This window comes from Oncorhynchus gorbuscha, linkage group LG18, assembly GCF_021184085.1.
Source record: "Oncorhynchus gorbuscha isolate QuinsamMale2020 ecotype Even-year linkage group LG18, OgorEven_v1.0, whole genome shotgun sequence".
Classification (NCBI taxonomy): Eukaryota; Metazoa; Chordata; class Actinopteri; order Salmoniformes; family Salmonidae; genus Oncorhynchus; species Oncorhynchus gorbuscha.
This window is the reverse complement of record NC_060190.1, coordinates 52,490,492-52,629,572: the sequence shown is the minus strand read 5'-3', so window position 1 is coordinate 52,629,572 and position 139,081 is coordinate 52,490,492. Positions and strand designations below refer to the sequence as shown.

The 139,081-nt window shown below is 43.0% G+C and overlaps 5 protein-coding genes, 2 long non-coding RNA genes and 2 pseudogenes across 16 annotated transcripts in view; 6 read left to right on the top strand and 3 right to left on the bottom strand.

Annotated features, from left to right (window-relative positions):
- Positions 1-8,720: 8,720 nt before the first annotated feature.
- Positions 8,721-14,735, top strand: LOC124004084. Its single transcript, XR_006833310.1, has 3 exons — positions 8,721-8,782; positions 8,956-9,062; positions 13,648-14,735. It is a non-coding gene; the product is annotated as an uncharacterized LOC124004084 (long non-coding RNA).
- A 22,744-nt stretch (positions 14,736-37,479) lies between these two features.
- LOC124003820 (angiotensin II receptor-associated protein) lies at positions 37,480-43,783 on the bottom strand. Of its 6 annotated transcripts, none has more exons than XM_046312413.1 (5): positions 43,566-43,780; positions 43,102-43,136; positions 42,628-42,736; positions 42,168-42,384; positions 37,480-39,220 (listed from the first exon to the last, which is right to left on the bottom strand). In XM_046312413.1, exons 1-5 carry the CDS (start codon positions 43,590-43,592, stop codon positions 39,090-39,092), a joined length of 519 nt encoding a protein of 172 aa, XP_046168369.1. In that variant the 5' UTR covers positions 43,593-43,780; the 3' UTR covers positions 37,480-39,089. The 6 variants fall into 6 exon arrangements, with proteins under 6 accessions (XP_046168369.1, XP_046168370.1, XP_046168372.1 ...); XM_046312414.1 differs by having other exon boundaries at positions 37,480-39,217; XM_046312416.1 differs by having other exon boundaries at positions 37,480-39,217; positions 42,174-42,384; positions 43,566-43,779.
- A 7,210-nt stretch (positions 43,784-50,993) lies between these two features.
- On the bottom strand, positions 50,994-62,564 carry LOC124003711 (draxin-A). 4 transcript variants are annotated; one of them, XM_046312252.1, is made up of 8 exons: positions 62,389-62,564; positions 59,559-59,714; positions 55,125-55,650; positions 54,573-54,796; positions 52,593-52,713; positions 51,989-52,081; positions 51,719-51,808; positions 50,994-51,572 (listed from the first exon to the last, which is right to left on the bottom strand). In XM_046312252.1, the coding sequence occupies exons 3-8, from the start codon at positions 55,627-55,629 to the stop codon at positions 51,460-51,462; spliced, it is 1,146 nt and encodes a 381-aa protein (XP_046168208.1). In that variant the 5' UTR covers positions 55,630-55,650; positions 59,559-59,714; positions 62,389-62,564; the 3' UTR covers positions 50,994-51,459. The 4 variants fall into 4 exon arrangements, with proteins under 4 accessions (XP_046168208.1, XP_046168205.1, XP_046168206.1 ...); XM_046312249.1 differs by lacking the exon at positions 59,559-59,714; XM_046312250.1 differs by lacking the exon at positions 59,559-59,714 and having other exon boundaries at positions 55,125-55,647.
- Positions 62,565-63,179: 615 nt separating this feature from the next.
- Positions 63,180-84,194, bottom strand: pank4 (pantothenate kinase 4 (inactive)). Of its 2 annotated transcripts, XM_046311328.1 has the most exons (20): positions 84,067-84,194; positions 83,622-83,704; positions 82,892-83,100; positions 82,584-82,767; positions 82,403-82,495; positions 73,138-73,291; positions 72,374-72,555; positions 71,817-71,898; positions 71,560-71,660; positions 71,228-71,233; positions 70,477-70,632; positions 70,246-70,358; positions 69,950-70,037; positions 69,554-69,705; positions 69,357-69,412; positions 69,194-69,243; positions 68,890-68,994; positions 68,621-68,721; positions 68,467-68,535; positions 63,180-64,718 (listed from the first exon to the last, which is right to left on the bottom strand). In XM_046311328.1, the coding sequence occupies exons 1-20, from the start codon at positions 84,185-84,187 to the stop codon at positions 64,463-64,465; spliced, it is 2,361 nt and encodes a 786-aa protein (XP_046167284.1). In that variant the 5' UTR covers positions 84,188-84,194; the 3' UTR covers positions 63,180-64,462. The 2 variants fall into 2 exon arrangements, with proteins under 2 accessions (XP_046167284.1, XP_046167285.1); XM_046311329.1 differs by lacking the exon at positions 71,228-71,233.
- LOC124003236 lies at positions 83,669-99,417 on the top strand. The gene is made up of 3 exons (XR_006833196.1): positions 83,669-84,388; positions 98,870-99,247; positions 99,362-99,417. It is a non-coding gene; the product is annotated as an uncharacterized LOC124003236 (long non-coding RNA).
- Positions 99,418-110,919: 11,502 nt separating this feature from the next.
- On the top strand, positions 110,920-112,359 carry LOC124004322 (transcription factor HES-5-like). Its single transcript, XM_046313150.1, has 2 exons — positions 110,920-111,115; positions 111,231-112,359. The coding sequence occupies exons 1-2, from the start codon at positions 111,011-111,013 to the stop codon at positions 111,660-111,662; spliced, it is 537 nt and encodes a 178-aa protein (XP_046169106.1). The 5' UTR covers positions 110,920-111,010; the 3' UTR covers positions 111,663-112,359.
- A 5,599-nt stretch (positions 112,360-117,958) lies between these two features.
- LOC124004177 lies at positions 117,959-119,280 on the top strand (annotated as a pseudogene).
- Positions 119,281-125,740: 6,460 nt separating this feature from the next.
- On the top strand, positions 125,741-127,258 carry LOC124003878 (annotated as a pseudogene).
- Positions 127,259-138,959: 11,701 nt separating this feature from the next.
- The window catches only part of LOC124002404 (transcription factor HES-5-like), a 1,232-nt gene continuing 1,110 nt past the window's right edge, over positions 138,960-139,081 (top strand). Inside the window, exon 1 of the mRNA XM_046309774.1 lies at positions 138,960-139,057. Coding sequence (XP_046165730.1) covers positions 138,995-139,057 — 63 coding nt within the window. The 5' untranslated portion in view covers positions 138,960-138,994. The remainder of the gene's footprint in view (positions 139,058-139,081) is intronic.

Sequence of the window (139,081 nt, the reverse complement as noted above, 5' to 3'; positions counted from 1 at the left end):
TTCGTTCGTTCGTTCGTTCGTTCGTTCGTTCGTTCGTTCGGTTGTTTGTTATTTTGTTTCAGTGTTCATTCGTTTAATAAATTAAGAATGTACACTTACAACGCTGCACCTTGGTCTCCTTCTTACGACGGACGTGACAAATGACCACCCAGAAATGGTGTTGCATCTTTTTTGCCATTGTATTCATGTAAGGAAACTGTAGCAAGACATCAGTAGATGTATAATTGAACACATTAATGAAGATTTTACATTATTGTGGAGAAATATTCTGCATTGATACTTTACCTACGATAACAATTGAAACAACTTCGGACAAATGTCATATTCACAAATGTACATTTACAAACAAAACACCACATTTTATTGCCTTACAAAAAGAAATGTAACTATTTTAAAGACAATTAAATACTCTACTAACATAAAAGCTGTTAGAATTATAAGTGTATGTAAGGTCCTTGTGTAATGTGATATTGTCCTTTGTATATTGGACTGGTTACTGTCGCCGGACGCTCTGGACTGGCGAGGCGCACTATAGGCCTGGTACGTGGTGCGGCACTGGTGCTACCGGGCTGGGTACACTCATCTCAGGGCGAGTGCGAGGAGCAGGAACAGGGAGTACTGGACCCTGGAGGCACACTGGAGGTCTGAGGTGTAGAGCTGACACAACCCGTCCTGGCTGGATGTTTATTTTCACCCTGCAAATGCAGGGCACTGGCACAGGAAGCACTGGGCTGTGCAGACTCACCGGAGACACAGTACACAGAGCTGGCGCAGGATATCCTGGTCCAAGGAGGTATACTGGAGACCAGGAGCGCTGAGCCGGCACCCTCCTTCCTGGCTGGATGCCCATTCTAGCCCGGCCAATACGAGGAGCTGGAATAGAGCACACCGGGCTAGAATAGCGCACTGGAGACACCGTGCGCATCTCTGCATAAACGGTGCCTGAGCAGTTACACGCTCCCCACGGTAAGCACAAGGAGTTGGCTCAGGTCTCCTACCTGACTCAGCCAATCTCCTCGTGTGCCTCCCCCCAAAAAAATCTTGGGGCTACCTCTCAGACTTCCGTGCTAGCCACATACCCTTATATTGTCGCCGTTCCTCCATTCTCCTGTATCTCTCCTCGCACTGTTCCATTGAATCCCAGGCAGGTTCTGGCACTCTCCCTGGATCGATCGACCACCTCTCTATCTCTTCCCAGGTTATCACACACTCATCCTTCTCCCGGGTCCATTTTTCCAACAAGCGCTGTTCCTTCCTTTCACGCTAGATATACAAAAAACCAAACACACCACCCTTGTCACACCCTGACCAAACCAAATAATAAAGAAAACTAAAATAACTACGGTCAGGGCGTGACAGACTTGATCAAGCTAACCAAGCTGTCAAGTAGCTTAAGAGGATCTACTTGCTCTCGCTCAAAAGCCTTGATGGCCAACTATACCTCACCCAGCACTGACTTCAAAAACGTCAGAAACAATATGTTTTGAGGATCACTGTACATGGAGTATAAAACCTCAGCCATGTAGCAGTGTTCACTGAACATGGTGACTGCGAAATGCAGCCTAAGATCTTCCCACTGGTCCAAAATGCGTGAAACCACGGGTTCAATGGAGAGCCAATATGTGGCACACACCTTGGTTATCTGTAAAGGTTTCTCCCCACAGCTGATGGTCTCATATATGGCCTTGTAGGCCTCCCTGTTGTCACGAATATTACAGAAGGTGGCTCCCCTTCTTGTTCGGGTGGCGCTCGGCGGTCGTCGTCGTCGGTCTACTCGCTGCCATCGATCCTTTGTTCCGTGTTCGTTTGGTTTTGTCTAATTGGTTTCACCTGTTCATTGTTTGGTTGTCAGGGTGGGGTTATTTAAGTTCGTTCTTTTTCTTCTGTATTTGTGAGAGGTGTTCGTGTTTGTTGGGTTTTCTCGCTGTCCTGGTGTTTTACCTAAGGGGTACTATATGGTTTTTATAGTTACGCCTGTTTGGGTATACTATTTTGTTCCTTTTATTTTGGACATTAAAGCGTGTTTTTCCCCGCATCCTTTGCTCTCTGCGCCTGACTCCACACCCATTCACTCATTGAGCATTACACTTGTGCTTTGGAGACACTGAAAACCAGTTATGAGTCTCTCGTACCAAGTACTCCACACTACGGGGGATGGTGTCATTGGAAGCATGACTTACAGCAAGCTGCAGAGAGTGGCACACACAACGAATAAGAACCAGATATTTGAGGCCATACTCCTCCAACACTTTATGGACCCCATTGTTAATCACCGTCATAACAGAGGCATTGACAGTCCCTACCTATCCCCAGGAGTTTCTCTTTTTTAAGACGACACTTCTTGAGGAAAGCCACAACAACATGGGCAATAGATTTGGCATCTCCTCCCTCCAACTCAAAAAGCCCCATAAATGTTGATACACTTGTCTGCTTGGTGTCACTAAAGTACCTTATCACAACTCCCAGGTACTTAGAAACACTAACATCTGTGGACTCATTGAGGAGTAAGGAGGCTGAAAGGCTGGTCACCCACATCTGCAACAAACGTTTTCAGAAAGTATGGTGCTAGAACACCATTAACCATTAATCAGCACTTTGTCCTGTGCACTTTGAAGTGGATAGCAGCAGTGGAGTCTGAGAATGCAGCTCTACATGCTTCTCCAATGTGATCACATGCCAGCATGGAACAGTGTTCAGCGATAGCTAATGCCATGGTGGCCTCAGCCTTTTTTGCAAAGTACATCTTTTTAACCATAAATGGCAGCTTGTTTTGGATGGAACTAGCTTTTCCTTTTGAGTATGTTTTTGAGTTGTCATGTGTTTTTTTTACATCACTCAGTTTGGCATAGAAATCAGCCTTACAATACAGGCAGGATGCCCGTGTATCATCTCCAATAAACGGCTTCAACCAGCCTTTGAATTCAGAGTTTGATTCCCACTCCTTTCTGTATTTTTGAATGTACAGTTTAGACTGAGACATGATGAGCTAGCCAGCTAGATGTTTAGCTCATGTCACAGAGAGGCACACACACAGTGGACAAGGTGAGTAAGTGACTGAAGATGTGTGAGTCAAATGCAGTGATTTATTTTGGCGGGTGATTTATTTTAGACAAAGAACATTTTATATTTACATCCCTCCCTGAATGTAAGCCACGGCGGGATCAGTCAGGTGAACATCTCCTGCTCTGACTGCAGCTGGGAGGGACAGCTGCGCGAGGACTGGGCCACCTGTGAGTGCTTTGGGATGGGGTGGGGCCCACGGCAGCACCCGCTACTCATTGAGAAGAGTAAGAACGATACATGCTTTCATGCCAGAGTCCCCAAAAGTCTCCAATAACACCAGAAAAAGTCACTAGATTTGTCGCTAGTCGATATTTTGAAAATGTGTCCCTAGAGGGGTCTGAATACTCGCTAAATATACAAAGTCGCTAAGTTGGCAACACTGCCCAGAAGCTACAGGTGGCTGAAAACACAATCATCACGGGATGAACGAGTGACGAATTTCTGGGCAAGGGAGGTCCATTTTAAAATCATTCCTTCCTCCATTGCCCTTTGACCTGCACGTGTATACTCGTCAGATGTCATCAGAAGTGTATATCGACAGAACACACCTTCCACGTTGTGCATTATTTCCCAGGGGAAATCACTTACATAAGAACAATTATTTATTTATTGAATATTTAAAAAACACTATTCATTGCGTTGAAATATATATTAAAGGAATAGTGATGTGATAGTTTAACTTAGTGTTTGTCTCCACAGCCCTCCATAAGGAGCACTACATTATGTTCTCTTCTGAAAGTAAGTCTATTATCTGCATGAAGTGTTTCAGAGACATACATACAAGTGTGAGTGAAACTCCTACTACAGCAACACAATATTCACACAGGAGGAACACTGTTAGTAAAGCTCATTTATGTTTCTGCCAAATTATTGCACCTAGATTCGGTTCTGGTAGCATGTATAGCCAAGTTATCTTTACTCATTGTGTATTTATTATTACTTTTATTATGTGTTTTACTTTTCTATTATTTCTCTAGTTTCTTTCTTTCTGCATTGTTGGGAGGGTCCGTAAGTAAGCATTTCACTGTTAGTCTACAGATGTTGAATACGAAGCATGTGACAAATAAAATTTGATTCGATTTGAAATTTCACAGGGAGAGTCTGACATACTGCATTAACATTGCAACAGAATATACGCAACCCAGCTAGCACTTTTTGGAGAACCATATGTTTCTTAGAGCTTGGTGAAAGCGTGGTTATGCTATGGTTGTTTTGCATACAACCTTCCCATAACATTCTGGGAATGGTGCAATAGAGTTGCTTGGCTTTTGGAACATTCTCAGCACATTTAAGGAACTTGACAAAGAAACATCATTTTCTTGGTATTTCATTACTTTATCAGAACGTTTCCTAAAAGTTCAAACATGGTTACATTTAATTTCAAACATTCTCCAATTGGTTTGGCATTGGGAATGTTCGGAAATAGTTCAGAGAACATTAAGAAACAACGTTCTTCTGTGGGAATTTCAGTACTTCAGTTCTTCTGTGGGATTTTCAGTACTTCAGCATAACGTTTCCTACAGGTTTCTTTATGGTTGTATTCAAAGTCATGGTCTCAAATTGTGCCAAGAACGTTAAGTAAACTTTCCATAAAACCACAAGAAAATGGGCCACCCGGGGGTGTAGTGGTCTAGGGCACTGCATCACAGCGCTAGCTGTGCCACCAGAGACTCTGGGTTCGCGCCCAGGCTCTGTCGCAGCCGACTGGGAGGTCCGTGGGGCGACGCACAATTGGCCTAGCATCGTTAGGGAGGGTTGGGCCGGTAGGGATATCCTTGTCTCATCGCGCACCAGCGACTCCTGTGGCGGGCTGGGCGCATTGCACGCTAACCAAGATCGCCTGGTGCACGGTGTTTCCTCCGACACATTGGTGTGGCTGGCTTCCGGGTTGGATGCGCGCTGTGTTAAGAAGCAGTGTGGCTTGGTTGAGTTGTGTTTCAGAGGAGGCCTGGCTTTCGACCTTCGTCTCTCCCGAGCCCGTACGGGAGTTGTAGCGATGAGACAAGATAGTAATTACTAACAATTGGATACCACGAAATTTAAAAATGAAAGAAAACTTTAGTAAAATTCAGAGAATGTTCTATTTAAAAACTTAAACATTCTGTTCTCAGCATCAACAACAACTATCCTCTATCTTGTTCAGTGTGTTGGCAACGCCCACTAATTGGCCACACCTGAGGTTAAGGAGTTTCCTTTGAAATGGGGTCTGTTTGAATAGACTAAACTGAACAGCTTTGTATGTGTAAAAACAAACATGGTATGCTAGCTCCATCTTGGTGGTGCAATAGACTAATTCCATGTATAGAGAATAGAAGAATAGAAGATTATAGGTTTGAATCTCATTAACGTGTCACAATAAAAAATAAATGTGTTTGCATGATTAACAATTAATAGGACACATGGAAATTACTTTCCATGTCCTATCTGTGCTTAGAGTAAAAAACAAAAGTTGACCCAAAATAAGATAGCAAGTCTTATTGAAACATTCAGTGAAAGTTTTAAGGATTTTTTTTTTTTAACTCAATAACCTATAATTTCCATTCTCAGAGCATTAATTAAACCTCCCAGAAGGAACCAGAGTAAATAAAAAATCCCAGAAGGAACCCGAGTAAAACGTTCTCAGAACTTCTATGCAACCTAAAAATGGAACAGTCGGAATGTTCACTTCCGTTCTCAGAATGTTTAAAAAACATTCCATTTTACCGGTCAGGAAACTTATGACTTTGTTCCCAGAAATAATGGGAAACCAAAAATGTATGTTCCCACAACTTCCAAGGAACCAAATGCTGGGAAGGATGTGAGATACTAGAGCAGGCAGTGCTGGTGAGTGGATGTACTTTGATTCTCTTCATACATTGTGTGTTATAACATGGATGGTCCGCAGTCACCCCCTCTGAAAATCCATGTTTTATCTGTATAGTGCTCAACTCCATGGCCTATGGAGTAACTCTGAATTGTTTCCATGCTGTATTTTACATGCCATAGTATAGGATCCTTATGTTGTTTTTGAACAGCTACAGGCTGGGTCTTGGGTTTGAGATAAAGCATATGATCATGTGTGTTTGGTTTAGCTACAGGTTAGTTCCAGGTGAATGAGCATATCTACCATGTCCATGCGTGAGCCTTGCGTCCTCTGTAGGCAGTGAAAGAGTTGCAGACATTGGCCCGTGAAGCTATTCTCATGCTGAGGGCCATGATAGGGGAGGTGTGCTCCAATATCGAGGAAGAGGAGAACGCAATCTGTGACCTCTGCAACAGTATACAGGTAAAACTTCACTAAAGAACTCTTTTCAGGTCACCTGAAAGAAAAACAGATGCTATTGATAGTGTTGTTATTGAGATACGAATGTATTAAATAAACATTGTGAAATGTAACTATCTAAGTGCAAGACAATAAATATACAATAAATAAATTCCATATTTGAATATGTGATGATGGTGCCTGACCACTGGGTGTCTCTCTTGCTCCCTTTGTGAAAAGATTGAAAGGTCTTCTGCACTCAACAAACACTTTATCAATGGAGTTAAACCAAACACTTACTGGTACAATTACAAGACAATGTTTACCACAACATTTTAGAGAAAACTCACTACAAGTTAAATCCCCAGACAGTTATTTGCTCAAATTGAGGGTTGCACAAGGACCACAGTCTTTTTCACGGTAGGCCTACTACTAGCAGACAACGTCATAGCCCACAGCCATTTGACATTTTAGTCATTTTGCAGACACTGTTATCCCGACGACTTACAGTAGGGAGTGTATACATTTTCATATTTGTTCGCACTGGTCCCCTGTGGGAATCAAGCCCACACCCTGGCGTTGCAAATGCCTGCTCTACCAACTGAGCCACATTTTTCTTGTGGTTAACTGTTTCTCTGCTCTCATCTGTCAGGAAAGAGAGGAAGAAAACTCTGTTGCGAGCGGCTCACAGGTACTGCATTACTTTGCTTAGAAACGGTTGCTTTGATGCCACAAAGACAATGGATAGGGAATCTGTTAGGCAATGACTGAAGTTAGCAATTTCCCCAAGGTCTCAAGGTGCCTTACATTGTACAGGGTTATAACAAACCTAATAAACCACTAAGAAAGTATTGCAGCCATTTTATGCCAGAACCCTGGTGTAGGCTAGTTTCCATTTGGCCCCATGAGAGAGACTTTACAGTACACAGTTAAAACAAGAATGGCAAGGCAAAGTAGAGTGAAGACTGCTTCAAACAATACTCATCGGCTGCAGTTCGTGGCTACATGAAAAATGTGTGTAGATAACCTCTGAGAGCTGGGAGCAGTCCATCACAGCTAGTGGAGCAGGAAGCTACAGCCTGGGGGTCACTGGACGGCAGCATTACTGTCTCTGGAGTGTGTGAGAGAGAAAGTGTATCAGATTGCATTGTGTAGAGATTTTTAATGAGATTTTTGTGCCCTTAGTCCTCCATCTTTCTTGCCCCGCTGCCTGGAAGCAGACCAGTGACTGTATGAAGTTAAAGGCTATTTATGGCAGGCAGTGTGTTTCCGTCTCTGTGTCTGTGTGTCTGTCTGTGTGTATGTGTTTGTAATGGGAAGCAGACTATAGATAAGGACCTGGATATATAGAGCATGAGTTTCTGTGTTGTTGTGTGGGTATTTCTTAACCCTCTGCATCGAGGGGATAGTTGTGTAGTGGTAATGTTGTGTGGGTATTTCTTAACCCTCTGCATCGAGGGGATAGTTGTGTAGTGGTAATGTTGTGTGGGTATTTCTTAACCCTCTGCATCGAGGGGATAGTTGTGTAGTGGTAATGTTGTGTGGGTATTTCTTAACCCTCTGCATCGAGGGGATTGTTGTGTAGTGGTAATGTTGTGTGGGTATTTCTTAACCCTCTGCATCGAGGGGATAGTTGTGTAGTGGTAATGTTGTGTGGGTATTTCTTAACCCTCTGCATCGAGGGGATAGTTGTGTAGTGGTAATGTTGTGTGGGTATTTCTTAACCCTCTGCATCGAGGGGATAGTTGTGTAGTGGTAATGTTGTGTGGGTATTTCTTAACCCTCTGCATCGAGGGGATAGTTGTGTAGTGGTAATGTTGTGTGGGTATTTCTTAACCCTCTGCATCGAGGGGATAGTTGTGTAGTGGTAATGTTGTGTGGGTATTTCTTAACCCTCTGCATCGGGGGATAGTTGTGTAGTGGTAATGTTGTGTGGGTATTTCTTAACCCTCTGCATCGGGGGATAGTTGTGTAGTGGTAATGTTGTGTGTGTGTTTGCAGCCAACATGAAGAAAAGGAAAAGGCGCTAAAGGAGCGCAGATGTCACACCTTGTTGTCCTCCTGCCAACCCTGCAGGTCATCAGACACCCCTAACTCATATCTCCATATCTACAACTAATTGCTGAACTCACATGGAACTAAATTATACCATAAATAAAATTGACAGTGGGGATAGATTGTTAGTTATTACCTGAACAGTTAATTATTCACCAGCCCTCCAGTGTGGTTGACCGCTGACCCTCACTGATGCCCTCACCACGGGTTCATTCAGCCTCCCTCAGCTCAGCCAACAAGTTTGAGTGTCTGGACATGGGATATGTGAGTACGTACTGGCACTTCATATTCTGGGGAGAATCAAAGATAGAATGGGTAAATTCACCAGAGGTTTGCATTACACATGGTTTCTCTCCCACAGAAACTGAGGCTGAGGAGGATTGTGAAGCTTCCTCATTGAATGTGACCAGTGCAAGCAGCAAAGTGAGTGTGACCCGTCTACTCTGATCTTACTAAACAATGTGATTTTACTCAACATTGTCATGTAGAATTAGTAGTGTTTACAGTTTACTAGAACTACAGTAAATGTCTTGTCCCTTCCCTCAAAGAAAGGTGCTAGCCAAGCTCTGACCTTGATGATCTCTCTCTCCCCTCAGATTAGCACATACTACAGGGGTGAATTTCCTCACTGTCTGGAGCCCTTACTGCTGCTGGGACAGCGCCACCCAGCCTCCGTCACCGGGGCAACTAGTATCGCAGCCCTGTGAGTCTTTTTGGGCTTAAAATCTAATCGTTGGCTTGAAAGGCTTTGAAATCTCCCTTAATCTCTATCTTTCAGTGTACAAGGTTGAATGTAACATTTCAATATCATGATGATATGGTGGGGCATTTTTATGAAACTCTGGAACCAAATTTAAGATTAAAAGATGAGATATAATATGAAAAATGCTTGGAAGCACAACTAGCAGACGGCGATAACCACAGAGAGAGGGAAGTTGATGCCATGAACCCCACCTAGGTCAGTTATTCTGTCTGTCTGTAAGCGCAGGCCACAGACATGCTTAGGCTATGTAACCTAAGGTTAAATAAAAGGCTACGTAACTGACCTTTTTGGTGGCGGTCTTGTTATAGCAGGCACTAGTCCCGTTCTGTCTGTGCCAGAAAGACTGCTGATAATAGCTCGACCAGCGCAAAGCCAGGGTTCCAGGAAATAGCTTTTTTGCTGCAATGCTCTGTTTTACAGTCGTGTCCGTCTGGATATCACAGCACACTTTGGATCCCTAGCCAACCTTGACACACATATGATGGTGTGCCTCTCTATACACACAAACTGGGTATGAATGTATTTGGCTGAAGTATAAGATCCAGTGAGGACGCCTGGACCCAAATTCAAGCATTGGGCTTAGCTGTTACCAGAGTTTTAACAGAAACTAAATGTCTCCCTCGAGAGCCTTGATTCTTAGTTGGCGTAAGCTATAGTTGTAGGTTTTTGACACAGACAGAGAGGGTCATTGGTTGTCAGAATGGAGCCATTTGTTATCACAAACTCATTCAGATACAAACTCTGTCTCTGGCCATGTGGACACAAGTGACGCATGCTCCCTGACCAATTTTCCACATCAATTACTACCAACCGTTCACAGCTTCCCAAACCCCCACCATACTGACTGTCCTCCCTCCCAACCAGTGCCACTGTAAGATGCGGAGTGGGCGGGGATGGCACTGAGCAGGCTGGCACTATTTTTACCAGAATTTCACAGAAATCTCCAGGATTCATCTGATAGCTAGGCACACACAGAGGTGGTGGGGCCATTTTGTTCTATGCCACTGTTATCACTGACTTTGCCAATGTCTTAAATTGGTATCAGTGGTGGGGGCAGCAGGTGGATGCTCACAGGACTAAATGTGTATGGCAGGGTGAGAGAGCGATGCTCACAGGACTAAATGTGTATGGCAGGGTGAGAGAGCGATGCTCACAGGACTAAATGTGTATGGCAGGGTGAGAGAGTGATGCTCACAGGACTAAATGTGTATGGCAGGGTGAGAGAGCGATGCTCACAGGACTTAATGTGTATGGCAGGGTGAGAGAGCGATGCTCACAGGACTAAATGTGTATGGCAGGGTGAGAGAGCGATGCTCACAGGACTAAATGTGTATGGCAGGGTGAGAGAGTGATGCTCACAGGACTAAATGTGTATGGCAGGGTGAGAGAGCGATGCTCACAGGACTAAATGTGTATGGCAGGGTGAGAGAGCGATGCTCACAGGACTAAATGTGTATGGCAGGGTGAGAGAGCGATGCTCACAGGACTAGATGTGTATGGCAGGGTGAGAGAGCGATGCTCACAGGACTAAATGTGTATGGCAGGGTGAGAGAGCGATGCTCACAGGACTAAATGTGTATGGCAGGGTGAGAGAGCGATGCTCACAGGACTAAATGTGTATGGCAGGGTGAGAGAGCGATGCTCACAGGACTAAATGTGTATGGCAGGGTGAGAGAGTGATGCTCACAGGACTAAATGTGTATGGCAGGGTGAGAGAGTGATGCTCACAGCAAACAATCACAGACTTACTCTAGGGATAGTTCTACTGCTGTATCAGGGCATGTGCCAGGCAAAAGAAATCTGGACTAAAAGCATCCCAGAGCCCAGGTAAGCTGCATGGCTTCTCTAGTTGTGTGCCGATAAACTTTTTCCGTAATTATAGAATATCTGTCTTTACCTACTGGCTAATGATACTGTATTCCCACCTTTCATATATTTCAGTTTATTCTATGTTTTATTTGCAACATACATACAGTAGCCCTCTCTCATTCATGTTTTACAGTACAATGGTAAACTATCGAAAACATTTGGTAACAATTGTGATATTAACTGTTAGGAAGGGCTGTTAAAGTGGTGTACAATATAATGGAATAGCTACAGTGCCTTCAGAAAGTATTCACACCCCTTGACTTTTTACACATTTTGTTGTTTTACAGCCTGAATTTAAAATTGATAAAATTGAAATGTTGTGTCTCTGGCCTACACACAATACCCCATAATGTCAAAGTGGAATTATGCTTGTAGAAATGTTGGCTAATTCATAAAAAATTCAAAGCTGAAATGCCTTGAGTCAATAAATATTCAAACCATTTTTTATGACAAGCCTAAATAATTTCAGGACTAACAATTATCTTAACAAATCATATAAGTTGCATTGACTCACTCTGTGTGCAATAATAGTGTTTAACATGATTTTTGAATGACTACCTCGTCTCTGTACCCCACACATATAATTATCTGTAAGGTCCCTCAGTCGAGCAGTGAATTTCAAACCCAGATTCAGCCACAAAGACTAGGGAGGTTTTCCAATGCCTCGCAAAGAAGGACACCTATTGGTAGATGGGTAAAAATACAAAAACGCAGACACTGAATATCACTTTGAGCATGGTGAAATTATTAATTACAATACACCCAGTCACTACAAAGATACAGGCGTCCCTCCTGACTCAGTTGCCGGAGAGGAAGGAAACCAGTCAGGGATTTCACCATGAGATCAATGGTGACTTTAAAAAAGTTACAGAATGGCTGCATCATGTTACGGGTATGCTTCTCATCGGCAAGGACTATGAAGTTTTTGGGGGATAAAAGTAAATGGAATAGAGCTAAGCACAGACAAAATCCCTGAGGAAAACCTGGTTCAGTCTGCTTTCTAACAGACACTGGGGGACAAATTCACCTTTCAGCAGGACAATAACCTAAACGAGGCCAAATATACACTGGAGTTGCTTATAAAGATGACATTGAATGTTCCTGAGTGGGTTAGTAGCAGTTTTGACTTAAATCGGATTGAATATCTATGGAAAGACTCCATAAATGGCTGTTTAGCAATGATCAACAACCAACTTGATAGAGCTTGAAGAATTTTTAAAAGGATAATGTGCAAATATTGTACAATCCAGGTGTGCAAAGCTCTTAGAGACTTATCCAGAAGGACACAGCTGTAATCGCTGCCATAGGTGATTCTAACATGCATTGACTCAGGGGTGTACTTATGTAAATTAGTTTTTTTTCATGTTTTAATTTTGTCAATATTGGGTATTTTGAGTAGATGATTCAGAAGAAAAATAATATTTAATTATTTTTTAATTCAGGCTGTAACATAACAATATGTAGAATAAATGAATGGGTATGCATACTTTCTGAAGGCACTGTAACTATTACTCCAGTGTTAGTGGTGTTGGTGGCAATAGTTTTAGTAGTGGTGGGGTTGGTGGCAGTAGTAGTGGTAGTAGTGGTGGGGTTGGTGGCTGTAGTAGTGGTGTTGGTGTTGGTGGCAGTAGTAGTGGTGTTGGTATTGGTGGCAGTAGTAGTGGTAGTAGTTTGTGGGGTTGGTGGCAGTAGTAGTGGTAGTGGTGTTGGTGTTGGTGGCAGTAGTAGTGGTGGTGGTGTTGGTGGCAGTAGTAGTGGTGTTGGTGGCAGTAGTAATGGTGGTGGTGTTGGTGGCAGTAGTAGTGGTGGTGGTGTTGGTGGCAGTAGTAGTGGTGTTGGTGGCAGTAGTAGTGGTGTTGATGGCAGTAGTAGTGGTGGTGGTGTTGGTGGCAGTAGTAGTGGTAGTAGTGGTGGGGTTGGTGGCAGTAGTAGTGGTGTTGGTGTTGGTGGCAGTAGTAGTGGTGTTGGTGTTGGTGGCAGTAGTAGTGGTAGTAGTGGTGGGGTTGGTGGCAATAAGTAGTGGTGTTGGTGTTGGTGGCAGTAGTAGTGGTGGTGGTGTTGGTGGCAGTATTAGTGGTAGTAGTGGTGGGGTTGGTGGCAGTAGTAGTGGTGTTGGTGTTGGTGGCAGTAGTAGTGGTGGTGGTGTTGGTGGCAGTAGTAGTGGTGTTGGTGGTAGTAGTAATGGTGTTGGTGGCAGTAGTAATGGTGGTGGTGTTGGTGGCAGTAGTAATGGTGGTGGTGTTGGTGGCAATAGTAGTGGTGGTGGTGTTGGTGGCAGTAGTAGTGGTGGTGGTGTTGGTGGCAGTAGTAGTGGTGGTGGTGTTGGTGGCAGTAGTTTTAGTAGTGGTAGTGGTTTTGGTGGCAGTAGTAGTGGTGTTGGTGGCAGTAGTTTTAGTAGTGGTGTTGGTGTTGGTGGCAGTAGTTGTAGTAGTGGTGGTGGGGTTGGTGGCAGTAGTAGTGGTGGTGGCGTTGGTGGCAGTAGTAGTGGTGGTGATGGTGGCAGTAGTAGTGGTGGTGATAATGCCCTGTGGTTTGGCCTCCCCTCTCCATGTCCTGCCACTCCCAGTCCCTCAGTGACATGCCCCGGGGCTCGGCCATAGGGTGACAGTGGTGTGGTGTGTGTGTGCACGCTCGTGAGTGTTTATTATTGTCCCAGATCCTCCAGACCTAGATCTAGAACATGAAGGACCAGGTACAGGAGCTACACAGGGACCTGACCAAGCGCTACTCCCTCATCAACACAGACACCATGGAGGAGATACTGGACCGCTCCCTGCACATCGACAGACAGATCAATCAGATTTAAAATAAAATAAAAAGCTTTAAAACCCAGGTTGACGGGACCACCCTCACCACCCCAACGGCAGCAAAGTGCTTAGGCAAAGACACCTGGATCCACGTATCCCACTGTAAGCAAGTAGCAGAGCCAGAAGAAGATGCTACTCCTGTTACTCCTAGAATCCAGTAGGAGCACTCTGCTTACCCTGGGACTCGCAGATATTGTGGCTGTGGGCATCCTCTGGGTGGTAGCAGACTTTGAGCCAGAGGCGGGAGAACGTGCTAGTAACCTCTCCCCGACCTCTTCAGTCCAACGAGACTGTGGAAGCCGAGAAGTAGTAGATGACCCTGCTAGTAGATGAGAAGTAGATGACCCTGCTGACCTGAACCTGGACCCTGGTGACCCCGCTGAGCTGAAGAGAAGAAAAAGAGGACATAAACATTATGGGGTTTCCCCCGGGTAAAACACTTTCTTACAGGTAACTAATAATGTTTCTGTGCTACAGAATGTATCAGATTGTTGGGTTTGTGGACTGTTGACAGACAGTGCTGAGACTATGCCATTGCTAGCTATACCCCTTAATGCTTATGTAATATTGATGTGGACCAAAGCAGGTAACCTTTCAGATTGAGAGCTTGATTGGGTGGAGGGTGAGGTGTTTTTATATGAGAAGATTTGATTTTAATAATCACACCTCTCTGCCCAAGCAACCCATCACCCTGGCATACTCTCCCCCAGGTTATTTGGGTTATATAGAAAATGGAACTGGTCCCCAGTTGGGGGAAAGTAATTGTAAGTATAACCTTTCTGTATACAATAACCTTACCCTACCCTTACTGTTGAGAAATGGAACATTCCACCCTAACATGTCATTGAGAATATATTATAGACTCAAGAATGGCAGTGTGTATGCTAAACATACTTCCTCAGTAAGTGGAACTATGTATGTGTGTGGGAGAAAGCCTACTCTTATCTGGCTACAAACTGGTCAGGATCATTGGATAAAAGAGCTTTGGATAAAAGCGTCTGCTAAATGGCATATATTATTATTATTATTATTATTATCATGCTATGCTGCCTATGTTGTTCCTGCTGTGCGTGCTACCCCAGTACCCACAAATCACAATTTCTCCCACTTGTATAGGAGGACCATTGTAGCCGGCCCTACAAAACAGATCCCTATGAACCTTCCTTTTCGCCAGATTGTTATTATAAAGTTACCTTTCAGAAGTTCCATTCAGACCACCACCTTTCTGTGTAACATGACAATTTCCCAGAAACCAGAAGGTTTTAAGTTCTGTTTGACAACAGCTCAGATATATCACATATCCATGGCATCAAAGGGGTAATTGCTGTGGCAGAAGTGGAGTGAGCTGGGGTTATGTCTTTGTTCTGTCTTTGTTCTCTGTTCTGTGATAGACTGTGATGATACGCATTTCATAGACTCATGTTATCACTGCACCCTAACAGAAGGCCATTGTGTTCTGGAACTGTTGCTTGTATAAAATAACTGTTGTGTAAACAATACGATTGTATATATAAAAATATGATAGATATAAGGGACATGTAACCACTCACTTTTCGAGATCCCTGACTGCGATCAGAGACGGATCTGCCTTACAGCTGCCCGTATGTTTGAATTAAATATTTGCTATTATAATCATAAATTAGTCTCTGCATAATCTTTGGATTTAGTTTTCTACAACAGCATCCATCAAGACCATCGACTACCATTGGCCAGGAAGGAAGACAGCCAGTCACAATGAGATGCCAGCATATTAGACTGCCCCCCCCCCCCCCCTGTGTGGTCCCCAGCTCTGTACCTAAATAGGCCCCTGGCCCCCACACACAACAGGGCAGAGACAGCATGTGAGCTCTTCTTCTGTTCATATAGCCGCTCCTGACATCTAATGGTGACATTTCCTGGCATAGAGGAGTTGTCATCCCTTAGACAAACAGGTCTCAGAGGACTGCAGTAACACTGTCGCTAACTGTACTCAATGACTCACTAACTAGAGTAAATGTACAAACTGAGAGGGGGGTGAATCCCCTCCGACCTCACTCCTCAACATGAAAAGATCAATCTGCAGGACTCACCTCTCATTATGGACTGAATGGATGAAGGATCTGGAGTTGTATGCTGAGGAAGTGACTGACTACCATTTCTCAATCATCAATGCATGGTTCAGACATACAATAGTATACAGAGGAAGAGTGCTTCCTTAGTCTATATTACTGAAAGTGTAATATGCTGTTATGCTGTGAGTTATCCTGAATGGGCAAGTCTGTCTGATTGTATGGTTCTAAAACCAATAGTTGTATTTGTATCATATGATCACTAGTTGTCATATACATTACATAAGGGAATGTACCTATCTGGTGATGCTGGTCTTCATCCTCAGGAGGTCATAGATAGTTCTGGTTTGACACCAACAAATAGAACAGTCCAAATGTAAAGTGCAGTCATTTGTATAATGCCTTAATGTGCATGTAACCTGTGCATTAATCATGGTGAAATGAGGCGAGTATTGACAGGATGGTTTCCTTAATTTACCCAAGAATAAGTGGCAAATTGGTGAAATGTATGTAAGGCACAGGCAGGCATCCCTTCCCCCTTTCTCCTGCCACCTCTTCTCTCCCCCGGCCCCCCCTCTCTCCTTCTCTCTCCATCCCTCCGAGGCACAGGCACAGCCTAGTAAATGTATTCCTTCGTGTTCCTCCCTGTCCTCTCCTCCAGCACATTAGTAAAGTGTCAGCAGCATGCTCCAGGGTTTTCCACCACCAGGAAATCAGCAGGCTACTCTCTGCATCTTTCGCTCTCTCTCTGTACCACCCTCTTTCCATCCTTCTTTCTTATTCTCCATTCCCCCTGAATCCTCTTTGTCCCTTTTTGTACCAGGTAAACATTCAATAAAGATTTAACTGTACATTTCTATCTGGTGTATTTTGTTTTTTGTTACTTGTCTTTTGAATATTTATTCGTATAATAAGGTCCACAACATAGGCTACTAGGTGCAAAATATTCCTTTGAAAGTAATTGCTTCACCAGTAAGTACACTGAACAAAAATATAAATGCAACATGTCCACCAGAGCTGTTGCCAGAGAATGTTGTGTTAATTTCTCTACAATAAGCCGCCTCCAAAGTTGTTTCAGAAAATTTGGCAGTACGTCCAGCAGGCCTCACAACCGCAGACCATGTGTATGACGTTGTGTGGACGAGTGGTTTGCTGATGTCTAGGTTGTGAACAGAGTGCCCCAAGGTGGCAGTGAGGTTATGGTATGGGCAGGCATAAGCTACAGACAACAAACACAATTACATTTGATCGTTGACAATTTGAATGCACAGAGATATCATGACGAGATCCAGAGGCCCATTGTCGTGCCATTCATCAGCATGATAATGCACGGCCACGTGTCGCAAGGATCTGTGCACAATTCCTGGAAGCTGTAAATGTCCCATTTCTTTTAGGGCCTGCATACTCACCAGCCTTGTCACCCATTGAGCATGTTTAGGAAAGCTCTGGATCGACGTGTACAACAGCGTGTTCCAGTTCCCGCCAATATCCAGCAACTTCGCACAGCCATTTGTATTTATTTGTATTTGTATTTATTAGGGTCCACATTAGCTGCTGCCAAGTGGGTCCTGGGGTCCAAACACATTAAGGCACTTCCATCACACATAAAACAAGATAAAACAGTACATAATATAACAATATTACACCACTAAATATCCACATTACAAAATGTATAATGTATAATACCACCATACAACAATATTACAACGTACGTGTGTTTAGAGTGTGTGTGTGTATGTGTGGCTGTACCTGTGTGTGTGTCTCCATTGAAGAGGAGTCGGACCACATCCCACAGGCCATAATTAACAGCCTGATCAACTCTATGCGAAGGAGATGTGTTGTGCTGCATGAGGCACATGGTGGTCACACCAGATACTAAATGGTTTTCTGATCCACTCCCCTACCTTTTTGTTTAAGGTATTTGTGACCAACAGATGCATGTATTCCAAGTCATGTGAAAACCATAAATTAGGGCCGAATTACTGTATTTCAATTGACTGATATCGTTATATGAACTGTAACTCAGTAAAATATTTGAAATTGTTGCATGTTGTGTTAATATTTCTGTTCAGTATAATATATCTTATATTGTGGATAGAAACAGGAATGACCTGAGGGTGGAAAGGAGCGAAGGGATAGCGATTGGTCGCACTTACTAAGAAGGGGGAGGGACAAATAATGCTTATAATATTTTTTCTCTATTGTTTTTCGTTTCTTTACACACAGTGCATTCGGAAAGTATTCAGACACCTTTAATTTAAACCACATTTTGTTACGTTACAGCCTTATTCAAACATTGATTCAATCATTTTTTCCCTCTTCAATCTACACACAATACCCCATAATGACGAAGAAAAAAAGTTTAGACATTTTTGCAAACGTATAAGAATAAATAAATGGAAATATCAAATGTACATAAGTGTCATGACGCTGGCCTGGGGGTAGGTTTATGACAGTCATAAATCCCCCTTCCCTTTTTTCCTCTCTACCCTACTGATGTGACTATTGAAAATCTCTTGGTTAAAATAGAGATTCTGGGAACATCAGAAGGTGGGGGGGGGGGGGAATGAACCATATTTTGGTAATCCAACCACTTGAACATATGCGTTGGTACTTAATGAATATGATGTCAGTTTGGTTGTCATCTGAGACATTCTCATCAATGATAGGATGACATAAACGGTACAGTGGAAAGTCTACACATTATAGTATTCAGATTCACATGGAATTGTTGTGGAATTTAAACGTTTGAATATGAAATTATTTGTGAGGGTATGAAATGTGATTTTAGCTTCTAAAATGTGAGAATTTGGTTTTCATGAGTGAATTAGGCCCGACTCAGTGGCCCGCCCAAGTGAAGAGACATTAATTATAAACTATGAAACATGCCCTACTCTCCCTTCCTATATAAAGCCTTGACGACAATATAACTTCCTGTTCAGATAATAACTACAGAACGAATCCAACCTCAGCGTGAGCTTTGGTTGCGAATGGTATGAACTTTGAACTCTTATTCACTATAGAAGTGATACCTCCTCGCCATTGAGTTAGCAACAGTAGCTGAAAATGTGGGCTAGGAAAGAACAGACAGAGTATCCCATCTACCACACAAAGACATTACTACAACATATTCAATTTACCACCAGAGACATTCTTCTGAGGACAGAAAGATCTCTGTTGGCCAACACGACCAGCATCTACCGAAGCGCAGCTCAGAGTAAATATTTATTGTTTTTTCCTTTTCCAAATGAGCGGTAATTTAGAATGCATAAGATTCTGTATTTACGATAGAGTAGCTGCCTACGGCCCGATAGAGACATCGCTTCTCCCTTTGTTCTTCAGTCTTCCCGCTCTTTCACTCAAACCCAGCCCCTTTTCTTTTGTGTAACTAGCTGTCATATCTGTTCCGTCCGCTAGGGACATTTTCCTTTATGACATCATTTGTAATCAAGGTATGATTCATTCTGTGTTTATGTAATTCTGTGTGATTATTTAGGTATTTAGTAAATACATAATTAATCCCAATTTTGTATTGCTGATTCAACTTGTTAGCCAGGGTTCGTGAAGATAAGCAAGAATTTACAACTTTCAGATGAGACTGAAATAAGGTGACGATTAATATTGACTGCTATTGATGTAAAATATTACTAGGTCTTTAAGAGTTTATTTGGAAGATAACTGCTCTATAAATATTATTTCGTAGTGCCCCGACCTTCTAGTTAATTACATTTACATGATTAGCTCAATCAGGTGATATTAATTACAGAGAAAGGATTTTATAGAATAACATGTCATATCACAAAATCTGGCATAGCCAAAGACAGGACATAAGTATTCAGGCCCTTTAGTCAGTACTTTGTTGGAGCACCTTTGGCAGCGATTACAGCCTCGAGTTTGTTTGAGTATGACACTATAAGCTTGGCACACCTCTATTTGGGGAGTTTCTCCCATTCTTCTCTGCAGATCCTGCAGAATTCAGAGACTTGTCCCAAAGCTACTCCTTCGTTGTATTGGCTGTGTGCTTAGGGATGTTGTCATGTTGGAAGGTGAACCTTTGCCCCAGTCTGAGGTTCTGAGCACTATGGATGAGGTTTTCATCAAGGATCTCTCTGTACTTTGCTCCATGCATCTTTCCCTCAACCCTGACTAGTCTTCCAGTCACTGTCGCTGAAAAACATCTCCACAGCATGATGCTGCCACCACCATGCTTCACCGTAGAGATGTCCCCAGGTTTCCTCATGACATGACGCTTGGCATTCAGGCCAAATAATTACAAATTGGTTTCATCAAACCACAGAATCTTGTTTCTCATGGTTTTAGTCTTTTAGGTGCCTTTTGGCAAACTCCAAGTGGGCTGTCATGTGCCTTTTACTAAGGAGTAGCTTCCATCTAGCCACTCTACCATAAAGGCCTGATTGGTAGAGTGCTGCAGAGATGGTTGTCCTTCTGGAAGTTTCTCCCATCTCCACAGAGGAAAACTGGAGCTCTGTCAGAGTGACCATCGGGTTCTTGGTCACCAACCTGATAAAGGCTCTTCTCCCCTGATTGCTCAGTTTGGTCAGGCGGCCAGCTCTAGGAAGAGTCTTGGTGTTTCCAAACTTCTTCCATTAAAGAATGATGGAGGCCACTGTGTTCTTTTGGACCTTCAATGCTGCAGACATCTTTTGGTATCTTTCCCCAGATCTGTGCCTCGACACAATACTGTCTCAGAGCTCTACAAAGCTTTCATCAAGGAAAAGGGTGGCTACTTTGAAGAATATCAAATAGAAAATATATTTGTTTTTTATTCAACAAAGTAGAAAATAGTAAACATAACAAAAAGAACTTGAATGAGTAGGTGTGTGCAAACCTTTGATTGGTACTTTAAGTAAAGATATTTCTGGAAAGAATTCTAAAATACAGTTTTTGCTTTGTCATTGTGGGGTATGTGTGTAGATTGATGAGGAAATAATTGTATTTAATCAATATTAGACTAAGTCTGTAACAGCACAATTTGGAAAAAGTCAAGGGGTCTGAATACTTTCCAAATGGACTGTATGTACTTTTGGAAAAAAAATCCTGTCTGTGATCTGAACCCTTCACAACAACAACAAAAAGTATAATAATTATGCAGTAAAACCAGGACACAGGCAGATGGATGTTTCTATAGAGCGGAGGCTGAAGGTTATTTCCATTACAGTATGTGGGTCTGGGTCTGTTCATCCCTGCTGCTTCTCAGAAAATATTAGGGTCAGGCTGGCCCTACAGAAAAGAACAGAGCCTTTCCTGAGTCAGGGGTGCACACTCATTAAAAATACATTTGTGACAGCAGAGTAAAAAATGACTGTGCCCCTGCTCTGGGCCTCCACTGCCTCCCCGTGGTAGTATATCATCTCCCCTCACTGAACCACTGGCTCCTCTTCCTCTCTCTACACACTTACTGGTTGGTTATTGTGCTTCAGATCATTCTTGCAACAGCCTTTAACACAGACTCCTGTAAGCTTTACAGTTGTGTACATGCATGACAGAATGATCCTATAATATTGCACAAATCCATTGGAAAAGTCGACAGAGGTTAAAGGACCAAAATGTTCCTCAGAACCCATATATTTTTCTGGGATATAGGCCACTAAACCAAACCTTATTTCATACCTTGTCCACTATAGAGGATGTGATGTTGATGAGCCGTGACTGATCCCAGCCTGATGGCCAGTGTTGGACAGTAATTGGAATCAATGTTGATGCCCTGATCACCACGGTGACAGGTGCAGGGGCAGCCATGTCAAAAGATCAGAGGGAGAGAGAGTAGTCCCATGGGATTGTTGATCTATAAGGAAAAAACATATCTCACTAGCACCAAACCAACCTCTTCACGTACACACTCGCAGACACACATCGCCACTCAACATGAACATACATGCACAGACAGGTGCACACACACACACTCACTGACAATGTCAATGCATGTTAATGCAAGTCACTTTCCTTTACTAGTCCCTGTCTCTTAGCTGCATAATTGAAGGTTGTCTTTCGGCATAGGGTTTCTAATCTGACCCCTGTCTCTGTGAAGGTCATTACTGTCCTGTGTCGCCAGGGCTCCGACTTGGAGCTGAGATTCTGATGGAACAGAGTGACAAGAACACAGTGCCCAGCCCACACAGTGGATCCAGATACCAGGGCAGGAACACACACACCGTTTGGGTCACTCACACACAGAGGAGTGATGGAAGGCCTTTCTCCAGCTATCTGTATTGTCACACTCTTGTGGAGAACAGATAAATACATCATAATATAGTGTGTTACAGCTCAAGATAATACACTGGAACCTTGGCCTTCTCTTGATTCCCTTCTATCTGCCTCTGAGTATCGCAGTATGGAAGGAAGTAGGAGGAGAAAAGAGGGACCTATTGACCCCTCCTAACAATAACCACATGCATAGTGGTAAATACTGTATGTCTTGTATGTGAGGCTGACACGGTGTGCATGGTTAGTTATCTTCTTTAGGGAACAGCCTCATTGTCATTCCTTCTTCTTTTACACAGAATACTTACAAAATTCCAAAGTAATACTAAAAAAAGCATACATACAGTATGTTTGATCCAATACTGATGAGGCATTTTCTACAATGCTGAAAGTCCATCGTTTTATGGCTTTGGAATTCACTCACGGAAAGCCTCTCTGGAGGATAATTTCTAATGCAATGAGAGCTCTTTTTAATGCTCAGAACAACAAAGGCAGTCACAGTGTCCTTGACTGGGAGGAATCACAGGTGTGTGTGCCTGAGGATGTGTCAACCCAGCAGGGCGCCATGCAGGACTCAGGAGACACAGCCCAGCAGCCCCTGTATTAATCAACAGCTCGTTGGGGCTGCCAGCCCCCTGCTCTCCTCCTCCTTCTCTTCCCCATTCTTCTCCTCCTCCTCCTCCCGGACATCAGCCTCCGTTCTCGTTAGGAGCTCAGCAGGAATGAATCATTAACAGATCGGTTACTCGTTAATTAAGACCTCTCCCAGATGCTCTCACAGAGGGGAGAGAGAAAAGAAAGAAAGGACGAGAAAAGGAGGAAGAAGAAAGGCACTCACAACTAGGGTTGCAAAGGGAGGGTATATTACTTTCAAAGTTTATCAGAAAACTACCAGAATTTTGACATCGTTCAAGGATTTTATGTAATCTATCACAATCTAGCACATCTCAAATCAATTCAAATAATATTTTATTTGTCACATGCGCCAAATACAACAGGTGTAGACCTTACCGCGAAATGCTTACTTACAAGCCCTTTAACCAACAATGCAATTTTAAGAAAAATAAGAGATAAGAAAATATTTACTAAATAAACAAAAATAAGAAAGAAAGTAACACAATAAAATAACAATAACGAGGCTATATACAGAGTGTACCGGTACCAACTCAATGTGCAGGGGTACAGATTAGTCCAGGTAATTGTCACGATCGTCGTAGTGAGGAGACCAAAGCGCAGCGTGGTGCGAATACATACTTTTAATGAATGACGAAAAAGCACTAAACAAAGTAACAAAACGAATGTGACCGCTATCGAAACTGAGTGCTAACATGCAACATCACATAGACAATAACCCACGAACCCAAACTGGAAAATGGCAACCTAAATAGGATCCCCAATCAGAGACAACGATAAACAGCTGCCTCTGATTGGGAACCAATCCAGGCCACCACAGACCTACAATATGTCTAGACTAGACACACACACCTTGACATACAAAAAACCCTAGATGAGACAAAAACACACATACCACCCTCGTCACATCCTGACCTAACCAAAATATACAAAGAAAACAAAGAATACTCAGGACATGGCGTGACAGTACCCCCCCACAAAGGTGGAGACTCCGGCCGCAAAAACCTAATCTAAAGGGGAGGGTCCGGGTGGGCCTCTTTCACGGCGGCGGCTCGGGTGCGGGACGTGGACCCCGCTAAACCTCAGTCTTGGCCGACTTAGGTGGCGCATCAGGAGCGGGGACCGGCAGCTCCTGGGCTCCGGCAGCTCCTGGCTGGCTGATGACTCCGCGGCTCCTGGCTGGCTGACGGCTCCGGCGGCTCCTGGCTGGCTGACGGCTCCCGCGGCTCCTGGCTGGCTGACGGCTCCCGCGGCTCCTGGCTGGCTGACGGCTCCCGCGGCTCCTGGCTGGCTGACGGCTCCCGCGGCTCCTGGCTGGCTGACGGCTCCCGCGGCTCCTGGCTGGCTGACGGCTCCCGCGGCTCCTGGCTGGCTGACGGCTCCGGCGGCTCCTGACTGGCTGACTCTGGAGGCTCAGGACAGATGGGAGATTCTGGCGGCTCAGGACAGACGGGAGACTCTGGCAGCTCAGGACAGACGAGGCGCACTGTAGGCCTGGTGCGTGGTGCCGGTACTGGTGGTACTGGGCCGAGGACACGCACCTCAGGGCGAGTGCGGGGAGGAGAAACAGGGAGCACTGGGCTCTGGAGACGCACAGGAAGCCTGGTGCAGGGGGCTGCGACCGGAGGGCTGGTGCGTGGAGATGGCACCGGATAGACCGGACCGAGAAGGCGCACTGGAGATCTTGAGAGCAGGGCTGACACCATCTGCCCTGGCTGGATCCTCACCATAGCCCGGCAGATGCGGGGAGCTGGGATGTAGCGCACCGGGCTAAGCACGCGTACTGGGGACACCGTGCGCTCCATCGCATAACACGGTGCCTGACCAGTACAACGCCTGCCACAGTAAGCACGGCTCGGAGAACTGTAATGCCGAGCTGGCACAGGACGTGCAGGGCTAGGGAGGCGCACAGGAGGCCTGGTGCGTGGGGCTGGCACAGTCTTCACCATTCGGCTAGCACGCACCTCAGGACGAATATGGAGGGCTGACCCAGGTGGCATCAAATCCCCGACACGCTCCGCCGGGTGGATGTCGTGCCTCAAGCACCAACACAGCACCTCCCTCATAAATCTCTCCTCCAATCTCCCCATTAACTCCTTCACTGTCTCTGCTTCGCTCAACTCCAATACCGCCCTGACCGGCTCTGGTTCCATCCTTGGCTCCTTACGGTAAGCAGGGGGAGTTGGCTCAGGTCTGACTCCTGACTCTGCCACACTCTCCCTGTGCCCCTCCCCAATACATTTTTTTGAGGCTGCCTCTCAGGCTTCCAGCCACGCTGCCATACTGCCTCCTCATACCGGCGCCTCTCTGCTTTCGCTGCCTCCAGCTCTGCTTTGGGACAGCGATATTCCCCTGGCTGTGCCCAGGGTTCTTTGCCGTCCAGAATCTCCTCCCAAGTCCAGAAGTCCTGTGATTGCTGCTGCTGTCCGTTACCACACTGCTTGGTCCATTGTTGGTGGGTTATTCTGTCACGATCGTCATAGTAAGGAGACCAAAGCGCAGCGTGGTGTGAATACATACTTTTAATGAATGACGAAAAAACACGAAGTACACTACATTTACATTTACATTTAAGTCATTTATCAGACGCTCTTATCCAGAGCGACTTACAAATTGGTGCATTCACCTTATGACATCCAGTGGAACAGTCACTTTACAACACTAAACAAACAAACAAAATAACAAAACGAACGTGACCGCTATCGAAACTGAGTGCTAACATGCAACATCACATAGACAATAACCCACGAACCCAAACTGGAAAATGGCAACCTAAATAAGATCCCCAATCAGAGACAACGATAAACAGCTGCCTCTGATTGGGAACCAATCCAGGCCACAATAGACCTACAATATGTCTAGACTAGACAAACACACCTAGACATACAAAAAACCCTAGATGAGACAAAACATACATACCACCCTCGTCACACCCTGACCTAACCAAAATATATAAAGAAAACAAAGAATACTCAGGTCAGGGCGTGACAGTAATTGAGGTAATATGTACATGTAGGTAGGGGTAAAGTGACTATGCATAGATAATAAACAAATAGTCCAGGTAGCCATTTGATTAACTGTTCAACAGTCTTATGGCTTGAGGGTAGAAGCTGTTAAGGAGCCTTTTGGAACTAGACTTGATGCGCCAGTACCGCTTGCTGTGCGGTAGCAGAGAGAACAGTCTATGATTAGGGTGGCTGGAGTCATTGACCATTTTTACGGCCTTCCTTTGACACCACCTGGTATAGAGGTTCTGGATGGCAGGCAGCTTGGCCCCAGTGATATACTGGGCCGACCGTTCTACCCTCTGTAGCGCCTTGCGGTCAGATACCAAGCAGTTGCCATACCAGGCAGTGATGCAACCAGTCAGAATGCTCTCGATGGTGCAGCTGTAGAACTTTTTGAGGATTTGAATGTTGACCTGTTTGAAGGTCTTAAACAGGTGTCAGGGCACTTTTGGGTACTTCAGATTATTACAGGTATCTGTAATTATCTCTGGCCCTCTGTGTGGCCTTATCACATGTAAAATATATGAAATAATTAAATAAGATAAATACAAAATAAAATGACAAAGCTGTAACAAATGATCCTAAATATAAACAATTAACTTAGTGAATAACATTGGTGCTTAATATTGTTAGATTCTAGCTTGAAATATACTTGTTCATGTTACCAGACTAGAACTTATTGATTACTTTACACGTATAAGGAATCTATATGTTGGGGTCAATGAATGGTAAAAAGGGACTTCGTGTATGGAAGCTACTGATTGAGAAAATGGGAAGTGCAGAAAGTTCAGATTCTGTTCCATGTTTCTAAGGAGGAAGGTCTCATGACTGTCCTGATCAGGTCAGGTTACAGGAGACCACAACCCTACAGATTATCTCTCAACCCCAACAGAGGAGGAGAGATCTAGGGCTCTGAAGATGTTGGGGTTTTACGACCCCTCACGCCCCTGGTAAATGTTAGGCCACAGACAAATTCCTTTGTCCTGTTACTATGGAGAACCAGCATCAGAACATTAAACATGAAATAAAGGGACTTTGGAACAATGGTTTCCATCAGCCACAATGGTGGTCATGACGATAGATGGAATACGAAAATGTATGTCATTTTTGTTTGTTATTAAAGGTTAATAGATTACGTTTTTACGAAAACATTGTAACGTCAACAGTTTACCTAGTATATGTTTGATGTTTATACATTTTATGTTGTATGGAAAATGTCCAAATCGAAGAGAATGTTTTAGTAAAGATGAAATGTGAAGTTAGTTGTCTAAAATTGGATTTGAGTCAAATCTAGACCTTGCCTCTTAACTGGGTACGCCCAGAGAATTGCCCTAAAGGCGGTTACGCCCACTTCTGACCGAAAGGTAATAAAACCTGTGAGTAAAGAATTTACAGATACGACTACGTGACCCAAGCTGCGGCCGAGGTCTAAAAAGTAAACAAACCCAAAACACAACACAAGTTTGAAGACAAAGAAATCTTTTTCTACCCAAGCTACGGATGAGTAGCTGTGTCTAAGCGGGTGAATTCAAGTCGAACCACCTAGCTTCTACTTCCCATCGAATCGTGGTATCTACACTGTTTCATTCCTACGCTGTGAGCTCTGAGCTACAGAGCTGTCTGTCCTCAGAAGAACCCTTCCAGAACAAGGGCGAGGGAACAGACTCTTAAGCCAAAAGGACACTGACATTGTGAAGACGACCAGAGAGGTGCGCCGGAGAAGTGCGTCATTGAGCAGCCTGAATGGTCCAGCCTTCCCCACGCAATTACATAATTATATTCTGACCCATAAGAGAGGCAGTTTGGGGCAAGGCTAGGGTTAGAATAAGCATAGCTGACAAATTCACCCAAATGTATATTTCTCTCGTGTACTTTCTCTTTTTCTCTCTCTTTTAAATCCCCATTTTGGGTAACACGCGCCATAGTGTGTTTGGGAAATAGAAACTCAATAAAAACTTATTTTCCCATGGTGCCCCAGGCTAATGAGTTAATAATCGCTTGTTTCAGTTAATCACGCAATTAGAAACTTTTAATCATTCGATGAGCAACAGTCGTCACATTAACTAATACAACGTCACGACAGAGGCGAAGGGCAATAGTTAGTCTCTGATAAGGCAGGCCAGATGTGGAAACCAGAGAGAAGCGAGGAATTCAGCTTGAGGTCAAGTCAACAGATTGTCACAGGTTCAGTTTATTTGATTGTTGTTCCCTTGGCTTACCGCTGGGGGGCACACTTGCCTTGTGTTCTGGTTTCCAGGTCACCCTAATTATTACTTATTGGTTTCACCTTTGATTACCATCTCTGTTCACCTGGTTGCTTTGCTATTTAGGTACCTCTGTTGCTTATATCTGTGCTTAGGGCTTATGTTTTGTTTAGTGCACTCTTGTGCTGTTGCCTTGTTTTTGTCAAGACTTTAAGTAAAGAGCTGAATTTACCTTTACCTCTGGTTGCTGTTTTTCTCTGTGACTGGGTTCGAGTTCGTACAAGCATCATTGTAACAGAAGACCTAAGCCAACAATGGACCCAGCAGAGATTTCCCAGTCATCTGAGGAACATGTTGAACTCCACCATTTACGGTGGCTCTCACCCACCAAGCATTGTCGGATGATTTAAGACCTCTTGTGTCCACTCTGCAGACAAGACAGACGGGAGCAACAGCTGCTGCTCCTGAGGTTGTTCCTAATCTTCCACTCCCTACCAGCTCAGTGACGTCCTCTCTTCGGGAGCCTCATCTCCCAGCACTGTAGCACTATGAGGGGCATCCTGAGAGGTGTTGTGGGTTCCTGCTCCAATGCTCTCTGGTATTCGAGCTGCAGGCATCAACGTTTCACACCGAGCATTCCATTGTTACATATGTCATCTTGTTGCTCTCAGGATGGGCTCTGGCCTGGGCCACGGCCATATGGGAGCAGCAACCAGACATTTGTTTTTAATTGGCAAAGCTTCACACAGGAGATGAGGAGGGTTTTTGATTACCCCATCATTGGCAGAAACGCTGCTCAAAGACTCATTACACCCCGCCATTGACTTTCGGACGCTCGTCGACTGAGGGCGGTTGGAATACAGAGGCACTTACATTTACATTTACATTCACTCAGCCTTTCTGAACGGACTCAGCGAGGTTCTCAAGGATGAACTGGCTTACCGGGACAACCCTGACACTCTGGATGAGCTCATCGTTCTGGCCATCCGGATTGACAACCGGCTCCAGGAACGTCGTCATGAGAGGACGGAGGGATTCCGAGTGGTCTCCAGTGTTTCTGGTCCCCCTGAAGGAGTCGATTCTTCAGGTGTTCCACTGCCCTATGCTGTGCCTGCTTGTTCTGTACCCCGTCAGAGTTCTAATTTCCGCTTTGGTTTCCCTTCAGAGAAGCCGACGCAATTGGGACGCACCAGGCTTTCCGCTCTGGAGAGAAGGCCCAGGATTAACGAGCAACATTGTCCTTACTTACCTTTCTGTGCCTCCTGTCCCGAGCTCCTGTCCCGAGCTGATGGGATGACTTGTCAGTAAACGAGAGAGTACTGGTGAGTCAGATACAGTCTCCCGCGGCCGACACGGTATGCACCATTTTTCCGCCCAACCTGCAGTGGGACAATGGGCAGTTGGACATTCCTGCTTTCATAGATGTTTTCTGGATTGCACATTAGCTCGCCAACAGGAACTGCCTCTCAATAAGCTGGACATTACATTGTCGGTCACTGCGTTGTATGGTCAACCCCTATGGTCTGGGAAGTTGAAGAAACTCACCATGCCTATTCAGTTACGAGTTCTGTATTACCATGTGGAGCTTATCGTACAGTTCGTACAATCATCATTGTAACACAGATGAAGTGAGAAGAAACCTCTAGGAGGGGGGCCAGAGGGTCCCACCACAACGATCCTCCAACTAGAGTTATATCTCACACACATACACTTCCACGCCCACAAAGGTTCTAGCATCAGAAAGGGCCAAGACTACACCAGTGAGATGAACCAATTAAGTTCCCGCCTAGCAACAGAGATTAATTGGCTGTCTACATGTGTAAGGAGTTGACTTCGCCTATTAGGAGGTTATAAATATAAGTGATTGTGTAATCATACCTTGTCTTTGCAGCTGTATGCCCCAGTGGGTGAATACACTTAGTTTGAGCTTTTTCTAGTCTTCGGTCATGGTTTTCTTGTGTCGAAGGAGAGGCGGACCAAATGCAGCGTGGTTATTATTCATGGTTCTTTAATAAAGAAACTATACATGAATAGACTAACAAAACCAAGAAATGTGAAATCTGGTGAATCTGGTGCAAACACAGAGACAGGAACAATCACCCACAAAACCCAACACCAAACAGGCTACCTAAATATGGTTCCCAATCAGAGACAATGACTAACACCTGCCTCTGATTGAGAACCATATCAGGCCAGAAACAGACAAACTAGAGACACAACATAGAATGCCCACTCAGATCACACCCTGACCAAACAAAACATAGAAACATACAAAGCAAACTATGGTCAGGGTGTGACAGTACCCCCCCCCCCCCAAGGTGCGGACTCCGGCCGCAAAACCTGAACCTATTGGGGAGGGTCTGGATGGGCATCTGTCCACGGTGGCGGCTCTGGTGCTGGACGTGGCCCCCACTTCGCCATAGTCTTAGTCCGCCCCATTGTCCACTTCTGTGGCCTCCTAACCACGGTGACCCTTCTAAATGACCCTACTGGACAGAGGGGCAGCTCGGGACAGAGGGGTAGAAGCTCTGGCGCCTCTGGGCTGAGGGGGCTCTGGCGACTCTGGGCTGAGGGGCTCTGGCGCCTCAGCCGCCGGCAGCGCCGGACAGGCGGGAGCGGCCGTAGGGATGAGACGGAGAGACAGCCTGGTGCGGGGGGCTGCCACCGGAGGGCTGGTGCGTGGAGGTGGTACCGGATAGAACGGACCGTGCAGGCGCACTGGAGCTCTTGAGCACCGAGCCTACCCAACCTTCTCTGGTTGATTGCTCCCGGTCGCCCTGGAAGTGCGGCGAGGTGGAATAGCCCACACTGGGCTATGCAGGCGAACCGGGGACACCATGCGCAAGGCTGGTGCCATGTAAGCCGGCCCAAGAAGACGCACTGGAGACCAGATGCGTAGAGCCGGCTTCATGGCACTTGGCTCGATGCCCACTCTAGCCCGGCCGATACGCGGAGCTGGTATGTACCACACCGGGCTATGCACCTGCACTGGAGACACCGTGCGCTTTACAGCATAACACGGTGCATGCCCAGTCTTTCAAGCACCCCCAGTAAGCACAGGAAGTTGGCACAGGTCTCCTACCTGGCTTCGCCACACTTCCTGTGTGCCACCCCCCAATAATTTTTTGGGGCCGACTCTCGGGCTTCCATCCACGCCGCCGTGCTGCCTCCTCATACCAGCGCCTCTCCGCCTTCCTCGCCTCCAGCTCTTCTTTGGGGTGGCGATATTCTCCAGGCTGTGCCCAGGGTCCTTTACCGTCCAACTCATCCTCCCATGTCCAGTACTCCTCGCGCTGTTCCTGCTGCCGCTGCCTGTCACCACGCAGCTTGGTCCTGTTGTGGTGGGTGATTCTGTCACGGTTTTCTTGTGTCGAAGGAGAGGCGGACCAAAACACAGCGTGGTTATTATTCATGGTTCTTTAATAAAGAAACTATACATGAATCGACTAACAAAACCAAGAAATGTGAAAAACCAAAACAGCCCTATCTGGTGCAAACACAGAGACAGGAACAATCACCCACAAAACCCAACACCAAACAGGCTACCGAAATATGGTTCCCAATCAGAGACAATGACTAACACCTGCCTCTGATTGAGAACCATATCAGGCCAAACACAGAAACAGACAAACTAGACACACAACATAGAATGCCCACTCAGATCACACCCTGACCAAACAAAACATAGAAACATACAAAGCAAACTATGGTCAGGGTGTGACACTTCTGTTTGAGTTTTTACTCTTTATCAAATAAAATTGTATTAATCACATGCACAGAATACAACTGGTGTAGCTAGCCTTCACAGTGAAATTGTTGCTTTCGAACATTTCTCAACGATGTAGTTTTATGAAATAAAAAATATATATAATTAGTAACTAAGACAAGAGGAATAAAATAAAATACGCAAGAATAGAGCTATATAGAGGGAGTACCAGTACCAGATCAATGTGCAGAGGTGAAAGGTACTTGAGGAAGATACGGTGCAGTTGGAAAGTATTCAGACCGCTTCTCTTTTTCCACAGTTTGTTACCTTACAGCCTTATTCTAAAATGGATTGAATTATTTGTTTCCCTCATCGTCTGCTAAATGACTTAAATGTAAATGTAAATGTATATCAATCTACTGTGGCAAAGAAGGGGGTCGAGTGATAAATGCCAGATATGTGAGAGCAGAACTAATAAACGGGCTCTGCCCGATCACTAGCTCGTTTCCAGAAATCTTGCTTGTTTGTAGGTGACCAAATACTTATTTTCCACCATAATTTGCAAATAAATTCATTAAAAATCCTACAATGTGATATTCTGGATTTTTTTCTCTAATTTTGTCTCATAGTTGAAGTGTACCTATGATGAAAATTACAGGCCTCTCTCATCTTTTTAAGTGGGAGAACTTGCACAATTGGTGGCTGACTAAATACTTTTTTGCCCCACTTGTAACTCTCATTCTGGGGTGATTTTGGTGACAGTTTCCCACTTCATTTGTGACAAACACTCCTAACCTTGAAGAGGTTTTCCACACTACACACAATACCCCATAATGACAAAGCAAAAAAAACAGAAATACCTTATTAACGTAAGTATCCAGACCCTTTGCTATGAAACTCAAATTGAGCTCAGGTGCATCCTGTTTCCATTGATCATTCTTGAGATGTTTCTACAACTTGATTGGAGTATACCTATGGTAAACTCAATTGATTGGACATGATTTGGAAAGGCACACACCTGTCTATAAAAGGTTGCACAGTTGACAGTGCATGTCAGAGCAAAAACCAAGCCATGAGGTCGAAGAAATTGTCCATTGAGCTCTGAAACAGGACTGTGTCGAGGCACAGATTGGGGGAAGGGTACCAAAACATTTCTGGAGCATTGAAGGTCCCAAAAACCACAATGCCTTACATCATTCTTAAATGGAAGAAGTTTGGAACCACCAATACTCTTCCTAGAGTTGGCAAACTGAGCATTCAGGGGAGAAGGGCCTTGGTCATGGAGGTGACCAACAACCCGATGGTCACTCTGACAGAGCTCCAGAATTTCTCTGTGGAGATGAGAACCTTCCATAAGGACAACGACCCTAAGCACACAGCCAAGACAATGTAGGACTGGCTTCGTGACAAGTCTCTGAATGTCCTTGAATGGCCCAGCCAGAGCCCGGATTTGAACCAGATCGAACATCTCTGGAGAGACCTGAAAATAACTGTGCAACGACACTCCCCATCCAATCTGACAGAGCTTGAGAGGATCTGCAGAGAAGAATGGTAGCAGAGTGAACGGTCTATGGCCTTGGTGGCTGGAGTCTTTGGCAATTTTTCGGGCCTTCGTCTGATACCGCCTGGTATAGTCCTTGATGGCAGGGAGTTCGGCACCAGTAATATGCTGGGCTGTCCGCATCACCCGTTATAGCGCTTTGTGGTCAAGGCCAGTTCAATTGCCATACCAATCAGTGATGCAACCAGTCAAGATGCTCTCAATGGTGCAGCTGTAGAACCTTTTGAGGATCTGAAGGTCCATGCCAAGTCTTTTCAGCCTCCTAAGGGGAAAAGGTGCTTCTGTACCCTCTTTACGACTGTGCAGGTGTGTGTGGACCATGTTAAGTCCTGATTTGGACGCCAACGTACTTAAAGCGCTCGACCTGCTCCACAACAGCCCTGTCGATGTGGATGGGGGCGTGCTCTCACCTCTTTCTCCTATAGTCCACAATCAGATCCTTGGTCTTACTGACGTTGAAAGAGAAGTTTCTGTCATGGCACCACTTTGCTAAGTCTCTGTCCTCCTCCCTGTAGACTGACTCATCAGTGTCGGTGATCAAGCCACTGTTGTGTCATCAGCAAACCTAAAGATGGTGTTGGAGTCGTCCCTGGCCGTGCAGTCATGAGTGAACAGGGAGTACAGGAGGGGACTGAGCACGTACCCTGAGGGGCCCCCTTGTATGTGTATGTGCCAAATAAAATGTGATTTGTTGAGGGTCAGCGAGGTGGAGGTGGTGTTGCCTACCCTCACCACCTGGGGCCGACCTGTCAGGAAGTCCAGGATTTGTATTTGTATTTATTATGGATCCCCATTAGCTGCTGCAAAGGCAGCAGGTACTCTTCCTGGGGCCCAGCATAATGAAGGTAAAATCCATGTGTACATGTGTGTATAGTGAGTGTGTTATCATATGTGTGTATGCGTGTGTCTGTGCCTGTGTGTTTGTCTCTAAACAGTCCCCGCTGTTCCATAAAGTGTATTTTTTAATTTTTTATGATTTTAATGTCTGCATGAGTTACTTGATATGGAATAGAGTTCCATGTGGTCATGGCTCTATGTAGTACTGTGCACCTCCCATAGTCTGTTCTGGACTTGGGGACTGTGAAGAGACCTCTGGTGGCATGTCTTGTTGGGTATGCGTGTCTGAGCAGTGTGGTAGTAATTTAAACAGAGAGCTCTTGTATTCAAGTGTTGATGTAGTATTGATGTAGTCAATCTCTCTTCTACTTTTAGCTAGGAGAGATTGACATGCATATTGTCCATGTACATTTAAGGGCCAGCAGTGCTGATCCATTCTGGGCCAATTGTTATTTTCCAAAGTCCCTCTTTGTGGCACTTACCACATGACTGGACAGTATTCCAGGTGGGACAAAACTGGGGCCTGTAGGAATTGCCTTGTTGATACCGTTGTTAAGAAGGCAGAGCAGCGCTTTATTATGGACAGACCTCTACCCATCTTAGCTACTGTTGCATCAATATGTTTTGACCATGACAATTTACAATCCAGGGTTACTCCAACTTGTTCAATTTCCACATTATTCATTACAAGATTTAGTTGAGGTTTAGGGTTTAGTGGAATTTGTCCCAAATACAATGCTTTTAGTTTTTTAAATATTTAGGACTAATTTATTTATTGCCACCCATTCTGAAACTGACTGCAGTTCTTTGTTACGTGTTGCAGATATTTCACTTGCTGTGGTAGCTGTTGAGTCATCAGCATACATAGATACACAGGCTTTACTCAGACCCAATGGCAGGTCATTAGTAAAGATTGAAAAAAGTAAGTGGCCTAGACAGCTGCCCTAGACTCTATTTGGATTATGTTGGAGAGGCTCCCATTAACACCCTCCGGATCCAGTTGCAGAGGGAGGGGTTCAGTCCCAGCGTCCCTACCTTGGTGGTGAGCTTGGAGGGGACTATGGTGTTGAACGCTGAGCTGTAGTCTATGAACAGCATTTCCACATTGTTATTTCCCCTCTAGTATAGTTGGAACAGGGAAATATGAAGTGCAATTGAAATTGCATCATCTGTGGTTCTGTTGCAGTGGTATGCAAATTGGAGTGGGTCTTGGGTGAGGGTTTCAGCATAAAATATCCTTTATATTTTTTTTGACACAACTTTATTTATTTTACTATGTCAATAGTTTGAAGAGTTGCAAAGTTAATTGAAAGTAATGTCATTGTTGATTAGATGCTTTTTTTCATTAATTAGGCTAATTTATCTTGAACCATAAGGTCTATCTACTAGAAATTCATGGAAAATATGGAGACAGATGTAAAAAATGAATACTATATATGAATAATTCTGAAAAATAAGTTATTCAAGTATAAACTACTAAAGTTACAATAGAGTGCCATAGATTTTCTGTTAATTACCAAAATGACTGAAGATTTCGGTAACTTTGGTAAACTAACAGTAGCAGAAGAATTGCATACCAGAGTGAAATCTCACCAAAAGCCAATTAATAAATACTTCATTGATTCCTCGATTATTCAAGTTTAAATCAACTTTGGCAATGTATTAAATATAATACCTACAGAATAAATACAGTTGAGTGTAAAAGGGGCAGGGCTGTAAACCAAGGTAGATCAGTGTCCTGTCCAGTCTACTCTGATCAAAGCAGTGGTGGGGCTGTGGAGTGGCTCCTGGCAGGGGAGAGCAGTGCCAAGGTTATCAGAGACATGTCTGAGAGGAGACAGATTGAAAGAGAGGGAAGAAGAAAAAGGAAGGGACATGGTGGAAACATCATTATGATGCATGAGGGAGATGTATGATATGGTAAAGCCTGTTTAGGGGTCACCTTAATAAAAAGTACTGTGAAGGAATTTTAATGTTTGTGCTTTTCTGATAACTAATTTCTACGTTCTATTCATGTGCTGTTCTAATGGGCAATTTATATGTTCATGCAAGTGACTAATTTAACGAATCCTCACTTATCAGGATCTGCAATTTGGCATGAAAGAAAGATATCTCAGTTTCAAGGTCTCAGCTTAGATAGAAGAAGCCTCGTGAGGTGTTGGTCTGTCACATGTTATGAAACAGTATTGGTCGGTCACATTCATGAAAAAATTATTTATTAATTATGCTAAATCATGCAAATATAAGTTGCCTAGTAAAATAAAAAAAATAGGAGAGCCTGTCTGTCTGACAGGCATTATAGTAGAACCCACTTGAGCTCTTCTTAAACATATCATTGACAATTTATAGTGCTATATGATTTTCAAAGTAGTGTCGTGGAAATTCTTACACAGGGACACTTGAAGTCAATCCAGGCCGCTGGAGAGGTTCCAACCAACTCAATGCACATGTCAATCAGGAGCTCTGCTTGGGCAGTCCCAGCAGATGTCAATTTAAGACGATTCCTATTTTTTTATTAGGCAAGTCAGTTAAGAACAAATTCTTATTTTCAATGACGACCTAGGAACAGTGGGTTAACTGCCTGTTCAGGGGTAGAACGACAGATTTGTACCTTGTCAGCTCGGAGATTTGAACTGGCAACCTTCCGGTTACTAGTCCAACGCTCTAACAACTATGCTACCCTGCCACCCCATAAAGAGTCAATGGAGAGTCAATGGAAACAACGTATTGACAATTTATAGTGCTATATGATTTTCAAAGTAGTGTCCAACAATAGCCATGTTGTCTTGTACTGTGCACCTTATAGAAACAGTGCTCTGTATTGTCTTATATAAAGACAAATGTAAAAGATCTGTTGTTTACACCGAATGAAAATATAAAAACATGTAAAGTGTTGGTGCCATATTTCATGAGCTGAAATAAAAGATCCCCGGAATGTTCCATAAGCACAAAAAACATATTGTTCAAAAAATGTGCACAAAATTGTTTACATCCCTGTTAGGGAGCATTTCTCCTTTGCCAAGATAATCCATCCACCTGACAGGTGTGGAATATCAAGAACCTGATTAAACAGCATGGTCATTACACAGGTGGACCTTGTGCTGGTGACAATAAAAGGCCACTCTAAAATGTGCAGTTTTGTCACACTTTTGTCACATTACACAATGCCACAGAAGGGAGCGTGCAATTGGCAAGCTGACTGAAGGAATGCCCATCAGACCTGTTGCCAGATAATTGAATGTTAACAGCCTGATCAACTTCACACAAAGATGTGTCGTGCTGCATGAGGCAAATGGTCACACCAGATAGTAAATGGTTTTCTGACCCACGTCCTTACCTTTTTGTTTAAGGTCTGTCACCAACAGATGCATATCTGTATTCCCAGTCATGTGAAATCCATAGATTAGGGCTTCATTTATTTCAATTGACTGAATCCCTTTTATGAACTGTAACTCAGTAAAATCTTTGAAATTGTTGCTTTAATATTTTTGTTAAGTGTAGAAAACTGATTGTCTAGTGTTTTAATAGACAAGTGCAAGGGTATAACATTTGGTTTTAAGTGCAAGTACTGCAGCATTTAGTTAAAAAGTTATTATGCATATTTTCTCAACCCTGGATTATACTTCAATAAAACACTCCATGAAAAATGCTAATTATGTCAGAGCTGTAGTTTTTAAAAATTAACTGTGGATAGAATTTCAAGGTTGTGAATGTTTGGTATTCACCCATGTTACTCAAATCAATATGGCTTGTAACTCATTCAGATCAATAGAGTTTCTGTATTTTATCAAGAGAACAACGCAACACTGCTGGGACAAACACATTCGTTGTTAAAGAAAATTGCCTCAGTCAATGTAAAGCTAAGAGTGCACTAAAGTGCATTAGTGCATTTACACATGAAAGGCAAAGACAAAAATCGAACAAAATTGATCAGGTACATAAACAATTATGCATTTGGAATGATTGAGGACACAAGTGCTAACATTTTACAAAGAATGTGCCCTGTTAAAACACTGACAAAACTATGCAAATCACAACCAGGAATAGTTGTTCTTCCTGGTTCATATTTACTGGGCTGTAACAGATATCTGCTTCTCTCTCAGCTCAGAGGTAAATCCTACCCGTAAGGTATAGAAGGCAGAAAGTCTCTCTCATTCTTAATTCTGATTTTAAAAGTATACTCACAGTGAACTAGTTTCCAAAAAGAATGTCAAAGAACCGTTGCAGACCAAATGACTTGCACGCTTTCTACACCTTGACCTTTTCAAAACACTCCTGATCCTGAAACAGGATCTAACATTAGAGGGTTATTGGACTTTACAAAGAGATCCCTGAAGTGCTCCCTGAAAGCTGTAATGCTTTCAGGGAGGACTACGGAGCTGTAATGCTCTGTCACATAGATGGTGAGGTAAAACTGGAAATGTCTGATGGCATTGTGTTTAAATTAATAGTCAAATGGAAGGGTTTACAAACAGCACCACCATTATCCTCTCTATTTGACATCTTCAATATGTTTTGATTTGAGTAGCTGGTGGTGCTGAGAATAGCTTATGATACACTAACATAATGCTTGCTAAAATAACACAAAACCAGAGCACTGGTTATTCCAAACACTGGCAATAATACTGTTGTAAACACTCATGTCCATCTTTAAGGGTTAGGACAACACAGACCTTTCATCAGGCATCTTTTAAATAAAGTCAAAGTAAGAAATATAGTAGCATTTAGGACAGGGTAGATATTGGTAAGAAGGCAGGCAAACTCCGCTGTATAATTCTGTATTATCCCACTGTTACTACACCATAAAATTCAAAAACTTCACTTCTCTTTTTCGTGTTGGGCCCAAGGTATTTCCAGTGTATGTGACATTACCCTGAGCATCAAGCAAGCAGATCATATTATTTTACCATGACAGTGAGTATTTAGAACGAGGCATTACTGGTAAGGGATTGAATAAAGCTCAGGACAAAGGTCTTTTGCAGTTCGCAAATACCCATATGAAAGGGAAAAAAACATTATGGATGTCTTCTTGACACCATGTCATTTCAAGAGAAGAAAGTGAGTGCTGTATCTCAGTAGGAGTGTGGTGGTCCAGGCTTGGTGCCCTCGGCCTGGTTGAAGGGGTTGGCTGAGCTGGTGGACTGGTCCTGCTGGTCAATGGACTGGTAAGCATCTCTGTTTCGTGTTACACTGGGGAAGCCTGCTGTGTAGAGACAAGAGATCTTTCAAAATATAGCTGATCCACAGAACATTAAACTGTCAAATGTTATAATTTTTCAACATAAAACCCAACGTCAACCTCCATGTTAAGGTTCATACAGAAAATGGCAAATTACATTTGATGAATTACATTCAACTCACACAATCATAGCGGTGTTAGACTACCACAGTCAGGTGACCCACAGTCAAATGATAGAGAATGAAAAGGGAGGAACAGAACACCACCCAGGAGATAAAAGGAATGGATATCTACAAAGCCAAACTCCTTGGGAATTGTTTACACTGAAAACCCTGTATATGAAAGTCCCTTCAAAACAGCACATCGCAAACAAACTTGATTTATAACACACTTTTGAAGAGGAAAGGTGTGGGGCTAATCTTACAGGCTGCAGTATTCACTCATGATGAACCACTAGTGCATACTGAACAGTCACCCAGTCCTGTATGGTCACGCAGACAGAATACCAATGGCTGCCTAAAACCAAACCTGGGAACATAGAATTGAGTGTCCGACATGTGATCAATCTTGTAAGAGGCAACCTTAGCGTTCAACCACAATATGGATAATGAAAATCAGATAACGAAAACACTGACGCAAAAATAGTTAGAGCATTTTCCCTTAAATAGCATTTATTAAAAATATTACTTTAAAATGTCTGCATAAATTAATTTTCAAAAGTCTAACACTGATATTTAAGTGCAAAGTTGTTAATCTCAAATCATCCATTTATAACCTTAATATTCAACCTTATTCTGATGAATACAGATGCAGTCCAAAATATTCTTTACTACATAAAGTCATAAAAACATTCAATCAAACAAAAGCACAAACATCAAGCAAGAATATGTAAGGATCATTTTCATGGAGTGAAACAGATGTGACTTTCAGAATTGTAGGAAGGAGTGACAAGCAGATATGACGTGTGATTAGCAGAGGAGGATGATGGGACACAAACACAGATACTGGAGTCATGTGGCAAGAGGGAAGACTGGACAGTCAGAAAACAAGACAATAAGTAGAGGCATGGCTGTAGTTCTTCAGCCCAGCAGTTTCCCTTACTTCCTGTGTGAGGGGAGGATTGATGGAAATAAAGGAATGATGAAAAAGAAGAAGAGGATCAGTAGCGGCGGCCAATAAAGGCACTGTCGGCACTATCCGTGGTGCAGCGACTGTCCACTGAGGTGTCTAAGTCTGAGGGGTCAGAGGCAAGCAGCAGGGGGGGGGGGGGGGAGACAAAACGCAAACAGGGTCAGAACAGAGATACAACAGACAAGACAGGATTGTTTCCACTCACAGACAGAAAGCTAAAGACAACATTCAATCACTAGTAGTGTGACAGAGTGAGGTTTAGTGAAATGCTAACAATTGGATGTTTGGTATGGGATGACAAAAGCAGACTAACAGGGTTGTGCCCAGACTTAAATTTATAACATAAATGCAGAAAGTAAACAGCATAGTTGGTCAATTTCCACAACAGAGCATTGAAGTGCAAGGTTCAAATTCTCTGTTTTGGTGTCCAGGTTACCATGCACCTTCAGATACTGTGTGTGGGCGAAGTCTTGCATCTAGTCTCAATATCTGCAGTGCTGCTGATGGCAATGTAATTTTGCTGAGTATACCTTTAATATTATTGATGAAAGTGGAATAAATAAATGGTTTACTTACTCTTATCATGTGTAATAATGTAGAAGGGTGATGTACGGCAGACATTTTGCACTTGAATGCTTATAGAAATGCTGGTACAAGAAATAGACTACAACAATTTATTGTAAGTAATGTTAAGGGGCAAAGTAATGTGAGAAGTGTTTTTATGACTGCCAATCAAAATACTAACTTCGGGTACTGTAATTCTACATAATGTACTGTACTTATCAGCGTTAAATGGTTTTAAACCGACACACACCTTGATTGCCTTCTCCTTGGTGTATAGCACTGCAGGACGCCACCTTAATCCCAGAGCCCCCCACCCCCATGTCAAGCAATCAGAGAGCATTTAAAAGAGACCTTGAAAACTTAGAACATTAACTTTATTAATCACCTAGTTTCCAATCAAAGCCACATGTCCCTGCTGTGCATCATTCAACTTTACCACAGACAAGTCAACCTTATTAATGCTCTATTCTTATTTGAATATCCATGAGAGTCAAATTGGGTTGATCAACTTATACAACTTTTGACAAAACATATCTTTGTCTATTCAGGGTAACAAGGCCTGACAGAACCATCAAATTACCTAGTATGAACACTCCATTCAAATGTATTTCAGGCATGTCCTACTGCTCTACGGGGTAGCATAACATGCCCTTCCTGTTCCAGTAGGTTTTGAGAACAGTCACCAAACCTCTGCAAAAACACCCAGGACTTGTGTTGTGCTAACATCTCAGTTTGACTTAGATCAAGTTGAGAAGGGAATGGGTTCTGCCACTGCCATTATAGATTGCACTGTGTAATTGTCCTTTACTGTATACTGTATTCTTCCAATTAGCTGGGAAAGACAGGAACTCCAATCAGATTATTTTGCTCATCGGTGATATGTGACCCTGGCTAGGATGGTCCACTAGTTAGTGGGTGTCTCAGGCGCATTTGTCTTGTGACCGTCTCTGTAACTCAATTAGCTGGACTCTGGTTTGATCTGCCTGCAGTACAGTTTTACACAAAGGCTCTGAGCAGCCAGCCTGTGCACTACAATCCTCTCATGTCCAACAACATGAAACAGCCCAGGCAAGATTATAGCCTGGAGAATGTAATTTCCTCACAAAATCTCCTTGGCACTAGGATGATATCACATCACACCATGCTTCAGACTTTGTCCATACCAGTCCAGGGATAGTCCTGAGACTATTTCTACAAACCCCAAAACCTTATTTTTACCATTAGAAGTGACAGTGAGTAACTAGCCCTACTGTAAACAAATGGTGGCTCTACTCACACTCACCAAAGTTGACATTGTAATCTCCTCCACGTTCTCTGTACATTTGGTAGACGAAGAAGCAAGAGACAGGTTTGAGTAGCAGGCCCAGGATGGCCATGCCCGCACTGAAGCGGAATGTGTCCCTGTTCCTCTCTGCTAGACCCTCGGCCAGCGGATAGTAGATCCCAAAATGGATGATGTCCGTCAGTATCGTCACTGCAATCCCAATAAGAAACTGGAAGGGAAATGCAGATGGAGAAACTAGACAAATGCATATAAGAGCCTGATGAGGTAGGATGATTCTTATTGATAGCTAGCCGGCTAAACTCAACTCCGTGATTTACTATGGTGTTGAGCAGCAACTAATCTGGGCGGACTGGAGCGCCGATGTCATTTTCTGTAATGTTGTGTGTAATTGAGGGTTATTCTTTGGCATTTTCTGTCTGAGATGGTACAGGAGTTTGAGGAAGTGATTCACCATAAGTACAGCATCGATGGAGTCCCTCTGAGCGATGGCCCACACACCCACAGCCAGGACACTGAAGTTCCCCCAGGCATAGGAGGGGGGTAGCCAGGCCATGCAGCCCCTAGGAACCACACACAGTAAAAAATACCAACAGACACTTCCAAATGTTCAGCATACACTAGCTTCTCTAAAAGAGTAGGCCTCATAAATCTCCAAATTGACAATTGTATTTGACAAACTCTGGAGGCAAAGCATGTAGCTGAGAAGTGGTCCATTATCAGCTTGTGGTTAAAGTTAGCCTCTTCTGTGACTGACTGTAACTAGGAAGTCTTCAGGTAGAGCATTATGTTTGTGCAGCCATCCATAGAGAAAACGCAACACAAGTGAACCATGTTGACCACTTTCCTCAGTTGGAGTCGTCAACAAGCGAAATTCCACAGGTGTATGAAAAACCCTTGAGAGGAGCCAACCCACCCACTTACTCACCAGATGGTCAGTAGCCAGTGCATTAGTACTATGGCCTGTGGGGACAAAGAAAGTCAACATCATACACGTGAGTTTCACATTTTTAGTGCCCAATGAGGCAATTTGCGTCAACTCCACTTGAATTGATAACGGATGCCTGACATTTCATTAAACGATCAATGATTTACAATAAATTAAGAACGTGAATTGATTGAAGAAGTTTAACCACGAACTCAGCATCTCGTGATAAGCCCTGACTGAGTCATTTCACGCACGATAGAAGGGACAAGATTGTTACACAATTGTTGCTATTTTTTAGTCTACAATGACATAGCGCTTATGTTCCTGTAACTGGGCTGATGTGACACGTTAATAATAAAATGTAAATACTGTCGAAGCGCGTATCAAGTAAGAGCAGTGTAAATAAAGTCAGCATTGTATGTATGACTTACAACTATTGCAAACATGTTAACAACCGACTTTACCTTGAGGTTTACGGCAGGAATTTCCATATTTTCAGGCCAATGCAATGCAATGCAGATGTTGTGGTCCCCTTCAACTTTTGAGGTTTCTGAAGATTTAATACATAACTGTTCAACTTCTCTGATAAAATGTCTCAACCACTCCCACTAACCAGGCAGCAAACACAAACCATGTGACAACAGCCTGACTCCTTCCGCCTAACCCTTTGCACACCCCATTATTTCATACTGCAAAAAAAACACGTGAGCGTCAGCTGCTTGGTCTTGGTCACCATTCTGTAAACCAATTATCATAAACATTAGACCATGTAGCCAGTCTATTTATTGGAATATGGGCAAATATTTTCATGTTCAAACATACCAACTGTATTACAAGCATTCGGGCTGAACTGGTTACAGTGGCCACTTTTCATAAGCTACATGTCACAAAAGTAAGGTGTTCAAAATAATATAAATCACAAGTTAAATATCTGGTGTTGTTCCCATGAGTCTATAAATGACTGTTCCAGGACAGAAGACAAATACAATCTTTCTGGTGGTTTTATTCTCCACTGTCTCCCACCCAGGTGTCTTCCGTCAGCCTGGTCTCATAGACTAGATTTAACATAGTAAACGTAAATCCGGGACACTCAAATTAGCATGATATGTTATGTTTGGTATGGTTGTGAGTGGATGGGTGGTCATAGAACATAAATGGCAAGCAACCTAAAGGTTGTGAGTATGAATCTCTTCATGAAAATGTTTTGCTGATTTGCAACTTTTCAACGACTTACTACTTTTTTTCTACGGATGGGTGGGCATATAATGTAAATGTCCAGCAACCCATAGGTTGCAAGTTTGAATCTCTTCATGGACAACTTAAGCATTATAGCTAATTAGCAACTTTTCCACTACTTAATACTTTTGAGCTACTTTGAAACTACTTAGCATGTTAGCTCACCCTAAACCCAACCTTAACCCTTTAACCCTTACCCTAACGCCAACCTTAATCTTAACACTAACCCCTAGCATCGCTAACATTAGCCAGCTACCTAATGTTAGCCATCTAGCCACCTAGCTAGAATTCGTAAGATATTATAAATTTAACAAATTCTTAACATATCGTACATTTTGGAAATTTGTAACATATTGTACGTTTGCAAATTCATAACATATAATATGAATTGAAATTCCTAACATATCATATGAAATGTGTAATGGACATCGACAAATTAATAAATACCATACGGAATGTAACATATCATACTAAATGGAGTCATGGATTTACGTACATAATAATACGAATGCTTTAAGAACAGGTTGGTAATATGATTCTATCAGCTCATAACTGCAGTGGGAAGTGCAAACCCATGGTAGACATATGATATGCTACAAATTCTAGCCAGGTGGTTAACGTTAGCCAGCTAGCTAATGTTAACCACCTGGCTAGAATTTGTAACATAGCTGGCTAACATCAGCTAGGTGAGGAGTTAAAGGTTTAGGGTTAAGGTTAGGGTTAGGGGAAGGGTCAGCTAAAATGGTTACGGTAAGGGTTAGCTAAAATGCTAAGTAGTTGAAAAGTAGCTAAAAAGTAGCAAGTAGATAATTTGCTAATTAGCTAAAATGCTAACATTGTCCGTGATGAGATTCAAACTCGCGTCCTCTGGGTTGCTTCGTGTTGTATTGTATGCCCGAATAACCACCCTACTTTCGTTATTGCCTGAAGTAACTATCTGTCTTATGTAACAATACCAAACATAACAGATCATATCTTTCCAAATTTACATGTACTATGTTATGTCTAGTCTATGAGACCAGGCTGATGTTACATATCTTGTCATTTTCTCTGCAGATGGTTATTAAACCTATCTCACTGACTGAGGTGGTCTTTCTAGTAATAACATCCAGATCCTGCGTGAAGAGAATACGATCTTTCAGAACAGCAAGTGCTTCAGGGAATTGCTAATGTATCTCATCTCTCTGTACCTCACCTTAAATGGGTTCTTAATAGACAGTTTGTCATGCTGCTCATGAAATCCAAATGAGGTAGAAATTAAATTATGCTGTGCAAAGTATACAGTGTCACCCTGTTATGCATCTCTACAGCACAGGAGTTTGGTGGCACCTTAATAATTATTAAAGTTTGAGGACAGGCTCGTGGTAATGGCTGGAGCGGAATTGTGGAATGGTATCAAATACATCACAAGGTTGCCATGTGTTTAATTCCATTCCATTTGCTCCGTTCCATCCATTATTATGAGCCATCCTCCCGTCAGCAGTCTCCTTTGCTCTACAGGTACATCTCTGTAAAGTAACAGTTGTTTCTGAGGTACACTGCTAACAATAGAAAATCCTTTATTCTAACCCCATTTGTTTATATGGCTGTTGATTCATGCAGTGAGACAGTTACTGGATGCTAAATGCTGTGGCGTGACTATAGAGGTGGAAGAGGTCTCATCTTTGTATGTGTGATGTTATGATGTCTGAGACAGCAGCATATTAACATAGTCCATTTTATTCTTCTTTTATGTTTGATAAAAGTGTACAGCTAATTGGTGATTTACTGCTGCTGCAACCTGAACTCAGGAGTAGTTGTATCACATTAAATGTAAATCTGCCTCCTTCCAGCTATTGTGAAAGGGGGATACCTAGTCAGTTGTACAACTGAAGGCATTCAACTGAATTGTGTTTTCCGCATTTAACCCAACCCCTCTGAATCAGAGAGGTGCGGAAGGTTGCCACGATCAACATCCACATCTTTTGCCCCCCGGGGAACAGTGGGTTAACTGCCTTGCTCAGGGGCAGAATGACAGATTTTTACCTTGCCAGCTCGAGAACTCGATCCAGCAACCTTTCGGTTACTGGCCCAATGCTCTAGCATGATATCTTAAGGTATGTATTCATTTGTGGATGTCCAAAAACCATTTTGTGTGATATGTTACAAACGACAATTCATATGATATGTCACAAATTGCAATTCTTACAATATGTAATGAATTTGCAATATTTTTGATATGTACTAATTCCAATTTGTTGTGGCTAACATTAGCTAGGTGGCTAACATTAGCTAGGTGGCTAACATTAGCTAGGTGGCTAATGTTAGCTATGCTAGGGGTTAGGGTTCGGTGTTAGGGTTAAGGTTAGGAGTTAGGTTAAAGGGTTAAGGTTAGGGTTAGGGGAAGGGTTAGCTAACATGCTAAGTAGCTAAAATTGTCCGTGATGAGATTCAAACACACTTCTTTTGGGTTGCCAGAGGTTCATGTTCTATGCCCATCCATCGTGTTATACCCCACCCATCCTCCCCGACCAACCACACTCCTTTTGTTTTACCTGAAGTAACTTTATGTCTTATGCAACCATACCAAATGTAACATCAAACTCCCAATCCGACAAGGTTAATTGACCCACAGTCCCACAAAGTGACATGATATCATTGAAGTGAAATGCTAATGAGCAATAGAAAACCAATCACGCAAATGTCACCATTCAGAATATATATAAACTCACCAAAAAGGATATGTCCCTTTTTCAGGACACTGTCTTTCAAAGATAATTTGTAAAAATCCAAATAACTTCACAGATTTTCATTGTAAACGGTTTAAACACTGTTTCCCATGCTTGTTCAATGAACCATAAACAATTAATGAACATGCACCTGTTGAACACTAACAGCTTACAGACGGTAGGTAATTAAGGTCGCAGTTATGAAAACTTAGAACACTAAAGAGGCCTTGCTGCAAAGAGGCATGAGGACTGCAGATGTGGCCAAGGAAATAAATTGCAATGTCCGTACTGTGAGATGCCTAAAACAGCACTACAGGGAGATAGCTGATCATCCTCACAGTGGCAGACCACCTGCACAGGATTGGTACCTGCAGGACAGGTACAGGATGGCAACAACAACTACCCGAAGTTACACCAGGAACATCCCTCCATCAGTGCTCAGACTGTCCGCAATAAGCTGAGAAAGGCTGGACTGAGGGCTTGTAGGCCTGTTGTAAGGCCTATTTTACCAGGCAAGTCAGTTAAGAACAAATTCTTATTTTCAATGACAGCCTAGGAACAGTGGGTTAACTTGTTCAGGGTCAGAACGGCAGATTTTTACTTTGTCAGCTCAGGGTTTCGATCTTGCAATCTTCCGGTTACTAGTCCAACACTCTAACCACTAGGCTACCTTCCACCCCAGCAACATGACCGGCAACAGCGTCACCTATGGGCACAAACCCGCCGCCGCTGGCCTAGACAGGACTGGCAAAAAGTGCTCTTCACTGACGAGTCGCGGTTTTGTCTCACCAGGGGTGATGGTCGGATTTGCATTTATTGTCAAAGGAATGAGCATTACACTGAGGCCAGTACTCTGGAGCGGGATCCATTTGTAGGTGGAGGGTCCGTCATGGTCTGGGGAGGTGTGTCACAGAATCATCGGACTGAGCTTGTTGTCATTGTAGGCAATCTCAACGCTGTGCGTTACAAGGAAGACATCCTCCTCCCTCATGTGGTACCCTTCCTGCAGGCTCATCTTGACATGACCCTCCAGCATGGCAATGCCACCAGCCATACTGCTCGATCTGTGTGTGATTTCCTGCAAGACAGGAATGTCAGTGTTCTGCCATGGCCAGCGAAGAACACGGATTTCAATCCCATTGAGCATGTCTGGGATCTGTTGTATCAGAGAGTGAGGGCTAGGGCCATTCCCCCTAGAAATTTCTGGGAACTTGGAGGTGCCTTAGGGGAAGAGTGGGGTAACATCTCACAGCAAGAACTGGCAAGTCTGGTGCAGTCCATGAGGATGAGATGCAGTGCAGTACTTAATGCATCTGGTGGCCACACCAGATACTGACTGTTACTTTTGATTTTGACTCCCCCCTTTGTTCAGGGACACATTATTCAATTTCTGTTAGTCACATGTCTGCGGAACTTGTTCAGTTTATGTCCAGTTGTTGAATCTTGTTATGTTCATACAAATATTCACACGTTAAATTTGCTGAAAATAAGCGCAGTTGACAGTGAGAGGACATTTTCTTGTTGATGCTGAGTTTATCATAATAAATTGGCTGTCTCGGATTTACATTTACTATGTTACGTCTAGTCTATGAGACCAGGCTGGCCACCTGCTGTACTGGAGTCTTGAACCAAATCTTGTATGTCATTAATTTATTGTGGCCACTAGATGGAGGTGATATAGCTTGAAGCCATTTAGAAACCATAGCACCCAATTTGAAGAAGAAGACAATGCTCTGATCGGAGAAACACTCTTTTCACGCCACTTCGAAAATGGTCTCCTAACCTGCTACGAAAATCATGTCCGGTCATAGCTGTGTCTGTGCCACTTGAAAAGAGTGTCTCGCTCTGATATATGGGAAGGTCTCAATTTCATACTCCTCTCTCCTTGTCTCCTTCCCAAAACCCATTGATGAGAAAGGCAGAGGTCCCTCCCCGCTGATTGCTCCCAACCCATAGGGATCCCCATCCAGTTGACTACTTTAAAAAAAAAGATATATTTTTATTTAACCTTTATTTAACCAGGTAGGCAAGTTGAGAACAAGTTCTTATTTACAATTGCGACCTGGCCAAGATAAAGCAAAGCAGTTCGACAGATACAACGACACAGAGTTACACATGGAGTAAAACAAACATACAGTCAATAATACAGTATAAACAAGTCTATATACAATGTGAGCAAATTAGGTGAGAAGGGAGGTAAAGGCAAAAAAGGCCATGGTGGCAAAGTAAATACAATATAGCAAGTAAAACACTGGAATGGTAGTTTTGCAATGGAAGAATGTGCAAAGTAGAAATAAAAATAATGGGGTGGTAGCCTTCAATGGTAATGTACATGCTAAAACTATTTAGAAACCAAGTTGAATGCTCTAACTATCGCTAATGGTGTGACAGGGATTAGACAGTCCTGGTTATCGTTAGTGTCTCCCAATTCTTTTAAGGTGTCTGTCCTCTCGCACCCTGCTGGTAATGAACCCATTTGTTGTGACAGTAACATGGCAGATGGCCACTGGCCAACCGTAGCAGGTGCGACCCCTGACCTGACCTCCTGTTGACCTCTTTGACCTCTGTGACATCAGCGACAGTAACCAACGTAGAATTCATGCAATAATGTTTCTATTCAAAGCGGGTATAATTTCTGTCATTTTAATTTAAAGACGTATTTGATCTCAAAATGTCGTAGAAACAGCCACATCTGTCTCGTTGCACATTGGTTGGGTATCCTCTGTCTCTAGAGGGGACTGGGAAGGGAGGGATAGGAAGGGAGGGAGGTGTTTGTGACAGATGGATGTATTACTTTAATTTCTGTTGTAATTTTGCTTTACACCTGGGAGCAAAGTCAATAATCGGAATTTAATTGAATATGTGGTAACACTCCTCTGAAACATCTTCTCATACACTAAGTGTTAAACAATTCTCCATTCCTTTCTATCTAAAGGCTTTATGGGCTGTTTTACAGTCTAGGCAGGTCCCTTATTGATGCTGCTATTCCCCATGTATCCTGCCACGATTTGGCTGGGTGTGATCCATCATTCGACTGGCTGCTTTCCAAGTTTCAGCAGTGCACTCAGTAGCACAACACTTTCTCAGGGGTTATTATAAAAAATACATCACTACTGCTTTTATTCCAAGACTGTAAATCAGAGTGAGAGCAACATGGTGCTCCCAGTGTGCTGGTTGTTTGGGACAAAAGACAAGTATTACTTACTCTGCCTGATCAAATATTGATACAGGTGCAATTGTGTGGTGGGAGTAGGAGCTAATGTTTTACTCACTAATACACTTCATGTCAGCTAATGCTTTACTCACCAATGCACTTGATGTCATTGATTTCCCCTTCTATACACTCGGTGTTTCAATTTTTGTTTGACCACCTTGTTTCTCCATTTGAAAGAGAGACAAGAGAGAAAGTGTGAAAGAGGGATGCAGCAGTGAGACTGTGGAGGATCAAGGTCACCTGCATAGAAGCAGAGAGAGAGAGAGAGACAGGGAAAGAAAGTGAGAGAGACAGCATCTGTCCTCCTCCAGGAGGCCCTGGGCTCTGACACACAGCATCCCACTGAGAGCAGGGGGCATACAGCCCCATCCTCAGAGCTCCTGTGGCTCTTTGGAACCAACTCTCACATCTGTCTCCACACAGAGTGCTGAGAAGAATTATCCTCACTGGTGTCATGGAGTATAATGTTTCATAAAAGACCCTGATCCCCGTGACTAAACAAACTGAATCCATAGAGGTAGCATAATGATAAGAATCTTAACCAAGCCTGCCTCTGCCCTGCCTGTCCATGAAATGGTTAAAGGACATGAACCCCCACTGACTCACATGAGCCATAGCTCCCTCTGTATCATGTGAAACTCTGTGGTATGATGTAACATGAGGTCCTGGACATTTGACATGGCTAAATCCTACACCCAAAAGATCAACCCTCAATAACACTAGTGACAACCGTCATCATTGTACAAGAATTTAATCACATACAATTAAGTTGGGAAAAAAAACACAATATAGACAGAGAGTTCTGTTTGAAGTATTGTATAAATAAAACATATAGTTAAACATATAAAAGGAAACTCAAACAAACATGTTTGCTTATCATACTAATTACCTTTTAAAGAGTAGTGTAACATTATCAGTAGAAAAGCAATTGGTAATCAATCCATTCTCAGAAAAGACATTCATATGTACAGGACACAGATAATCAGACACTGCACAGTTGTTGTTTTGGACCTAACATACATGTACATGATTTTGTGGCATTGAAGTGGGGGAGATGATATGAGTTGGTAGTATGAAAATGCTGAATTAACTATCACTGTCAGGTGATGTATAACCTGTGTTCTGTCTGTTTTGTCAGAGGGAGTGGTCATGTTCAATTTGTGGTGTGTGTGGGGGCCTCTGGTGTGTGTCTGTCACCCCTCACACTGTGATGAAGGCACCCTGGTCACTGTTGGCTGACTCTGGCACTACGCAGCGGCCCCTTCGCCTGGTCACTCGACGCTTCCGGTGGAACTTGGCATAGCAACGGAACCCTTAGACAAAGTAATAGGACAATAGAGGATGGACAAGCAGGTTACTGACATATAGAAAAATACCTTTATCACCTACTGTTTGTTGGTTGTGTTCTCTCAAAATCTCTGATGTTCTGTGGCTTTCGCCTGATACATCCCTTACTCACCTTCCTCGCACATACAGTCGTCATAGCACTTGTTGTTGAGGCCCCGGTTGTGAGGCTTACACTCGTGTTGTCTCAGGTCACAGCAGGAGCCTATAGGAGGGGATGGAGGGAGAAACCATGTGACTTCTGGTTGTACATTTAAAAACAAATGTTTCAACCGTCACATGGCCTTTATCATAACGATCCTTCAGGAGACCATGACCGGAGTAGTCAAAGGTCAAGGATCAAAGGTCAGGAGAGTAGTGGATGAGCGACAGTTTAGTCACTGACCTGGGAGACAGTCCAGATGGTGGTCACATGGCTCGATGGCATCAGTGTCCACTGTCACATTGCCACTGCTCAGGTTCTTACTGCGCCGCTTGTCTTCAGCATGCAAAACAACAAACAACAGATTGCCAATAAAGTACTTGGACTGAATGATTCAACCCAGGCTCAGACAAACAGATGGACAATCAAGCAAACACTTCAATGTCAATAGAAATAACAGATATATCACACGTGTTTATTCTGTGCTGCGTGTTCAGTACATGCCAAGGGATCATTACAAATGTAGGACATTAATATGATCACCCTGTTATAGCAGAACTTTTGTTACATTTGTAGTGTATTTGAGGTTTTAAAAGGATTCTGAAGTTTGTCATTTCCACATTATGAAAATGTATCAACCCCTACAAAAATGTCCATTAATTATAATCCACATAATAATTCAGATTTCGTGTTGCTGCAGGATTATTTTCCTGCTGCAGTAGACTGGCTCAAATTAAGATCCTACATCTGTATGTTTTTTGGGGGTGGTGGAGTGAACACATTCATGTGTGACTTTCCACCAACATTAACATTAGCTGTATCTTCTCAAAACATCTAAAGTGCTGACCTTTCTTCCTGGAAGATGGCCAGGCGTCCACTGGCTTCATGTCCTCGTAGTCTGTCCAGTCAAACAGAGTCATGTCCAGTGTGGGCATCACCTCTCCTTGCATCTTTCCCCGGCCAGACTTCTGTAATGCAGAGAAAATACCCCATTACAGCCTCACACCATTGGTCTCTAACTACATTCCAGTATGTTTCTGTTGGGGTGTTGATGTGCACTGACACCTGGCCCATAAAACAGCCTGTTAGTTGTGAACACCCAGGACTTCACACCCCAGAGTGCTTTACAGGCAATCAGTTGGCTACTGAGGATATGGCTACCCACTACACTGTTTATGGACCTGAGGCAGCATACATACATCAGATGGTAGTGTTACTACTGGTCAGAGGAGAAGGCCTGTGCTGATTCACACAGCTGTGATTTTACCAACACTGTCAACAATGTCCTACAATATTAAACCCTGAGCCGAAGCAATTTTAAGTTGAAGTCAAATTTAACAAAACAACTCCTCTGAGAATTACTCAGCAAAAACCGATATGTCATAAACTTCAACAAAACTCTTTACATAATGCATATCCCCTGGACCTCTGGGCTGTGTTAACAAAATAATAGCAGGTTATTATGAAGTCAATTTGACATTGAGAGGTCTCCTGGTGATGTCTAGAGAGACTGGACCAACCAGGCTTCTGGTGCACATTGATCCCAGCTCATTCTGTCTCACCCCGAGGAAATATTGAGGAACATCAATTAGATGTGGGATATTAGTGCTTGGCTGTTTATTTAGCCAGCAGCCGGAATCAAATATGAATTAAGAACGCTCCCAGCATCCCTGTGTCATTGAACCCAGGTCCACTCCAAGCGAGGCTTCCACTTCAGGCCGGTATCTGATAGCTCCTGAATAAAGACATACACACGGTCTCCAAGGTTCTCCGGCAGCTTGTAAACAGCATACCAAGCAGTCAGACAGACCAGACATCAAACACTCACAGAGGCCAGTAAAGCCAGACAGGACTACAGTAACTCTGGAATTATGGGCCTGGGAGAGGAAAACACCATGGGCCTGGGAGAGGAAAACACCATGGGCTTGGGAGAGGAAAACACCATGGGCCTGGGAGAGGACAACACCATGGGCCTGGGAGAGGAAAACACCATGGGCCTGGGAGAGGAAAACACCATGGGCCTGGGAGAGGAAAACACCATGGGCCTGGGAGAGGAAAACACCATGGGCCTGGGAGAGGAAAACACCATGGGCCTGGGAGAGGAGAACACCACAGACAAAGAGTAGGCTCCTCGGAACAGATGAGTACTGGTATTTACCAGTCTAATGAGTGTGTTGGTGGTTTGATAGCATCCTGTGATAAATAGATGGATGATAGAGAAGGAGTATTTATATTTGAGGAGCAGAAAAGATATCTAACTCTGTGTGTGTGAGCGCTGTGATGGCAGGCAGCATACTGGGAGAAAGTGACTGACAGATGGCTATGAGGAGGAGGGGCCAGGCAGCTACACCTCACCCACCACACTTCTACAACCCCCCTCCTCATACAAATGAGCCCATTGCCTCCTAGACGTTTAATCATGGATTTACCAGACAGGAATACATAATAACCAAGACAGTAACAGAGAGGGTATTCTACTACTTGACCAATGATGGTGTGAACTTGACCCCCAAGGCATGTGTTATGTAGATTAGCATAACTATATCCATCATATCTAAAAACCCTTGAGACCAGTCTACCATATTGGCTATTATGTTCTAACCACCCTCAACTGATAGGTAATTTAAAAAGCCTGTCTCCTCGCTTTTCTGAGATGAATAATGAGCTATGTGATACATTAAGCCCATTATGGAGCCTAGGTATTTCCAAATAGGAAAAACAGTCGCTCTTTCTTTACCATGAACACGTATCTCTATAAACCCTACAACACTGAGGCACAACTGACAATGGTATTTCTAATAAGCACTCATATGTCTTTATGGGGTACCTGGGGTTTGGTGGAGGCTGGGGGCAGCGTTGGGAGATGCTCGCTCATCACCGTGGAAACCGCATAGGAGCCGGAGCCAAAGACCACGTAGATGGGGGAGGGGGGTTCAGTGGGCGGGGTCAATCTGTGAGAGGAGGCGGCTGCAGCGGCAGAGGAGACAGATCCCTCCTCAGACAGATCCCTGTTCTTCAGAACAGAGCCCAGCTCAGGCTCAGGGAGAAAACCTACAATGAGGGAGAGAAGGACAGAACAGGGGTGGGGGAGGTAAAGGATAGCCAGACATTATCATATACACCTAACAAGATCTCTCCCTGTTGCCAAGAAAAATGTATTACATTTTTTTTGTTCATTGTTAAGTATAAGGTCAACTACTTAAAATACTTAATCAATTTATCAATGCCCTATAACAAAATCACAACATTTAACATTATGTTTTTAAATTGATTAGTATTTGTGCTCTTTTAGAACTCTTTATATTACATTTATAGAGAACTAATCCCAAACAGGCTCACGGCTCATTATCTGATAACCCTAGATCCATTGGGGACTCACCTTTAGTGAGCCGACTCTTATCTCTCCGACCTCCATGTCTCCTCTGGTCAAAGTGGTGCCCATGCCCCTGGCCCCTCCCCTTGCGTGGCCCCAGAGGGTGGTTGTCTCGGGCATGAGACGGGTTCCTGAAGCTCCCACGACCCTTTTCCTGCTCCCTGCCCACAGGACCCATCTCCAGTCTCACCGGGTTCAGGCCCTCCAGACCCGTCCCATCATCCTCAGGCCGAGCTGCGGGGTGCAGGGGCCTGCGGGAGAGAAGCCCAGCCCCAGAACTGGCTTTGGCACCGCGGGACCCCTGGCCACCATGCCCCCCTCCACGCTCCCGACCGTGCCCATGCCCGTGGCTCTGGAAGCCCTGATCAGGGTACTGGAGGGCATTGCCACTGCCTGGCAAGGGCTGTGCCAGTCTCCTCTTTGCATGTGTGGAGCCAGGTTCAGCGCTGTGTGAAACAGCCAGAGTGGAGAACAGGAGAGCCAGAGGCAGACACCAGGATGAAGACATCATCTATAACCACAGAGCCACCTGCTGTAAAAATACAACAGTTTTCAGTACACTCATTCTATATTTTACATGACAAAAATGGACAGAAGCAGCTACATTATGATGACACAAACACACAATGGACTGGGCTGGTGAGCTATACTTCTCAGAAAGTCCAGAGTACATTCAACTATACAGTTGAATCCCTACAGAACATAGTGTTTCACACCATCAGTCACTGCTGATTGGTGTGATATCCCTCTGTGAGCGCCTGTGGTTTTGAGCCTCTGCCATGGAGTCCACCACCAGGCAGCCATACTATCCTCCTCTGCCATAGAGTCCACCACCAGGCAGCCATACTATCCTCCTCTGCCATAGAGTCCACCACCAGGCAGCCATACTATCCTCCTCTGCCACCAGGCAGCCATACTATCCTCCTCTGCCACCAGGCAGCCATACTATCCTCCTCTGCCACCAGGCAGCCATACTATCCTCCTCTGCCACCAGGCATCCATACTATCCTCCTCTGCCACCAGGCAGCCATACTATCCTCCTCTGCCACCAGGCAGCCATACTATCCTCCTCTGCCACCAGGCAGCCATACTATCCTCCTCTGCCACCAGGCAGCCATACTATCCTCCTCTGCCACCAGGCAGCCATACTATCCTCCTCTGCCACCAGGCAGCCATACTATCCTCCTCTGCCACCAGGCAGCCATACTATCCTCCTCTGCCACCAGGCAGCCATACTATCCTCCTCTGCCACCAGGCAGCCATACTATCCTCCTCTGCCACCAGGCAGCCATACTATCCTCCTCTGCCACCAGGCAGCCATACTATCCTCCTCTGCCACCAGGCAGTTACACTATCCTCCTCTGCCACCAGGCAGTTACACTATCCTCCTCTGCCACCAGGCAGTTACACTATCCTCCTCTGCCACCAGGCAGTTACACTATCCTCCTCTGCCACCAGGCAGTTACACTATCCTCCTCTGCCACCAGGCAGTTACACTATCCTCCTCTGCCATGGAGTCCACCTCCAGGCAGCCATACTATCCTCCTCTGCCACGGAGTCCACCACCAGGCAGCCATACTATCCTCCTCTGCCATGGAGTCCACCACCAGGCAGCCATACTATCCTCCTCTGCCATAGAGTCTACCACCAGGCAGCCAAACTATCCTCCTCTGCCACCAGGCAGTTACACTATCCTCCTCTGCCATGGAGTCCACCACCAGGCAGCCATACTATCCTCCTCTGCCACGGAGTCCACCACCAGGCAGCCACACTATCCTCCTCTGCCATAGAGTCCACCACCAGGCAGCCACACTATCCTCCTCCGCCATGGAGTCCACCACCAGGCAGCCACACTATCCTCCTCGGAAGACCCCAGGCAGTACACTGTTCCCTTGTCCTCTGTTCCCAGAAGCGCTCCATACCACCCTATCATAGCCTACTCACCCTTCCACCATCCCTGTTGCTGTGCTACGGCAGCACTCATCAGTCTTAGCAGTAATCATTACCCTCTTGTGCTAGCCTCTCAAGCTGCAGTGGCTCTTTAGGAGCCTATATAGGACAGAGACATACAGACCCTTAGTGCTGTAAAAATGTGTTGTAAAAATGAATTTCCCGGTCAGTCATCCTCTTCATCATAAAATGCTTCAGCCGTTCTCCACCACAGCCTTGCAGTATGTATACCTGTGGGCTCTAGGAGCTGCATCTCCAACCCACCTGTCTATTTATTATAACAGTAAGAATCAAGTGTGAGGTCGATATGATTGAGACATAATGACATAACCCAATTAGTGGCACTGCCACTGACCGCACTATGGAAATCAAAAAGGGGATTGGGACAGTGGGACTTTCTGAGAATATGGGCATGGGGCCTGAGGACTAATAACCACTAGCTAACTGACCGACTTCATTTGTATTCAACTCGGGATGTCCTAGTAAAATGTCAGAGTCCTTGTTTCTAACCCCCTGGTCTAGTTCATGTGAGTTCATTTGGGTTGTTTATTAAAAAGAACAAGGTGAGCTTTCTGTTCCTCTCTGATGGGTTTGGACCATCCATCGCCCTGGCAACGCAGCATGACTGCTCTGCCCCTGGCAGGCCACTCTTTTATGTTAAAGACAGACGACGGTGCGGCCCATACAGAAAATCTATAGGGGAGAAGTATTGACCTGCTGCTGCAGGGGTGTTGTGGGTCGATAGCCTTGCCTCTTCAATCACACACACACACACACACGCACTTTCAAAAACACTCCACCCTGAGGTTTACACTGAGTTATTTAGGTACTTTGAAAACAGGCCAGGACTAGGAGATTGCGTTATGGGGAGGAGGAGAAGCAACTGCTGTCAAGGGGAATGTGTGGTGCTATTGCAAGCAGGCCTGTATGGGGAGTAGACACAAACTGCTATCTCTTGCCTGTCTCTGGAGGGAGTTCTACCCACTGTGCAGTTTGCAAACAACAGTGGGACGGTAGCTGCTGAGGTGAGACCTTTATCGTCTAGAACCTTACAGTGTGTCTGAGAGAGAGAGGTACAGTGCCCTTTCCCACACAAAGTGTTTGGTCAGGCTTTATTTCATCCTCCAGCCCTGTACATTTGACACTGCTGTGGTAGAGAAGGGTATTTGTAATCACAGGGCAGAGAGACTTCGCAGAAAAATGACATCGCAAGAAAACACTCTAGCTTGTTGGTCTGCTCAGTGAGAACCATGAGGCCTTGCTGACAAAACGAACATACCAACCAGTCCCAAAAAATAGACAGCAGCAAACAGCATCAAAATGCACACGACGTACTGTACATATTGACTGAGCCCAGACTCATATTGGAGATCACAGAGTCCTCTGAAATGAGTGTGCAGATAATAGGGCGCAGACAGAGGCTGAGCAGCATTCTGATTGAATGGCACCACAAATATTTCTCTCTCACATAAAGAGAAAAGGGGCGCCTCCATAGAAACGGAGTGGACTGCTAGTCGGAGCCTGAATAGCCCTGTCACCTTAAAAGGAAGGCGGTGGGTAACAGAGAGGGGCACAGAGGCAAAGAGCATCCTTGCCTAGCAGAGCCCCTGCTCCTTTGGGCCTTTGATGTAGCCGTCAACAGGTGGTCCTTTGAGAAGACTCGGGATGGGGGTGGAAATAGAGCACTCTGGGGTGGAGTTCTCAGCATCTTCTGATGATAAGCAGCCCCTACTAAACAGTGTATTATACAGCGCTGTGTGATATAGGTAGGACGCAGCAGGGGTTAGCATCTGGCGCCGAGGCGGTGGCCAGGCCAGGGGGGCAAAACCAAGTGGCCAAGCCAAGCGTGAAATTCTTTCTGAAGACAGAGAGGGCTTTGAGAACACATGAGGAGGAGTAGGATACAGTATGAGGTGTACCTTCAGTTTATATACACATGGAAAGCTATGAACATATCGAACAACTTATTGAACAACTGAGATGATATGAATTGAGATGAATTAGTGTTCAGACAGAGGTAGGTCCAGTGATGATGGGTAATCTAGCAGCGAGTGCAAAGGGCCACCTCTGAGGCCTGGTTCATTTAACACTGAGATCTGAGACCGCTCTCTGGTCCATGACCAATTGGTCAGTGCTCATCAATATCAGGCCCCAACATGCTTCACAGAAGCCCAGCTTACAACAGATCATGGACACAGCTGAAATGATAGTTTGAAGAGGGCCTGGTAGGGAGGGGAGCAGCGAGGCAAGGTGAGGCGAAGCAGTGGCACTGGGCTGGCAGTGGACTCTGTTTTATGTTCATTGATAACTTCACCTGCTGGGCCACAAGCCTCCAGAAGCCATCTGCTCCTGTCCTGTTGTCTCTCCTAGCAACCAGCGTGGCCACGAAGAACGACCAACAAAGATCCAAAAACTCCCGGAATCATTCTGGGTTTACATAAAGAGATTACAGGCCCATGTCCAAAAGCACATTTATATCAGATGATTTACCTGATTAGCAGTGTTCCGTCAGGTTGCAGAGTGTGTGCCTTCTGTGTAATGTGAGAGTGAGACGACAATGGGAAGTCAGGAAGGGAGGGAGTGGCTGGGCTCAGGTGGACTCTGGTCCCTGTCCCCATCACATATGGCTCACTGGAGAACAACAGACTTCACACCAACCAGACCAGAAACGCATGACTAATTCACCATCCTTTCTTTGCTCCCCCAGTGAACAATGCCAATAACCACCCCCCCCCCCCCCCCACACCCAAAACAAAACCAAATGGGAGGTCTTGTGGTAAACACAGCTGGTGATCCACTGCGATAACTGTACACTCTAGTCAAAATAAGAATGCAGAGAAAAAGATCATTCAATAGCCTGTATAGTTAAATGCCCAAGAGAGGATTGATTTCTCAATCATTTGGCAGACTTAAAGAGTCAATGGATGCATTCATGTATCTATTAGCAGATTAAAATATGCTGTTCATCAGGTGTTCGCCATGTAATAAACACATAAGATTCTCAATGTTTTACCAACACTTAACTTTCATAAGTCTGATTTCCATCAGATTTCTCAACAAATACTTCAGGAAAGCTACTGAAAGCACTAGAAAAATTTGTTTCAGCAAGTAGCCTTTCAACTGCCCAATCAATAGAGAGCAATAGTAATGGCGTCTTTTTGTAGGCACTAACTCGACCTATGGGAAAATGAATGGAGTTTTTGTAGGGTTTTTGGATAAATGCCAAAAATAAGGTATGTGGTAAACATGGGCTTAGGAGATCTTATACATTTTGTTCTATAAGATCATCTTCAGCAGCTAAAGTCACTTTTTGTGAATTTTGAGCACATAATGGCAATATAATCCCTAAAGGTCATGTTAACTGACTGATATGTCATAGAACAAAACATATAAGATCTCTTCAGCCTGTGTTAATCTCAGACCTTATTTTCGGCATTTATCCCATATTCTTTCCTCATAGGAACAGCTGAACGAACCAGAGGTAACTCATTTCTGGGTCTTAGGACTACAAGCTGGCGAGCTCTATGACCGCTGATTTAAACAGTTTGAATTCTTCAGCTCTCGAGAGAACAATATTGGAGATTTCATACCATCAACTGGGAGCTTTTGCAGCTCTGAGTGTGCAGCATTGTCATCTGAGCCCCTGGAAACTGCTCAGTGTGATGAGAGCCATAAGGAAGGCCCATCTGTCAGCAAGTGAGCCGATGCAGAGAAGAGGCACAAACTGATTCTGTGGCAATTTCGTTGCAGGTACAACAGATGTGGGGCAAGATCGAACATTGCCACGGTTGCACAGCAACATCACAGACATCCCGCAATGTGTCCATTATCTTCCCGTAGAGCACGCTCAGTGCACACACACACACTCACAGCGGGGCAACCTCCTCCAGATACCCACAGAGCAGAGAGAGAAACACGTTCCAGCAACGCTCTGAGACACAAACAGCACCAGGAGAACAGAGCTACAGATATCCCACTGAGAGGAGAAAGACAAGGGAGAGACAAAGAGACAGGGGGAGGGTAGGCCAAGAGAACAGACAGACAGTAAGAGAACAGACAGACAGTAAGAGAACAGACAGACAGTAAGAGAACAGACAGACAGTAAGAGAGAGACAGTAAGAGAGAGAGAGAATTTATCCAGGGCAGGGTTAATTGGAACAGTGACAGTGGAATCGCTCTCTCTCATTTGATGTCACACAAGGAGACCAGCTGGGTCCACTGTTCAAAAACCAAAACACAACAACAACCAATCAGACTGAACCAACCTTGAACCCGAAAATATCACTGTTGACAGCATAGCAAATCTCCTCCATTATAAGACATGGAGATGGTGGCACGCTAGGTTTAGATCACCAATGTAGTCCATAGTGGAGGAGATTTGCTATATTGGCACAGCTCACTGCTTTACCTAGCCTACACATTATATGAAGAGGCAGCATAGTGATAGTGTATTAGGAAGTTATCTACGTACGTGGAATGGAGGAAGAACTTTAGTTAATTAATGCTTGGTTAGGCTACCATAAAGTCATGATTCATCTTTCCATATTTTCCTTGAGTTTGCTATTATTTTTATGAAATGTCTCTCAATAGTGAACGTGGACTGGATGTGACCCCCAGATCGCCCTGCCGGGAGCTTCACAATCAGGTCTCTCCACAGTTCTCATAGGGATCACATTCACATTCCTGCTGATTGGCTTGCTTTTAATTAACAGGCTTATTAATGAGTCCACAAATATTGTACACCCACGTCTCTGCTTTATATTCACTTACAGTTGATTAATAAAATGCATGATCTCACAAGGAGACAGCCTACCTAAAATCTCTCACTCTCTCTCTACATAATTGCAATATATGATTGTCTCTCTTAACATGTTCATTAATACTCTTTGAGCTATTTTCAAGATACAGAACAAAAACATATTTTATTTCCAATATCAGAATGACTTTCCCCTATGCCAAATAACAGAACACAGTTAAGTTCAGATAAGATTATCATAAAACGTACCACTAAGCAATTAGGAATACTGAAGGCACTATTGGGTATAATAAAAAGGCAAACAATTTCACATGTCTTTAAATTTAGAATAATTGGCCGCCACGGTTTCTATCTTGCCTTCAGTGGAGTTCATTCATATAGCCTAATAACTTTATAGAAGAAAGTGGGTGTTATTAATGCACTAGCTAGTACAAGATGTAGTCTATTGAATGCAACAATATAAAGCTTAATGAATGATACAGGTGGCACATTTGGTTGGCAATAGTTCGTTATTGCGACAGAGAACCTTCTTTAACACTTGAATAAATTGACAAATGACCTTACCCGCGTTGGTTAATCCGTTGAGGTTGACTATTAATTGCAAAGGGAATTCAGTCATATGGGAGGACCGATATAGTTTGATAACGCGCACAGGACTCTAATTCCGTCTGTGTAGGCTCCGTTCAGGGTCTGTGTGCTGGTCGTAGCGATTCTATCTGCTTTTTGAAGTCACCGGCTGGAAGCGCGTAACCGTATGCGCGTTCATGCGGAGATTTATGTCAGCGTTTGTCCCATTAGATGAGGCGCATGGGAATATCAATTTGTCGCCAGTGTTGGCCGGTAAAGTGAGAAACTGTCGAAATGTATTCCTTCTTTGATCACAATTATCACCGTGAATTATATCAACGTTTCCTACATGCAATGGGAACTGAACATTGAAACAAGTAGTACGCAAAGTGTGTACGTACACAAGTGTGCATCAATTAATCATTTCGCAGGAAAAATAAAACAGAATTGGGTTTCTTCTTGTGTAAGAATATTGTATAACTTAAGAACCAGCATCCGTTCATGTGGCAGTAGGGGGTAATGAAGAAGTTGAGGCACAGCATGTTGTGGAGGACCCCCTGCTTGGCACGGCGCATTATAAGCATATGACTCCCCAGCAAGAGCGCACAGCGAGCAACTACTGTGCCACACACACCAGCACTCCATTCTCACATAGCGCCACCGGCACTAAAAACGCTTTGATGATTCTAGAGCAGTGCGTTGTACTCCCTCACATCCTCGCAGTTATCCACTCCTCTCAACTCCCTAAAATTCCTTAAAAACCGCCCTCCAAAATCAACACAATTAACTAAGAGAAATTGCATTACTTTAATAAAATAAATTCACATTTAATTACAAGTGATTGTAAAGAGAACAATAATTTCCCTAAATGTCATCATGAACCCATGTAATGCAAATTAATTTTATTTACACTTATTTCACATGTATTTACAAATGACAATACACAATATCAATCCACAGGTTAAGCAAATAAAGTCATGGAAACATTTGGACAGCAATGCCTCAACCCAACAAAAACTCCTTGAATTTACAAAGGCTGCCAGCAATGTAAAAAAAGATCGCACATTAAACTATAAAATTACCTTAAATACACTTTTTTGATTGACAGCTCTCAGAACATCCAATGAATAACAAAATATCCGTATCATTAATTTGGTTGTTAGGAGCTCATGTTCACATGAAAATACTGCCACCTTCTGTAATTACATTTTTTAACCCCTCAATAAAGTGCCAAAAATTCCCTGCAACATTTTAGCTTCTCAGGCAATGATCATCACAATTAAGTGAATAATCTCATTTGACCTAATGGCAGTGATGAAAGGAGGAAAATCTTGGGATTCAAAAGGAAGACTAAACACAAACCCATAGAAAAGCCACGTTCATGTAGCCCCTGGTAACAAACACCCATGTTTCTCCTGCAATAGAAATTAAACCAGGTTGGTTACATTTTGAACGAGCTATGCTTTTTATCACTCCCACCTCAAGGCACATCTACCATATATTTGTGAAGCATCACCACAGATTGCTATAATTACCCTGGTAGCACAGCACTCGCAAAGCATCTCTTCACCACTGAAAGGGGCACCTTGTTGTCATGGTAACCATTGGGATGCTGTAAGTAAACAGCAGGGTACTAATAACCTGTCTATAAATGCAGTTAGTAGAGGATCTCACTTGCATTGACAGTCAATCTGCAAAGAGGACACCTCTACCACTGACAAGTTTGTCTGTTCTGATACCATAACTACAATGTTGGCAGTAATCTGCAAGAACACAAGATGGTGCAAAGTACGGTTGTATATTCAAAAAAGGAAGACATTTAAACATTGAGGTTACTAAGCGATGTTATACTCTACCCTGTTTTGACATCCTTGCTAAAATAGGCTGCCAAGTTTTCAAATCAATCAAAGCCCACTGAAACTGATCTTAAAAACTCCTCCCTGTACAATCTGCATATCAATCATCATGAGTCGGTGAAGTCAACACCATCACAGCTAGCTGGACCTCTCCAACTTGTACCGGAAACAGTTCAACCTGTCCCATAATCAGACTTAAAAGGAGAGTGATGAGATCATGAAGGAGTCACAGGAGCATGATCCAGGGTGGTAGGTTTAGTGTCTAGTGGCACCTCGTACTTGAAGACCACACTGAAGAGCTTGCCTCCCAGTCGGTCAGCCAGCCAGGAGTTCTTGATGACGGCCATCTTGAGGCTCTCGCAGCTCAACAAGGCATAGTAGTTGGTGTGAATGGCCCGGCCCATGCCCTCGATGATCACCAGGTCTGTGTGGCGTTCCCGCACAACCCCAGCCAACACCTTGTCCAAACGGCTGAGGAGAGAAATTATCATATTTACAGGAATAACCTTAAAACATGTATATTAGAAGAAATGACTTAGTAACTACACTGAACAAAGATATACATGTAGCATCCAACAATTTCAAAGATTTTACTGAGTTACAGTTCATAAGGAAATCAGTCAATTGAAATACACTGCTCAAAAAAATAAAGGGAACACTTAAACAACAATGTAATTCCAAGTCAATCATACTTCTGTGAAATCAAACTGTCCACTTAGGAAGCAACACTGATTGACAATACATTTCACATGCTGTTGTGCAAATGGAATAGACAACAGGTGGAAATTATAGGCATTTAGCAAGACACCCCCAATAAAGGAGTGGTTCGGAGTCTTACAACCCACACAAGTGACTACCCACACAGGTAGTGCAGCTCATCCAGGATGGCACATCAATGCGAGCTGTGTCAAGAAGGTTTGCTGTGTCTGTCAGCGTAGTGTCCAGAACATGGAGGCGCTACCAGGAGACAGGCCAGTACGTCAGGAGACATGGAGGCCAACAACCCAGCAGCAGGACCGTTACCTCCGCCTTTGTGCAAGGAGGAGCAGGAGGAGCACTGCCAGAGCCCTGCAAAATGACCTCGCAGCAGGCCACAAATGTGCACGTGTCTGCTCAAATGGTCAGAAACAGATTCCATGAGGGTGGTATGAGGGCCCGACGTCCACAGGTGGGGGTTGTGCTTACAGCCCAACACCGTGCAGGACGTTTGGCAAATTCGCCACTGGCGCCCTGTGCTCTTCACAGGTGAAAGCAGGTTCACACTGAGCACATGTGACAGAGGTGACAGAGTCTGGAGACGCCGTGGAGAACGTTCTGCTGCCTGCAACATCCTCCAGCATGACCGGTTTGGCGGTGGGTCAGCCATGGTGTGGGGTGGCATTTCTTTAGGGGGGCCGCACAGCCATCCATGTGCTCGCCAGAGGTAGCCTGACTGCCATTAGGTACCGAGATGAGATCCTCAGACCCCCTATGAGACCATATGCTGGTGCGGTTGGCCCTGGGTTCCTCCTAATGCAAGACTATGCTAGACCTCATGTGGCTGGAGTGTGTCAGCAGTTCCTGCAAGAGGAAGGCATTGATGCTATGGACTGGCCCGCCCGTACTCCAGACCAGAATCCAATTGAGCACATCTAGGAGATCATGTCTCGCTCCATCCACCAACGCCACGTTGCACCACAGACTGTCCAGGAGTTGGTGGATGCTTTAGTCCAGGTCTGGGAGGAGATCCCTCAGGAGACCATCAGCCACCTCATCAGGAGCATGCCCAGGCGCTGCAGGGAGGTCATACAGGCACGTGGAGGCCACACACACTACTGAGTGTCATTTTGACGTGTTTTAAGGACATTACATCAAAGTTGGATCAGCCTGTAGTGTGGTTTTCCACTTTAATTTTGAGTGTGACTCCAAATCCAGACCTCCATGGGTTGATAAATTTGATTTCAATTGATCATTTGTGTGATTGTTGTCAGCACATTCAACTATGTAAAGAAAAAAGTATTTAATAAGAATATTTAATTAATTCAGATCTAGGATGTGTTATTTTAGTGTTCCCTTTATTTTTTTGAGCAGTGTACATTCATTAGACCCTGATCTATGGATTTCACATGACTGGGAATACAGATATGCATCTGTTGGCCACAAACACCTTAAAAAAAGGTAGGGGATTGGATCAGAAAACCAGTCAGTAGCTGACATGAACACCATTTGCCTCATGCAGTGCGACATCTCCTTGGCATAGAGTTTATCAGGCTGTTGATTGTGGCCTGTTGTCACACTCTTCTTCAATGGCTGTGCGAAGTTGCTGAATATCGGTGGGAACTGGAACGCGCCGTCGTGCACATCGATCCAAAGCATCCCAAACATGTTCAATAGGTGACATGTCTAGTGAGTATGCAAGCCATGAAAAACGGGGACATTTTCAGTTTCTGGAATTGTGTACGGAGCCTTGCGACATGGAGCAGTGCACTATCATGCTGAAACATTTATGACATGACAATAGCAGGATCTTATCACGGAATCTCTGTGCATTCAAACCGGAATCGATAAAATGCACGTGTTTGTTGTCCGTAGCTTATGCCTGCCCATACTATAAGAACTGGTACATTGATACTGACCCACAATTGAAACCCATTTTTAAATATCCCCCACAAATGTGGCCGATGTGCACAATGCAGCTTTACGTACAAAGGCAACTCATTTACCCACCCTCGTACAGGACAAATACTTAAGATCAAGGGCCTGTTTACCTGCATGTCCACCAATGTTATTTACATGTTTAAAATGTCATTGTGGTCTGTCTCACATAGGGAAAACCCGTAGAAGCCTTAAGACACGGATCAGTGAGCACTGCAGCAATATTTTTTATTTTTTTACCTTTTAACTAGGCAAGTCATTTAAGAACAAATTCTTATTTTCAATGACGGCCTAGGAACAGTGGGTTAACTGCCTGTTCAGGGGCAGAACGACAGATTTGTAACTTGTCAGCTTGGGGGTTTGAACTTGCAACCTTCCGGTTAATAGGCCAACGCTCTAACCACTAGGGTACCCTGCTGCCCCGACATGTGAGACAAAATCTGGTTACTGATCATTTTGTACACGCTGGAATCTTATTAGCTCTCTGAGATACATTGGAATAGAAATGGTCAAGATGTCACACAGGGGAGGGGACATTGAGAGTTAATTTCTTCAAAGGGAATCTTGCTGAACAAACTCTTCTCTTGGCCTTAATGGAGGAGTTTGACTTGAAACCATTTTTATAGTTTCAATGTCTAAATAGTTTTAAAAATCCTAATTGAATATTGTATGTATATTACTGTAAATATTGATCACATTCCCTGTGTATGATCATATATTTTTGATCCATTGAATGTTAATATTGTGAAACTACGTAATATAAAAATAATTACCTCCCGTTTCAGGAAGTGATGTCACTCAGTACTGCCCCTATATATAGGACCTTCCACCCTCACCTGGGATATGGATGTTTGATGAAGACCGAAGGGTCGAAACGTTGTTAATAAATACCACCTGGAAGCATGAGTGCGGCATTTTCCTTTCTGCTTTCCATGAGTTTGCCTACAACTCCAGCACCTGTGGAAAGTACCTGGATGTGCACATGTTCTTCAGCTTTGGTACATGCCCATACCATAGAGTGCCCAATGGTGGCGGTGGGGTTCATAATGTAGACATCAGCAAACCACTCATCCACACAACGCCATACACTCTGTCTGCCATATGCCCGATACTCTTGAAACCGGAATACATCCGTGAAGAGCACACTTTCGCCAGTGGCCATCGAAGTTGAGCCTTTGCCCACTGCAGTCGGTACCGACGCTGAAACTGGAGTCAGGTCAAGACCCTAGTAAGGACAACGAGCACTCAGATGAGATTCTCTGAGACGGTTTCTGACAGTTTGTGCAGAAATTGTTTGGCTGTGCAAACTCAGTTTCATCAGCTGTCTGGGTGGCTTGTCTGACAGTCCCGCAGGTGAAGAAGAAGCCGTATGTGGAAGTCTATGCTGGCGTGGTGTGAGGCCGGTTGGACGTACTGCCAAATTCTCTAAAATGACGTTGGAAGGTGGCTTATGGTACAGAAATTAACATTCAATTCTCTGGCAACAGCTCTGGTGGACATTCCTGCAGTAAGGTTGTTTTTTAAACATAGTTAACACAGGTATGTAAAGTTGAAATAGAATTCATACAAAGGAAATAAAACAAACCTTAAGTCTAAGCACGGAGAGCTAGAGCCACTCTGGACTAGCGTCAACCTGTCCTCCTTCACAGCAGACCTGAAAAACAAATGAAATGGTGGGAAAGGATCACTGTATCCATAATCCAGTCACAAATGCAGTGCTAAAAGATTTAAATACTCACTGTATGACTGGATCCATTGCAGCTATTCTTTCAGTCAAGATCTGCAGCTCATTGTTTGTTACATCATTCAGAGCTGGGCTTGAGTTGCTGGCAAGGACTACCTGGAAAAAAGCAAATGCAGGGTGTCAAAGGCCCAAAAAGATCATAAAGTGGAAAAAAGTTAATCTTGCTTCAGTCATCTTGTTTTATTAAATCCAGTGTGTATTTGAAGGGGTGGTGAAGGTGACAACGTTTCAAGATATTAGGAGGTGGACAGTGTGGTTCCTTACCTCTGTTCCCCTGCAGAGAAGCTCTCTGACAAATGGGAAGACTCCCAGTATGATGTCTATTCCACTATTATCTACGAAAAATAATGCACACTTATGAGGTGGGCCCTGCAAAAGAAAGCCAGTAGGCATGGTATTCAATTACTGTTCCACAGCATGAAGTCATACACATCTTTTGGACAAATCCTAAATTGAGATCCAGGCACAGAACTTCTGTGGAGCTTAAGTTAGGATGTGGCCCAAAACAAGAATACAGCTAAAATAATCCATTTAAACACTAACGTCAGAAAACAGTGTAAATTCTTACATTCAGTCTCTCGAGCCATTGGTCATAGTTGTCGATAAGCCACGGCCGCTCTATGGAGAAAACATGACTCATTATGTAGCCTACGTAGGTTACAGCAGCAATATAAAATGCAGGATCCATTTAAATATCAAAATGTTTTCCCAGTCAACAAGGGCTTTCATACCTTCCAATTGTCGTTTCGCCTGTTCAAAGCCAAACTCCGGATCAGACTCCAGAACACTAAGTGAAAATGTGAGCGACAGTCTTTGTTCATTCAAAATTGCCATATAATTCTCAAGAATATACATATATATATTATATTATAGCCAGAATTTGTCATAATAATCATCCATTGTCCCAAATTAAGGAGTGCAGACTCACTCTGAAACAGCCTTGGCTCCCCAGTCAAAGACGTTCCCAGCCAGGAGGCCCCTGACCAGGGCAAACTGCCTCTGCTCCCAGCTCAGCTCCTCCAGGGACTTGACTGCCTTCTGGAAGTACTTGAGGGCCATGTCATTCTCCCTCTGCTTGATCTGTGGAAGATGAAGACAAAACTGAGACACAGAAGCTTTCATCTTCTCACAGCTAATCTACCACATTAGCAAATCATATAATGACAGACACTAATTAAGGCAAGTGGACATGAAATGACATCAAAATGCACCCAAGACCACATGTGTAAGCTTCATCATTAGATGACCAGAAAAAGAGAAGCACTGGAGCATGTATTGGGAACCGTGAACATAGGAAAAATAGTGCTATAGAATCCAGTCAAACCTTCGAGTAGGGGTCAGGGAAGTTGAACTCGTTTAAACAGTGTTCTCTTGTGTCTAAAAGACTTCTGACAGTGAGGGATCCATAAGCACTACAGGTGAGAAGAGAAGTACTCTACATTAGCAGACAAAAACACATACAGATTGCACAGGAAACAGTGAGACTTCATCATGTACAAGAGTCAATTTATTCCACTAGTTGGGAGGCCTTCAAAGATATGCATCTACATAAATGATCAAGAAACAGCTCTAGTAGTCTAACAGCCTTTAAAAAGGATCTGCAGCTGTGGCTCCCCTTACAAAGGCTGGTGGCGGAGGGTCTGCAGCTTGTGCAGGTACTTGTGCCGGAACTTCTCCGCTCGTTCAGCAGCCTCTGGTAGATCAGGCTGGCTGGCCACAGCTCTTTTTACCACCTGTCCAAAGCACATCACCCAGATCGGCAATTTTAAAAGCAACCAGGTTGAGGACTCGCTGTGTGTGCAATGTGTGTGTATTGATGAATAGACCAGTAGAAGATGCTCTGCCTCTTACCCCATCCAGGGCCTCCTCAAAGCAGTAGAGCCAGTACTCCCGTGCAAGGGCATCCTCTGAGAGGTCCACTGTGTCTGGGATGTAGGAGGACGGGTCCTGCAGCAGGGGCAGATTCACAAGCTGCCTCTCCAGACGATCCATCTCCAACATGTCAAACTGGAGCCGGACAAGAGACACACTAAGCACTGCAAATAGTGCTGGGCTAATGCACTCATGCACTCATCAAAGTAAAAACCAAAGCAACCAGACTCCTTCAAACGTCACAAAAAAAATGCCAATATATCTGTTTTAAATTCCCCACCTAGTGGTCAGTGAGCTGACAATAGCATGTGTCAAGCTCCATATCACTCAGGGACAATTACACTGTCAGTGCAGTCGACACACACATCAAAGTTTAGATGTACCCTATACGGACTCCTCACACCTATCAGTGCCTTGAGTATACTTTTAAGTTCAGTGTCTAAGGTGAATAGACCTGATTACTATTCTAAAGTGTCACAGGTGACTTTAAGGTTGGTTATAACACAATTCAAACCAGTGACTGCTAAAAGCAACACTTCTAAAGCTGTTAAACAATGCAATCTGAAAGGAAAAGGCTGGCATCTGGCAGTTAATGCAACAATTGTCCCTCTGAAACCTTACTTAACCAAATGTGAATGTTAGGGCAGGTGTAGAGCTACAAAGCCAGAAGCATGAGGAAATATTTAGCCCTAATCAAACCACTACACACAGAGCATGAGGAAGTACTTACGGGAAACTGAGGAAAGGGTTACAGTAGGTAAACAGATGTAAGATACGGTGGATATGAAGAGAAGAGATGAAAACAATCAAATGTTAGATGAAATTATCAATGAAGGTTGTCACACCAGGCCTGTGGATTTTAAAAAGGACAGCGGTGGTGACATTTCCCCAGAAAATATCAAATCTACAATTATCTCAGAAATCAGATAAAAGGGTGGTGGGGGTGAATTGCTAAAATGGTTAATGAAATGTCACCAAAATTAAATGGCAACAAGTGGGTTATGAGCGCACCCTAGTGGTCCAAAGCTGACCTTAAGGTATTTTCTTCTACAAAGGACTTACTGTTCCACTGCGTGCACGTTGCATGGGGTTCAGGTCTGGAGAGGTACTCATCAGGCCAGAGCTCCCAGCATAGTTCTCCCCCCAACTGTACTGGTTAGGATCTAGATAAAGTGACAATTATAATACCAGTGAAAACGACTCAAAAATAACTTCTCATCAACAGGAAAATGCAAATCAAACAAAGAGAGTAATAAGGCATGACTGCCAGTGCCACTTTCTGTCATGAAGAAAGTCCATAGAGGAAAACATCAACTTACTGTCTTCCTCTGCTCCCTTGAGAAAAGCACCAATAGTCCCCAGATAGCCTTCATGTCTCAGGAACAGCGCCTGGACTTCCCCCTGCAACAAAAAAAAACAATATACATATCCAGTCAGAAGGAACCATTTCTAACTCTCATTACACTTGCAGATTGTATCATGTAAAAGTAGCCTATGGGGACAATATAATCAAACCTGTCATGTCAATATTTTTTTTTTTTTTTTTTTTAACTGCCCACACAAATGTCTCCATCTGAAAATGTAAATAATTTACCTGTGAGGTGAGTTCTGTTAGGTGGGGTTCTGTTACCTGCTGCGTAACAGAACCCAAAGACATTGAATTCAGGAAAAAGGGTATATTTCCATGCTACTGTGTAAATACAGCAAGGCAGATTTTATTGCTGGTTTTCAAGCTCTGAGCCAGGCCCTGATTTTAGTCAGCTGACATCAGATCAAGCTCTTTCAGGGCTAAATCTAGAGCTAAAAAAAATGTACCTGAGAGCAAAACCTAGATTGAGAAAGAAACGCTTGTTTAGGAGGTATTGGGGGGGCTTGCCTTGGTGAAGAAGTTGATACTGTAAGTGATGGTGTGCATAGTGACAGGGTGTCCTCGGATGAAGAAACCCCCAAAGTAGACCCTGGTCAAGTTGTGGAGCCGGGCATAGAGGCAGGCCAGCTGCCCAATGTCATTGCTGATCATATGGAGCAGGCTCTTAGCCATATCTTCTTTAGAGAACTCTAATTCAGGAGGAAACAAAAGTAGAAGTATGTCAACATACAGCCAAGTGAAGAGCCAGAAACATGGAGTCACTCTAGACAACAAGCCAAGGTCCCATTGAAGTAAGTACAGTGTTGGTTTATATATTGACTGTCTCAGGTATTATTGGCATTACATTAAAACATTAACTATCTAATAGAGTGAGTGAATGAGTTGCTTGCTTTGCCTCCATGGCTGTCTGCCTCATCTATTTCTCAACAGTAACCACACAGCCTAGAGGGGACAAGGCCACAGTAACTGGGTTAGAAGTCAATCTGTTAGTGCTAAACAGGAATGTAACCTACATTACAGTATATGGCAGTGGAGGCTGGTGTGAGGAGCTATAGGAGGACGGGATCATTGTAATGGCTGGAATGGAACGTATCAAACATATGTTAACTCCGTTCCATTTCAGCAATTACAATGATCCTGTCCTCCTATAGGTCCTCCCACCAGCTTCCGCAGGTAGATTGCATGCCAGGGAGTCCGCTCCTTAAGACAATGAAAAACAGGTTATGGGGCCAAAGAATAAACATACTGCAAGGGCTCTGTTCCCTCTTTACCTTTGTCAGCCGTAGCAGATTTTCCAAAGCTGCTTGCGATAAGGTCCCCAGTCAAGCCCAAGGACACATAAGATCCCCCGTAGATGTCTTTGACTAGCATGTCAACACTTGTGTGCTGCCCCTTCGAAGCCAACTGAAGTAGTTCATCAAATCTCTAGGAGGTGAGAGCAGGAGGACATGGGAGTACAGTAGTTTTAAAAACAGCACTTTAACCCAGATAGCCAAGCTATATTGTAACATCCATGTTTTTTTCTGGATCAAAATGGGGCTTAGGTGGTTAGCGTGGCGATTGGTGCAGTTTCCACTGACATGAACCCTGCAAAATAAATACTTGCACACACACCAGATTAGCTGACCAAAGAAAGTATTCAGACCACTTGACTTTTTCAACATTTTGTTACGTTAGTTACTTTGCGTTTCTAAAATGGGTTAAATTAAATCTCTCATCACTCTACACACAATAACCCATAACTACAAAGCGAAAACAGTATTTTGAAACGTTTGCAAATTTATAAAAAATAAAATACAGAAATATCTTATTTACATAAGTACTCAGACCCTTTGCTATGAGACTCAAAATTGAGCTCAGATGCATCCTGTTTCCATTGATCATCATTGAGAAGTTTCTACAACGTAATTGGAGTCAAACTGTGGTAAATGAAATTGATTGAACATGATTTGGAAAGGCACACACCTGTCTATATAAGTTCCCACAGTTGACAGTGCATGTCAGAGCAAAAACCAAGCCATGAGGTCAATGCAATTGATCATAGAGCTCAGAGACAGGATTGTGCTGAGGCACAGATCTGGGGAAGGGTACCAAAACATGTCTGCAGCATTGAAGGTCCCCAAGAACACAGTGGACTCCACCATTCTTAAATGGAAGAATTTTGGACCCACCAAGACTCTTCCTAGAGCTGGCCACCCAGACAAACTGAGCAATCAGGGGAGAAGGGCCATGGTGAGCGAGGTGTTCCGAGAATCCGGTGGTCGCTCCAGAGTTCCACTGTGGAGATGGGAGAACCATCTCTGCAGCACTCCACCAATCAGGCCTTTATGGTAGCGTGGCAATACGGAAGCCACTCCTCAGTAAAAGGTATAACAGCCTGCTTGGAGTTTGCCAAAAGGCACCTAAAAGGACTCTCAGACCATGAGAAATAAGATTCTCTGGTCTGATGAAACCAAGATTGAACTGGTTAGCCTGAATGCCAAGCGTCACGTCTGGAGGAAACCTGGCACCAGGTTGGGGATGTTTTTTAGCAGCAGGGAATGGAGGAAAGATGAACGAAGCAAAGTACAGAGAGATACTTGATGAAAACATGCTCAAGACCTCAGACGGGGGCAAAGGTTCACCTTCCAACAGGACTACTACCATAAGCACACAGCAAAGACAACACAGGCATGGCTTCAGGACAAGTCTCTGAATGCCCTTAAGTGGCCCAACCGGAGCCCAGACTTGAACCCTTATTGAGCTCAGACCTGAAAATAGCTGTGCAGCGACACTCCCCATGCAACCTGATAGAGCTTGAGAGGATCTACAGAAAAGAATGGGAGAAACTCTCCAAATTCAAGTGCCAAGTTTGTAGTGTCATACCCAAGAAGACTCGAGGCTGTAATCGCTGTCAAAAGTGTGTCAACAAAGTACTGAGTAAAGGGTCAAAATACATATGTAAATGTGCTAAAAGTTCTATAAAACCTGTTTTTCTTTGTCATTATGTGTTATTGTGTGTAGATTGATTTAAAATAATTTTTTAGAATAAGGCTGTAACGTAACAAAATGTGGAAAAAGTCAATGGGTCTGAATGCACTGTACATGACTTCTCTGTCAAGTGTGATAATGCGATTGGCTCCATTGATATAATCGTGTTCATAGGTTGGAAATCAAAATAATAGATGTCACTCGTCTTCAAGCACACCTGTATGAATAAGGCAACAGGTCCTGATGGCATCTCTGCTTTTCTTCTAAAAACATGTGCAGAGGAATTTACTCTGGCTTGGTGCCCTATCTTTCAGAGGTCTCTAGACTCCCATACAGTCCCATCTCTGTGGAAAAAGGCCATCATCACTCCAGTCCCCAAAATAAAATAATGACTACAGACCTGGTCTGACCATCATAATGAAGTTCTGAAAAGATCTGTATCAATTTGCCTATAAGAAAAGTTGCAGGACTGATGATGCAATCAACACCATAGAGCATCTCATTGTTAAGAATCAGGAAAACCCCAAGGAAACCCCTGGACTGCCATTTATTGATTTAAGTTAAGCGTTTAACACAATACAGCCACACGTCGTACTCAGCAAATTAAAGCAGATGGGTATTAACCCCTATATCATAAGGTGGTACCACTCATCCATGACTAGCAGTACTCAGATTAGTTAACAGTACCCTCTCTGAGGCTATAGACATTAGCATGGGGGCCCCACTGGGTTGTGAGTACACCCATCTTATTCACTCTGTACACAAATGAATGAACTAGCAGTGATCCTGATAAATATATTGTCCAGTTTTCTGATGATACTGCCATTCCTGGTCTGATGTCTAAAGATGCTGATACTACTGCGTACAGGTCAGATATTCAAACAATACAAATTGGTTTGACCACAATGGTGTTTTACCCTAAATCTGTCGGTGACCACGTGCCTGTGGTTGTCCAAAATGCCATAGCACAGGTTAGTTTGTTCCTGGGTTTACACATGGACAATATGCTGAGCATGCCAAGTAAAGGGCATGCTGCAGAGTCCAACAACACCTCCATTTCCTACATAGACTCATGATTTTTGAAGTTGACCAGAAAATAATGCTCTGGGGCCTCCCGAGTGGTGCAGTGATTTAAGGCACTGCATCGAAGGTGCTAACTGTGCCACTAGAGATCCTGGTTCGAGTCCAGGCTCTGTCGCGACCGGGAGACCCATGGGGCGGCACACAACTGGCCCAGCTTCGTCCGGATTAGAGGAGGGTTTAGCCAGCAGGGATGTTCCTGTCCCATTGCACACTAGCAACTTCTGTGGCATGCCGGACTAATTGCACGCCGACAGTCACCAGGTGCACAGTGTTTCCTCCGACACCTTGGTGCGGCTGGCTTCCGGGTTAATCGGGCATCGTGTCAAGAAGCAGTGCAGCTTGGCTGGGTTGTGTTTGAGGACACACGGCTCTCGACCTTCACCTCTCCCGAGTCTGTACGGGAGTTGCAGCGAATGGGACAAGACTAATTACCAATTGAATACCACAAAACTGTGGAGAAAGTAAAAATATTTTAAAAACAAAAGAATGCTCGTTTTACCATGCAATCATGGAAGTATGCTAAATCATTTCAGATCCATCCCATGTACTTCACTCTTAGCATCAGCTCCTCCCCTCAGGCAGATGCTATAGGGTCCCTCAAATACCTAAACCGCCATAAGGCTGAGCACCACTGACAGAATATGGGAAAATGTAAAGTATTATGCATATGCCTATATGAGCAGTATAAGGGTAACGTGCAATGTATTACACTGAGTATAAAAACATCAACACCTGCTCTTTCCATGAGAGACAGACCAGATGAATGCGATGATCCCTTATTGATGTCACTTTTTTTAAATCAGTGTAGATGGACAGGTTAAAGAAGGATTTTTAAGCCTCAAGAAAAATGAGACATGGATTGTGTATGTGTGCCATTCAGAGGGTGAATGGGCAAGACAACAAATGTAAGTTCCTTTGAACGGGGTATGGTAGTTGGTGCCAGACGCACCGGTGTGTTAAGAACTGCAACGCTGCTGGGTTTTTCAAGCTCAACGGTTTCCTGTGTGCATCAAGAATGGTCTACCACTCAAAAAAGGACATGAAGCCAACTTGACAACTGTGGGAAACATTGGAGTCAACATGGGCCAGCATCTCTGGAAAGCTTTGAACACCTTGTAGAGTCCATGACCAATTGAAGGTGGTAGTAAATGATTGTTTAATGGCGTCAGGTCCTCATGCTCCTAGACCTTAGTGTTGCCTTTGACACCAATCACCACACTCTTTTGGAGAGATTGGAAACCCCAATTGCTCTACACGGACAAGTTCTTGCCTGGTTTAGATCTTATCTGTCAGAAAGATATCAGCTCGTCTCCGTGGATGGTTTGTCCTCTGACAAATCAATTACATGTTGTTTCGGTGTTCCTCAAGGTTCCGATTTCACCAAAAGTTGTCACTTAAATATCCTCGTTTTGAAAGAAAAGCAAATATTTTGTCAATTCAAATATCAAATTGATTCAGAAATACAATGTAGACATGGTTAGCGTTGTAAATGACTATTGTAGCTGGAAACAGCAGATTTTTAATGGAATATCTACAGGCGTACAGAGGCCCATTATCAGCAACCATTACTCCTGTGTTCCAATGGCATGTTGTGTTAGCTCATCCAAGTTCATCATTTTAGAAGGCTAATAGCTCATTAGAAAACCCTTTTGCAATTATGTTAGCACAGCTGAAAACTGTTGTTCTGAAACTGAAGATCTCGTACAACACTGTGTACTCCGCCCTTCATAGAACAGCGCAAACTGGCTCTAAACAGAATAGAGAGAGGAGTGAGGTATTTTCTTTCAAAAACAAGGGCATTTCTAAGTGACCCCAAACTTTGAACAGTAGTGTATATTCTACCTCTTGGTGAGGTCATTCGAAACACAATATCAACTTTCACTGCTATGCAGACGACACAGCTGTACATTTCGATGAAACACAAAAATGACCTACCCTGGACGTATGTGTTTCAGACATAAGGAAATGGATGGCGTCAACATTTTAAAACTCTGACAAAACAGAGATGCTAGTTCTAGGTCCCAAGAAACAAACAGATCTCCTGACGACTCCGGGTTTGGCGGATGCCAGGAGAAAGCTACCTGTCCGAATGCATAGTGCAAACTGTAAAAAGTTTGGTGGAGGAGGAATAATGGTCTAGGGCTGTTTTTCACGTTTCGAGAAAGGCCCCTTAGTTCCAGTGAAGGGACATCTTAACGCTACAGCATACAATGACATTCTAGATGATTTTGTGCTTCCAATTTTGTGGCAACAGTTTGGGGAAGCCCCCCCCTTTACTGTTTCAGCATGACAATACCCCCATGCACAAAGTGAGGTCCATACAGAAATAGTTTGTTGAGATCATTGTGGATGGACTTGACTGGCCTGCAGACCCCTGACCTCAAATGCCCCCCCCGTGTAATCTAGCCCAGGAGTGCGAAGATGAATGGCCTTTGCAGTCTCTGCCTGGCCAGCTCTCCTCTGGGATTCTCCGCTTCAGACCCTATTACTGGCCTTCTAGCACTCTTCCATGCCATCCCTAGGAGTCTTTTTTGCTAAACTTGACTCGAGTGGGTTGAGTTACTGTCGTGATATTCGTGCCCGTTTCTGCATCCTCTCGGGCTTGTGAAGTTGAGATCTTTGTGGGCTATACTCAGCCTTGTTTCAGGGTAGTAAGCTGATCTCTCTAGTGGTGTGGTGGCTGTGCTTTGGCAAACGGGGTGGGGTTATATCCTGCCTGGTTTGCACTGTCTGGGGGTATAGTCGGACAGGGCCAGTGTCCCCCGACCTCCCGTATCGATGCTGCAATAGTCAATGTGCCGGGGGGGCTACGGTCTGTCTGTCCTATCTGGTGAAATTCCTGTCTTCTGTGGTGTCCTGTGTGAACTTAAGTGTGTGTATAGTTTTTTTTTCTCTTCCCCCCCCTCCTCTTCTCAGCTATAAAAAGCCAATTGACATTTACTCCTGAGGTGCTGACCTGTTGCACCCTCTACAACCACTGATCAGAAAACCAGTCGTATCAGGTGTGACCCCCAGGGCCTAACATTAACTTTTTGGTCCACCAGCCAGTGTGGCAGGTACAATTTTTTTTTTATGCGCCAAAATATAGATTTTTAAAATAAAAACAATCTGATGCCCATGCTTTTTAATGTTCCTAAAACAAGAAATATGGTATGTTAAATTTAATGACATTTTTTGTGACCAGTCTTGTAATCAAAAGAGACAAAATGTTTAAGGCAGAGAGATTACCATGGTAACAGGGCCACTGGAGTCATGTCACTTGTGTCTGTCTGAGATCTGACTATTAGTTGAAGCAGCAGACTCAAACTAACGTTGAAAAACAACCACGCTTGTGAACAAGACAATGTAAATAGACAAAACAAGGACAAAGTCTCACTTTGTAGACTTTAGTAAATTAGACCAAGTTTTATGCCTGTGCTCAGCACCTCCAAAAATCTACAGTATCAGCACTTCACTCAGTGCTCACAGCTCCCCTGCCAGGCAGTGGTGAGATATAGGATGAATAATTATTTGTTTAATTATCAGCTATGAAACAAAACAGCATAAATACTTTGAAAACAGCTATTGCAGCATTTTTCTAACTAACATAAGACTGCTGAACAATTTATCAAATGGGCACCTGGACTATTTACATTGACACCAGCTTTATTTTTACACTGCTGCTACTCACTGTTAATCTATGCATAGTCACTTTGCGCCTACCTTCAAGTACAAATTTCCACAACTAGTGTTTAGGGCGTTGTCCAGTAAGCGAAAGGTTACTGGATCGAATCCCCGAGCTGACATGGTAAAAATCTATTGTTCTGCCCGAGCAAGGCAGTTAACCCACTGTTCCCAAGGCGACATAAAATCATCAAGGACATCAACCACCCTAACCACTGCCTGTTCACCCCGCTATCATCCAGAAGGCGAGGTCAGTACAGGTGCATCAAAGCTGGGACCGAGAGACTGAAAAACAGCTTCTATCTCAAGGCCATCAGACTGTTAAACAGCCACCACTAACATTGAGTGGCTGCTGCCAACACACTGACACTGACACTGACCCAACTCCAGCCATTTTAATAATGGGAATTGATGGGAAATGTAAATATATCACTAGCCACTTTAAACAATGCTACCTTATATAATTTACTTACCCTACATTATTCATCTCATATGCATATGTATATACTGTACTCTACATCATCGACTGCATCCTTATGTAACACATGTATCACTAGCCACTTTAACTATGCCACTTTGTTTACTTTGCCTACACACTCATCTCATATGTATATACTGTACTCGATACCATCTACTGTATGCTGCTCTGTACCATCACTCATTCATATATCCTTATGTACATGTTCCTTATCCCTTTACACTGTGTATAAGACAGTAGTTTTGGAATTGTTAGTTAGATTACTTGTTGGTTATCACTGCATTGTCGGAACTAGAAGCACAAGCATTTCGCTACACTCGCATTTAACATCTGCTAACCATGTGTATGTGACAAATAAAATTTGATTTGATTTGATTTGACAAAGACGTGGATGTCGATTAAGGCAGTCCCAACCCTTTCTGATTCAGAGAGGTTGGGTTAAATACAGAAGAAACATTTAAGTTGAAGGCATTCAGTTGTACAACCGACTAGGCATCCCCCTTTCCTGTGCCCCCGCATATTGACTTGGTACCGGTACACCCTGTATACAGCCTCGTTAATGTTATTTTATTGTTAATTTTTTTTTCTTCTTCACTTTAGTTTAGTAAATATTTTCTAAACTTTTTAATTGAGCGGCATTGTTGGTTAAGGACTTGTATCTAAGCATTTCATGGTAAGGTCTAACTACATCTGTTGTACTCGGCGCACTTGACAAAAAAAAAAACATTTTATTAGATTATACTTTATTTTTACTAATAAATGTAATGCTCGCAATGTAGAGCCATGGAAATTGACCACCTGCCAACAGGTCTGGTGAAATAGACATTCTTACCCGTCAATACCTAAATCTACAAGCACTTAGCAGGTGTTCATTTTATGCCCTAGTGGCCACCATTTGCCTCATGCAGTGTGACATCTCCTTCACATAGAGTTGATCAGGCTGTTGGTTGTGGCCTGCAGAATGTTGTTCCACTACTCTTCAATGGCTGTGCGAAGTTGCTGGATATTAGCATGAACTGGAACATGCTGTCGTACACATCGATCCAGAGCATCCCAAACATGCTCAATGAGTGACTGGTGAGTATACAGACTATGGATGAACTGGGACATTTTCAGCTTCCAGGAATTGTGTACAGATCCTTGCAACACGGGCCGTGCACAATCATGCTGAAACATGAGTTGATGGCGGTGGATGAATGGCACTACAATGGGTCTTAGCATCTCAACACATTTAGATTTTTAGCAATTTAGCAGACGCTCTGATCCAGAGAGACTTACAGTAGTGAGTGAAAAAATTTCACACTTTTCCCCCCCCCCCATACCAGTCAGGTGGAATCGAACCCACAATCCTGGCATTGCAAGCGCCACTCTCTACCAACTGAGTCGCACGGGACCCCCTCATTACGGTATCTCTGTGCATTCAAATTGATATCAATAAAAATGGAATTGTGTTCATTGTCCGTAGGCTATGCCTGCCCATACCATAACCCCACCGCCACCATGGGGTACTCTGTTCACAACGTTGACATCAGCAAACCGCTCGCCCGCACAACGCCGTACACGTGTCTGCCATCTTCCTGGTACAGTTGAAACCGTGATTCATCCGTGAAGAGAATTTCATCGTGCCAGTGGCAAGCAAAGGGGAAAATTTGCTCACTGAAGTCAGATGCCAAACTGCAGTCAGGTCAAGACCCTGGTAAGGATGATTAACACACAGATGAGCTTCCCTTAGTTTGTGCAGAAATGTTTTGGTTGTGCAAGCCCACAGTTTCATCAGCTGTCCAGGTGGCTGGTCTTAGGCACAGGTATAGAAGCCCGATGTGGTCCTGGGCTGGTAACACGTGGTCTGCGGTTGTGAGGCCGGGAGGATGTACAGACAAATTATAAAACAAATGAGGCTTATGGTAGAGAAACTAAAATGCAATTCTCTGGCAACAGCTCTACTGGACATTCCTGCAGTCAGCATGCCAATTGCATGCACCTTCAAAACTTGCCAGATTTGTGGCATTGTGTAGTGTGACAAAACTGTACATTTTAGAGTGGGCATTTATTGTCCCCAGCACAAGGTGCACATTAATAATGGGCATGCTGTTTGGACAGACTGCCCATCCAAGACTTTTCCACACAGAAAATCCCCTGAACCCTATACAGAACAAGAGCTTGTAAGTACAGAGGGCAGTCTTCCTGATAATAAAAATAAAAGTTGCAGTAATGTCAACTGGCAAGATATTAGGCAAGAACCAACAGAAAATAAGACTATACATTTCAGTTCATTTGAGTAGCCTGACTTTTTTAAAGCCTATTGCTTGAAGTGTTAGCATGGGGGTGAGGAGGGGTTTTACCTTTGTTTTTGTGAGCAGAGCTCCAAGGCCCCAGAACGTCCCCCCACCTATGGAGCTTCCTCCAACACGCTCAAATGTATCCTCTGATTCAACCTGTTTGGAAATAAATATTGTTTGTTGAATTAATTGGTACATAGGCCACACGTCACACCAGATCTAGATGAGTGTCAGGCATTGCTACCTTGATGATTGACACCCCTGAGCCGATGTTGATGAGCAGGTAAGGGAAGATGTCAGGGTGAGTGTTCTGGAAGCGGAATTCAGAGTCTGCGTGCTTGACATAGACAAAAGCCTCGTGGGGGATGTTCTTCAGCACAAAGTTGCAGCCCTTAATCAGGCATGTCATTTCATCCTCCTTGTCCACCCTTGTCAAAACATGAAGAGCAGCTACATTATAATAAGCTCAACCTTATACCGGTCAAGCGGTCTTTAAAAATAAAGCTGTTTTAGATTTGAACAAAATACATAAAAAAATATTCCTTTTCTCACCTGAGCTTCAGTTTCTTCTCTATGAGATCTTTGAACTTATGAGCCCCTCCACCGGTAGCTTTGATGACTTTGGTGTCAGTGTTGACCAGGTGGTCTTTGATAAAGTCCAGGCAGGTTTCAATGTAGGCATTTTCAAACTTGATGAAGTGAAGGCGAGCCAAGAGCTCCTCCTGCATTGAAATCTCATAGAGGGGGTCATCCTCAGTGTCCTGGTAAAGAGGGACACAGATAAGGAACCAGACCAAATCTGTAGACCTGAGACCTCCAGGGCAACCTGAGTGGGCTCAGTAAGACTTGTAAGTCTACATATTCACTGTCCCAAGGTACACAGCCTTTTGAAGCACAACATCATGAATCAGTGGCCTATATGTCTACCACAAACCCCACACTCAAGCAATCCCATATTGGCTACTCTCTAATTAAACGTTTATTTTTCTGTAGCTACATTCATACACCTTTATCAGGTTGGCCCATTGGAGACCTATGACTAAATAGTACAGTGTGCTGAGAGATAAGAATAACTACTCTGGCATAATAACACTGCATAGCAGTGCACTTGGGAAGCAAATCACTTTTGCCCCTCAATTGAACACTGACATTTGATGTTACGGTCGCCGAGTAAATAGCACACTACACGCTGAACGCAAGTTCTTATTTAGCTGTGTCCTCTGCTCCATTGGACCGAACGTTTGTTACGGACAGTGTTGCAAAGTTTATTGACACCACATACCTTTGCAGTATGGTCGAATGACCGTACTTTCGCTACTTTGTGTTGAACAGTGGAGTAATAGGCGAGTTTCGTCAGAGAGCCACCTGTGGGAGGAACAAAAAGGTTTCTGCAGTCTCACGTGAGATAAATAAATCCATCAGTCAACTATTGACAACTCAGCCACTCTGGCGCAGCGGTCAAATTAGCTGGTTAGTTAGCTAGTTAGCAATTTTAGAAACCTGTAGCTTACTAGCCCATAAACAAACGCTAATTAGCCAGCTAACATTTATGTGGCGAAGGTAACTTCGCAACTACTGGTAGCTAACTACAGTACTTAAATCAGCTAGTTTAGCTAGCCAGCCACACGTCGTTGCTTGCTAGCCTCTTGTGTGCCTGCTGTGTTGTCAAAGTAACAAGACAAGTGAATATATTCAAGTAGCGATCTAAATATTAACTTAGTTTATACCTATGTCTATTGCGAACCTCTTTGCATTTTCCAAATTCCTGAAGATCTCATTGGGTGGAAGAGTTATGCTTTTATCCATGCTGTGACTACTCCTGTCTACTCTCTCACTTTCCGCCGCCATCTTGTGTTGCGCAATGACGTTCAGGTACAAATAAATAATAATCCCTCAATGGAAAAATCTCTGGGGCGTTCAGGAGGACGCCACGTTTTGGAACGTTCAGACATGTAGAACAATGAATTGGTTCTATTCAAGGGATTTCTATCTGCAACGTTCGATAACGTTTGGCAACTGAACATGGCCCCGGATTTCTGTGATAATGTGGTAGGTAAATCTCTGGTCTTCTGTGATATTTTCTGTAAACCTACATATATACACATAGGTGAACATTTGGTAAAACACGAAGCTATTCGGCACACATTTGATGTGCCACTAAAATCAATATCATATCATCATAAACCTCCTGCATGTCATGCTGATGTGATGGGAATATCTTCATAACAAAATGGTCATTTGCAAGCATTTAACGTTTAGGCCTACGCCTACACAATTATTGAACTGAAATGTAAACTATCATCGTAAAGATAAGAAAACGTAAATAAAGAACAAGAAAAAAGTATTTCATTTGATTGTTTTTGAATTTATTAAAATCGTCTCAATGAGACACTGTGCAAAGTAATTATACATCACAAACAGAAACTTGGAAAAATCTCCAAGACATACTCTAACAGAGTATGGGCTGCCAGGTGGAGTATGGGGATATTGCCTACATTTACTGTCTTTACATGCTTCATACATGCTTCATATAAGATGCTCAATATTATGTAAATCTTTATCAATACACAAATGTAGTGGAAACAATTGCTTATTCTTTAAGCTTTGACCTTAAAACAGATTATTAGACAATCACAAAAATATTGGTAATTTTAGGTAAAAGTCCTCAGAGGACTGTTAAAGTTAAATAAACACATCATCAACGTATTCAACACATATTTCACAAAACATAAAGGTTATGATGTCAATTATATAATACCATCACACAACAAAAATCTAATTTTCATGGACAATTGTCTTAGAATAATACAATAATAGCATAGGTCATTTAGCAGTACAACTTCTTGAGTACAACTGAAATTAACAGTCTCAATCACAGCAAGACTTTTTAAAAACTCCTGAATAAGGAGATAGAGAATATATCTTCCTATTGTCATTATTGTCCATGACAAATATGTCATTAATATAGACCAACATGGTCCATTGTGTTTGTCTCAGAGTGGAACTTCAGTCTGTAAGACTCTACCAGGGCCTCCAGAGGGCGATGTTAACTGGACTCTTCTCTTTACTGATGTTGGCTGGAAGTGGAAGTGGAAACAGCAGTCTTCTCTGGGACAGTGTCTTCACCTCATCCTTGGACAGGACATGCACAATCTGAAGTGCACATCTGGAGTAACCAAGATTGATAGGTGCTGAGTATGAGTAGGAGCTCACTGGCTGGTACTGTTGCCGTCATCTCAGTAAGCATCATCTCCAGGATGTCACTTTTCCAGCTTGGAGTCAGGCTGCTGATTGAGGATCTCTGGACCCAGGAGAGACATGAGCTGCTCAACACTGCTGTTGATACTATCTCCACCACTGGCTTTCTTAGCTGTAAGAAGAGGAGAGTCATTAATAACATTGCTCAGCAATATGGCATTATTGAAATAAATAATAATCAAATCAAATTGAATAATGGTCCTTGAATTTGAATCTTTAGAGTGGATCATAGCAAATGGAGGATCATAGAGAAGACTGCTGAGCCACTTCCATAGCCTGCAGCCATCCTCTGATAAGAACCGGATGGAGAGTGACCTACCTAAATTGAGCTCCCCAACCTAGCACAACATCAGTAAAGAGAAGTCCAGTTAACATCGCCCTCTGGAGGCCCTGGTAGAGTCTTACAGACTGGAGTTCCACTCTGAGACAAACATAATGGACCATGTTGGTCTATAGTGGATCATAGTGATTGTAGGTGCCACGGTTTGTTCTTTGTGTTGAATAGGTCTCTGTGTAGAGAGAATCTGATTTCTACTGGCTTCATCTCTCCTATCTATAGTCCCAAGTCTGCATATGAATGTTTGGGTTTTGAGATTGTTGGAGTTTTTCATAGTCTGTAGCGCTGTGTGAATCTGGGAAAGTGGTGACCCCCACTCAAAGTCAATCTTAAATGAATAATTGTTTATTTGTCAGAGCGTTGGAGAGGTTTTGACTATTGACATGTGTACTATGGTGCATTGAGTTGGTTGGAACCTCTCCAGCGTGCTGATAATAAACAATGATTCATTTAAGATTGACTTCGAGTGTCACTGTGTAAAAATGTCCACAACAATTTGGCAACAAACATGATGATGGATTCTGCCTGTGGAGCTTTCCAGTGGGGGTCTGCGAGGAAAACCGGTGGCGCATTTTATGAAGCATGAGGGAAATTCCTGTCTGAACATATCACAATGAGGAGCCGCCCAGAACAGACCCTTACTGTGAACTTCCCAGGAGGAGGCTTATCATCCACCAACAATTGAGGGACAGCAACTGATTTCAGTAAGTCAATTTAAATGAATCTGTATTTTAAAAAAATATTTAAAAATTAACCAACTATTTGCATATTTACTAAAGGGCCACGGGGACCGGTAATTCCCCTTTTGATACATATGACTCACATCGTAATTGTGCGTCCCAAAAAAACAACAATGCCTGTTAAATAAAAAATAAACTAATTACAATAAATCAAATTGGGAATAGTAAACATTGGGCTTTTCAGTACATTTCTTCTAATCAAGAGAATGTACATGTGTGCAACCAAAACTCTGACAATAGAAATTTCATTTTTGTCCATTCCAACCTGTGAAAACCCCCACTAAACCCAAATAAACAGAACCCACGCCATAAATCAGTATTAACACCACTAACAAATATTAATTAACAGGTGGGTTGTGTGTGGGTTCTGGCGTGTGTTCTCAAAAATCGTAGGGTTACACAAACAAAATGGCCAGGCCTTGCTTAATTTGGGAGATCCCTTAACAGCTGGATCCGGGTACTTTAACTGCTCTCCCAAGGCACCTGCTTCAGGAAGCCTTTCAAAGGGAGAGATACAGAATCACTGATAAACATTAAATAAAAACTTGGTAGTGGACATTCCATCAGTCCTGGAAGAAAGAAAATAAACACAATCGAATTTACTGCATCTTGGGTAGGAAGTCTTAATAAACCCATGCATATATAGAATTATACTTCAGACACCTTAATACTTCCGACATATCAGATGACATGGGTTTACTATTCCCAAACACACTCTGTAATCTCATTACCACATGTGCATCGTCAACTGTGCATCTAATATATAATAATAATATATGCCATTTAGCAGACGCTTTTATCCAAAGCGACTTACAGTCATGCATGTATGGGTGGTCTCTTCTTGTCGTTACTTGCTATGCACTATATCTATAGTCATGGTTCTCTTACAGCTACTTGCTACACGTATAAATAACACCCCGTATTAAAAAATACCATGTGTTATTTTGTAGTGGCTGCAGACCACATAGACATTTTTTCTAAATACCTACAGACAGCTGTCAGCGGGGCTTTCCATGGTACCGTTATGCCTCGCTCTAGTTTTCTCATAAATCTAGGGAATAGTCTTCTCTCTTTTATTTTTTAAATGTATTTAACCTTTATTTAACCAGGTAGGCTAGTTGAGAACAGGTCCTCATTTACAACTGTGACCTGGCCAAGATAAAGCAAAGCAGTTGGACACAAACAGCAACACAGAGTTACACATGGAATAAAACAAACATACAGTCAATAATACAGTAGAAAAGGTGTGTGCAAATGAGGTAGGATAAGGGAGGTCAGGCAATAAATAGGCCATAGTGGTCAAATAATTACAATATAGCAACTAGACACTGGAGTGATATATGCACAGAAGATGAGTGTGCAAGTAGACTATGGGTACCTTTCTAAGCGTTACTTTAATTTTTTATATATTTTTAATTTTTATACAGATTCATTTAAATTGACTTGCTGAAATCAGTTGCCGTCCCTCAATTGTTTGTGGATGATGTGTCTCCTCCTGGGCAGCTCACAGTAAGGGTCTGTTCTGGGCGGGTCTCTTCGTATTTTGGTCAGACGGGGAATTTCCCTCATGTTTCATAAAATGCGCCACCGGTTTTCCTCACAGACCCACACTGGAAAGCTCAGCAGGCAGAATCAATCATGCTGTTCATTGATGCCAAATTGTTGTGGAAATTATTACACAGGGACACTCAAAGTCAATCTTAAATGAATCATTGTTTATTATCAGCACGCTGGAGAGGTTCCAACCAACTCAATGCACCATAGTACACATGTCAGTCAGGAGCTCTGCTTAGGCAGTCCCAACAGTTATCTTATATACGGCTATACACAGACAAGTTATATTTGCATGATTTAGCATAATTCATAAATCATTACTGTTTTGTTTCATTCATGTGACAACCAATAATGGTTCATAACATGTGACAGACGTGTGACATCAAATGAGAGAGATTCCACTGTCACTGTTCCAATTAACCCTGCCCCGGATAAATTCTCTCTCTCTCTCTTACTTTCTCTGTCTGTCTGCCTGTGTCCATCTGGCTGGCCAGACTTATTGGCCATGCAGCCAACTGGTAGGCCACACTAGCTCACAGAATGGGACCATCGAGTCCTGAAGCGCATATTGCATAAAAATCGTCTGTCCTCAGTTGCAACACTCACTACCTCAATTGGGCCGACCAACCAGTTCTCCAACACATTGGCTAACCGGGCTATCTGCATTGTGTCCCATCACCCACCACCTGCCAAACCCTCTTTTACCCTACAGCTACTCTCTGTTCATTATATATGCATAGTCACTTTAACCATATCTACATGTACATACTACCTCAATCAGCCTGACTAACCGGTGTCTGTATGTAGCCTCTCTTTTTTATAGCCTCGCTACTGTTATCTTTCACTGTCTTTTTACTGTTGTTTTATTTCTTTACTTACCTATTGCTCACCTAATACCTTTTTTGCACTATTGGTTAGAGCCTGTCAGTAAGCATTTCACTGTAAGGTCTACACCTGTTGTATTCGGCGCACATGACAAATAAACTTTGATTTTAAGTTCCAAACTAGCTCTGGAAGCAAAGCCAGCACAAGAACTGTTCATCGGGCTAGGTCCAGCCAGGGCCAGATAGATAGGTCCAGCCAGTCGGTCTGTGGGCCTGAGCGCTACAGTGCATTCGGAAAGTTTTTAGACCTAGCTATCTGGCCAACCGGCCCTGGATGTAGGTATTTAGCCTGCCGCTCAGAATCAGACTGTAGCTCTAACATAACTATGTGTTTTCATGTTTAAACAGAAGGAGCTATGAATTTCAGGCAGGCTCTGACATATGTGATGGCCTTTAAACAAGTTGGACAAAGTCCGTTTGGTGTCAGTAAACAGTGGCGGTTGGTGACATTTAAGATGAGAGAGGACTCTTTTTTTGCAAACAAGTGTTTCTATTGGACAAATTCAGGTATGTTTATCCCCGTTTCGTTCACTTCCATTTAAGAAACGTTTTGCAACAGAATCGGTGGAATGAATGCACCTCTGATCACGCACCTCTGATCACACCTCTGATCACGCACCTCTGATCACGCATGATCACCTCTGATCACGCACAGTTCACTTTCATAACAACCACATTGTATTCCTTCTTGTATCTATGCACTCTCCTCCTCTCACCTTTTCCCTCCACTTGTGGACTTCGATGCTCAACACATCAGCAATGCAAAACCATATCATATCTACTACACACAGCCTCCATAATTTTCACCATATTACCTAAAGTAACATCATAGTCAACATAGCTAATAGAACTAGCGAGTTAGTAAACAATCATGTGGTAATGTTACAGTGTACAGTCAGTAAGAAGTTTAGCAGTTACACCGGCCCCGGTGGCAATACATTTGTAAAACCAAAAGCTTACCTTGACTTGGAAGAGTTCCAGTGTTGTGTTGGATAGTCATAGCCAGCTAGTTAACATAGCAACCCTCTGTTTGAGCAGGGTGTTTGAGTAGGCTAAACTAGCTAGCTGCATTTGCTAGCTAAGTGAAACTAAAACTGAAAAAAATGACTCTCTCTATCTCTCTCTTTCTTCTTAATTTTGGAAGAAAGTAATTTGTTCAAAACTGTTCAATTATTGTCTTTCTCTCTCTTTGAGTCAACGACTCACCACATTTTATGCACTGCACTGTTAGCTAGCTGTAGCTTACGCTTTCAGTACAAGATTCATTCTCTCATCTTTTCATTGGGTGGACAACATGTCAGTTCATGCTGCAAGAGCACTGATAGGTTGGAGGACATCCTTCGGATGTTGTCATAATGACTTTGTAAGTCTATTGAATGGGGTGAGAACCATGAGCCTCCTAGGTTTTGTATTGAAGGTAATGTACCAAGAGGAGGACAGAAGCTAGTACTGTTGAGGCTACTGTTGACCTTCATTGCAAAACAGTGTGTTTAAAACAATTATTTGGTGACGTAAATATATATAGTATAGTTTTATCTAAAAAGGATCACTTTTGTAATGTTTCAACATTTTTATTTTTATGAAATTCACTGAGGTGGATTGTCCTCCCCTTCTTACTCTGAGGACCCTCCACTGGTGTGATGTCCTATTGACTGATGGCTTACTTGATGGCTGACTGTCCAATTGCAGTATGATAAATTGTCATTGTCCATATTTTATATTGCAAATGGACAATGTCCATTTCCAATATATTTAAGCGGGGATTTCCCATCACCAAATGGACAGGTTGAAAACAACACTGAAAGGCAAATGAATGGCATCACTATAGTCTTGAGGCTTGTCCGAGTTCAATGTGGTGCTCCACTTGATCTTAGCTCGCTCAATCTGACTGCAGTGACTGTGCAAACAAGTAGGCCGGAATGAAGCCTGGCTAGTAGCAGCTTCTGGGTCATAAAGATACATGTCATTTTTGACAGGGGTTATCGGGGGGAGGGGGCTATTCTAGCTGCATGCGGCGGTTCATGTAGTCTGACACATCCACATTTCTCCCATAGGATAACATTGGTTTACAGGTTATTGTCTAACTATGCTTCCGTGAATGCGATTTGCAAAAATGATTTTTGCCACACATTCAGGGCCACTGATACTCCTCCAGATGTCGATATGATGAGAGTACACAGTCCATTTCATATCTTAACATGGAAGTGTGAACTTGCAATATATCATATGGCCAATGCCAATATACCACATTGCAATTGGACAGCCATCAAGTCAGCCATCTCATTGCTTAAATCATCATAAACAGTCAAAGGACAGCACATTTAAATGGTATTTGTACAGTACAGTTTCCCAATTGTGGACTTTATTAGTCTAAGCCCTTTAACTGCGTGTTCAATTTGTGATGGCAAATGCCCATTGTAATATATGGACAGTGTACATTAGACATATGATATATTGCCAAAATTTGCAGTATGAAATGTTGGCACTGACAATATATAATTTGTCTAATGTACACTGTCTGTATCCAATATATTTAAGAAGTGATTTACCATCATATTTCCCTCATCAATCTACACACAATACCAAGAGTGTGTAACCAAGGCAAAGAGTGTCATCAAGGCAAAAGGTGCCTACTTTGAAGAATCTCAAATATAAAATATATTTGGATTTGTTTAACACTTTTTTGGTTACTACATGATTCCATATGTGTTATTACATAGTGTTGATGTCTTCACTATTATTCTACAATGTAGAAAATAGTCATATAAAGAAAAACCCTTGAATGAGTAGGTGTGTCCAAACTTTTGACTGGTACTGCATGTTCCATCAACATTCATCTCTAGTAAAAAGCTTTGTGTGTAACGATGTGCGCTGAGAGTCACGAAGCAAGTTCAGGGAGTTAGTGTTTTAATAAATTATTGAAACATAATACAAACAAGATACACAAACAACACACAGACAGGAAACGGGGAAGGAACCAAAGGGAGTGACATATATAGGGCAGGTAATTAAGGAAGTGATGGAGTCCAGGTGAGGGATGACGTGCAGGTGCATGTAACGATGCTGACAGGTGTGCGCTATAACGAGCAGCCTGGTGACCTAGAGGTCCGAGAGGGAGCAGACTTGACATTGTGTTAGTCTATTTCTTCATTGATAAATATTGTACTCATGAGTTTTTTTCCCAAGGGCTTGTTGGGAGCTGCTTGTGTAGATATTATCAATAAGCATTTAACAAGGCACACCTTAGTTCATTGTTTATTTGAAGCTCTCTCAATGTGAAAAGTGTGAGAAAGCTCTGGAGAGCAGTCACAATACATTGTCATAAGCGTCATCAGTCCCACTAGAACTCTTGAGTCTCAGTGGGGGAATAGGCATACTTCAGGAAGTGATTAAAGCAACAGTTTACAAGCCTGAAAACTGAAAGCCAAGATGGCGTAGCAGTCGGACGTCTGTTTGTCTTGTCCCGTCCCATGTATATATTTTTTTCTTCTTATATATTTTCATATATATTTTAAATATTTTTTAAATCTCAATTTCCATCTACGGACTGAACATACTCTCGTGCAACCTGCCTCACTCAATCTGGTACGAATCTGCTATTTTTTACACTTTAGAACCGGAACACCCAATAGAAACTAGCCAGCTAACTAGCTACTAGCTAATAGTCAGTTAGCCACTGCTAGCACCGTTAAATCGGACATCAGCCAGCCTCAGCCCGGTCAATTCCTGCCAGTCTGCCCAGCGCGATATCAATCCAGAGCATATCGGACTGCTTTTCTCTACTACACCTCCGGAGTCCTACCGTAAGCTCCAAACCTTTACACCGGATCATTGCAGCTAGCTAGCTGCTATCCGAGTGGATACTCCTGGCTAACGTCGCTGTCCTGAGGCTAGCACCAGTTATCCTGGAGCTAGCCTCGAGCTAGACCCATCTCCCGGCTAGCTGAAGAGGTCCATCAGCCAATTCTTGGGCTACAATACCTATTTTGCCAATTGGCCTGGACCCTTTTACTGCTGACAAAGAGCCCCGCCGATCCATCACGACTGGTCTGCCGACGTAACCGTCCGAGGGGGTTTCAACAGGCTCTTCTGTTGTGACGTCCCCCAAAGGCCCATCTGCTAGCCTGCTATCCCCGGCCCGCTATCTATCTGAATCGCCGTGTCTCCAGCTCGCCTGGCTACTCACTGGACCCTATGATCACTCGACTACACATGCCTCTTCCCTAATTTCGATATGCCTTGTCTACTGCTGTTTTGGTTAGTGATAATTGTCTTATTTCACTGTACAGCCTTCAGCCCTGCTCAATATGCCTTAGCTAGCCCTTTTGTTTCACCCCCAACACATGCAGTGACCTCACCTGGCTTTAATGGTTCCCCTAAAGACAAAACCTCTCTCATCGTCACTCAATGCCTAGGTTTACCTCCACTGTATTCACATCCTACCATACCCTTGTCTGTATATTATGCCTTGAATATATTATGCCAGAAATCTACTCCTTTTACACTCTGTACCAAACGCACAAGATGACCAATTCTTATAACCTTTAGCCATACCCGTATCCTACTCATCCTCTGTTCCTCTGGTGATGTACAGATTAACCCAGGCCCTGCAGCCCCTAGATCTACTCCCATTCCCCAGGCGCTCTCATTTGTTGACTTCTGTAACCGTAAAAGCCTTGGTTTCATGCATGTTAACATTAGAAGCCTCCTCCCTAAGTTTGTTTTATTGAAATTTCCATCGCTAACTATAACATTTTCCGACAAGATAGAACTGCCAAAGGGGGCGGAGTTGCAATCTACTGCAGAGATAGCCTGCAGTGTTCTGTCATACTATCCAGGTCTGTGCCCAAACAATTCGAGCTTCTACTTCTACTAATAATTCACCTTTCCAGAAACAAGTCTCTCACCACTGCCACTTTTTATAGACCACATTCAGCCCCAAGCTGTGCCCTGGCCCCATATGTGAATTGATCGCCCCCCATCTATCTTCAGAGTTCGTACTGTTAGGTGACCTAAACTGGGACATGCTTAAACTCCCCGGCCATCCTACAATCTAAGATAGATGCCCTCAATCTCACACAAATCATCAAGGAACCTACCACGTACAACCCTAAATCCGTAACCATGGGCACCCTCTTAGATATCATCCTGACCAACTTGCCCTCTAAATACACCTCTGCTTTCTTCAACCAGGATCTCAGCGATCATTGCTTCATTGCCTTTGTGCGTAATGGGTCCACGGTCAAACGACCACCCCTCATCACTGTCAAACGCTCCCTAAAACACTACAGCGAGCAGGCCTTTCTAATTGACCTGGCCTGGGTATCCTGGAAGGATATTGTTCTCATCCCGTCAATAGAGGATGCCTGGTTGCTCTTTAAAAGTGCTTTCCTCACCATCTTAAATATCAAATCAAATCAAAGTTTATTTGTCATGTGCGCCGAATACAACAGGTGTAGACCTTACAGTGAAATGCTTACTAACAGTCTCAAACCAATAGTGCAAAAAAGGTGTTAGGTGAACAATAGGTAAGTAAAGAAATAAAACAGCGGACTATATACAGTAAGATAGGCTATATAGAGTAAGCATGCCCAATTCAAAAAATGTAGAACTAAGAACAGATATAGCCCTTGGTTCACCCCAGACTTGACTGCCCTTGACCAGCACAAAAACATCCTGTGGCGTTCTGCATTAGCATCGATTAGCCCCCGCTATTTGCAACTTTTCAGGGAACTGAGAAGTCAGGAACCAATATACTCAGTCAGTTAGGAAAGCTAAGGCTAGCATTTTCAAACAGAAATGTGTATCCTGTAGCACCAACTCCAAAAGGTTTTGGGACACTGTAAAGTCCATGGAGAATAAGAGCACCTCCTCCCAGCTGCCCACTGCACTGAGGATAGGAAACATTGTCACCACCAATAAATCTACGATAATCGCTAATTTCAATAATAATTTTTCTACGGCAGGCCATGGTTTCCACCTAGCTACCCCTACCCCGGCCAACATCTCAGCACCCCTGCAGCAACTTGCCCAAGCCCCCTTCTCCTTCACCCAAATCCAGACAGCTTATGTTCTGAAAGAGCTCAGCTGGGCTAGGCAATCTGAACCCTCTCTTTCTAAAATGATCCACTGAAATTGTTGCAACCCCTATTACCAGCCTATTCAACCTCTCTTTCGTATCGCCAAAGATTGGAAAGCTGCTGCGGTCATCCACGGTCATCTCCCTCTTCAATGGGGGAGACACTCTACACCCAAACTGTTATAGACCTATGTATATCCATCCTGCCCTGCCTTTCTAAAATCTTTGAAAGCCAAGTTAACAAACAGATCACAGACCATTTCAAATCCCACCGTACCTTCTCCACTATGCAATCTGCTTTCCGAGCTGGTCATGGGTGCACCTCAGCTATGCTCAAGGTCCTAAACGATATCATAACCCCCATCGATAAAAAACAGTACTGTGCAGCCATCTTCACTGACCTGGCCAAGGCTTTTGACTCTGTCAATCACTGTATTCTTATCGGCAGACTCAACAGCCTTGGTTTCTCAAATAACTGCCTCACCTGGTTCACCAACTACTTCTCAGATAAAGTTCAGGGGGACAAATTGGAGGGCCTGTTGTCCGGACCTCTGACAGTCTCTATGGGGGTGCCACAGGGTTCAAATCTCGGGCCGACTCTTTTCTCTGTATATATCAATGATGTCGCTCTTGCTGCTGGTGATTCTCTGATCCACCTCTACGCAGATGACACCATTCTGTATACATCTGGCCCTTCTTTGGGCACTGTGCTAACAAACCTCCAAACGAGCTTCAAATCCATACACCACTCCTTCCGAGGCCTCCAACTGCTTTTAAATGCATGCTCTTCAACCGATTGCTGCCCGCACCTTCCTGCCCGACTAGCGTCACTACTCTGGACGGTTCTATCTTAGAATATGTGGACAACTACAAATACCTAGGTATCTGCTTAGACTGTAAACTCTCCTTCCAGACTCTCATTAAGCATCTCCAATCCAAAATTAAATCTAGAATCGGCTTCCTATTTCGCATCAAAGCATCCTTCACTCATGCTGCCACATACCCTCGTAAAACTGACTATCGTACCAATCCTTGATTTCGGCGATGTCATTTACAAAATAGCCTCCAACACTCTACTCAGCAAACTGTATGTAGTCTATCACAGTGCCATCCGTTTTCTCACCAAAGCCACATATACTACCCACCACTGCGACCTGTATGCTCTCGTTGGCTGGCCCTCACTACATATTCGTGGCCAAACTGGCTCCAGGTCATCTATAAGTCTATGCTAAGTAAAGCCCCGCCTTATCTCAGCTCACTGGTCACCATAGCAACACCCACCCGTAGCACGCGCTCCAGCAGGTATATTTTATTGGTCACCCCCAAAGCCAACACTTGGTTTTGCTGCCTTTCCATCCAGTTCTATGCTGCCAATGACTGGAACGAATTGCCAAAATCACTGAAGCTGGAGTCTTAAATCTCCCTCTCTAACTTTAAGAATCAGCTGTCAGAGCAGGTTACCGATCACTGTACCTGTACACAAACAATCTGTAAATAGCACACCCGACTACCTTATCCCTATATTGTTACTTATCCTCTTGCTCTTTTGCACCCCAGTATCTCTACTTGCACATCATCATCTGCACATCTATCACTCCAGTGTTAATGCTAAATTGTAAATATTTCGCCTCCATGGCCTATTTATTGCCTTACCTCCCTTACTCTTCTACATTTGTACACACTGTACATAGATTTTTCTATTGTGTTATTGACTGTACGTTTGTTTATGTGTAACTCTGTTGTTGTTTTTGTCGCACTGGTTTGCTTTATCTTGGCCAGGTCGCAGTTGAAAATGAGAACTTGTCCTCAACTGGCCTACCTGGTTAAATAAAGGTAAAAATAAATAAATAAAGTTACACTGAAACGGCAAGGTTGGTTAGGGTTAGCGGCTCGTAAGTAAGTGTTTCACTGTAAGGTCTACACCTGTTGTATTCGGAGCATGTGACTAATAAAATGTGATTTCATTTGATTTGTAGTTATGTTTTGGACATGATAGATACATTTATAAAGCAGTAAAATTATTGAAAATGAAAATGAATATTCTCTGAATCATCTGAACAGCTTGACATCTAAAATATTTTAAAGTGTTGGCAGTTATAATAGGGGAAATCAAGAAATCGGTTATATAGAGTTATTAAATTCGACTAATTAGGCAATACGAGCAAAATTATTAGGATTTATTTTTATTAGGAAACACTATATTTTATTGGAACTATGAAATAACACATATGGAATCATGTAGTAACCAAAAGTGTTAAACAAATCTAAATGTATTTTATACTTGAGATTCTTCAAAGCAGGCACCATTTGCCTTTTTTAACACTTTTTTGGTTATTACATGATTCCATATGTGTTATTTCATAGTTTTAATGTCTTCACTACTATTATACAATGTAGAAAATAGTACAAATGAAGAAAGAGCCCTGAATGAGTAGGTGTTCTAAAATGTTTGACCTGTAGTGTGGGTCAAGGTCTAGTTAAAGTGTATATTTACCTGGATTTTTTCCTTATTGTAGGCTACAACTTTAACCAGTTTTAGTCTTGAGATCTTTGGTTGTTTACTACACTACTCATTCTGTTTAGCACATGCCCTGACATGTGAATCCTAAAGAACTATGCTGAATGGGTGTAGACAAAGAAGAGCTCTCCAGTAGGTGTACCAAAACATTCAAGGAACATTTTCTCAAAAGTGGGGTTACAAGTTTATCAACTTCCAAATCAGAGGTGCTTTCCCACTGTTCCTCAACTGTAGTGTAAGATATACCATTTTCTAGCTCTGAGTCTACTTTCATCCAATGTAAAAAAAACTACATTTCAAATGTTCCTACATAGGACCAAATCTAGGTGGTTAGTCACATTTATGAATGTGTTTTTCAATGCTATGGGATATAGATGTTAAAGCCAAATGCAATATTTTATCAAATATTTTGTCAATCTTTTTTTAGGGTACCTAAAGAAGTCCTAGAATTCAAAAAGAAATAGCTAAATGATCCATGGTATGACCATCTTAAAACAATTCCACATGTTAGCATAGTCCCTCCAGAATCTAGATGGTCTGTGACGTCAGGCTCTGTCTATAGTACAACACAGAGCCAATAGCCGTCACTAATAGTCCACTGAGCAGGTTTTGTAGTGCATTGATCACAGCACACAGGAGTCAGTGTGGGAAACTCAGATCAGCTCTCTACTCACACTGACCAGTAGCTCCAAGACCGAGGACACATCTGCTGCTTCTGGACTCCCAATACAGGAAATGTATTCCCTCCCAAAAACGTTACACCCTACTTTGACCTAATATTGTCTAACTGTTCAATTTTTTGGGTTTAAAAGAGGTGACATACTGAAATCACAAGGAATTACCAAATGGATATTGTTTAGAAATAAGGTAAAATAATGCAAATCATTCATCAAATCAGATTAACAGCTCATAGTTCAAAATCATGTGAAGTGCCTAAACTTGACCAAAACTGGACTGTATCAAGGAAATAGTAGGCTGTTCTAAAACAATTGAACAATCAAAAGGATTTGGGTAGCACCAAGAGTTTTAATCTACAGAATTTGTGTCAGTCGCTAGGATTTATGTCAGCGTCATTATTTTATAATGTGGTGTTTTAATGAATTTTTGTAAATTGTGATGATGAGCATGTGCACTGTCTGTGTCATTGATCCCAACATCAGGCAGCAGATCTGGGAGTCACCACTTTCCCAGATTCACACAGCGCTCTGTGAGTGACTCTCCATCACCCTACACCCCTCCACCTGTTCCCCTGAGATGTGACCATTGTCCCCCAGCAATAAGAACACTGAGCATGTGGCAGCTCCACATTCCTCGTTGTCCTCCCAAGCTCACCCATTGGCTACAGACTGTGAGATTCTCCTACAAGCCCAAGACACACACATTCATATGCAGATTTGGGACTATATATAGGAGATGAAGCCAGTAGAAATCTGATTATCTCTACACAAAGACCTCTACAACACATAGATCCAGCCACGACACCTTCAATCACTTCAGCAATGATCTACTCTAAGGAGCACCTGACTCTGACCAACCAGGTAAAGTGAGATTCAAATTCAAGGAAATTAAGTTCATTAGACTGATTTTTTATGTGTTTCATTAATGTTATATATCAGAATAAGATTATTAATGACCCTCCTTCTCTTCTTCAGGAAACAGCAGAGGGAACATCCCCCTATCCACATCGATGGGACAGTAGTGGAGAGGGTGGTAAGTTTTAAATTCCTCGGGGTACACATCACAGACAAACTGAATTGGTCCACCCACACAGACAGCATCGTGAAGAAGGCGCAGCAGCGCCTCTTCAACCTCAGGAGGCTGAAGAAATTTGGCTTGTCACCAAAAGCCCTCACAAACTTCTACAGATGCACAATCGAGAGCATCCTGTCGGGCTGTATCACCATCTGGTACGGCAACTGCTCCGCCCACAACCGTAAGGCTCTCCAGAGGGTAGTGAGGTCTGCACAACGCATCACCGGGGGCAAACTACCTGCCCTCCAGGACACCTACACCACCCGATGTCACAGGAAGGCCATAAAGATCATCAAGGACAACAACCACCCAAGCCACTGCCTGTTCACCCCGCTATCATCCAGAAGGCGAGGTCAGTACAGGTGCATCAAAGCTGGGACCGAGAGACTGAAAAACAGCTTCTATCTCAAGGCCATCAGACTGTTAAACAGCCACCACTAACATTGAGTGGCTGCTGCCAACACACTGACTCAACTCCAGCCACTTTAATAATGGGAATTGATGGGAATTGATGTGAAATATATCACTAGCCACTAGTGTCAAAAAATGTCAAAGTTTTAATTGGATTGTGTTCATTATTTTTTCAGGAATATGTGAAAAAGCCTTCCTAATGAAAGTTCATATTGATATGATCACTTTTCATTTAACTGGAGTATTATGTCAAGTTATTTTTACTTTGTAAGAGGAAATTCCTCCATCTGCTAAGGATGGTTTATATTGTTGACTGTTCATTATAATCAATTTATTACCCACATTGGGTGAGATAGCAAAGAATGTTTAAATTCTTTAATTGTGCAACATAATCGTTCTGTTAATGAATTTCAGAAAATATATTCTTGTTGATGACTTAAAAATCTTTAATTGATTTTCTGTATATCCAAGCCTGGTTTTTGTGATGAACTACCAATTTGTGTTGGTTTGTATTACAATTTTTTAATTCTCGTATATTGAGATATCTAACATATGTCTGCTTTGTTTTTAAAGCTGCATTTGTCTATATATATGTCTATGTTTCTTCTATGAATATTTAATATAACCCACACTCTATGATGAGTGCCTGTGTGACTTGAAGCTGTTTTCTCGCAATTGTAGTGATGCTTAATCACAAAGTTTAAGTTCTTAACAATTAAGAAATGTATTCTCTATATCACATATGTCAGAGTCAAGGCCCGCGGGCCACATCCGGCCCGCGAGAAGGTTTTTTACGGCCCCTGGGATGATCTTGATTTATTATTAGAACCGGCCCGCAGACCGCAGCAAGCCGGCAGCCCGCAGATCTTTTACACGCACCAATACTACATTTCCCACAATGCAACGGTGACGCACCGAGCAGTAGGCTGCTTCATTTCAATATTTATTGGCACAGCAGTTGTCAGCATCACAGTAAAATTAACTTTCAGATACCCATCAAAAATGGCAAAACGGAAGGTGGACACTGAGAACCGGGGTTTCAAACAAGGTGGGAGTCGGAGTATTTGTTCACGGAGGTAGCTGGAAAACCTGTGTGTCTTCTGTGTGGAGAAAGTGTGGCGGTACTGAAAGAGTATAATCTGAGACGACATTATGAAACGAAACACGCGGACAAAAACAAGAATATGGACATGGAACAAAGGCTACAAAAGGCAGAGGAATTAAAATGAGGCCTCAAATCTCGACAGGCTCTGTTCAAAAAAGCCAAATCACAAGGCCAGGCTGCTGTCAAGGCCAGTTTTATTTTGGCAGAAGAGATCGCTAAATCAGCCCGGCCATTTACGGAGGGGATTTCATCAAAAACTGCATGATTAAAGTTTGTGACGAAGTTTGCCCAGAAAAAAGGCAACTCTTTTTAAATGTGAGTCTGAGCAGAAACACCATTGCCGAGAGAGTAGACCAGTTGTCCATCAATCTAAAAGAGCAGCTTGTGAAAAAGGGAAAAGATTTCATTGCATATTCCTTGGCTGTGGATGAGAGCACCGACATTTCTGACATTGCCCAGTTGTCAATTTTCATCCGCGGAGTGGACTCCAGCCTAAGCGTGACAGAGGAGTTTTTGGCTTTACGTCCTATGCATGGCACAACTACGGGGCATGATTTGTATGAAGAGGTGTCAAGATGTGTAAATGAGATGGAGCTGCCTTGGGAAAAACTTGTGGGTTTGACAACCGACGGAGCACCTGCGATGTGTGGACACAGGAGCGGACTGGTGGAAAAGATACGGGAAAAGATGCAAGAGGAAAACGCGACAGGTGAGCTGACAGCTTATCATTGTATCATACACCAGGAAGCGTTGTGCGGTAAAGCCTTGAAAATGGAGCATGTAATGAGCATCATCACGCGCACAGTTAACTTTATCAGAGCCAAAGGTTTGAATCACCGCCAGTTCAAGGCATTTCTGACGGAGTTAGAAACGGAGCATGGTGATTTGCCTTATCACACAGAGGTGCGATGGCTAAGCCAGGGAAAGGTGCTTCAAAGATGTTTCGAGCTTCGTGAGGAGATTTGTCTGTTCTTGGACAGCAAAGGGAAAGACACAACACAACTCCAGTTTCAACTGTTCTGCCTTACTATTATTCAACCATGCTGGTCATTTATGAACATTTGAACATCTTGGCCACGTTCTGTTATAATCTCCACCTGGCACAGCCAGAAGAGGACTGGCCACCCCACATATGCTCTCTCTAATTCTCTCTTTCTTTCTCTCTCTCGGAGGACCTGAGCCCTAGGACCGTGCCCCAGGACTACCTGACATGATGGCTCCTTGCTGTCCCCAGTCCATCTGACTGTGCTGCTGCTCCAGTTTCAACTGTTCTGCCTTATTATTATTTGACCATGCTGGTCATTTATGAACATTTGAACATCTTGGTCATGTTCTGTTATAATCTCTACCCGGCACAGCCAGAAGAGGACTGGCCACCCCACATAGCCCGGTTCCTCTCTAGGTTTCTTCCTAGGTTTTGGCCTTTCTAGGGAGTTTTTCCTAGCCACCGTGCTTTTACACCTGCATTGTTTGCTGTTTGGGGTTTTAGGCTGGGTTTCTGTACAGCACTTTGAGATATCAGCTGATGTACGAAGGGCTATATAAATAAATTTGATTTGATTTGATTTGAACTCCGAGACGAAATGTTTCTGTGTGAAATGGCTTTTCTGTGTGACATTACGAGTCATCTGAATGCAATGAACTTGCAGCTGCAGGGTCGGGATCGTGTCATCTCTGATATGTACAGTACAGTGAAGGCATTTAAAACCAAACTGACTCTGTGGGAGACGCAGATGCGGAAAGAAAATTTGAGCCACTTTCCCAGCTGCCAGACCATGAAAGAGAAGCTCTCTACCAGTGCGTTCCCGAGCGCACAGTTGGCTGATAAAATAGGTATGCTTGCCGCTGACTTTCGACGCCGATTTGCTGACTTTGAAGCACAAAAAAAGCAGGTTGGAACTGCTCGGTAACCCATTTGCTGTTGACGTGGAAAGCTCACCACCAAACCTCCAAATGGAGTTGATTGACCTCCAATGCAATGATGCACTGAGGGCAAAATATGCGGCAGTGGGTGCTGCGGAGTTCGCCCGTTTCCTCCCCGACACAATGCCCCAGCTGCGCATCCAGGCTGCTCAAACGTTGTCTATGTTTGGCAGCACATACCTGTGTGAACAACTGTTTTCTTTGATGAACTTGAACAAAACATCACACAGAAGTCGACTTACTGCTGAACACCTCCACTCAATTCTGAGGATTTCCTCAGCTCAGAGCCTTACCCCGAACATTGATGAACTTGTGGAAAAGATGGGACACCACCAAGTATCACCCTCAACCTCAAACAAGTGAACATTACTGTGCAATCACATATTTAGAGTTTTTACTCAGTTCAAGTTTAAAAGTTAAAGTTTAATATTTGTTTTCACTGCATGTTACTTCTCCTTAAACAAAGTGTTGTTTTTGATTAATAGATTTTTGCACTTTATTTTATTTTATTTCAATCCAATTATATTTTTAAAATATTTCAGTTGAGTGGATGATAGAAAATTGCTATTATTGTTTTTTTCTTTGAAGTAAATTTAGCCCACTTTTGCTAAAATAGAAAATATAGGCTACTGATGGTGCCTTGAATACCGGTTTCTTTCATTTAATGTTCATGTTATGGGGATTTTTATATAAAGGAAATTTGTCTTTTGTGTCTGTTGAAAATTAAAGATTACTGACAGAGCCATAAGAAAATATTGCTTTATTTATCTGATCATATTGGAATATATTTGTTAGGTTTTCAGTAGGTTCAATTAGGTTCACTAGACTATATGCGTCATTTAAAAAAAATTTCAATGAACATTCGAACAGTCCGGCCCTCGGCTTGTAGCTAAATTTTTTTATTTGGCCCTCCGTCCATTTGACTTTGACACCCCTGCTCTATATGAAAATAAAAACAATCTTGAAATGTGGCTGATTGTTTGTGGTTTATTAAAATCCTATACTTTGTGTTAAAGTCTGAGTACTGGTCATTTGACACCCTAAAGTCTTAGATCCTAGGAAATAGAGATTCAATGGTTTATGTCATGAATGTAAGATTGTCCAATATGTATTTCATATCCCGTGTGAATGAATTTGGATGAGCGTTAAGAGGTATGAGACATGTATCACTAATACCTCTGAAATTATTATCAATTTAGGATGATCAATTTTTACAATCAAATACAGTAAAGGCTCCTGCGTACTAGGTAGGTTCAGTTTGCTCCTACCATAATTCAGCTCGGCGAAGCGAACATCTGTGGCTCACACTCTCTTAAAAGACCTTTGTTTGAACAACGAGTAAAAAGCGACAATTACTACTCTTTGTCTCTCTTGAAATGCCGAAGCAATCACTATACATTCCCTCAAAATAGTCTAAATTCATTTAAGACCAATCAGGAAATCTATAATTGATTTTGACGTTTTTGCCAAGGTCTTATTCGAGCAATTTGACATTTAATTTAGATGTTTGGTGCAGTACTTCGGAAATGAAAAAATGTGCATGAAAACTAGTCGCCTCTCAAGTGAAAATATATGCATGAAAACTAGTCGCCACTCTAGTGAAAATATGTGCATGAAAACTAGTTGTCTATAGTTGAATGACAACAAACACTATTGAATAATTCAGTCCATAGTTCCGGTTCCAACTAGGACTGTTGACCAATCACTGACGAAAAGGCGTAGACTTCAGCTACCGAACATTGACTTGCTTCAACAAACATTTTATTGGTACGCTAACAGACGAAAAAAACATGCGGAACACCAAAACAAACAGAAACGGCACAAAAATTTAGCAAAATATTTGTGCAAAATGTTGCAACTGGGAAGCATGCGACAGGCTTAATGCCGTGTTGACGTGCTAGTCGCAACTACAAAACGCGGAAATGTATGACTCGCTAATTGGTTGTAGCATAGCCGTGGGAAGTAGTTTGCGGGGGGGGCTGGACTAATCTTTTTTCCAGAGCTGATATATATATCAGGACTATTAAAGGCCCAGTGCACTACTTTTTTTAAATCAATGTTTAAAAAACAGAACAATTATTAATATATATATATTTTTATTCTGAATTTCCTGGGGATTTTTTCAGCACCCCTACTTCCCGTGGCTATGGGTTATAGTTAAACACATGCCGCGTTCGACCAGTAAGCAAGTGGTACGAGTTCCTACTAGCAAGTGAACAACGGCATTAGTGTGACAGAACATTTGTCAACGTTGGTGGTTGTCAGCAAGCACAGAAGAGTGACTTTAGTTTACAAAAGAAGGAGACACAAATATTACTGAAACTCATACAACGCTCCTATTCAAACAGCGGTGGTGCGCACTAATAGCGTTTCAATCGGTGACGTAACTCGCTCTGAGATCTTGAAGTAGTTGTTCCCCTTGGTTGGCGAGGGGACGGACTAAAGTTATACCGTTACACATGCTTTACACATTTTATATTGAAAAATATGTTCTGCATTGTTCCATAGATTACAGGTGTTTTGTATCTTGAGTTGGCTAATATGTTGATGCTAGGTAGATTTTTGGGGTGTCTTGTAAAAATAAAGCTTCTTGATAACCTCGTTTTATCATAGTCAGGTGGGCAGACAGACACGGAGTAGCCTTCTTTGTCTGGGATTGGACTCAACTGCATAGCTAATGGTATGAATAATAAGACACACTTATATTGTTCTTCCATTGAAAGCAAATCATTGAATGGAGAAAGTGTGGGAAACCCAGGAAAACTCACTCACAGAGCCTCTTTGGGACAATAGACTCAGACCCCTACCTACTAGTGTCAAGGGATAGGGAGAGGAATTTTGTTCACATAATTTCCCAAACCAAAGATATTAATAAAAAGTGTCTGGCAAAAAGAACTGCGTGTCATAGTCTTATTTTTAAATATAGCCTTTTGTTAAAGTTCTTATTCTAATAAAAATGTCAATAATAATTTGCCATATGGGAAATACAGGATTTTGAATGAAACTTGTTTATTCTTGTATTGTATTAGTCCAAATATTTGTATTACCACCTCCCTGATTGAAAAACCAACTTTACCACTAAGGGAAAGATGGCCAATGAATTAGCATTTAACAATGCACACTATTGTTTCATGGAATCTCTCAATGGGCAGAGTGTGGGAAAGCTCTGGAGAGCAGAATCACAGTTCAGTGTCATCACCATCATCATCATCAGTCCAACCAGCACCTGACTGTCTGGGGAACACTCAGAGACAGTGAGGAATAGGCACACTTATTGTAACGGCAGATTTCCTCCTCTGAGGAGGTGTAGCAAGGATCAGACCAATAAGCCTCGTGGTAGGTGTCCATGTTTTAATAGGGAAAACTGAACATAAACTAACAACGTGAACTGGCAACGAAACAGTCCCATGTGACACAGACACAGGAAACAATCACCCACAAAATACCCAAAGAACATGGCTGCCTAAATATGCTTCCCAATCAGAGACAACGATAAGCACCTGCCTCTAATTGAGAACCAATCTAGGCAACCATAGACTTACATAAACACCTAGAAAGGAAACAGCCCCATAAACATACAAAACCCCTAGAGAGACAACACATACATCACCCATGTCACACCCTGACCTAACCAAAATAACAAGGAAAAAAAGAACACTAAGGTCAGGGTGTGACAGTGGTCCTTCTGTAGCTCAGTTGGTAGAGCATGGCGCTTGTAAAATAACAATCCCGGACCACCCAACGTAAATGTATGCACACTGTAAGTCAGGATAAAAGCGTGTGACATATATTATTATATTATTATTATTATTATTATATTACTTAAAGAGGGGAATTAAAAAATGATTTGCCTATTTGGTTGAGTATGTTTTTGGAACTATCCTTATGGAAGAAAATCTAATATATAATAATATCATTAGTTTAAGTCCTAATTTGTAATGACATGACATTTTCACTTTAATAAAACCTAGCTATTGCCTAGGAGAAAAAAATCTATATAATCTTAAATGCAATTTAGAAAACTGAAAGAATTACAGACATTGACTTGGACTAACCTGGATGCAGAAAGATAAACATGTTTATATATATATACAGTTGAAGTCGGAAGTTTACATACACTTAGTTTGGAGTCATTAAAACTCATTTTTGGACCACTCCACACATTTCTTGTTAACAAACTGTAGTTTGGCAAGTCAGTTAGGACATCTACTTTGTGCACAACACAAGTCATTTTTCCAACAATTGTTTACAGACAGATTATTTCACTGATTTTATTGTACCTTTATTTAACCAGGCAAGTCAGTTAAGAACAAATTCTTATTTTCAATGACAGCCTAGGAACAGTGGGTTAACTGCCTGTTCAGGGGCAGAACGACAGATTTGTACCTTGTCGGCTCGGGGTTTGAACTTGCAACCTTCCGGTTACTAGTCCAACGCTCTAACCACTAGGCTACCCTGCCACCCCTGTATTACAATTCCAGTGGGTCAGAATTTTACATACACTAAGTTGACTGTGCCTTTAAACAGCTTGGAAAATTCTAGAAAATTATGTCATGGCTTTAGAAGTTTCTGCTATGCTAATTGACATCATTTGAGTCAATTGGAGGTGTAGCTGTGGATGTATTTCAAGGCCTAACTTCAAACTCAGTGCCTCTTTGCTTGACATCTTGGTAAAAATAAAAGAAATCAGCCAAGACCTCAGAAAAAAATGCAGACCTCTACAAGACTAGTTCATCTTTGGGAGCAATTTCCAAACACCTGAAGGTACCACGTTCATCTGTACAAACAATAGTAGGCAAGTATAAACACCATTGGACCACGCAGCTGTCATACCGCTCAGGAAGGAGAAGCGTTCTGTCTCCTAGAGATGAACGTACTCCCGTGCGAAAAGTGCAAATCAATCCCAGAACAACAGCAAAGGACCCTGTGAAGATTGTGGAGGAAACAGGTACAAAAGTATGAATATCCACAGTAAAACAAGTCCTATATCAACATAACCTGAAAGGCCGCTCAGCAAGGAAGAAGCCACTGCTCCAAAATCGCCATAAAAAAGTGAGACTATGGTTTGCAACTGCACATGTGGACAAAGATCGTACTTTTTGGAGAAATGTCCTCTGGTCTGATGAAACAAAAATAGAACTGTTTGGCCATACTGACCATCGTTATGTTTGGAGGAAAAAGGGGGAGGCTTGCAAGCTGAAGAACACCATCCCAACTGTGAAGAACTGGGATCTTTGCTGCCGGAGGGACTGGTGCACTTCACAAAATTGATGGCATCATGAGGATGGACATTTTTGTGGATATATTGAAGCAACATCTCAAGACATCAGTCAGGAAGTTAAAGCTTGGTCACAAATGGGTCTTCCAAATGGACAATGTCCCCAAGCATACTTCCAAAGTTGTAGCAAAATGGCTTAAGGACAACAGAGTCTGGGTATTGAAGTGGCCATCACAGAGCCCTGACCTCAATCCTATAGAAAATTTGTGGGCAGAACTCAAAAAGCGTGTGTGAGCAAAAAGACCTACAAACCTGACTCAGTTACACCAGCTCTGTGAGGAGGAATGGGCCAAAATTCACCCAACTTATTGTGGGAAGCTTGTGGAAAGCTACCCAAAACGTTTGACCCAAGTTAAACAGTTTAAAGGCAATGCTATCAAATACTAATTGAGTGTATGTTAACTTCTGACCCACTGGGAATGTGATGAAAGAAATAAAAGCTGAAATAAATCATTCTCTCTACTATTATTCTGACATTTTACATTCTTAAAATAAAGTGGTGATCCTAACTGACCTAAGACGGGTAATTTTTACTAGGATTAAATGTCAGGAATTGAGAAAAACTGAGTTCAAATGTATTTGGTAAAGGTAGTTACAGTATATATATATATTTGTATATATACCTGTACCTTTAAGAGTATGTTTTGAATCAGCCGGTATAGGAGTTTCCCTCCAGATTCCAGATGGTCTGTGACGTCAGGCTGTGTCTATAGTACAACACAGAGCCAATAGCCGTCACTAATGGTCCACTGAGCAGATTTTGTAGTGCATTGATCACAGCACACTGGACTCACTGTGGGAAACTCAGCTTTCTACTCACACTGACCAGTAGCTCCAAGACAGAGGACACATCTGCTGCATCTGGACTTTTAAAGCTGGAAGTGTATTACCTCCAATCTGAATAATAGGAACAGTATTTCAACATAACCTCTCAAATAGTTATGAGAAATGATTCTGAAGTCACACCAATATTGATCTATGTGTTGCTCATATTGCTATTTTCTCTGTCTTCTATAAGAATGTATCTCATTACGCTGATTATGTTGACTTCATAATAATTTGGAAAAAATGTAGCATGAACAATTATGAATTCATCTCAAAAGTGTTAAAACTTTTTAGGGATGAAGCAAACAATCTAAAATACTATATTTGCACAGAATTTTGAAACAGCACTTATTTTATTAAAATAAACAAATCAAGAGGTCACATTCATAATGTAGTCATCAAATATTTCCTTTATTTAACTAGGCAAGTCAGTTAAGAACAAATTCTTATTTACAATGACAGCCTACCATGGAACAGTAGGTTAATTGCCTCATTCAGGGGCAGAACAACAGATTTTTACCTTGTCAGCTCAGGGAATTGATTCAGCAACCTTTCAGTTACTGGCCCAATGCTCTAACCACTAGTCTACCTGCCAACCCCTATATAAATATGATATGGTAGGCTAGGAATGCTCCAATGAAATGCATTATTGGAGATGATCGTGGACTTCAGGAAACAGCAGAGGGAGCACCCCCCCTATCCACATCGATGGGACCGCAGTGGAGAAGGTGGAAAGCTTCAAGTTCCTTGGCGTACACATCACTGACAAACTGAAATGGTCCACCCACATAGACAGTGTGGTAAAGAACCTCTTCAACCTCAACAGGCTAAAGAAATGTGACTTAATACCGAAAACCTTCACAAACTTTTACAGATGCACAATTGAGAGCATCCTGTCGGGCTGTATCACCACCTGGTACGGAAACTGCACCGCCCACAACCGCAAAGCTTTCCAGAGGGTGGTGCGGTCTGCCCAACGCATTACCAGGGGAAAACTTCCCGCCCTCCTGGACACCTACAGCACCCGATGCCATAGGAAGGCCTAAATGATCATCAAGGACATCAACCACGCGAGCAGGTGTATCAAAGCTGGGACAGAGAGACTGAAAAACAGCTATTGCATCACCCATCCCATATGTATATACTGCATTGTATTCTATACTACACTACTGACTGTTAAAAAGACATCTCCAGCACATCAGAGGCCTATAGACATAGATTAGGAATCACTGGCCACTTTAAGGAAATTAAACACTGGCCACTGTAAGGAAATTAAACACTGGCCACTTGAAGGAAATGAAACACTGGACACTTTAATAGTGTCTCTGTATCTTGCATTACTCATATCATATGTGTAAACTGTACTCTACTATTCTACGGTATCTTAGTCACTTTAATTGTGTGTAAATATTGCATAATCCATCTCATATGTATATACTGTATTCTATACTATGCCACTGTATCTTAGTCCCCAATGCCTCTCTGACATATATGTATATATCCTTAATCCATTCCTTACTTAGATGTACGTGTATTTTGGGTATATTTTGTGAATCTGTTAGATATTACTTGTTAGATATATACTGCACTATCAGAGTTAAAAGCATAAGCATTTCACTACACCCACAATAACATCTGTTAAACACGTGTATGTGACCAATACATTTGATTTGATTAGAAAGCACTGTGCAATTTTATGCAGAATATGTTTGTTAGTCCCAATTCTGTACGTTGTGATGATGAGTGTGTGCTCTGTCTGTGTCATTTATCCCAACGTTAAACAGTAGATCTGGGGGTCACCAGTTTCCCAGATTCCCACAGGGCTCTGTGAGTCACTCTCCATCACCCCCCACATGTTCCCCTGAGACATGACCATTGTCCACCAGCATTAAGAACCCAAGCACCCCCATTGGCTACAGACTGAGAAACTCCAACAAGCCCAGTACCCACACATTCATATGCAGATTTGGGACTATATATAGGAGAGAAGAAGCCAGTAGAAATCAGATGTTTTCTACACAGAGGCCTTTACAGCACAGAGATCCAGCCATGGCACCTACAATCACTTCAGCTATGATCTACTCCAAGAACCACCTGACTCTGACCAACAAGGTAAACTGAGATTACAATTTGCTTTATGACTTGTTTCTTGAAAATAGTTGTCAGAATTTTATCTCACCTCTAATACATTCTAGAATAATATTATTAAAGACTCTCCTTCTTGCAGCTAAGAAAGCCAGTGGTGGAGAAGTTACGCAGAGATCGTATCAACAGCTGCCTTGAGAAGCTCAAGTCTCTCCTGGGTCCAGAGATCCTCAATCAGCAGCCCGACTCCAAGCTGGAGAAAGCAACCATCCTGGAGATGACAGTGAGCTTCCTGAAACGACAGCAACAGTATCAACCATTCAGCTCCTCCTCCTGCTCTGCACCTGACAATCAGGGTTACTCCAGGTGTGTCCAAGAGATTGTGCACTTCCTGTCCAAGAATGAGGTGACGACAGAGTCCCAGAGAAGACTGCTGAGCCACTTCCAGAGCCTGCAGCCATCCTCTGATAAGAACAGGAGGGAGAGTGACCTGCTTCAGTTGAGCACCCCAGCCCAGCACAGCATGAGCAAAGAGAAGGGTCCAGTCAACAGCGCCATCTGGAGGCCCTGGTAGAGTCCTACAGACTGGAGCTTCATTCTCATGCAGGACATTTCCCAGTCCTTATTACAGAGGAGTTCATCCACATTTTCTGCATTTGCAGGAGTTTATGTTCATTTGTAATGACAAAATGCATTGAACAATATCAATATTTGAATCTTCTTCTCTTTATTACAAGAGGATCAATAGCATATTCTGTTTTATATTTAATTTTTATGAAGTGAATATACTGTGTATTGTTTCCTGTGGGAACGTTGTAATCATTTATGAAATAGTGTTCACTGTCTTTCTAGTGGAAAGATTGTGAGTGAACCATGTTCAATCCTATTTGTACTGTTTTGATATCGAAATTGAATATCTTAATGGCAAAACATATCAGACGTCATTACATTTATGTAGACGCTGTTATCCAGAGCGACTTACAGTAGTGATTGCATACATTTTCTTTTTTATACTTGTCCCCCGTGGGAATCGAAACCACAATACTGGCGTTGCAAGCACCATGCTACACCAACTAAGCTACATGGAACATTATCGGTTTACCCTGAAAATTATATCAACATTTTAGACAGAATAATACTTCCTCTCGATGGTGATAGGAGTTAAAACGTGTAGACCTACTGGTTTGTATCGCTATGTGAGTGTATCACATTCCTCGCCTTCTGAGAAGGTATTGTAAAGATTGAAAATATGTTTTCAAAATTAATGTAAATCTTCAAATCAAGTCGATGCGAATAAAAACAATCATCGAAAACAATTCATGTTTGTTTGATTCATTACACTCCGTTGAAATGTGAAATGTCTAAATCTTTCTATTTAAACTGGTTTCCAGATATAGTACAGTAGGCTATGTATATCTACCTAAACGGCTTTCATATTTCATAACAAAAAAAATCATACCATACCAACTGCCAAAATGTCAAAATGTCATTCAAAGGCCTATTTATTTTTCTGCAACAACACGCACACTCATGACACATTGTAGCCTATGTAAGTAAGTGTCAGTGACTTCTAGGCCTTTTAAATGAAGACGACTTGAGACAAAACCAACTCGGTTTAACCTAATGTGTTCTGCAGCTGAACCTGTCTCTCACCACTGAGAGACAAACATGACAGACACAACTCAAAATTTGCCAACTAACTAGGCCTACCTAAGTATTCAAATTGACTGAGTTCAAGAGATGACGAAATTAGGTAGTTTGATGTGCAATTAATTTCAAATTAAAACATTGATAACAGACCAAATAAAATGTAAAAGTAAAAAAAACAAATGCTCCAAGGGGACTTTTTCGTCATTAGTCACGCAGGAAACAAATTCATATGCTGCCTTCTCGTGAGTGATTATTAATTGAACTATGTTAACTTGTCAATTTGCTGGTCAGTAATTACTGCTAATGCAATTAATTATTTAAAGTAGTATTAATAATGCAATACTTAATCATGAATTAGTCATTAATGCCAGTTGTTACTATTAATAAGTACTGATGGAAATGATGTCACCGTTAGTGCTTAACAGATACAGTAGACTGGTTGCGCAAAAAATACGCTTGCTTATCCTACATGTGGTTTCCTGTAGTGCCCTACTTAAAAGTGATGCACATAATACAATATAATTAAGAATCCTATTCTCTACCATTCTCTCCTAGTGCACGTCCCCTGATGGATTAAAGGAATGAACTGGTGTAAAACATATGGAGGACCACCAGTCCCATGCATGTAAATCCATGAGAACAAGTCAAACCTTTGGGGGAAATGGCAAGACCTTCTTTATGTGAAGTACCATAATGATGCTTTGGACTTTTTTGCAGTGTATAAGTTTTCGTGGAAGTACATTCAAATAATCAAAAGATGTACTTCTGAATCTTGTGAGTTTCAATATGCTGGTAAATGAAACCAGTCAAATTCAGTATTCATTTCAGACACTTAATCACCAGTGGTGGAAAAAGCACCCAATTGTCATACTTGAGTAAAAGTAAAGATACCTTAATAGAAAATGACTCAAGTAAATGTGAAAGTCACCAAGTAAAATCCTACTTGAGTAAAAGTCTAAAATTATTTGGTTTTTAAGTATACTTAAGTATCAAACGCAAATGTAATTGCTAAAATATACTTAAGTATCAAAAGTAAAAGTATAAATAATTTCAAATTCCTTATATAAAGAAAACCAGAAAGCATAATTTTCGAATAAAAAAATAATTACAATTATGGACAGCTAGGAGCATGCTCCTGTAACAGTATAATTTTAAACCGTCCCCTCGCCCATACCCGGGCGCGAACCAGGGACTTTCTGCACACATCAACAACAGTCACTCACGAAGCATCGTTACCCATCGCTCCACAAAAACCGCGACTCTTGCAGAGCAAGGGGAAACACTACTTCAAGGTCTCAGAGCAAGTGACGTAACCGATTGAAACGCTATTTAGCGCACACCGCTAACTAAGCTAGCCGTTTCACATCCGTTACACTCCAACACTCAGACATAATTTACAAACAAAGCATGTCTTTAGTGAGTCTGCCAGATCTGAGGCAGTAGGGATGACCAGGGATGTTATCTTGATACATGTGTGAATGAGGCAATTTTCCTGTCCTGCTAAGTATGCAACATTTAAGGAGTACTTTTGGGTGTCAGGGAAAATGTATGGAGTAAAAAGTACATACTTTTCTTTAGGAATGTACTGAAGTAAAAGTAAAAATTGTTAAAAAATATAAATAGTAAATTACAGATACCCCCAAAAAACTACTTAAGTAGTACTTTCAAGTATTTTTTACTTTAGATGATTGCAAATCAAAGATAGGAGGAATAGACAAAGAAAAGTATGTTGGATTTTGTCTGCAGTTTAATTAGCTGACAAAGTTAGAGAACAATATTAATAAGAATATAAATCCTCTTTGGATAAGATAAAGATAAAATAAACATTTACCTTTTGTATCTTCATGCACAACAATGCACTGTTCCTTTACAGAAATAAAGGTATGCGTGTGAATTTATTTTCTACCGTTATTCGAATCAGCGTTTCACCTTGAACCAGATCTCAGGGTATTTAGTTAATCATTTTACAGAAAGAGTAAGGCAGTAAACCTCTGCTTATATAAATACATACAATGCATTTCAAATGATTCTGCAACTTTACATTTCATGTAAAACAACAGAATAGGTTCCAGACCAATCTCTAACAGTCTGGTCCAAATGGGACAACCAGCCAATCACCATGGTGGGAATATTTTCCCAATGTAGATATGGCGCTCTGATATATCCAAGCTGAATTTGCACATGAACAGTATATTGTGCTCTGTTCACCATAGGCTCGGTTCATGCCCGCTCCACAGGTGTGTATATCTCATGCTGCAGTGATCATTTTGTCTCAGACCCTAGTCTCAGCCCAATATGTAACCCCTGACCTATAATCTCCCCATCCATGCATCTCTCTCAGTTCATTGTTCGAAACAGAGTGGTACAATGTCCTCTGGAGTGGGAAAGAGACGCAGCATGTCCCTGGAACATTTGGAATAACTGGTGGGTGACAGCAAGGCCTTCTTCGGAGTGAAAAAAGACACAGTCTTCGCCAACATAGGAGATATAGGGATCCTATTCTGGAGATGTTCTATAATTTCCTCTCCAACAGAGAGAGTTTCCACCTGAAAAACAAGACAAGACAGTCATGAACACCTCTTCTCTCACACACCGTTTCTATTCATTTTAATACCTCATGACCTAAAGTATTTCAGTGTAATTGAACATGATCTTAACTAATATGCTGATCCTACACGTTCATGATGTCCTGAAGAGCGATGTCCATGTAAGCTGGCATTTTCAAATATTGGTCTTGAGTTAGCAACTCGTCAATAAAGTAGAGATGATGGTCTTGGTAGGTCTTGCCCGAGAGTTTGTGTTGTTGTAGCTCCTCTGCTGTGTAGCGTTGCTGCGGGTCTTGGGCCAGCTGATGCTCGGTGAGTCGTTGTTAGTGAGCTCTGCATCTCCACTCTCTATTTATGTGCCTACTTCTACACTGTCTCACACTATGCCGCCAATCTGATGGTGGGACAATATTCAGTGGGAATAATAGCTGATTCCTCACAGGACAGGTGGGATGTTGTTCTTTATGCCAAAGAGGTCGGCCACGTTAGTCGCTGGGAAAGTGTCTGTGCCCATGTGTAATCAGAAATATAATTTCCCCATGTTGAGTAGTGATATAAATCATCATATTGCAAATTTAACAAATATGTTAGGATCACAAGTCTTTCTGTTCATTGCAACACGTAGACGCATCAAACAAAACACAACACACGTCTTTATTTATAATATGGCCATTTTACGGGAGAAAAGTTATGATAAAGACAGTGTGCAGCACATAGGTGCTTGGATTACATGTCTTTAGACTGATAGCCAACCATTAAGTCAAAATCATGACTTTAACCAAGATGCACAGACATACTTCAGTCCAATATTTTGCCACGTGAAGGTTTTGACTACGTAAATAGTCTAAATTATTCCAATATCCTAATGTGTCAATTATATCAAATTTGAACATTTATATATGATAAAATTGAAATACAGTGCCTTGCGAAAGTATTCGGCCCCCTTGAACTTTGCGACCTTTTGCCACATTTCAGGCTTCAAACATAAAGATATAAAACTGTATTTTTTTGTGAAGAATCAACAACAAGTGGGACACAATCATGAAGTGGAACGACATTTATTGGATATTTCAAACTTTTTTAACAAATCAAAAACTGAAAAATTGGGCGTGCAAATTTATTCAGCCCCTTTACTTTCAGTGCAGCAAACTCTCTCCAGAAGTTCAGTGAGGATCTCTGAATGATCCAATGTTGACCTAAATGACTAATGATGATAAATACAATCCACCTGTGTGTAATCAAGTCTCCGTATAAATTCACCTGCACTGTGATAGTGTCAGAGGTCCGTTAAAAGCGCAGAGAGCATCATGAAGAACAAGGAACACACCAGGCAGGTCCGAGATACTGTTGTGAAAAAGTTTAAAGCCGGATTTGGATACAAAAAGATTTCCCAAGCTTTAAACATCCCAAGGAGCACTGTGCAAGCGATAATATTGAAATGGAAGGAGTATCAGACCACTGCAAATCTACCAAGACCTGGCCGTCCCTCTAAACTTTCAGCTCATACAAGGAGAAGACTGATCAGAGATGCAGCCAAGAGGCCCATGATCACTCTGGATGAACTGCAGAGATCTACAGCTGAGGTGAGAGACTCTCCATAGGACAACAATCAGTCGTATATTGCACAAATCTGGCCTTTATGGAAGAGTGGCAAGAAGAAAGCCATTTCTTAAAGATATCCATAAAAAGTGTTGTTTAAAGTTTGCCACAAGCCACCTGGGAGACACACCAAACATGTGGAGGAAGGTGCTCTGGTCAGATGAAACCAAAATTGAACTTTTTTGCAACAATGCAAAACATTATGTTTGGCGTAAAAGCAACACCCTGAACACACCATCCCCACTGTCAAACATGGTGGTGGCAGCATCATGGTTTGGGCCTGCTTTCCTTCAGCAGGGACAGGGAAGATGGTTAAAATTGATGGGAAGATGGATGGAGCCAAATACAGGACCATTCTGGAAGAAAACCTGATGGAGTCTGCAAAAGACCTGAGACTGGGATGGAGATTTGTCTTCCAACAAGACAATGATACAAAACATAAAGCAAAATCTACAATGGAATGGTTAAAAAATAAACATATCCAGGTGTTAGAATGGCCAAGTTAAAGTCCAGACCTGAATCCAATCGAGAATCTGTGGAAAGAACTGAAAACTGCTGTTCACAAATGCTCTCCATCCAACCTCATTGAGCTCGAGCTGTTTTGCAAGGAGGAATGGGGGAAAATTTCAGTCTCTCGATGTGCAAAACTGATAGAGACATACCCCAAGCGACTTACAGCTGTAATCGCAGCAAAAGGTGGTGCTACAAAGTATTAATTTAAGGGGGCTGAATAATTTTGCACGCCCAATTTTTCAGTTTTTGATTTGTTAAAATAGTTTGAAATATCCTATAAATGTCATTCCACTTCCTGATTGTGTCCCACTTGTTGTTGATTCTTCACAAAAAAATACAGTTTTATATCTTTATGTTTGAAGCCTGAAATGTGGGAAAAGGTCGCAAAGTTCAAGGGGGCCGAATACTTTCGCAAGGCACTGTACATATTAATCAGCAAGGTTGTTTGTTATTAAAGAAAAAAACACATTTTGAAAATGTTGTTGTATTTGTACAAATAGAAATGACTGATCTGTTTGTATTTGGAAGAGTCTCTTTCTGAAGTTAATTATAACTGATCCAGATGGTTTGCCCTGTAAGCCACTCTGTGTCCCTGCATGGGAACAGCCAGTGTGTCTTTGTGAGAGCAGACACACTTCTACAGTGTCGCAGGGCTAGCAGGCTGCAAACAGAAGTCGGAGAAGCCGTGTGTCCCTGTGGCTCCCAGCTCCAGAGAGAGGAGAGCGTGTGACTGGGGCATGCTCAGCGTTGTGCAGAGAGCCAGCTGTGCTTTTGAGCTCACAGGAGGGAAGTGTGCTGCCTGGGGCTTCTAGGAAACCTGAGTTCTGAATGGCCTCCAATCTGATCAGTACAATGTCACTGCGTCAAACATCTTTCAGTGAAAGCTACAATATTATGAGTACCAGTATTTTATAATGTGGTGTTTTAATTATTTTTTTGTAAGTTGTGATGCTGAGAGTGTGCTCTGTCAGTGTCATTGATCCCAACATCAGGCAGCAGATCTGGGGGTCACCACTCTGTGAGTCACTCTCCATCACCGTCCACCCCTCCACCTGTTCCCCTGAGATGTGACCATTGTCCCCCAGTAATAAGAACACTGAGCATGTGGAAGCTCCACATTCCTCATTGTCTTCCCAAGCTCACCCATTGGCTACAGACTGTGAGAATCTCAAACAAGCCCAAAACCCAAACATTCATATGCAGATTTGGGACTATATATAGGAGAGATGAAGCCAGTTGAAATCAGATTATCTCTACACAAAGACCTCTACAACACAGAGATCCAGACACGACACCTTAAATCACTTCAGCAATTATCTACTCTAAGGAGCACCTGACTCTGACCAACAAGGTAAATTGAGATTCAAATTCAAGGAATTGAATTTTATTAGATTTTTAAAAATGTGTTTCATTAATGTCATATACCATAATAAGGTTATTAATGACCCTCCTTCTCTTCTTGTAGCTAAGAAAGCCTGTGGTGGAGAAGTTGCGCAGAGATCGTATCAACAGCAGCATCGAGCACCTCAAGTCTCTCCTGGGACCAGAGATCCTCAATTAGCAGTCCAATCCAAGCTGGAGAAAGCTGACATCCTGGACCTGACAGTTTGCTTCCTGAGACAACAGCAATAGTACCAGCCAGTGAACTCCACCTCCTGCTCAGGACCTGTCAATCAGGGTTACTCCACATGTGTCCAAGAGATTGTGCACTTCCTGTCCAAGGATGAGGTAAAGGCACAGTCCCAGAGAAGACTGCTAATCCACTTCCAGAGCCTGCAGCCATTCTCTGATAAGAACCAGAGGGAGAGTGACCTGCCACAGCTGAGCTCCCTAGCCCAGCGCAGCATCATGTGCATCAGCATGATTACTACCTCTGAGGGTTAAGAGCTTGAGGTAGTCACCTCATACAAGTACTTGGGAGTATGGCTAGACAGTACACTGTCCTTCTCTTAGGACATATCAAAGCTGCAGGCTAAAGTTAAATCTAGACTTGGTCTCCTCTATCGTAATCGCTCCACTTTCACCCCAGCTGCCAAACTAAATCTGATTCAGATGACCATCCTACCCATGCTAGATTACGAATACATAATTTATAGATCAGCAGGTAAGGGTGCTCTCGAGCGGTTGGATGTTATTTACCATTCAGACAGATTTGCCACCAATGCTCCTTATAGGACACATCACTGCACTCTATACTCCTCTGTAAACTGGTCATATCTGTATACCCGTCACAAGACCCACAGGTTGATGCTTATTTATAAAACCCTCTTAGGCCTCACTCCCCCTATCTGAGATGTCTATCTCCTGCAGCCCTCATCCTCCACATACAACACCCGTTCTGCCAGTCACATTCTGTTAAAGGTCCCCAAAGCACACACATCCCTGGGTCTCTCCTCTTTTCAGTTTGCTGCAGCTAGTGACTAGAACAAGCTGCAAAAAACACTCAAACTGGACAGTTTTATCTTAGACTCAATCATGGACACTCTTACTGACAGTTGTGGCTGCTTTGCGTGATGTATTGTCTCTACCTTCTTGCCCTTTGTGCTGTTGTCCGTGCCCAATAATGTTTGTATCATGTTTTGTGTTGCTACCATGTTGTCACTCTGGGATTAGCAATATTTGATCTGTTTTAAGATCATACCTTAGTTGTGAAATGTCATCCCTATTATAATTATGTGTATACTTCATATGAAAGGAAACTGTTCTGTCTTAATGTAAAACCTCTAATTTTAAACAATATGTTGTCTTTTATCAAGACAGGGTAATTGTGTATTATATAGCCTACTACTCTCTTAGAGATATGTCCAAGTTCTTGTTGTGATGTTTAATCACTTTATTTCTATTGAAATATTTAACTTAAGGCTTTCAATGATGTCAATCTGAATAAATACAAATTATAAAATAATCTTCTCATTTGTTACTCTATTCTACTCTTGACAAAGACAGCCTTCCATCACTGTTACATTACTGATTTGTGAAATTCCACATGTAGAACCAAAAAAAGCCTACTATGACCCATTACTGTAAACAAGGATATTGAATACAACACTGAATACATATTCAGTTGTACGCCTCTTGGTACTTCATTCAAAATCTACCACGTAAGATAAAAGTTGAGACATTTTTGACACAGAATTATGATATTCATTGTTTGTTGACATGTGAAAATGACTATAGAGATAATTAATCATAAATGTGAATTCCCCAGGAAGCATGACGGTTTTTATATTACTGATGCACCTGTTTTATTTAAATGTATTCTTTTTGGGGGATAATCAGAATGTATTACAATTGCATATCAGTTTTTTTAGTTTGGTTATCAGTGATCCCAGGTGTTTGGCCCAAACTGCAGCTGTCATCTTAGTTCTCTGAAAATGTAGGGCATCTATGCCACTCAAACTCAAAAGCTAATGTTATGTGTAATAAGACACACTTCTATTGTTCCTCCATTGAAAGCACTGAAAGTGTGGGAAACCCAGGAAAACTCACTCACAGAGCCTCTTTGGGACAATAGACTGGGACTTTCAGAGGTTAGGGGGGGGGGTGTCTGGGTCTATGGGGAAATCATTGGATCTATTGCTAATGATCCCATAAATGTTCAGTATTTGGGTCTTGGGTATAGGCAGAAGACACCTACAATAAGGCCTAAGTACATAAGTAATGGCATAAAGCCATTTGTATGTGGAACATGATTGAAATGTGCAATTTTGTTTCTGTACAGTACACAAACACACTCAACTTGAATTGAATCTCTGTAACAGTGAGTCTGTTTCTTACGATCAATATTTAAATAATGACCTTTACCCCCAGGGGCTTGACGGGAACTGTTTGTTTAAAGCCTCCTTACGTTTATCACCACACTGATCAACAAGTCCCTCCTGACCATAGAGGTGCCATCGATCTTCAAAACAGCTGCTGTCACCCCTTTACTGAAGAAAACCAACCTCAACCAGGACATCCTATCCAACTACAGGCCCATCTCCAACCTCCCCTTCCAAATCCTCAGAGATTATAACATCAACTGCTAGGCTAACGATACCCAGGTCTACATTAACAACATCTCTGCCTTAGCAAAACTTAGCAACTGCCTAGAGGGCGTCAGGCCATGGATGAAAGAGAACTTCCTCCAGTTGAACAGTAGCAAGTCTGAGGCTATGCTTATTGGGACACCCAAGCAGGTCACCAGTGCTGGAAACATCTGCCCTACAATCAATGGCCAGGACATCCACCTGTCCTCTGTCATCTCCAACCTAGGAGTCTAGTTTGATCCTTCTCTGTCCTTCGATGCCCACATAAAACAAATATGTAAAACATCATTCCTGGGTTATACCATCACTCTCCCAACCAGATGAAGAGAAACTCATCCACGCCTTCATCTTCTCTCGGATCGACTACAGCAATGTACCATTTGTGGACCTCCTAGCCAAATTACTACAGAGGCGCCAACTTATCCAGAACAGTGCTGCCAGGGTCCTGACCAGGACCAAGAAGTCAGACCACGTCACACCTATCCTGGCCTCCACTGGCTACCGGGAAACTACAGGATCGACTTCAAAAATCTCATGCTTTTATTTAAGGCCCTGAATGGATTGAGCCGCACCTACAACAGTGACCTCATCTCAATCAGTGAGCCAACTTGCAGTCTCCGGTCGAGCCACTTCCTACTGCTTCAAGTCACCAAGATACAACACCGAACTGTAGAGGACAGAGTCTTCTGCTCCCTTGCCCCTCGCCTATGGAATGCTCTCCCTGACCATCTGAGAACCGCTCTCTCACTCAGAACTTTTAAAACCTACTTCTACAGACTGTCTTTTTCATAGTCCTAGTCCCAACCTAAATATAAATTTAGCAACTAGCCCACTGCTATTTTACCTGCATTGATTGTAAATATATGTTGTTTATATTGTATTTTTGGTGAACAATAATATTAACGCAACATGCAACAATTTTAAAGATGTTACTGAGTTACAACATCCTGATCAATTCCTATAAGGAAATCAGTCAATTGGAATAAATCAATGAAGCTCTAATTTATGGATTTCACATGACTGAGAATACAGATATGCATCTGTTGGTCACAGATACCTTTAAAAAAAGGTAGGGGTGTCGATCAGAAACCAGTCCCCATGGTGTGCAGCGTGACACATCTCCATCACATAGAGTTGATCAGGATGTTGATTGTGGCCTGTTGTCCCACTCCTCTTCGATGGCTGTGCGAAGCTACTGAATATTGTCGGGAACTGGAACATGATGTCATACACATCGAACACATACACACATCCCAAACATGCTCAATAGGTCAGGTGAGTATGCAGGCCATGAAATGAACTGGTACATTTTCAGCTTCTAGGAATTGTGTACAGATCCTTGTAACATGGGGTAGTGCATTATAATGCTGAAACATGAGGTGATCGCGGAGGATGAATGGCACGACAATAGGGCTCAGGATCTCATCACGTGATCTCTGTACATTCAATTTGACATTGATAAAATGCGATTGTGTTCATTGTCCATTTGGACACACCTACTCATTCCAAGGTCTTTATTTATTTTTACTATTGTCCACATTGTACAATAATAGCAAATACAAAACTATGAAATAACACATATGGAATCATGTAGTAACCAAAAGTGTTAAACAAATCTAAATGTATTTTATACTTGAGATTCTTCAAAGCAGGCACCATTTGCCTTTTTTAACACTTTTTTGGTTATTACATGATTCCATATGTGTTATTTCATAGTTTTAATGTCTTCACTACTATTATACAATGTAGAAAATAGTACAAATGAAGAAAGAGACCTGAATGAGTAGGTGTTCTAAAATGTTTGACCTGTAGTGTGGGTCAAGGTCTAGTTAAAGTGTATATTTACCTGGATTTTTTCCTTATTGTAGGCTACAACTTTAACCAGTTTTAGTCTTGAGATCTTTGGTTGTTTACTACACTACTCATTCTGTTTAGCACATGCCCTGACATGTGAATCCTAAAGAACTATGCTGAATGGGTGTAGACAAAGAAGAGCTCTCCAGTAGGTGTACCTGTAACGGTTTTCTTCTGGTGAAAGAGAGGTGGACCAAAATGCAGCGTGGTTAGTTTTGTACATCTTTAATAAAGATGAAAATACAAATCTACAAAACAAGAAATGTGAAAAAAACCAACCATCCTATCTGGTGCCACAAAGACAGGAACAATCACCCACAAGAGACCTAAATAATATGGCTGCCTAAATATGGTTCCCAATCAGAGACAACGATAAACACCTGCCTCTGATTGATTGAGAACCACTCTAGGCAACCATAGACTTACCTAGAGTACTACTCTAACCACAATCCCATAACTACAAACAACCCCAGACAAAACAAACCACATAAATCCCCATGTCACACCCTGGCCTAACCAAAATAATAACGAAAACACAGAATACTAAGACCAGGGTGTGACAGTACCAAAACATTCAAGGAACATTTTCTCAAAAGTGGGGTTACAAGTTTATCAACTTCCAAATCAGAGGTGCTTTCCCACTCTTCCTCAACTGTAGTGTAAGATATACCATTTTCTAGCTCTGAGTCTACTTTCATCCAATGTAAAAAAAACTACATTTCAAATGTTCCTACATAGGACCAAATCTAGGTGGTTAGTCACATTTATGAATGTGTTTTTCAATGCTATGGGATATAGATGTTAAAGCCAAATGCAATATTTTATCAAATATTTTGTCAATCTTTTTTTAGGGTACCTAAAGAAGTCCTAGAATTCAAAAAGAAATAGCTAAATGATCCATGGTATGACCATCTTAAAACAATTCCACATGTTAGCATAGTCCCTCCAGAATCTAGATGGTCTGTGACGTCAGGCTCTGTCTATAGTACAACACAGAGCCAATAGCCGTCACTAATTGTCCATTGAGCAGGTTTTGTAGTGCATTGATCACAGCACACAGGAGTCAGTGTGGGAAACTCAGATCAGCTCTCTACTCACACTGACCAGTAGCTCCAAGACCGAGGACACATCTGCTGCTTCTGGACTCCCAATACAGGAAATGTATTCCCTCCCAAAAACGTCATATCCTACTTTGACCTAATATTGTCTAATTGTTCGTTTTTTCGGGTTTAAAAGAGGTGAAATACTGAAATCACAAGGAATTACCAAATGGATATTGTTTAGAAATAAAGTAAAATAATGCAAATCATTCATCAAATCAGATTAACAGCTCATAGTTCAAAATCATGTGAAGTGCCTAAACTTGACCAAAACTGGACTGTATCAAGGAAATAGTAGGTTGTTCTAAAACAATTGAACAATCAAAAGGATTTGGGTAGCACCAAGAATTTTAATCTACAGAATTTGTGTCAGTGTCATTATTTTATAATATGGTGTTTTAATGAATTTTTGTAAATTGTGATGATGAGCATGTGCACTGTCTGTGTCATTGATCCCAACATCAGGCAGCAGATCTGGGAGTCACCACTTTCCCAGACTCACACAGCGCTCTGTGAGTGACTCTCCATCACCCTACACCCCTCCACCTGTTCCCCTGAGATGTGACCATTGTCCCCCAGCAATAAGAACACTGAGCATGTGGCAGCTCCACATTCCTCGTTGTCCTCCCAAGCTCACCCATTGGCTACAGACTGTGAGATTCTCCTACAAGCCCAAGACACACGCATTCATATGCAGATTTGGGACTATATATAGGAGATGAAGCCAGTAGAAATCTGATTATCTCTACACAAAGACCTCTACAACACATAGATCCAGCCACGACACATTCAATCACTTCAGCAATGATCTACTCTAAGGAGCACCTGACTCTGACCAACCAGGTAAAGTGAGATTCAAATTCAAGGAAATTAAGTTCATTAGACTGATTTTTTTATGTGTTTCATTAATGTTATATATCAGAATAAGATTATTAATGACCCTCCTTCTCTTCTTCAGGAAACAGCAGAGGGAACATCCCCCTATCCACATCGATGGGACAGTAGTGGAGAGGGTGGTAAGTTTTAAATTCCTCGGCGTACACATCACAGACAAACTGAATTGGTCCACCCACACAGACAGCATCGTGAAGAAGGCGCAGCAGCGCCTCTTCAACCTCAGGAGGCTGAAGAAATTTGTCTGGTCACCAAAAGCCCTCACAAACTTCTACAGATGCACAATCGAGAACATCCTGTCGGGCTGTATCACCATCTGGTACGGCAACTGCTCCGCCCACAACCGTAAGGCTCTCCAGAGGGTAGTGAGGTCTGCACAACGCATCACCGGGGGCAAACTACCTGCCCTCTAGGACACCTACACCACCCGATGTCACAGGAAGGCCATAAAGATCATCAGGGACAACAACCACCCGAGCCACTGCCTGTTCACCCCGCTATCATACAGAAGGAGAGGTCAGTACAGGTGCATCAAAGCTGGGACCGAGAGACTGAAAAACAGATTCTCTCTACACAGAGGCCCCTACAGCACAGACATCCAGCCATGGCACCTACAATAACTTCAGCTATGATCCTCTCTGAGGAGCACTTGACTCTGACCAATAAGGTAAATCGAAGATTTAAATTCAAGGAAATTAATTTAATTTGATTGATTTAATTAATTTGTGTTTAAATAATGTCATATTCCAGAATAAGGTTATTAATGACTTGCCTCTTCTCTTCTTGCAGTGAAGAAAGCCATTGGTGAAGAAGCATAGATTGTATCAACAGCAGCCTTTCCTGGGTCCAGAGATCCTCAATCAGCAGCCTGATTCCAAGCTAGAGAAAGCCGACATCCTGGAGATGACAGTTTGCTTCCTGAAACGACAGAAACAGTACCAGTCAGTGAGCTCCTCCTCCTGTTCAACACCTGCTGAGCCACTGCCAGAGACTGCAGCCATCCTCTGATAAGAACAGAATGGAAAGTGACCTGCCTCAGCTCAGCTCCCCAACCCAGCACAGCATGAACAAAGACTAGAGTCCAGTCAACAGCGCCCTCTGGAGGCCCTGGTAGAGTCCTACAGAATGGAGCTTAACTCGCAGACATTCACAATGGACAATGTTGGTCTAAAATGTATGTCATGGACAGTAGTGAGAATGGGAAGAGATATTCCTCATATTCTGTTTATGCATGAGGTTTTAAACTTCTTGTGACTAAGAACATTTTTTTAATGAAAATTTAATTGAACAATACATTTGTCGTTTTATTTGAAATAACCTTTGTTTTATGAAACGTGTCATGTCAATCATGATAAAGAATAACTTGAATGGTCCTCCATGAGGATTTTTAACTAAAAATTGGTTTTATATCAAACTGTTTGTGATTGTCAATTTGACTCATGTTTTAAGCTCAAACCATATAGGAAAACATTTCGTCACCACTACATTTTTCGTGATAAGGTAATATTGAAAGGTTATTGAGTATGTATTTATCCATCATGAATATTTACCCCAAAATGATAGAATTTTCTTTGTGAATGTCATTCTGATCATTTCAGTGAAGATATTGCAGAGAAATGTGTGTTCTCTCAATGTAAAACCTCTTATTTTAAACAATTATCTTGTCTTTCATAAAGACAGTAAATGCATTTCCTGTACTCTGTTGGAGTATCATAAGAACTTGGACAATTCTCCAAAACTTATTGTGATGTTTAATCACATGTGTCTATTCACCTTGAGGTGATGTCTCATTGAGTCAATTTGAATAAACAAAAAAAAGTTATGAATTGATTGATATCTTGTTCTCCACTTTTTCCCCCCAGTCTGTGCTAGTTATTCATCTCCTCATTCAAGAACAAATTGGAATTTGTGAGTGAAACCTACCTGTGTGCTCTTAGAGTTGTTAATGGTGCTACTAGAATTGCCCACCACTGAACAATGTAGCACAGGAAGCAGTCTTTCTAAACTAAGCTACTAATGCCATTGCCAGCTCAGGCTGATCAATGTTAGCTTCCCTACATAATTATGTTGAAAGTCATTCCACCATTGACAGTGTGTAACTTGAGTCACTGTGATAACAGTTAATGACATGCTACACGATATTACAAATATAATTAAGAAGATAATCAGGAATGTTTAAGTGGTATCAATTACAACATGTAAAAATTATTGCTGAACTTGAAATGAAAAATAATATCATGCAACAAAACAAGAGTATAAAGCCTTCATAAAATGTAAAATAATTTGAGAAGCTTAATCCCTAAAGGAATAAAATTGCTTTGAAGTGTATTCATCATACACTGTAGACAATTTCATGGGTAAATTAAAACAAGATATACTTTTGTATACGTAGTGTTATTGGATTCAGCCATACTCGTTGCTGAAAGGTGTATTTTAAAATATATATATATATATATAAAAAATAAAGCACACAGCAACGCAATCGCCATTGACAAACACTGAAGAGCTCAATGACTTTCAACATGGCACCATCATAGGATATATATCAGTCAGTTTGTCAAATTAAAGCCTTGCTAGTGGTGCCCCGGTCAACTGTAAGTGCTGTTATTGCGAGGTGGAAAGGTCTATGAGCAACAACGGCTCAGCTGCAAAGTGGTAGGCCACACAAGCTCACAGAACGGGACCGCCAAGTGCTGAAGCGCGTAGTGCATAAAAATAATCTGTCCTCGGTTGCAACACTCGCTACCAAGTTCCAAACTGCCTCCGGAAGCAACTTCAGCCAATAACTGTTCTTAGGGAGCTTCATCAAATGGGTTTCCATGGCTGAGCTGAAGAACATAGGCTTAAAATTGCCATGCGCAAAGCCAAGCATCGGCTGAAGTGGTATAAAGCTTGCTGCAATTGGACTCTGGAGCAGTGATGAATCATGCTTCACCATCTGGCAGCCTGACAGACGAATCTGGGTTTGGTGGATGCTAGGAAAAAGCTACCTGCTCAAATCCATAGTGCCAACTGTAAAGTTTGGTGAAGGAGGAATAATGGTCTGGGGATGTTTTTCATGGTTCAGAATAGGCCGCTTAGTTCCAGTGACGCTACAGCATACAATGACATTATAGACAATTCTGTGCTTCCAACTTCGTGGCAACAGTTTGGGGAAGACCCTTTCCTGTTTCAGAATGACAATGCCCTTGTGCACAAAGCGAGATCCATACAGAAATGGTCTATCGAGATCTGTGTGGAAGTACTTGACTGGCCTGCACAGAGCCCTGATCTCAACCCCATCGAACAACTTTGAGTTGGAACGCAGACCGCAAGCCAGGCCTAATTGCCCAACATTAGTGCCCGACCTCACTAATGCTCATGGCTGAATGGAGGCTGTTATTGCAGCAAAGGGGGAATTAATGTTAATGATTTTGGAATGATGCTTCAACAAGTAGATGTCCACATACTTTTGGTCATGTAGTGTATGCGCAAATGTTGCACAACTGGCGATAACATAATCATGCCACAAAGATAATATGCATTGGTTGTTAGCCTGAAGCGCAAATCTGATCCAAAATGTTGATACTTTCTCCAGTCTTGTGGTCATTGTATTGCCACGGTCTCTACAGAGAGTCTTCGGATCGCGGTGATGATGATCTCGATGTTGACCGCTTGGCAGGGCTTTGCTTGGACGGTGGTGTTCTCTGGAGCACTTAGAACCGTTTGATCTCCTCTCGTTCTGCCGTCTGCAGGGACACGTGAAGGGACAAGTGCCGGGGGTCTCCTGCAGACACTGGGAGAATCCCTGCGAGTAGCTGGGTGAAACACCCGCAGTGGTTGTCTCCTATAGGAAACTCACTGCCATCTCTAAAATATCGGCTTTCTCCAGTTTGGATGCGGGCTGCGGATATTGCTGGCCACACATCTGTCCACTGTGGAAGTGTCCTCAGCTGCTAAAGATTAGTCTCTCCGAAAATTCTCCGCAATTACTTTCCGTATCTAAAGGAAGGAAACAGAACAAGATTAGGCTATTACTCGTGATAAACTTCGATAAGCACAAACGTTCTGAAATTGAGTATTAGCCTATACTTAATTGTTGGATGAACAGAACGAGTTCAACATAAGTATTACTTTCAGCAAAAGTAACCATGGCAGTTACCTGGGAGCTGTAGAGGGGCTGTTCTTTAATGAGCTCTTACAAAGCGTATCCGCACAGCTCTTCAGCAACCCAACCTAGATAGGTTTGTGTTGAGTCTGAGGACTCCGTATTTATACCATGCGCTGCCTACTTAATTGCGTAGACTTTCAACACCTGAGACTTCCCCCCACACTCGACAGGCAAACGTTGAGCCAACGATCTGCAAAACAATTTTGGCGACGTATATTTGATGATATCCCCCATCTGCCATGTGAGTCACGCCGTTGGAAAGAACAAAAGCGTGTGGGTTAATCACACTTTACGTTACATTGGCGCCTTACTTTTGAGAAAAAAATATCTGTCTTGTTTGATTGGTCTTTGATGTCCACCACATGGTGAAAGAGAGGGGGAACATGAGCAGACAGGCACACTTGACATCAAAAATACATGTTGTATTCATATAACTGAGCTATATCCATGCGTTGCTCCACAGGAGATCGAATGTGTGTTTGCCTCCCACGTTCCGTTCGCCTACCATTGTGTTTCCTGCACCATCTGAGGTAAACCAGGTAAACAGGGAGTCACATTGAGATTAAAAATCTATTTAACAAGAGACCCCCGTTTAAAATATAATTCAGCACACAATAACAAAATAAACATTTAATAAAAGCAATCACATTCAGTTACGTCCTCAAATCAATATTTTAAACTGACTGAGTGGCACCAGCACATGTAACTGCAGTGAACTCTGCAAATTGTTCTGGGCAACAAAAAACAAAATGCTGAATTTCCCAAATCTGTGTAGACTGAATGGGTCTCTAGTGTTATCCATTCTTGAGAACGGATTTGGTAACTAATGAGTATTAACTAATGAATGAAGTTACATATGAAGACATTTTCTGTAAGATTGCTTAGTAAATAAAGTGAATGCAGCTGTCACGTTCTGACCTTAGTTCCTTTGTTATGTCTTTGTTTTAGTATGGTCAGGGCATGAGTTGGGTGGGTTTGTCTATGTTCCGTTTTCTGTTTTGTGTTTGGCATGGTATGGTATGGTTCTCAGAGGCAGGTGTCTTTAGTTGTCTCTGATTGAGAATCATACTTAGGTAGCCTTTTCCCACTTGTGTTTGGTGGGTGTGTATTTTCTGTGTCTGTGTGTTCCACACTGAACTGTTTCGGTTGGTTATTTTACGTGTCGTTTATTGTTTTGTTTCAGTGTTCGATTGTTTTATTAAAGAGCATGAACACGTACCACGCTGCGCATTGGTCCTCCGATCCTTACTACTCCACAGCCGTTACATCAGCTCTCTTCTTACAGAGAGGCCCATCACACATTTTTATACAGACTACAATGATGATCGCTAAAATTGTCCCCTGTGATAAAATGTATTGCGGAATGGTAGACTGCGTCCAATGGTTTTAAAGGTTGCCGCATGCTGGTAAACAATAGCACCAAAAATCCAATACAGGGAGAGGCGTTGTTTGAACAATCTCTCTCCTATTTTCAATACTCAGGCATGATTTATTTAGAATTTAATTTTTTGTTTAAAATTAACTCTTGGATCTTAGCCAGATTTTCTATATGTGTAAGGACAACTTGTCATCACTAAAGACATCTAGGTACCTTATATTTTTATCACAAATATGCAGGTCCTCAGGGTCAACATTTCGTGACCTAGAGAACAGCATGAGCTTGGTTTTAGGGGATTTCTGAATTGAATCAAAGTCATGCTGAAGTTCACGAATGTTTCCTATGTCATTAATATACAAGGTGAACAATAAATGGATGTCACGAACCTTGCCGAAGATGGTGCCTCTTCCCGTTCGGGCGGTGCTCGGCGGTCGTCGTCGCCGGCCTATTAGCTGCCATCGATTCCCTTTCCGTTTGTTTTGGGTTATTGGGTAATTGGGTACACCTGTTTTGTATTAGGGTTTGTTTGTAGGGTATTTAAGGGCACTAGGCCCGCTGGGTATTTGTGCGGGCTTGTTTGTGTTACTCTGGGTTTTGATGGTGTGAGTTATTCATGTATTTATTCTCCAGACTATTTTGTCCTGTTAGGACTGGCAACTTATATACGCCCTGTGTGTTGGCGTGATTGTTTTTGTTGCGCTGGGGAATAAATGTGAAAGAAAGACTGAACCCTGCTCTCTGCGCCTGATTCCACCCACCACTCCTAGTTGATCGTAACAGAAGCCCGCACCACTGAAATGGAATCAGCAGGAGCAGCGACCACCCCGCTCCCCACTATGGAGGAGCGCGTCCATCACAAACACAGCGGTCCTCCATCGGATTGGTACCGCGATGGACCAGATGATGTAGAGGATGGAACGATGGGAGAGGAGTGGTCTACCGACGTCTACCCCAGCTCCACCCCTGCCGACACCACCTACTCTACCTACGTCGTCCTCTGGGTCCGGAGCACTGCGTCTCTCCCCCCCGAGGGAGTACGATGGAGCGGCAGCTGGGTGCCAGGGATTTTGCTCCAGCTAGAGCTCTACCTGGCTACCGTGCGTCCGTTTCCGAGCTGTGTTCGACCATCCACCAGAGGGTAAAGCGGCGGGTGAGCGACTGTTCCACCTCAGACAGGAGACGAGGAGCGCACAGGACTTCGCGTTGGAGTTTAGGACCCTAGCTGCTGGTGCTGGGTGGAATGACAGGGCCCTGATGGACCATTACCGGTGTAGTCTCCGGGAGGACGTCCGCTGGGAGCTAGCTTGCAGGGACACAACTCTCTCCCTGGATGAACTAATAGACAAGTCTATTCGATTGGACAACCTGCTAGCTGCCCGCGGGCGTTCAGAACGGGTCCTGTTAATTCCACCTTACAGCTCTCCCACTCCCACTCCGATGGAGTTGGGAGGAGCTGCATCTAGGGGGACAGAGGGGGCTCCTCCTGCTCCTATTGTGGACGGAGAGGACACACTTCGGACCGGTGTTGGAGGAGTCCCTCTGGGAGTCGAGAGGGTAGGCGGAACACTCCTCGGCCACCCCAGGTGAGTAAGCACCAAACTCACCCAGAGCTCCCTGTTGGTCACATGTTTTTGTTAACTTTTTTCCCTGCGTTTTCCCCCTCTCTTCAGCATAAGGCGCTAGTCGATTCAGGCGCAGCTGGGAGTTTTATGGATCGTGGACTCGCCCGTAAATTGGGTATTCCGTTAGTGCAGATAGACCCACCTGTCCCCGTGCACTCCTTAGATAGCCGACCGTTAGGGTCAGGGCTGGTCAGGGAGGCCACGATTCCGCTGGACATGGTAATGCAGGGGAATCATAGGGAGAGGATCAGTTTCTACCTTATTGATTCACCTGGGTTTCCGGTGGAGTTGTGGGTTCCTTGGCTAGCTATTCACAATTCCCTTATTTCCTGGAAACAGGGGGATCTTACGGGGTGGTCAAACGAGTGTTCAGAGAGGTGTATAGGAATTTCCATAGGTGCCACGACGGTGGAGAGTCCAGACCAGGTTTCCACCGTGCGCATTCCCCCAGAATATGCCGATTTGGCTATCGCTTTTAGTAAGAAGAGGGCGACCAAATTACCACCCCATCGACGGTGGGATTGCGTGATAAACCTCCAGGAGAACGCTGCACTTCCCCGGAGTCATGTGTACCCGCTGTCACAGGAGGAGACGCTGGCTATGGAGACATATGTCACGGAAGCTCTGAGACAGGGGTACATTCGGCCCTCCATGTCACCCGTCTCCTCGAGTTTCTTTTTTGTGAGGAAAAAGGAGGGAGGTCTGCGTCCATGCATTGATTATCGAGGTCTCAATTCGATCACAGTGGGTTTTAGCTACCTCTCATCGCTACGGCGGTGGAGTCATTCCACGGAGCGCGTTTCTTCACAAAACTGGACCTCAGGAGCGCGTATAATCTGGTGCGTATTCGGGGAGGAGACGAGTGGAAAACAGCGTTTAGTACCACATCAGGCCACTATGAGTACCTCGTCATGCCGTATGGGTTGATGAATGCTCCAGCCGTCTTCCAATCCTTTGTAGATGAGATTCTCAGGGACTTGCACGGGCAGGGTGTGGTAGTCTATATTGATGACATCTTGATTTATTCTGCCACATGCGCCGCGCATGTTTCCCTGGTGCGCAGGGTTCTTGGGCGACTGCTGGAGCATGACCTATACGTCAAGGCTGAGAAATGTGTGTTCTCCAAACCAGCCATTTCCTTCCTGGGTTATCGCATTTCCAGCTCGGGGATGATGATGGAGTGTGAACGCATTAACGCCGTGCGTAATTAGCCGACTCCGACCACTGTAAAGGAGGTGCAGCGGTTTTTAGGGTTTTCCAATTACTACCAGAGGTTTATCCGGGGTTTTGGCCAAGTAGCTGCGCCCATTACCTCACTGCTGAAGGGGGGGCCGGTGCGTTTGCGGTGGTCAGCAGAGGCTGATGGAGCCTTCAACCAGTTGAAGGCACTGTTCACTGGGGCTCCCATGTTGGCGCATCCGGACCCTTCTTTAGCATTCATAGTGGAGGTGGATGCACCCGAGGCTGGGGTTGGAGCCGTGCTGTCTCAGCGCTCGGGCACGCCACCGAAGCTCCGTCCCTGCGCTTTCTTTTCTAAGAAGCTGGGTCCGGCGGAGCGGAACTATGATGTGGGGGACCGGGAGTTACTAGCTATGGTAAAAGCCCTGAAGGTGTGGAGACACTGGCTAGAGGGGGCTAAACACCCTTTTCTCATCTGGACTGACCACCGTAATCTGGAGTATATTCGAGCAGCGAGGAGACTGAATCCATGTCAGGCTAGGTGGGCCATGTTCTTTACACGTTTCAGATTTACGATCTCTTACAGACCAGGTTCACTCAACACTAAGGCCGACGCGCTGTCCCGTCTCTATGACACCGAGGACCGGTCCATCGAACCCACTCCCATCCTTCCAGCCTCTCGGCTGGTGGCCCCAGTGGTATGGGAGGTGGACGCGGACATCGAGCGGGCGTTGAGGGTTGAACCTGTGCCTACACAGTGTCCGACTGGTAGAAGTTACGTACCGCTTGGTGTCCGTGATAAGTTGATTCGGTGGGCCCACACACTACCGTCTGCGGGTCATCCGCGGATTGATAGGACAGTGCGGGGTCTTAGGGGGAAATACTGGTGGCCCACCTTAGCTAGGGATGTAAGGCTCTATGTCTCTTCCTGTTCGGTATGCGCTCAGAGTAAGGCTCCTAGGCACCTTCCTAGAGGGAAGTTACAGCCCCTCCCGGTTCCACAACGGCCATGGTCCCATCTCTCGGTAGATTTCCTTACTGATCTTCCCCCATCTCAGGGGAACACTACCGTTCTGGTCGTTGTGGATCGGTTCTCTAAGTCCTGCCGTCTCCTCCCATTGCCTGGTCTCCCTACGGCCCTACAGACTGCAGAGGCTCTATTTACCCACGTCTTCCGGCACTATGGGGTTCCAGAGGATATCGTCTCCGATCGGGGTTCCCAGTTCACGTCTCGGGTTTGGAAGGCTTTTATGGAGCGTCTGGGGATCTCGGTCAGCCTTACCTCTGGTTATCACCCCGAAAGTAATGGGCAGGTGGAGAGAGTAAACCAGGAGGTGGGCAGGTTTCTGAGGTCGTATTGCCAGGACCGGCAGAATTAGCCCAGAACTCTCTTCGGCATTCGTCCACGAATATGTCGCCATTCGAATGCGTACTGGGCTACCATCCGGTCCTGGCTCCGTGGCATCAGAGTCAGACCGAGGCTCCTGCGGTGAAGGAGTGGGTACAGCGCTCTAGAGAGACCTGGCGGGCAGTCCAGGATTCTCTCAGGTAGGCCAGTGAACGGCAGAAGAGAGATGCTGACCGCCACCGCAGCGAGGCCCCGGTGGTCGCACCAGGGGACAGGGTCTGGCTCTCGACCCGAAACCTGCCCCTCCGCCTGCCCTGCCGGAAGCTGGGGCCGCAGTGTGTAGGGCCATTTAAAGTCCTGAGGAGGATAAACCAGGTGTGTTATAGATTGCAACTTCCCTCTTATTATCGTATTAACCCCTCGTTTCATGTGTCTCTCCTCAGGCCGGTGGTAGCTGGTCCCCTACAAGACAGTGAGGTACCGGAGGTCCCTCCACCCCCTCTGGACATCGAGGGGTCCCCAGCGTACACAGTACGACCTATTCTGGACTCCAGACGCCGGGTGAGGGGCCTGCAGTACCTCGTGGACTGGGAGGGGTACGGTCCGGAGGAGAGGTGCTGGGTACCGGGGAGGGACATTTTAGATCCTTCCCTCTTGAGGGATTTCCATCGTTTCCACCCGGATCCGCGCGTCAGGGGGGGGGGGGTACTGTCACGAACCTTGCAGAAGATGGTGCCTCTTCCCGTTCGGGCGGTGCTCGGCGGTCGTCGTCGCCGGCCTATTAGCTGCCATCGATTCCCTTTCCGTTTGTTTTGGGTAATTGGGTACACCTGTTTTGTATTAGGGTTTGTTTGTAGGGTATTTAAGGGCACTAGGCCCGCTGGGTATTTGTGCGGACTTGTTTGTGTTACTCTGGGTTTTGATGATGTGAGTTATTCATGTATTTATTCTCCGGACTATTTTGTCCTGTTAGGACTGGCAACTTATATACGCCCTGTGTGTTGGCGTGATTGTTTTTGTTGCACTGGAGAATAAATGTGAAAGAAAGACTGAACCCTACTCTCTGCGCCTGATTCCACCCACCACTCCTAGTTGATCGTAACAATGGACCAAAAATCAAACTCTGAGGAGCACCTTTTTGAATCTCAAGAAATTCAGATTTAACCCCATCTGTCAAGATGGCCTGAGTTCTGTTGCAAAGATATCTGAAACCATAAACAGGCTGTATATCCCAGGCCTATACTTGATAACTTCTTCAGCAAAACAGAATGATCAGCATCATACGTCTTTGACAGGTCAATAAACAACATAGCACAGCTCTTTTAAGAAACTAAGGCTTGGACAAGATCATTAACTAACGTGGTTGCTGTGGTAGTACTATGCCCAGACCTAAACCCTGATTGATAATTGTATTTTTAATGTAAACCAGATAAAGTTGAACAAAGTTGGAACAAAGTTGGAAATTAACCAATGATTCAAGAATCTTAGCTAAACAATGTCTTGAAATGAGGCGATTATCAGGTAGGAAGGTAAGACCCTGATGCAGACCATGTCAAAATAACAATAGTTTTAATGATCCAATAGACAGGCAGAGGTCAGTAAACCAGAGGTGAGGCAACCGTACTGGACGTGCATGCTCATTAATTGCTTATGGTTCATTTAACAAGCATGGGAAACAGTGTTTAAACCTTTTACAGTGAAGATCTGTGAAGTTATTTTTATTTTTACGAATTATCTTTGAAAGACAAGGTCCTGAAAAAGGGACGTATCTTTTTTGATGAGTTTATATATATTCCGAATGGTGACATGTGTGCGATCGGTTTTCTATCGCTCATTTGCATGTCATGTCAATGATATTATGTCACTGTGTGGGACTATGGGTCAATTAACCTTGTCGGAGTGGGCGCCCTGATTCAAGTTTGTGAGCTAGGCTGGCTAGGCCTGGGAAGGCCTCCCACTCAGAAGTATGAGATGGGGAGGAGGCGGGTGTAAGTTGACCTCAAGTCTCCCCACTGGAAGCCAGAGGTAGGGGGAGCGAGGGAATCTATATAATATATAATCGCACAGTACTAATGCAATGCAATTAGTTGTGCAATTCAGTTTGTGTGTTTCTTGTTTGAAGTGCAATAGTGTAATAATCAGGTTCTCTTCTTTACAAGTGTGTTATTCTATTTGTGTATTTGTGTGATATAGGATTTGTGCAATTTAGTTTTATTTGTGTGTTTTTTGTTAGCAATAGGGTAATAGTGCAGCGTAGCCTAGTGGTTAGAGCGTTGGACTAGTAACCGGAAGGTTTGTGAGTTCAAACCCCTGAGCTGACAAGGTACAAATCTGTCATTCTGCCCCTGAACAGGCAGTTAACCCGCTGTTCCCAGGCCGTCATTGAAAATAAGAATGTGTTCTTAACTGACTTGCCTGGTAAAATTAAAAATTAAAATTAAAAAATTGGATTCTCTTTTTTATTTGTATTTATATACTACAATTTGTTTCTATTTGTCTTTGTTACTTATTTTTGATATTTATGAGTCTTATTTTTGTATAGTTTTTATAGTTATATCATTTTAAATGTTCCAAATGTCTGCCTAAAACGTACAGTTAGTGCAGAATGGGTATTTTGGGGGGTTTTGTCGGGGGGAGGGCTGAAGGGGGGTGGTTCACCCTGTGAGTCATACAAGCTAGAACCGCCACTGCTGTCAGATACAACATGTGGAACTCTCACAGTGACCAAAGAGGAGATGGTTAAACCGGACTTGCATGTAATGTTATTATTGTACTCGCATCAATTTAGTTGACCAAGAGCCTTTCCAATGTTTGATGACAACAGCCGGGAGCCATTTTCACCCAGGTTAATCGCGCCTTCCACAGAGTAGCCAGGCCTAGTCGACGAAGGACACGCCCAAGTCCTTGGTCAGACGCATTAACGACTGGTGAAGAGACCAAAGACGGCTAAAACACTGGGATAACTGGGATGAAGCATTATAGAGATGATGAAACATAATACATGACAGCTATCTGGATTTCTTTATTCAACATTATTTTCCAGTTTGTTTATGCGTTAATTAAAACATATATATATATATTTATATATATAATTTAATTTAAAAAATCATAATCATCTCTGTAGTGTGATTATTCTGTGCATATCTGCCTTGTGAAGTGTGCTGTGTCTTATCTTTTTTTAAATGTATTTGATTTCACCTTTATTTAGGCAGGTAGACTAGTTGAGAACAAGTTCTCATTTACAACTGCGACCAAAGATAAAGCAAAGATAAAGCAAAGCACTGCAACAACAACAAAAAAAACACAGTTAGTGCAGAATGGGATAAACAAAGGTACAGTCAATAACACAATAGAAAAAATATATATACAGTGTGTGCAAATGGAGTAAGGAGGTAAGGCAATAAATAGGCCATGGTAGCGAAGTAATTACAATTTTGTAAATTAACACTGGAGTGATAGATGTGCAGGTGAAGTAGAAATACTGGTGCGCAAAAGAGCAAAAAAGTAAATAAAAACAATATGCGGATGAGGTAGGTAGTTGGATGGGCTATTAACAGATGGGCTACGTACAGCTGCAACAATCGGTAAGCTGCTCAGATAGCTGATGCTTAAAGTTAGTGAGGGAGATATAAGTCTCCAACTTCAGCAATTTTTGCTATTCGTTCCAATCATTGGCAGCACAGAACTGGAAGGAAAGAAAGGGTCCCTTATCAAGTCTACCATTTTGACCCAGTCCCCATCTGCAGAAGCCTGATCGAGAATGTTCCCAGGTAATACAAGTGTAACGACCTGCTTGTGTTCAGTCTGTGCCTCTGATATCTGGAGTACCATTCCTTTGTTGGCCAGTTAACCATGAGATAACTGATGCCTCTCCCATTGTTGTGTTCGCCTCGCCCGCTGACCTCAGAGTGTGGGAAAGCTAATCCAGCCTGGGACTCATGGTTTTGTAATGATAATGTCCTCCTATAAATAGAGTGGGCTCCTCTCTCAGCTCACAACTCACTCATCTTCCTCAGAGAAGCACACACACTCTCTCTCTACCCGCATGGCTCCTACCTACATCAACAACTCTGCCAACACCATACTCTCTGCTAAAGACAAGCATAAAGTAAATATTATTTATAACATACGT

Excerpts from the sequence above, each read along its gene's own strand:
- LOC124004322 (XM_046313150.1), top strand. The coding sequence starts at position 111,011 with ATGTTTTCTACACAGAGGCCTTTACAGCACAGAGATCCAGCCATGGCA. Across the intron at positions 111,116-111,230 it reads ACCTGACTCTGACCAACAAG|CTAAGAAAGCCAGTGGTGGA; the intron begins GTAAACTGAGAT and ends TCCTTCTTGCAG.
- LOC124003820 (XM_046312413.1), bottom strand. The coding sequence starts at position 43,592 with ATGGAAATTCCTGCCGTAAACCTCAAG. Across the intron at positions 43,137-43,565 it reads TTCCTGCCGTAAACCTCAAG|GCCATAGTACTAATGCACTG; the intron begins GTAAAGTCGGTT and ends TTGTCCCCACAG. Across the intron at positions 42,737-43,101 it reads CACTGGCTACTGACCATCTG|GGGCTGCATGGCCTGGCTAC; the intron begins GTGAGTAAGTGG and ends TGTGGTTCCTAG.
- LOC124003711 (XM_046312252.1), bottom strand. The coding sequence starts at position 55,629 with ATGATGTCTTCATCCTGGTGTCTGCCTCTGGCTCTCCTGTTCTCCACT. Across the intron at positions 54,797-55,124 it reads TAAGAGTCGGCTCACTAAAG|GTTTTCTCCCTGAGCCTGAG; the intron begins GTGAGTCCCCAA and ends CCCTCATTGTAG. Across the intron at positions 52,082-52,592 it reads GCCATCTTCCAGGAAGAAAG|ACAAGCGGCGCAGTAAGAAC; the intron begins GTCAGCACTTTA and ends TGCATGCTGAAG.
- pank4 (XM_046311328.1), bottom strand. The coding sequence starts at position 84,187 with ATGGCGGCGGAAAGTGAGAGAGTAGACAGGAGTAGTCACAGCATGGAT. Across the intron at positions 70,038-70,245 it reads ACCCTCCGCCACCAGCCTTT|TGCTTATGGATCCCTCACTG; the intron begins GTAAGGGGAGCC and ends TCTCACCTGTAG. Across the intron at positions 68,722-68,889 it reads TTCTCTGCAGGGGAACAGAG|GTAGTCCTTGCCAGCAACTC; the intron begins GTAAGGAACCAC and ends GCTTTTTTCCAG.